The sequence below is a fragment of the Oncorhynchus kisutch genome, linkage group LG5 (assembly GCF_002021735.2).
Source record: "Oncorhynchus kisutch isolate 150728-3 linkage group LG5, Okis_V2, whole genome shotgun sequence".
Taxonomy (NCBI): domain Eukaryota; kingdom Metazoa; phylum Chordata; class Actinopteri; order Salmoniformes; family Salmonidae; genus Oncorhynchus; species Oncorhynchus kisutch.
The window spans coordinates 47791292-47935470 of NC_034178.2; the positions used below are offsets into that span (position 1 = coordinate 47791292).

A 144179-nucleotide genomic window follows, 5' to 3' on the forward strand; every position below is an offset into this window, starting at 1 on the left:
AACTGAAACACACTGTCGTACATGTCGATCCAGAGCTTCTCAAACATGCTCAATTGTTGACATGTCTGGTGACTCTACAGGCCATGGAAGAACTGTGACATTTTCAGTTTCCAGGAATTTGTACAGATACTTGTGACATGGAGCCGTTCATTAACATGCTGAAACATGAGGTGATGGAGGCGGATGAATTGCACGACAATTGGCCACAGGATCTTGTCATGGTATCTCTGTGCATTCATATTGCCATCGATAAAATACAATTGTGTTCGTTGTCTGTAGCTTATGCCTGCCCATACACCATAACCCCACCGCTACCATGGGACACTCTGTTCACAATGTTGACATCAGCAAACCGCTCTCCCACACAACGCAATACACGTGGCCTTCAGTTGTGAGGCTGGTTGGACATACTGCTAAATGGTCAAAAACGATGTTAGAGGTGGCTTATGGTAGAGAAATTAAAATTAAATGATCTGGCAACAGCTCTGGTGGACATTCCCTGCAGTCAGCATGTCAATTACACACTCTCTCAAAAGTTGAGATATCTGTGGCATTGTGTTGGGTGACAAAAGTGCACATTTTAGAGTGGCCTTTTATTGTCTCCAGCACAAGGTGGACCTTTGTAATGATCATGCTGTTTAATAAGCTTCTTGATATGCCACACCTGTCAGGTGGATGGATTTTCTTGACAATGGAGAAATGCTCACTAACAGGGATGTTAAGCTTTTTGTGCCTATAGAGCATTTCTGGGATCATTTATTTCAGCTCATGAAACCAGCAGTTGACATGTTGCATTTATATTTTTGTTCAGTATATATATATATATATATATATATATATATATATATATATATATATATATATATATATATATGTAAGTGGGGGGGGGGGCAGGGGAGGATGAGCCATACCCAACAGGCAGAGCATCCTCTCATTAATAAAACATTGTACAGCTGAATTAGAACATTCACCAATATGAACACACACGCAGGAGTCGTGAAGCAAGGGAGTGTAAACTGATCAAAGTATCACCCTCAACCATGTGACTTGACCAGTAAACACCCATGGCCCTACTACAGTGGCTTGCGAAAGTATTCACATCCTTGGCATTTTTCCTATTTTTTTGCCTTACAACCTGGAATTAAAATGGAATTTTTTGGGGGGTTGTATCATTTGATTTACACAACATGCCTACCACTTTGAAGTTGCAAAATATTTTATTGTGAAACAAACAAGACAAAAAAAACGGAACTTACGCGTGCATAACTATTCCCCCCCCTCCCCAAAGTCAATACTTTGTAGAGCCACCTTTTTCAGCAACTACAGCCGCAAGTCTCTTGGGGTATGTCTCTATAAGCTTGGCACATCTAGCCGCTGGGATTTTTGCCCATTCTTCAAGGAAAAACTGCTCCAGCTCCTTCAAGTTGGATGGTGTTCTCAGGGTGATGAGAGGTGTTGTGTTTGTCCCAGACATTGCATTTTCCTTGATGACCAAACATTTCAATTTCAGTCTCATCTGACCAGAGTACCTTCTTGCATATGTTTGGGGAGTCTCCCACATGTCGTTTGGCTTATTTTTGTCTGGCCACTCTTCTATAAAGCCCAACTCTGTGAAGTGCACGGCTTAAAGTGGTCCTGTGGACAGATACTCCAATCTCCGCTATGGAGCTTTGCAGCTCCTTCAGGGTTATCTTTGGTCTCTTTGTTGCCTCTCTGATTAATGCCCTCTTTGCCTGGTCCATGAGTTTTGGTGGACGGCCCTCTCTTGTCAGGTTTGTTGTGGTGCCCTATTCTTTCTTAATAATAGATTTAATGGTGCTCCATGGGATGTTCAAAGTTTCTGATATTTTTTTATAGCCCAACCCTGATCTGTACTTCTCCACAACTGTGTCCCGGACCTGTTTGGAGAGCTCCTTGGTCTTCATAGTGCTGCTTGCTTAGTGGTGTTGCAGACTCTGGCCTTGCAGAACAGGTGTATATATACACAGATCATGTGACACTTAGATTACACACAGGTGGACTTTATTTGACTTATTATGTGACTTCTGAAGGTAATTGATTGCACCAGATCTTATTTATGGGCTTCACCACTTTTCCGTTTCTATTTTTTAATAATTTTTTGAAACAAGTTATTTTTTTCATTTCACTTCAGCAATTTGGACTATTTTGTGTATGTCCATTAAATCAAAATTATAATCCCTTTAAATTACAGGTTGTAATGCAACAAAATACGAAAAACGCCAAGGTGGTTGAATACTTTTGCGCGGCACTGTATACACCTCTAAAATTGTTTTATATATTTAAAAAAACATTGTAGAAATGCTATTATTCATTCTCTGGTTTATTCACATATTTCATAAAACAATGAGTAATGTTTCTGAGCCATCATGAATGAGTGTGCTTTTTGCAATTTGAACATCAAACATGGCGAGAATACAAACTAATTTTTCTTTGAAAACAACAAATGAAATGTGCAATATAAAAATATATTTTAAAATAGCACCTTTTCTCTGTCAGGTTAAAACATGCAGAGTTTAACATGAATCATTAGGACACACAAAACATTATTTCCCAGGTAATACAAATATACATTTATATGTACATTACATTGGCAAAATATGATAACATGTATTGTGAGTGCCTCTTTATACATACAGAACAGCTATTTAATGGACAGATTTGGAACTTATTACCTGTACATCCACCAAAGACAGATTCTGCATTCTGTGGTATGGTTGCATCAATGTTTGGACAACATTGTCTTCCTGTAATACGGTGCTGCTGTAATCGCTAGACGTAATTCTGAGGGGGATTTAAAAGTTTGGCTGCAGAGTTAACGTAATAAAAATGTACTTGAAATAAATAATAAAATCATCAACCATGAGAAAAGATCCATCAATGGTGTATGTACTGTATACTCAAAACCTTGCCAATGTTTATAGCTTTAAATATGAATTAAACAACCATTTGTTGCCATTCTTTAGGGTGGAGAGGAGGTAGTCATGACATGCCCTTCATCATCGCCCCTTTTTCAAAGGAACAGCATCTGCAACAAAACACAAGAATCCGTTTTGGGGATACATGTTCTTGTGTGTACATGTGTGTATGTGCAGCATGAATGTGTGTGTATTCAGCATGATATACACTACCGTTCCAAAGTTTGGGGTCACTTAGAAGTGTCATTTTTTAAAGGAACACATTTTTTGTCCATTAAAACATCAAATTGATCAGGAATACAGTGTAGACATTGTTAATGTTGTAAATTACTATTGTAGCTGGAAATGGCTGATTTTAATGGAATATCTACATAGGCGTACAGAGGCCAATTATCAGCAACTTTCACTCCTGTGTTCCAATGGCATGCTGTGTTAGGTAAATCAAATGTATCATTTTAAAAGGCTAATTGATCATTAGAAAACCCTTTTGCAATTATGTTAGCACAGCTGAAAACTGTTGCTCTGATTAAAGCAATACAACTGACCATCTTTAGACTGGTTGAGTATCTGGAACATCAGCATTTGTGGGTTTGATTACAGGCTCAAAATATCAAGAAACAAAGAACTTTCTTCTGAAACTCGTCAGTCTATTCTTGTTCTGAGAAATGAAGGCTATTCCATGCGAGAAATTGCCAAGAAACTGAAGATCTCGTACAACGCTGTGTACAACTCCCTTCACAGAGCAGCGCAATCTGGCTCTAACCAGAATAGAAAGAGGAGTGGGAGGCCCCGGTGCACAACTGAGCAAGAAGACAAGTACATTGGAGTGTCTAGTTTGAGAAACAGACGCATCACAAGTCCTCAACTGGCAGTTTCATTAAATAGTACCCACAAAACACCAGTCTCAACGTCAACAGTGAAGAGGTGACTCCAGGATGCTGGCCTTCTAGGCTGAGTTGCAAAGTAAAAGCCATATCTCAGATGGGCCAATAAAAATAAAAGATTAAGATGGGCAAAAGAACACACATTGGACAGAGGAACTCTGCCTAGAAGGTCAGCATCCCGGAGTCGCCTCTTCACTGTTTGCTGCTGAGACTGGTGGTTTGCGGGTACAATTTAATGAAGCTGCCAGTTGAGGACTTGTGACGCGCCTGTTTCTCAAACTAGACACTCCAATGTACTTGTCCTCTTGCTCAGTTGTGCACCGGGGCCTCCCACTTCTCTTTTTATTTTGGTAAGACCCAGTTTGCGCTGTGAAACACAGGAGTGATGGTTGCTGATAATGGGCCTCTGTACGCCTAGATATTAGATATTCCATAAAAAATCTGTCGTTTCCAGCTACAATAGTCATTTACAACATTAACAATGTCTACACTGTATTTCTGATCAATTTGATGGTATTTTACTGGACAAAAAATATGCTTTTATTTCAAAAACAAGGACATTTCTAAGTGACCCCAAACCTTTGAACGGTAGTGTATGTCCATGTTTTAAGCCTCCTATTGTGGGTCTCAGCCAACACCCACACACAGAGACACACAGGGAACTTTAATAAACATGATTAAACCTGTAATAACAATGTAATGAGACACAAGGTGTCTCCCCAGGGGAAATTAAGATTAGACTACTGCAATACTATGCTCTCGAGCTACCCGGATAAAGCACTAAGTACATTTCAGCTAGTGTTAAATACAGCCGCTAGAATCTTGACTAGATCCAAAAAAATGTGATCATATTACACCAGTGCTAGCCAGTGCTATACCGGCGTTCTGTTAAGGCTAAGGTAGATGTCAAGGTTTTACTGCCAACCTACAAAACCTATCTCACTGATTTGATCCTGCCGTACATACCTACACGTATGCTACGGTCACTAGACACAGGCCTCCTTATTGTTCCTAGAATTTCTAAGCAAACAGCTGGAGGCTTCCTCCTATAGAGCTTCATTTTCATGGAATGATCTGGCGATCCATGTGAAAAACACAGACTCGGTCTCAACCTTTAAGTCCTTACTGAAGACTCATCTCTTCAGTAGGTCCTATGATTGAGTGTAGTCTGGCCCAGGGGTGTGAAGGTGAATGGCAAAGCACTGGAGTGACAAACCACCCTTGCGGTCTTTGTCTGGCCAGCTATCCTCTCTCCACTGGGATTCTCTGACGCTGACCTTATTATGGGGGCTGAGTCACCGGCTTGCTCGCACTCTCCCATGCCGTCCCTAAGAGGGGTGCATCACATCTTGCCAGGCTTTTTTCGCTATACTTGACTTGAGTGGGTTGAGTCACTGGCATGATCTTCCTGTCCGGTTTTGTGCCCCCTCGGAGCTTGGTTCTTCTCTAAGTTTATTAATTGGTTCCTGCCTTTCTTTTCCTAGCCACCATGCTTCTACATCTGCATTGCTTGCTCTTTGGGGTTTTAGGCTGGGTTTTATAAATACATTTGATTGATTGATATGTATGTGTGCACAGTAAGCTACTATGTGTGCTTGCTTGTGTGTGTGTGTGTGTGTGTGTACCTGTGTCCTCCGGGAGGCAGCGCTCCTCACAGGTCTCCTGATGGAGGAAGCGGTTGCCGTTGCCCTCACAGCCGCTGTAGATGAAGGGTCTACAGGCCTGCACCTGGCTGTTAAAGTACCAGCGCAGAGTAAACCTCCCACAGCTGCCCTCCTCCAGGGGCAACACACAAAGGTCCACTGGAGCTTGAATACATCACACATACACACAGTGAGGAAAATCACAGTGAGAGAGACAGAGAGCTCCAACAGTAAGCTAGATGAATGTGATGTTAGTATTAATGTTAATGAACAGTAACTTAAAATTTTGTGATGAACATTAAATAAGTGACCATACAATTAACACAGTCTTTAAAGGATAGAACATCTAAATTATGTCTGGGATAAAAGATGAAGATGGCTTGTAAGGTCAAATCCATTCAGGTTTTATAAAAAAAAAGTGTTTCAGTATAATTCTTCGTATATCATCTATAGTAACTTTTGTCAGTTTGCCACACAAAAACAATTCAGTGCCCAAATTCAGATATGCTTGGGTGTTTTGTTTAGTTATTAACAGCAATCAAAGAAAATAAAACCATGCTAGAGAGGCCAGAGGCATGCAGAGATGGAGGCGGAGTTAACCCTTAACACCCCAGCAGTGGAGGAGAAAGTGGGCGGGGTTTACCTTCCCCTTTGACCTCTCTCCTGGACCTTTTTGCTTTCAGAGGGTCAACAGTGACTGTCTCACCTGTCGACATGCAATCATTCAACAAACATCAACATCTATCAACAGACAGCCTGTAATAAGCAAACTAACACAAAACAGACACACTGAATCGACAACACAATAAAACGCACAAATACAGTCCTAACTTGATAAACATGCACATAATTTAACGTTTCACGTAAATCCCATATTGTTGGAAATTAGAGATTTGCAAGACTCCTATATATACACCCATATATCTTAAGTTAAGAACAGACCACTGTAAAACAACACATACAAAAACACTATCAACACAATAAAGACACACAGGAAGCTGTTGATGTTGATGGCAGTGTGTGAAGGGGATCCAGGGTTGGTTTGTGTGTTAGACTGGGTTCAGTGTGTGAGGATGGATTAAGGGTTAAATGGATACTTCAGGATTTTGGTAATGAAACCCTTTATCTACTAGAGTCAGATGAACTCGTGGATGCCATTTTTAAGTTTCTAACTATTGTTAGCGCAATTGCTAACTAGCGTAAGCACAATGACTGGAAGTCTATGGGAGCCGTTCCTGTAGACTTCCATTCATTGGGCTAATGCTGACTTGTGTTGGCTCGAAAACTACCTCTAACCTCCGACATACTGGAAGCAGAGACATAAAAATGGTATCCACTAGTTTATCTGACTCTGGGGAAGTGTATTGCTATCCCTTTAAGGGTGTGCGTTTGTGTGTGAGAAGTACCGTCGTTATGATTCGCAGCGGGGGTTAGGTGGATGCTCTGCTCCATAGCCATGGAATCATCGTAACTCTCTATAGAGTAGATATCTTCGTAGTCAGGGTCATTGGTGTTCACCACCACACGCAGCTCACGCCCTGCAACACAGCACAGGGCAGGGGGCGCCACAGCGGTCACAACCCTAACCCCGACCACCCCACGACCGGAGGGGAGACACCCCCAACTCCTACAGCACAACACTGGACATTCACCAAGGGCTCAGTCCACCCGTGAATGGGCCTTAATTCAGCTGGAATACCCCACTTACAAACCCTCTAACTTTAAAAAGCAGACAAAACAGAGTTAGAGAGTGAGTAAAACTGATGGACAGACAGACAGAGATATCCTTTATAATGTTCAGAGAATACTGATGAGAAAACAGGGCCCATTGTTTAGAACCAGACACAGCATCACTCTGGGCTGTTTGTTAAGACATACTGATGGACAGACAGACAGGTAGTGATGAAGGACAGTTGGACAGACACACTCACCATCCTTACCATCCTTGCCCTGCCGGGCCAGCTGTTGCTCTGGAACAGGACGCGCCCTGGGGCGGGACATGGTTTCTGTCACAACAACACCTGAGAGCAGGCCAGGATGGGGGACAGGCGGGAAGGAAGAGGGGCCAGGAACATAAAAACAACAACAGGACATCCACACTGGTCAGTAACACACATAGACATAGCCACCAGACACCACCGAAACCCAACATATACACCCATGAGAACATACAGTAGAACCAGTGGTTGAAGTGGACTGAAATAGATACCAGTACTCATTTTGGGTGCCGGTAGTATTTATATTTAGTTGCCAGTACTCATCATATTTTAGAGCCAATATTCTAAGCAGGTCAGCACTGGCCCTCTTTAAGCACTGAGTAGAACAGATAACCACCTACATGGACCACACCACATAACAGAACCAAAACTACATAGTACAGACACACGTCAGAACCAAAAACACAGTGACTACATAAACTAATAATAAAGCTAAAAAGTTCATGCCAAAGCTAGCTACTCCCCTCATCCCATCGGGTCCACGTGTCAGACTGATACCCACTCACCTCCACAAGCTGAAAGACAAAGAGAAAAGGGATGAGAGGAAAAGAGAATGTTACTTTCTCTTTCATTACAGGGAAAGTCAATAGCAGTGAGAAGTTCTACATGGACAGAGGGTCTGAATCAGACTCTGTGGAGCATTACGTTCAATACAGATGTGTTAGCACCATTACTTGTTTCACTTGACGATGAGGAAGTGAAGTTTAACTGAGGACACCAGCATGTTGGATTGGGACATTGGGGTTTTGGCAGGTGACTAAGACTTACCACAGTGTTGGCTCATTTCTGTGCGGACGTATGTCCGAATCTCATCCTCCTTCACAGAGAGCCAGAGGGGAAGAGGAGGAGTGTAAGAGACAGGCAGAGAGACGTGACAGCATTATAATATGTGTGTGTGTGTGTGGTTGCATGTGTGTGTATGTGTAGGCAGGTTGGTGGTAGAGTCAACCGATTTGGGCCCTGAGGCCCAGGTGAAGCACTGACCGTCAAGCCTGGTTCTCCTCTGTCTCCCTTGGCTCCATCTGGACCCAACTCCCCCTGCAGCAGAGACAGGTATTAGAACACACAGCTGACAAATAAACTGTTTTCAGAGTAGTTGAACAAACTAATAGCTCTATGATCCCAAGGTCAGATGTACTAAGTACATATCCACCACGAAGAATCAGAAATATAAACTGGAAAGGAACAACACCTGTGTTTTCAGTAATTAAATGTATTATGTCTGTTCAAAACCCTTTTATTTGACCCTTTTCTACATTTTCTGTTTAAGTCTCCAAACTTTCCATACAGTGCATACGGTTTAGAAAAAGGTCCCCAGCTTCACTGCTGTGTCTGTGCTGTGGCCAGTTTGAGGGAGTTATTGGGGGACAGTTGCAGTTAGATACTTTATGAGCAGACATATTGCACAGTAGAGAGGAGACACTCACCTCCTTGCCCCTGTCTCCTGGTTTACCTGGGATACCGCGTGGACCTATCATGGCAGGACCAAGAGGCCCCCGCTCCCCCTGACAATGACAACAACCATGTTTAACCATGTTTAATTTACCCCACAACTAGATGGCATAAACAACCAAAGCAAGTGAATACCTTCTGTCCTTGGAGGCCTTCGGGGCCCTTAGCTCCATTTGGTCCCTGAGACCCTGTCAGTCCAGAGGACCCGTCTACTCCTCTGGGGCCTGGGGGGCCGGGGATACCTGAGGGGCCCTGTAGAGAGGAAGAGGGAGATGCCACAGACAGATACCATTTACAAAAAACTTCTTCCTCTCCTTCCCTGCCTATTAAAGTGGTGTCAGGCACTGGCATCATTGAGAAAAATTAGATAAGTGATGATTTTTATCTCGGCAGGCTTTTTATTTTAAATAAATGGTAGATGAATTGATCCTGGTCTGTCATTCGACTGCTCTTCCCTCTCCCAGCATCCAGTTGGCTCGATGGAAGATCAGTCGACTTCTAGTGAATATCTTTTTCATTTCAACAACTTTCTACTTGTGATGTGCTAGACACCTTGATTAAGATGAATGTAAAAATCAACTGGGGCTGATTTACATGATCCTTTCTTGCTGCAGCTTTCTGCTACCAATATGTTTTATCAGACGATTATCTTGGGTGCTATCCCCAGGGTTTGGAAGGTGTCCTATGTGTTCCCTCTCCACAAAGGTGGTGACCCCTCCAACCTAAATAATTATCGCAATCTCTAAATTGTCTTGCCTAGATTAAAAATAAATAGAACCAATAATAAACAGTCATCTTAGATCCTTCCTAGCTACAAGTGTTCACTGGTCTAGTTTCAGGCCAGGTTATAGCACCATCTCTGCTGCAACCTTGGTGTTAAATGATGTTGTAAAGGGTATGGATCCGGGGAAGCACTGTGCTGCTCTCTTTATTGAATTATTGACAGCTTTCGATAGTGTGGACCACTCTTTATTGATTCAAAAATTGTCTGAAATCGATATGGATCAGGAGTCATGTAATTGGTTCAGGACACAATGTGTTTTTTTTTCTGATGGTGTTAAATCATATTTCCTTGATATTACAAAAGGTGTCCCATAGGGATCAGTTTTTAGGTCCTGTACTTTTTACTGTCTATATAAATAATGTTGGACTATCTTGCCCAGAGTTGTGGACTCGAGTCACATGACTTGAGACTCGACTTGATATAAAATAAAATACTGTGTGTGGTAAATCTTTATTACAGCTAATCCTACAATAATTGCTAGCGTTTCATCATTCCATCTCCATACCGTTTATTGCAAACCTTAGATATTTCTGTTTCATGATTGACAATTTCTTACCCTCTGAGTGAGCGTGTGCACATGAACGTTCGCAAGACTCATGTCAGAAGTTATGTTTATTTAATTCAATGTACGGTTTCCCTTGTTCATATTTCCCGGGTTATGTCCTTGTTCTGTGTGTCTGTGTCCTATGTCTCTGTTTCTGTTGTTTTGTCATTATTTAGTATGGTCAGGGCGTGAGTTGGGGTGGGCAGTCTGTTTGTTTTCCTATGATTTTGGGATTTCTATGTTTCGGCCTAGTATGGTTCTCAATCAGAGGCAGGTGTCATTAGTTGTCTCTGATTGAGAATCATACTTAGGTAGCCTGGGTTTCACTGTGTGTTTGTGGGTGATTATCAATGTTTTTTTTTCCCATCATTGTAAGCCTGCCACACACACTATACGATACATTTATTAAACATCAGAATGAGTGTGAGTTTGTGTCACAACCCGGCTTGTGGGAAGTGATAAAGAGCTCTTATAGGACCAGGGCACAAATAATAATCAATAATTTTGCTCTTTATTTAGTCATCTTACATATAAATCTTTATTTGTTCATCAAAAATTGTGAATAATTCACCACAGGTTAATGAGAAGGGTGTGCTTGAGGATGCACATTACTCTGCAATGTTGGGTTGTATTGGAGAGAATCTGTCTTACATCATTTCACACACAGTCTGTGCCTGTATTTAGTTTTCATGCTAGCGAGGGCCAAGAATCCATTCTCACATATGTACATGGTTGCAAAAGGGCATCAGTGTCTTAACAGCACGATTTTCAAAGGCAAACTCTGAGCGCAGCCCTATCCAGAAATCTAGCCGTGGCTTCTGATTAAATTACATTTTCACAGAACCGCTTGTTGCAATTTCAATGAGGCTCTCTTGTTCAGATATTGGTAAGTGGACTGGAGGCAGGGCATGAACGGGATAACGAATCCAGTTGTTTGTGTCATCCAATTTGGTAAAGTACCCTGCGTAATTGCGCACCCAGCTCACTCAGGTGCTTCGCTATATCACATTTGATTTTGTCTGTAAGCTTGAGTTCATTTGCACACAAAAAATCATACAATGATGGAAAAACCTGTGTGTTGTCCTTATTAATGCAGACAGAAAAGAGCTCCAAATTCTTAATCATAGCCTCAATTTTGTTCCACACATTGAATATAGTTGCGGAGAGTCCCTGTAATCCTAGATTCAGACCATTCAGGCGAGAAAAAACATCACCCAGATAGGCCAGTCGTGTGAGAAACTCGTCATCATGCAAGCGGTCAGACAAGTGAATATTATGGTCAGTAAAGAAAACTTTAAGCTCGTCTCTCAATAAAAACATTTTTGTCAATACTTTGCCCCTTGATAACCAGTGCACTTCTGTATGTTGTAAAAGCATTACATGGTCGCTGCCCATATCATTGCATGATGCAGAAAATACACGTTCAGGGGCCTTGCTTTAACAAAGTTAACAATTTTCATTTCCTTGGCAGCAAGAGCCTCTCGGTGGATGCTGCAGTGTACCCACATGGCGTCGGGAGCAACTGCTTGCACGCGCGTTACCACTCCACTATGTCTCCCTGTCATGGCTTTTGCGCCATCAGTACAGATACGAACACATCTTGACCACAAGTCCATTTGATGTGACAAAGCTGTCCAGTACTTAACAAATATCCTTTCATGTTGTCCAGGTTTCCAGTGGTTTGCAGAAGAGGATGCCTTCCTTAATTGACCCCCATAAACGTAACGGACATATACCAGGAGCTGTGCCAGGATCGCCATGTCTGTTGACTCATCCAGCTGTAACGCATATAATTCACTGGCTTGTATGTGAAGCAGTAATTGTTTCAATCTCCTGCCATGTCAATGATGCGTAGTGCAACAGTATTGTTTGATTAAGGCATTGTCTGTATAGTTGTTTTGGGCTTTTCTCCCAGCATTGTCCCTGCCATATAAGCGGCAGCAGGAAGAATTAAGTCCTCCACAATAGTATGGGGCTTGCCTGTCCTAGCCACTCGGTAGCTCACCATATAAGATGCTTTAATACATGTCTTACTACTCAAAAGTCATCTTTATTCTCACTCAAAAATCTCCCATGGCTTATTTTTCAAATTGTCATGTTTCGTTTCTAAATGTCTGCTCAAGAGTGAAGGTTAATGTGATTAGATGTTAATTATTTGACTAGGCTACCTGTATTTGACATTGTGTTGTTATTTCACTGAACACTAGATGGTTTAATTTTATTTTGGGCAGTGAAACGAGGCTACTCAGGCGAGAAAAAAAACTCACCCAAATGTATAGCCCAGTTGGAAAATATAAATGTACTTTTTGAAAATGTGAATCACATTTTTATTTGGTGTACCCCCGACAGCATTGCCGTACCCCAGTTTGGGAATACCTGTAATAGCCAATTGGGTAATAGTATGGTCCTGGGAGAGGCAAAGTGCTAATGTACAATGTACTTGGAAAGTATTCAGACACCTTGACTGTTTCCACATTTGATTACATTAAAACCAAATTGAATCTGTCTAACAAGGCGCTCAAACAAAATGTGTTAAATTGTTTTGAATACTTTTAGAATGCACTGTATCTGTTTGAGCTCCTGTTAGATTCAATTTGGTTTCTCAATGGGAGGCTCCAACTATGGGTAACTGCATACTTGGGCATTGCAAAATAAGTTAGTGAATCAACAGTGATGGGTGTAACATCAGTGGGTAGCTCAACAGTGATGGGTGCAACATCAGTGGGTAGCTCAACAGTGATGGGTGTAACATCAGCGCGTGGATCAACAGCGATTGGTGTAACATTAGTGGGTAGCTCAACAGTGATGGGTGTAACATCAGCGCGTGGATCAACAGCGATTGGTGTAACATCAGTGGGTAGCTCAACAGCGATAGGTGTAACATCAGTGGGTAGCTCAACAGTGATGGGTATAACATCAGTGGGTAGCTCAACAGTGATGGGTGTAACATCAGCGCGTGGATCAACAGCAATGGGAGTAACATCAGTGGGTAGCTCAACAGTGATGGGTGTAACATCAGCGCGTGGATCAACAGCGATTGGTGTAACATCAGTGGGTAGCTCAACAGTGATGGGTGTAACATCAGCGCGTGGATCAACAGCGATTGGTGTAACATCAGTGGGTAGCTCAACAGCGATGGGTGTAACATCAGCTGGTGGATCAACAGCAATGGGTGTAACATCAGCTGGTGGATCAACAGCAATGGGTGTAACATCAGCTGGTGGATCAACAGCAATGGGGGTAACATCAGCTGGTGGATCAACAGCAATGGGGGTAACATCAGCTGGTGGATCAACAGCAATGGGGGTAACATCAGCGGGTACTTTCGGTAAATGTATGTGAATATTGATGTGTATAGTGATGTGTATAGTGTGTATCGATGTGTATACAGGGCTCATCTGAGCACAGCGGAGGCTGCTAAGGGGACAGCTCATAATAGCTGAAAAGAAGCTAATGGAATGGCATCAAACACATGGAACCCATGCGTTTGATGTATTTGATACCATTCCACTGATTCCACTCCAGCCATTACCACGAGCCTGTCCTCCACAATTAAGGTGCCACCAACCTCCTGTGTCTCAGCATGACTCCCTGTCAAAATGAAGGTTAAATAAAACAAAATCAGTTTTCATCAGACCTTATATACAGTAAAGCTACAGTCAGTGGTCAGCTAGCGGTTTTGCTGTGGTCACATTCATAGTATTAGTGGTGCATTTTATGAATGGATTCAGTTGTGGTTAAAGACTCACCCTTTCACCCTTCTCTCCCTGATTTCCTTTGGGCCCCAAGACTCCATCCAAGCCTCGGTCACCCTACAAAACACACAGGCATGTAGTTACACACCGACACACAGTACCCCTGATACATTTTGAAAGATATATATCACACATAATGAAGTGCGCACACGCGCACACACACAAACCATACATAGACTAATACCTTGGGTCCGATCAATCCCTCCTTGCCTGCGGTTCCAGTGGCCCCTGGAGAACCCAATTCTCCCTGAAACACAGATACAACAACACCTGGTAACATGTCCACACTTGGCTGATACAGTTTTAATACTAAATTCCAGTTTTAATACTAAATATTAGTCTCAATGGTGCACTGTTCAGAGCCCTCTAAACTTGTACTTCATGGGATGATTCTTACCTGCTCACCTTTCCTTCCAGGCAACCCTGACCGCCCATGGATCCCTGAATCTCCCTGATTACAGAAAGAGAAAGAAAGGGTAAAAACATTCAACACCATCAAAAAGTCCAATAGTATTCTGTTCTGTATGTAGTCCACGTCCACTATAGCCAGGTCATTAGAAAGACACACCATGGTGCATCCACACCGTTTTCCCCCTACTGTTAATCTTATACAATTTCCTTATTAACACGTAAAGGGAAAGAGGTCATAGTTACAGTGGCTATTAAACACTTTCATCACAAAACTCACCATGCAACTCCCATAAAGACCCCTCAGGGATAAATAAAGTGAATTAAATTGAACTTCCTGTCATACATTTCTTCCCCTCACCCCTCTTCCTCTTCCTCTCTCTCTCTCTCCCTCCCATTGTACCTTTTCTCCTTTTGGTCCGTCCGATCCACACGCCCCTTTTGATCCTCGGTCGCCCTGGAAATGATCAGTTACTTAGTCAGTTAGAGAGGCAGATGAGGGGCCCTGTCAGTCACAGTGGGACAAACTACTCCAAACTGCCAATTCAGACAGAGAGCTTATACTGTACATACACTGACAGTCCTTTCAGCTGCCAGTCAAACCAAGCCTAACGAAAACAACCCCTCATTTACAAGGTGACTCATCAACAACTGTCACTTACTTCAACGGTTGCCAATACCAACCAGCTAGTCAAAACCGGTTTTTGTTGTGTGAAGGTCAGAATTTTTTTTTTAGGGGTTAGATCAGCTTTAATATTGAGGATATATTGTAGCTTCCATCAAGGTAATTGTATGCATAATTTCCAATCCCCCAGATATTTTTGGGGTGAATTTTTTTTATTTATTAAACACACACACACACACACACACACACACACACACACACACACACACGCACACACACACACACACACACACACACACACACACACACCCGTTCCAAAGTTTGGGGTCATTTAGAAATGTCCTTGTTTTTGAAAGAACATTTTAAAAAACTGTCCATTAAAATAACATCAGATTAACAATGTCTACACTGTATTTCTGATCAATGTTGTAAATGACTATTGTAATGGAAACGGCAGATTTTTTAAATGGAATATCTACATAGGCATACAGAGGCCCATTATCAGCAACCATCACTCCTGTGTTCCTATGGCATGTTGTGTTAGCTAATCCAAGTTTATCGTTTTAAAAGGCTAATTGATCATTAGAAAACCCCATTGCAATTATATTAGCACAGCTGAAAACTGTTGTTCTGATTAAAGAAGAAATAAAACTGGAGCATCAACATTTGTGGGTTCGATTACAGGCTCAAAATGGCCAGAAACAAAGAACTTTCTTCTGAAACTCGTCAGTCTATTCTTGTTCTGAGAAATGAAGGCTATTCCATGCGAGAAATTGCCAAGAAACTGAAGATCTCGTACAACGCGGTGTACTACTCCCTTCCCAGAGCAGCGCAAACTGGCTCTAACCAGAATAGAAAGAGAAGCGGGAGGCCTAGAAGGCCAGCATCCTGGAGTCGTCTCTTGGGGTCACCTAGAAATGTCTTCGTTTTTGAAAGAATAGCACAAAGAAAGAAAAATCACACACAGAACGAGCTGTTTCTCAAACTGGGGCCTCCCACTCCTCTTTCTATTCTGGTTAGAGCTGTGAGATGTTACCACTCTTCCACCAAGGCACCTGCAAGTTCCCAGACATTTCTGGGGGAATGGCCCTAGCCCTCACCCTCCGATCCAACAGGTCCCAGATGTGCTCAATGTTATTGAGATCCGGACTCTTCGCTGGTCATGGCAGAACACTGACATTCCTGTCTTGCAGGAAATCACGCACAGAACGAGCAGTATGTCTGGTGGCATTGTCATGCTGGAGGGTCATGTCAGGATGAGCCTGCAGGAAGGGTACCACATGAGGGAGGAGGGTGTCTTCCTTGTAACGCATAGCGTTGAGATTGCCTGCAATGACAACAAGCTCAGTCCGATGATGCTGTGACACACCGCCCCAGACCATGACGGACCATCCACCTCCGAATCCATCCCGCTCCAGAGTACAGGCCTCGGTGTGATGCTCATTCCTTCGACGATAAACGCAAATCCGACCATCACCCTGGTGAGACAAAACCGCAACTCGTCAGTGAAGAGCACTTTTTGCCAGTCCCGTCTGGTCCAGCGACGGTGGGTTTGTGCTCATAGCCAATGTTGTTGCCGGTGATGTCTGGTGAGGACCTGCCTTACAACAGGCCTACAATCCCTCAGTCCAGCCCCTCTCAGCCTATTGCGGACACTCTGAGCACTGATGGAGGGATTGGTGCGTTCCTGGTGTAACTCGGACAGTTGTTGTTGCCATCCTATACCTGTCCCGCAGGTGTGATGTTTGGATGTACCGATCCTGTGCAGGTGTTGTTACACGTGGTCTGCCACTGCGAGGATGATCAGCTGTCCGTCTCGTCTTCCTGTAGCGCTGTCTTAGGTGTCTCACAGTACAGACATTGCAATTTATTGCCCTGGCCACATCTGCAGTCCTCATGCCTCCTTGCAGCATGCCCATGTTCGCGCAGATGAGCAGGGACCATGGGCATCTTTCTATTGGTGTTTTCAGAGTCAATAGAAAGGCCTCTTTAGTGTCCTAGGTTTTCATAACTGTGACCTTAATTGCCTACCGTCTGTAAGCTGTTAGTGTCTTAACGACAGTTCCACAGGTGGATGTTCATTAATTGTTTATGGTTCATTGAACAAGCATGGGAAACAGTGCTTAAACTCTTTACAATGAAGATCTGTGTAGTAATTAGCATTTTTACAAATTATTATTGGAGGTAATCCATTCACCTACCCTGTGTCTCACAAAGACACGGCGGTTGGAACCAAAAATATCAAATTTGAACTCATCAGACCAATGGACAGATTTCCACCGGTCTAATATCCATTGCTCGTGTTTCTTGGCCCAAGCAAGTCTCTTCTTATTGGTGTCCTTTAGTAGTGGTTTCTTTGCAGCAATTTGACCATGAAGGCCTGATTCACGTCTCCTCTGAACAGTTGATGTTGAGATGTGTCTGTTACTTGAACTCTGTGAAGCATTTATTTGGGCTGCAATTTCTGAGGCTGGTAACTCTCATGAACTTATCCTCTGCAGCAGAAGTAACTCTGGGTCTTCCTTTCATGTGGCGGTCCTCATGAGAGCCAGTTTCATCATAGCGCTTGATGGTTTATATGACTACACTTTCAAAATGTTCTGGATTTGTCATGAATCCCGCTTCCTGAGTCTGTGTTTGCCTGTGTTTCTGTCCTGGAGTGTGTTTCCGGTGTCCTGGAACGCACCCTGTCTGGTTGCCGGGCGAATTAGTTTGTTGGGAGATCGATGTTCACCCGCACCTGTATCCCATCAGTAATCTGCACACCTGTCCTGATCATCACCTCTCCCCTTCAAAAGCTCTGACCTCACATCGATTCCCTGCCGGATCGTTAGCCATGAACAGTATGTTGTGCCATAGTATCAGCCTCAAGTTGGATACATTTGTTTTGTTGTTTTTTACGTATTGCTTGCCTTAAACTTTCCTCCGTTTGTTCTGTCTTCAGTTACTCACCCGGATCATTTACCCCATTCCCACCTGGTCGTCAGAGGATTCCGCTACCCCATTGGATCCACCTATTTACTCCCATCAACTCACCACTGCTGCCCGCTATGCCACCTGGATATATCTACCCATTCACATTCACTTGTAAATAAATACTCACCTTCTTCCTACTCTCCTTGTCCTGGTCTGCTTCTGGGTTCGATTTTGAAAGAACGTGACAGAACGATCCAGCCAAGGATGAACCCAGCGGACCTGGACTCCGTTTGCCATGCCATTACCCAGCAGGGGAAGACATTGGGACAACACAAGACGGTGCTACAGGAGATAGCGGGTTCAATCCAGAACTTATCTGCTAGCTTGACACAAATCCAGGATCAGCTCAGTTTGCCGGCGATTCATTCACCACCTGTTTCACCCATCTCACCTGCCGTGTCTGGTGCGGTTTCCTTCCGTGAGCCCAAGGTTCCGACACCGGAGAAGTACGAGGGAGATCTGGGAGGATGCCGTTCATTTCTTTTACAGTCTGGGTTGGTTTTTGATCTGCAGCCCTACTCTTACGCCACAGATAAGGCTAGGATAGCTTTTGTTATTGAGCTGCTGCGTGGTAGAGCTCTGGAATGGGCTTCAGCTGTTTGGGAACGACGGGACACATGCATGACGTCATACCAGGGTTTCACGGCAGAGATGAGAAAGCTTTTTGACCATCCAGTCCGAGGTAAGGACGCAGCTAAACGTTTGTTCTCTCTTCGCCAAGGAGCTCGCAGTGTGGAGAGTGGTTGGAATGAGGAATCACTACAAGCGTTTTTTTACCAGGGGTTGTCGGAGCAACTCAAGGACGAGCTGATCTCCTATCCAGAGCCTAGTGACCTAGATAGTTTGGTCACCTTAACTATTCGGGTAGAGAATAGAGTCCGAGAGAGAAGGAGGGAGAAGCAGTGGGGTCCATCTAATCAATCTGAGACTCGGTTACCATTCGGGTCAGGAAGTGGACCAGAACGGGTTGATCATTTTCCCTCACACGGGATTAGTGGAGGAGTCCTGCCGCCAGATCCTGAACCTATGCAAGTGGGGCGGCACGGGTTAACTAAGGACGAGCGCCAACGTAGACGTGAGACCAACAGCTGCCTCTACTGTGGTAGCTCAGGACATTACATCTCCGTTTGTCCTCAGCGCCCATAAACTGCTCGGCTCGTTAAGTTTAGGAGGTTTGTTAGCGAGCCAGTTTCAACCTCTCAAGAGCCCTGTCAGACCTCGTTTTCCTGCTACCCTCATAAATAAGAATCAGAGTTTAGCGATTAACGCTTTCATCGATTCAGGTGCCGATGACAGCTTCATTGATGCCGACTTAGTGGAACAGCTGGGGCTTTCCAAGGAGCAATTACCGGAAGCCATTGAAGCAACCACTCTGAACGGCAGTAGTCTGGCACGGATCACTATGAGGACTGAACCGGTTAAGATGTTGTTGTCAGGGAATCATTCAGAGGTTATTTCTTTTTTCATTTTGCCTTCCCCCCATGTTCCTCTGGTTCTTGGATACCCCGGGCTAAGAAAACACAATCCTTCGTTCGATTGGGTGACTGGTAAGGTAACTAGTTGGAGCATTGAGTGCCATGCTAACTGCCTCAGGACTGCGTGTTCTCATGCTGTCCCCAGTCGGGTCAGTGAGTCTGCTCCTCCTGATTTGTCCCTGGTTCCTGAAACATATCACGAGTTGGGTGAGGTGTTCAGTAAGCAGAAAGCTCAGTCACTTCCTCCCCACCGACCTTATGATTGTACAATTAAGCTGTTCCCTGGAGCTGCCTTTCCCAAGGGACGGTTATACAGTATTTCTCGACCTGAGCGGGAAGCCCTGGAGACCTACATAAAGGAGTCTCTTGCTGCAGGTCTCATTCGTCCCTCGTCATCACCCCTGGGAGCTGGATTTTTTTTGTGAGTAAGAAGGATGGCTCTCTTCGACCGTGTATTGATTATCGGGGGTTGAATGATATTACGGTCAAGAACAAGTACCCCTTGCCCTTGATGAGCTCCGCTTTCGATTCTTTACAGGGTGCTACTGTGTTTACGAAGCTTGATCTACGCAATGCGTATCATCTGGTTCGGATCAAAGAGGGGGACGAGTGGTTGACTGGATTCAATACTCCTATGGGACATTTCGAGTACCAGGTGATGCCGTTTGGACTTTCCAACGCTCCAGCAGTGTTCCAAGGTTTGGTGAATGACGTGCTGAGGGATATGATCGGTCTGTTTGTGTTCGTTTACCTGGATGACATCCTGATTTTCTCCAAGGAGCTTTCCAGCCACATCCAGCATGTTAAGCAGGTCCTGCAGCGGTTACTGGAGAACCGTCTGTTTGTGAAGGCAGAGAAGTGTGATTTTCACGCCCACACTACATCCTTCCTCGGGTACATCATCTCCAGGGGTGAGAACAAGATGGACCAAGAGAAGGTTCGGGTGGTTCGGGATTGGGCCCGGCCCGGTACGAGATTGCAGCTCCAGAGATTCCTGGGATTTGCGAACTTCTATCGGAGGTTTATCCGTGATTACAGCCGGGTGGCCGCCCCTTTAACTGCTCTGACGTCTTGCACCAGAATTTTCTGTTGGACTCCTGAGGCAGACCGAGCATTTCTGAACTTGAAGAGCCGATTCACCAACGCGCCGATTCTCTCTCAACCTGACACTTCCCGTCAGTTTGTTGTTGAGGTGGACGCGTCTGATGTGGGAGTGGGCGCCATCCTGTCCCAGCGTAGCTCCACTGACGGTAAACTCCATCCCTGCGCTTTCTACTCTTGTCGTCTTTCACCAGCTGAGAGAAACTACGATGTGGGTAACCGGGAGCTTCTCGCTATGAAGCTTGCCTTGGAGGAGTGGCGTCACTGGTTGGAGGGTGCGGAGCAACCGTTTGTGGTCTGGACTGACCACAAGAATCTGGCTTACGTGCAATCGGCTAAACGTCTCAACTCCCGTCAGGCCAGGTGGGCTTTGTTTTTTTGGACACTTCAATCTTTCCCTGACGTTCCGACCTGGGTCGAAGAACGGCAAAGCGGACGCCTTGTCCCGGATGTTCTCCAAGACGGATGAGAGTGGGGCCAAGACTGAGACGATTCTTCCCCAGAACCTTGTCGTGGGAGCCGTTACATGGAGGATTGAGGAGGATGTGATGGCGGCCCTTCGGACGCAGCCCGGCCCCGGTAACGGTCCACTCGGTCGGTTGTTCGTGCCTGAGTCGGTCCGTTCTGCTGTTCTTCAGTGGTCCCACGCCAGCAAGATAGCTTGTCACCCTGGCGTTGCTCGGACTATGGCGCCACTGCGCAGACGATTTTGGTGGCCTGCCATGGGAGAAGATACCCGGAGGTTTGTTGCCGCATGTCCTGTTTGTGCTCAGAACAAAAGTACCAATCGGCCCAGCTCTGGGCTTCTTCGCCCCCTACCGATTCCTTGGCAACCTTGGTCGCATCTGGCCCTGGATTTTGTCACGGGATTGCCCCCTTCTGTTGAGAACACGGTCATTCTGACCATTGTGGACAGATTCAGCAAGTTTGCTCATTTTGTCCCTCTCTCCAAGCTTCCATCTGCCACGGAGACGTCTGAGATCCTGGTTAGGGAGGTTTTCAGGGTCCACGGATTGCCCAGTGACATTGTTTCTGACCGTGGTCCTCAGTTTACCTCTGCTGTCTGGAGATCCTTCTGTTTGGCCATTGGAGCTACAGTCAGTCTCACGTCTGGATTTCACCCACAATCTAATGGTCAGGCGGAGAGAGCCAACCAGAAGATGGAGTCCACGCTGCGTTGTCTTGTCTCCTCTGATCCCACCTCTTGGTCATCTCAATTACCCTGGGTCGAGTATGCCCATAATACCCTTCCTTCATCTGCCACTGGGATGCCCCCCTTCCAATGCCTGTACGGATACCAACCTCCCTTGTTTCCTTCTCAGGAGAGGGATCTTTCGGTTCCTTCTGTCCAGGCCCACATTCGTCGTTGCCACCGGACCTGGCATCGGGCCAGGAAGGTCCTCCTTAGAGTTTCTGACCGGTATCAGATCCAGGCGAATCGTCGCCGTATTCCTGCTCCCGCTTATACCATCGGAGATAAGGTTTGGTTGGCTACACGGGATCTTCCTCTACGGACTGAGTCGAGGAAACTGTCACCAAAGTTCATTGGTCCGTTTGTGGTGGAGAGAATCATTAACCCTGTTGTGGTCCGACTCAAATTGCCGGCAACGCTTCGAGTACACCCCACCTTTCATGTCTCCTGCCTCAAGCCGGTTCTCCTCAGTCCTCTGTTGCCCCCTCTTCCTCGTCCTCCTCCTCCTCGGATGATCGGAGGTGGTCCTGCCTACACGGTGCGCCGCATAATGGATTCCAGACGGCGGGGTCGAGGTTTCCAATATCTCGTGGATTGGGAAGGATATGGTCCAGAGGAGAGGAGTTGGATTCCTCGGCGTCAGATCCTTGATGACGACCTGCTTCGTGACTTCTACCGCCTCCACCCTGGCGCTCCAGGTAGTCCGCCCGGTGGCGTTCGTCGGAGGGGGGGTACTGTCACGAATCCCGCTTCCTGAGTCTGTGTTTGCCTGTGTTTCTGTCCTGGAGTGTGTTTCTGGTGTCCTGGAACGCACCCTGTCTGGTTGCCGGGCGAATTAGCTTGTTGGGAGATCGATGTTCACCCGCACCTGTATCCCATCAGTAATCTGCACACCTGTCCTGATCATCATCTCTCCCCTTCAAAAGCTCTGACCTGACATCCATTCCCTGCCGGATCGTTAGCCATGAACAGTATGTTGTGCCATAGTATCAGCCTCAAGTTGGATACATTTGTTTTGTTGTTTTTTACGTATTGTTTGCCTTAAACTTTCCTCCGTTTGTTCTGTCTTCAGTTACTCACCCGGATCATTTACCCCATTCCCACCTGGTCGGAGGAGGATTCCGCTACCCCATTGGATCCACCTATTTACTCCCATCAACTCACCACCGCTGCCCGCTACGCCACCTGGATATATCTACCCATTTACATTCACTTGTAAATAAATACTCACCTTCTTCCTACTCTCCTTGTTCTGGTCTGCTTCTGGGTTTGATTTTGAAAGAACGTGACAGGATTGACTGACCTTCATGTTTTAAAGTAATGATGGACTGTCATTTCTCTTTGCTTATTTGAGCTGTTCTTGCCATAATATGGGCTTGGTCTTTTACCAAATAGGCCTAACTTCTGTATACCTTCCCTACCTTGCCACAACACAACTGATTGGCTCAAATTTATTTTGAAGGAAAGAAATTCCACAAATTCACTTTTAACAATGCACACCTGTTACTTGAAACGCATTCCAGGTGACTACATCATGAAGCTGGTTGAGATAATGCCAAGAGTGTGCAAAGCTATCATCAAGGCAAAGGGTGGCTACTTTGAAGAATCACAAATATGAAATATATTTTGATTTGTTTAACACTGTTTTGGTTACTACATGATTCAATATGTGTTATTTCATAGTGTTGATGTAGTCACTATTATTCTACAATGTAGAAACTAGTAAAAAGTAAAGAAAAAGCCTTGAATGAGTAGGTGTGTCCAAACGTTTGACAGGTACTGTACATACGTATACAAATACACACATCATACATATCTTTAAAAAATATTTTTTCCTTTATTATTTCCTGCAAACCCTACCAATTGGAGTAAACAAATGAACAACAACACTTAGGCTTCTACATACATTTTACAGACACAATCTATTTTACAATAGTTATATTTGGTTTGTTTTTAGTCCTGGCCTTCCTATAACCTCTCCCATCTATTTCTGATGTCCATCCAGTTTGATTTCTATTCGCCATACATTTTTAACTGTGCTATTTCACAATGTTTGAACCTATATACATTTTGGAGACACTATATTTTACATTTGTTATCTTGTTGTTATTAGTCCCACCCTTCAGCTCCATTCAACCCCTGCCATCAATCTTTTTATTTTCCATATATTTTACAATTGTGCTGTGATCTGTACATCGAAAATCTCTACCCAACTATTTTGCAATCTATGGCACAACTTCTTGGTCCTTAAATGATCATCCATTGATCATCCTTGATATGTTTCTATAACTTGATTGGAGTCTACCTGTGGTAAATTAAATTGATTGGATATGATTTGGAAAGGCACACACCTGTCTATATAAGGTCCCACAGTTGACAGTGCATGTCAAAGCAAAAACCAAGCCATGAGGCCGAAGGAATTGTCTGTAGAGCTACGAGACAGGATTGTGTTGAGGCACAGATCTGGGGAAGAGTACCAAAAAATGTATGCAACATTGAAGGTCCCCAAGAACACAGTGGCCTCCATCATTCTTGAATGTAGGAAGTTTGTAACCACCAAGACTCTTCCTAGAGCTGGCCGCCCTGTCACGCTCGTCGTTAGAATCATCGGACCAAGGTGCCGCGTGATAAGGTTTCCACATATTTATTTAGTGAAACGCACAAAAACAATAAAGGAAGAAGGAAACGTGAAGTCAATGAAGTGCTAACAGGCAACTAAACAAATATAGAAAAGAAACTAGAACACAACATAGAAATACTAGATCACCACCTATTCACTGACCTACTATACCAGAGAAACAATGGCTCTCTATGGTCAGGGCGTAACACGCCCAGCCAAACTGAGCAATCGGGAGAGAAAGGCCTTGATCAGGGAGGTGACCAAGAACCCAATGGTCATTCTGATAGAGCTCTAGAGTTCCTCTGTGAAGATGGAAGACCCTTCCAGAAGGACAATCATCTCTGCAGCACTCCAAAAGGACATTCAGGCTGTGAGAAACAAGATTCTCTGGTCTGATGAAACCAAGACTGAACTCTTTGGCCTGAATGTCAAGCCTCACGTCTGGAGGAAACCTAGCACCATCCTTACGGTGAAGCATCATGCTGTGCGGAAGTTTTTCAGCGGCAAGGAATGGGAGACTAGTCAGGATCAAGGGAAAGATGAACAGAGCAAAGTACAGAGAGATCCTTGATGAAGACCTGCTCCAGAGTGCGCAGGACCTCAGACTGGGGGCGAAGGTTCACCTTCCAACAGGACAATGACTCTAAGCACACAGCCAATACAATGCAGGAGTGGCTTTGGGACAAGTCTCTGACTGTCCTTGATTGGCCCAGCCAGAGCCCGGACTTGAACTCGATCGAACATCTCTGGAGAGACCTGAAAGTAGCTGTGCAGCAACAGCCGTGATTGGGAGTCCAATAGGGCACCGCACAACCGCACAATTGGCCCAGCGTCATCCGGGTTTGGCCTGGGTAGGAAGTCATTGTAAATAAGAATTTGTTCTTAACTGATTTGCCTAGTTAAATAAAGGTAAAAAAAATAAAAAATAAACGCTCCCCATCCAACCTGACAGAGCTTGAGAGGATCTGCAGAGAAGAATGTGAGAAACTCCCCAAATACAGGTATGCCAAGCTTGTAGCGTTGTACCCAAGAAGACTCGAGGCTGTAATCGCTGCCAAAGGTTCTTTAACAAAGTACAGTGTAAAGGTAGAGTAAAGGGTCTGAATATTTATGTAAATAACTTTTTTATAAATGTGCAAAATTTCCCCCATTTCTTTTGTTGCTTTGTCATAATGAGGTATTGTGAGTAGATTCATGAGGGGATAAAAAAACAAAACGATTTTAGAATAAGGTTGTAACATAACAACATGTGGAAAAAGTCAAGGGGTCAGAATACTTTCACAAATGCACTGTAGAGGATGAGTAACTGGGTGATTTGTTGAGCATAATTGCTAGTGACAGATAAGGGGAAGTTGAAGGGGTTCTGATAGCATTGTGAGACTGAATGAGCTGGCTGATATTGTGCCGTCTGGATTAGTCATTTCTAAACCCAGATTATCATGCTGTGATTGTACTGCCGTTACAGTAGCAAGGTCATGTCAAGAAAACACTGAACACATCTCAAAGTGTCCCTCATTACTTTAGAAGAGGACAGGGATTCACACAGTATACAGTAAGAAGGTTAGGGGGTTCTGATAGCCTATTAGTCTGGCAGAATGCCACAAACACACAAATTATACTTTTAACCGTCATTAAAGGTATTTATAGACCATATGAGAATGAACGCATACTCTATCCTGGGCTATATCCAGCTGAATTTATACTAATCCTCCATTACGTAATGTCAATTTGTAGCCATTGAAGAGTTATGGCTGGCGGCATGATCTGGGAGGCTGGCACTGGAGCTTAGAGGACGTATCAAGTTTGGCACCAAACTTCTTCAAGTGGGGATGAACTCAAAGACTGTTCAAATACAATGACAGACACAAGCACCAGACACGTACACAAACAGATGCATCACGCTGCACACACACAGATGTACAAACCTTAATTCCACGCATTCCAGTTATTCCCATGTCTCCCTTCTCTCCTCTAAAGCCTGGCATTCCATCTTTTCCTGGTGTACCCTGGGAGAAAAACAATCAACCAGTCTTTTATCGGTCAATAGGAGAGTGAATGGGGAGTTAGTCATAGGACCTGGAGTTTTTCCTGACCATGTGACCTAACCAGGAAGAACTTTAGATCCTGGTGATAGGCTATAATTAGGGCCCAGAGTTTTTCACATGTCAGTTCATGTGGCCAAGATGTGTTTTCATAACTGAGGGTGACATGGGAGACTCACAGATTCTCCAGGTACACCAGGCAGGCCCGCCTCTCCCTACAGACACAAAGACAAACCCATTAGAACACTGCATCTGTACAACAGTCCCCTACAGCATCCAGTCTGAGCAATACAGTGTTCCTTTTCACAGAACATATTGTTGGGTGATGATCCATTATCACATGACGGGTGGGAGAATTGTGCAATGCAACCATTATACACACAAGGACATTATGATAGTGATTTTGATATTGACTGACTATCGATGATATTGGTTCTGACATATATGACACAGTGATGATGAAAGCTTTGATAAAGATCAGGTGATGTCGTCACCTTCTGTCCTCCTGGACCTCTGGCCCCCTGGAACCCTGTAGAGCCCCTGTCTCCTGGCTCACCTCTCAGACCCTGTGGAGACACACAGTTATACTCCTGTTATTAATAGCCTGCTCCCAGAGCTGTTTGTGTTTTTGCCAACTCCAAGAATTGTTCATTGTCAAGCCCAACCTCACCTGCTCCCCAGCTGGGCCGTCACTGCCTTTCAAGCCTTTCTCCCCCTGCCCCCCTTTTGGCCCTCGGTCACCCTGATAAAGAAGAGAACAACAGTTGTAAATTACCACTACCCACACACACACAGATTAGCAGTGTCATAGTCAATACTTGGTGCTCTGAAGTATTTTTGTGATCAATTGTTTTATTAGATCAATAAATCGGTGCTGTGAGGTTGAGGGTTGAGAGGGTCACACACCGTCTCTCCTTTGTTACCCTTCTCTCCTGTAGGTCCTCCCACCAGGAGAGTATCGCCCTGCAAGGGAACAACATCATGGTCAGATAACTAGGTTTAAAAAAATGTTTTAGAACTTTTATATTTTCACATTTTTATTTTCGTTGTCTCCCCTTTGCTCTTTTTCTGCACTTCTCTGTGTGTGTACCACGTACACACACAATATTACTACTCATTCATTACAATTCATACCTTTTCTCCTTTGTCACCTTGAGGCCCCAATTCACCCTGAAATATATTGAGAGTAGGACTCACTAGGTAGGCATGTTAATTTGATTGACTATTTTACATGAGCAGAATGCTCAGGGGACAGAGAATGTTGGAAAATAAAGCTGTGGGGAATAATAGTCACAATATTCACCTTCTCGCCACTGCCTCCTTTGCCACCCGGAGAGCCCTGGTGAACACACACACACACACACACACACACACACACACACACACACACACACACACACACACACACACACACACACACACACACACACACACACATTTAATCAAACAGAACACACAAAGGAAGAAAAACAATTATACTCCCACATGCACATCCTCACCAGCAATCGTCACCATTATGGTGTAAATCATCCAAAACTACAACCAATAGCTCTCTATACCCACCACAACTAGCACTCTCCTCTTGTATGAGAAATGAGTGTACTGTAATAGGTGAGTTCCTGTCTGTGTGTATGTCTCACCTGAGTTTAAAGTGGAATGCCATGGGCACTCTACAGTACCAGGCCCCCTTCTGGAAGTTACCAGGCAACTAATGTGAGTCTGTCAGTATGGCCTTGATGAGAGCTAAGGTGAACAGGTTTAGTGGCCCTTGCCTTGGAGAACAGCCCTACTCTCAGTAGCACTAATGCACAGGTAGCGACAGAAGACCAAGGGCTGGCTGGCAGCTTTTAAAGGAGCTATGGTAGTACAAAGGCCTATCATTAGATCAAAGTGGAGGGTAGAACACACTTTAGGGAGCAATCTACTGCACTACTGTGCTCAGAGAAACAGGATATGTATACTCTATGTATGGTGGGATAATGAGCTTGACAGTAATCGATAAAGGTATAGTTGTGATGGAAATTATTTAAAGGTTTATGCATCATGCTGATGAAGACTTTTGCTTTCAGAACTTTTCCTTTCGTTTGGGCCCTTTCCATTTACTGAAGTACACTGCTCAAGCCACACAAACGTTTGAGCTCTATCTATGTTCACTTCAGCCTTCCCCCTTCTGTCATTTTATCTCTCACTCTATTAAGTTGCATCAATATTGAGGGTTGAGGCAATCAATGACATCTAGTAATAAACAGACAGAAACAAACACCATAGAACTCTGAGGCAATTATCAAGCACAAGACAGAGGCGGTAGAGTCAAAATTGCTAGATAGTGATGTTGAGAGTAGATAAGATGAACAGGCGTAGAGATCACAGGAGGCTGCTGAGGGGAGGACGGCTCATAATAATGTATGGAACGGAGTTAATGGAATGGTATCAAATACATGAAAACCATGTGTTTAATTTATTTGAAACCAGTCCAGCAATTCTGCTCCAACCATTACCACGAGCCGTTCTCCCCAATTAAGGTGCCACCAGCCTCCTGTGGTAGAGATACATGAGAGACAGACAGTGATGAAAGAAGAGAAGACAGACGTACCACTAGTCCTCTCTCCCCGTCCAAACCAGCTCGACCCTCCTCCCCCTGCAAACATCAGGCACACAAATCGGTAAATCCCCCAACACACACAACTCTACAATACAACACTGTCAAATATAGATACAATTCAAACTCAAATGGTGATGTGGTTTTACCCGGGGCCCTGGGTCTCCTCTCTCGCCTCTCAATCCAGGTACTCCTGCTCCAATCGCTCCCTAAAGAGGAAGATTAATGAGCAATCTCATCCTATTTGATAAGATATTATACAGTATGGAAGACATGTTTATCTCTTTGTTAACTCACCTTGTCCCCTTTGCCTCCAGCAGTTCCCGGTGTACCCTGGTAAGGAAAAACAGGTATCTGTTAGTGTTCATGTTCAGTATAACACAAACACACAAAGTCTTGCTCTCTCCTTGGTCCTCTGTAGCTCAGTTGGAAGAGCATGGCTCTTGCAACACCAGGATAGTGGGTTTGATTCCCTGGGCCACCTATACATAAGAAGTATATGCATGCATGACTATAAGTCACTTTGGATAACAGCATCTGCTAAATTAAATGTCAAACATGGGGGCTTACATTTGTCCTGCTTCAAACATGTACTGTACAAGTGTGTAACCTGTACTGGTGTGAAAAGGAAATGTGTTTTTGACCCTGGAGCAATTAGGGTTATGTGCTTGCTAAGGGGCAGATCGACAGATTTCACCTAGCGGGCTCAGAGATTCAAACTAGCAACCTTGCGGTTAGTGGCACAATGCTCTAACCGCTAGGCTATAAGAAACTATCAGACCGTATACCACGGGTATGACAGAACATTTCTTTTTACTGCTCTAATTACGTTGGTAACCAGTTTATAATAGCAATAAGGAACCTCAGGGGTTTGTGGTATATGGCCAATATACCACAGCTAAGGGCTGTATCCAGGAACTCTGCATTGCGTCATGCTTAAGAACAGCCCTTAACCGTGATATATTGGCCATATACCACACCCCATCGGGCCTTATTGCTTAAATATATTATATATTTATTTGTCTCTCTCGCTCACACACACTCAATTATGTCATCATGATGCAATGTAAAGGATACTTACAACTAGGCCGGTGGGTCCAGGGGGCCCAGGACCTCCAGGGGTCCCTGCCTGACCAGGAAAGCCTTGGAGACCCTGGAGATGAGACAACATAATCATACAACACAGAGTAGGGCTAACAAGACAAGACCACACCAGTCACCCAACTACCGTGGCGATATAGGCCCTCTCACCCTGGGTCCTAGAGGTCCTGGGGGTCCTGGGGTTCCGTTCTCTCCTCTCAGGCCGGCCAGACCAGGGGTCCCTGCTATGCCACGGGCTCCTGGAGGACCTGCTGGGCCCGGGAGTCCTGTGTCTCCCTAAAACACAAACACACAGGGGTTCACATTCACTGTAGAAGAGCAGAAACGGATAAGTTTGCATATGTCCTCGACTAACCGGTGCCCCCGCACATCGGTACCCTCTGTACCGGTACCCCTTGTATATAGCCTCACTACTGTTATTTTACTGCTGCTCTTTAATGATTTGTTACTTATCTATTTTTTACTTAACACTTATTTTTTCTCTTAAAACTGCATTGTTGGTAAAGGGCTTATAAGTAAGTGTTTCACTGTAAGGTGTTGTATTCAGCTCATGTGATAAATAACATTTGATTTGATGTTAATATGAACATAGCTACATATGTGATTTTTGTTTATGAGAACATTCCGTATGATAGTAACCTTTAACCCTTGAGGTCCCAGCTGACCAGGAGGCCCTGCCAGTCCGATGCCTCTCTCTCCCTGCAACACAAATCCTGTTAGTACTGTCACATGGTTAGCAGCCAGGGAAACACAGACATGAGGAATCAGCTGGTGATTTGCATTACCTTGTCTCCTTTAGGCCCTGCATGTCCTCTGCCCCCCTAAAAGAGACAAAGTGGATGGAGAAGTAAGTAAGACTGACATCTGTTAGACATTAAATATTTGATATTACAAAATGTCAAAAGGTGACTCACATCTTCTCCAGGCTCGCCATTTTCACCAGCAGGGCCCTATTTCAACAAGACACAGAAACAGACAGACACACACACAATAATTTCCCTTATCACTGTCATAATGTAGTGTCTGTGAATGTTGACTAATGTTGTATTATGTGACATTACTCACCCTGTCCCCTTTGGTGCCTGCAGGACCCTTGTCCCCCCTCTCACCCTAAAGGACAAACATTTTAGAAAAATACAACTTTAGAAACACGTGGTAACCCAGAAATCCCTAAACATTCTTGTTCATGTTTGGTAATCTGTATAGTAAATGCCTGAATAATAGCTGATGTAAATAACTGGTTCAACCAAGCAGACCTACCCGTAGCCCTGGCAGCCCTCTCTCTCCCATTGTCCCAGATAAGGTCACACCAGCAGGTCCCTGAACCAATCACAACCAACAGACAGCCCATTACATTAAACTCTGTTGCATCCTATTCCATTGCACCTAGTTCCTCACGAATCACAGCCTACTTAGAGGGAGACAGGAAAGATGAGACAGTGGGCCGGATTTGAACCCACGCCAACATGGCATATGTGATTGTGCTCAGCGGCCCTAACCGCTAAACCACCCCATACCATTCTGCTCTAGTCAAAGCCGTCTACAATACGTCTGTTTGTTGGCCTATGATTCAGTATAGTGATTCACTGGTTCTGAGTTGTGTCTATTGTGCCTTCATACACTGGTTCAACAGGGCGAGGTTGTAGTCAACACTAACAGGATGTTACCACGACCGAATAGTAACCATGACAACCACTCACCTGTGCTCCTTTCACACCAGGGGGTCCTGCTACAGCCTGTGAAGGGGATGGATGGAGGGAGAAGTTGACGTGAAACTCAAACATCTGGATTAGGTTGTTTGAAAATTCACTGAAGATGGACAGCAATAGTAACAAATTGAGAACTCCCACCCACTATGTTCTCAAAATATCATTTTTTATTATGCTACTGTTTTGGCCTTTTGACCTTCATTAGAGCATCCCATGAACGGGAGTGTCATTTGGTTAGTACAGTACATCTCGTCCTTTCAAAAGCTCATATTTCTCCTGAACCGTATAACATCCTGCTAAAGCCTCCGGCAAATGATGTGAAAGCGTGTGTGTGGGTTTGTATTACTATCCTCATGGGTACCGGAAACCCCCAAAAGTCCCTGCAAGGATTGTAAAACAAAGAACATTCCCCTTGTGAGGACATTTCCCAGGTCCCCATAAGGATAAAGGCTATTTTAGGCTTAGGGGTTATGCTTGGGTTTATGGGTCAGGTTTAGGAGTTGGGGTTAGATTTAGGGTTAGGTAAACAGGATTTTGAATGGAAATAAATGTTTGGTTTCAACAAGGATACTAAACATATGCTGTGTGTGTGCGTGCATGCATGCATGTGTAGCACATGGGGATGTGTGAAACTTACTCCCTCAGCCTGAAATGTCACCACTTTCGCCTCAGAATTGCTAGCTTTTCGCATGGCACTGACTGATAAGACACTTGAGGGGGAGGTCACTTGTGCTAGGTCCTGGATTTGAGCCTTGGTAAGAGCAGCGTGACATCCTTTACAAGTGCACATACAGTATATGCTTGAGCATTGGTGTGTCATTGTATGCGTATGTTTACATGTGTCTCCGCCCTCCTATTCATGCCAGTGATTACCTCTTCTTTGATTTGGAGAGACATTGTAAAAAGAGGATATGAGTCATGGCCATTTACAGTAAAGGAAAGAGGGATAAATGTGCAGCCGGAGCTTCTGAATGAATTACTTATCAGAGTCCACAATATGTACAGTCCACACAGCAGTGTTGTAGAATATTGGACCAGTGGCTTTCATACTTTTAGATTTCTCAGCACAGCTCAAACAATTTCTCCAACCATCCCCATATTCAAATTAATAGGGCTCCCCAGTGGCGCAGCGGTCTAAGGTAGAGGTCGACCAATTAAACGCAATGGTTGATTAATTAGGGCCGATTTCAAGATTTCATAACAAATCGGTAATCGGCCTTTTTGGATGCCGATTATGGCCGATTACATTGCAATCCGTGAGGAAACTGCGTGGCAGGCTGACCACCTGTTACGTGAGTACAGCGTCAAAAGGACCTTGCGGCTGCAAGGAGCCAAGGTAAGTTGCTAGCTAGCATTAAACTTATGTTGTAAAAAACAATCAATCTTCACAATCACTAGTTAACTACACATGGTTAATGATATTACTAGGTTAATTAGCTTGTCCTGCGTTGCATATAATCAATGCGGTGCCTGCTAATTTATCATCAAATCACAGCCTAATTAAACTTCGCCAAACGGATGATGATTTAACAAAAGCGCATTCCCTGCACAAATGTACCTAACCATAAACATCAATGCCTTTCTTAAAATATATATATATATTTTTTTTACCTGCATATTTAGTTAAAATAAATCAATGTTAGCAGGCAATATTAACTAGGGAAATTGTGTCACTTCTCTTGCGCTCAGTGCAAGCAGAGTCAGGATATATACAACAGTTTGGGCCACCTGGCTCGTTGCGAACTGTGTGACCATAATTAATTTGCCAGATTTGTACATAATTATGACATAACATTGAAGGTTGTGCAATGTAACATTAATATTTAGACATAGGGTTGCCACCCATTTGATTAAATACGGAACGGTTCTGTATTGATGTAAATATATCACTAGCCACTTTAAACAATGCTACCTTATATAATGTTACTTACCCTACATTATTCATCTCATATGCATACGTATATACTGTACTCTATATCATCGACTGCATCCTTATGTAATACATGTATCACTAGCCACTTTAACTATGCCACTTTGTTTACATACTCATCTCATATGTATATACTGTACTCGATATCATCTACTGTATCTTGCCTATGCTGCTCTGTACCATCACTCATTCATATATCCTTATGTACATATTCTTTATCCCCTTACACTGTGTATAAGACAGTAGTTTTTTGGAATTGTTAGTTAGATTACTTGTTCGTTATTACTGCATTGTCGGAACTAGAAGCACAAGCATTTCGCTACACTCGCATTAACATCTGCTAACCATGTGTATGTGACAAATTGATATTTCACTGAAAGAATAAACATTTTGTTTTCAAAATTATAGTTTACAGATTTGACCATATTAATGACCAAAGGCTCATATTTCTGTTTTGATTATATTATAATTAAGTCCATGATTTGATATTTGATAGAGCAGTCTGACTGAGCGGTGGTAGGCAGCAGCAGGCTCGTAAGCATTCATTCAAACAGCACTTTACTGCGTTTGCCAGCAGCTCTTAGCAATGCTTCAAGCATTGAGCTGTTTATGACTTCAAGCCTATCAACTCCCGAGATTAGGCTGGCAATACTAAAGTGCCTATAAGAACATCCAATAGTCAAAGGTATATGGTATAGAGAGAAATAGTCGACGCGTCATAATTTCTTTAATAATATCTACAACCTAAAACTACTTAACTGGCAATATTGAAGAACTGGGAATATTGAACCACCAGCTTTCATATGTTCTCATGTTCTGAGCAAGGAACTTAAACGTTAGCTTTTTTACATGGCACATATTGCACTTTTACTTTCTTCTCCAACACTGTGTTTTTGCATTATTTAAACCAAATTGAACATGTTTCATTATTTATTTGAGACTAAATAGATGTTATTTATGTATTATATTAAGTTAAAATAAAGCTTTTCATTATTCATTCACTATTATTGTAATTGTCATTATTACAAATATATATATAAATATCGGCCGATTAATCAGTATTTTCTTTTTTTGGTTCTCCAATAATCGGTATCGGCGTTGAAAAATCATAATAGGTCGACCTCTAGTCTAAGGCACTGCATCTCAGTGCTAGAGGCATCACTACAGACCCTGGTTCGAGTCCAGGCTGTATCACAACCGGCCGTGATTGGGATTAACATAGGGTGGCGCACAATTGGCCCAGCGTCGTCCGGGTTAGGCCGTCATTGTAAATAAGAATTTATTTTGAACTGACTTGCCTAATTAAATAAAGGGTCAAAAATAAAATGAAAATAGGAACTGGAGCTGCGTTGGTTGGGAATTTTGGGGGAGGTGCACGGTCGGGCTGTGCGTCCCAGTGGACGGTGGTCTCACAATGGACAATTGCGGCTCTGCGGCTGTGGACTCCGAGAACTCAATCCAAACTCACATCACCTACCTGATCCTCTCACTCACCTTTCCTGGGGGGCCACTGTCCCCCTGCTCCCCTTTCAACCCTGTGGAGCCCATTGGTCCAGCGATACCCTGACGGCGGGAAGAGGGGAGGACGTTTGATAAAGAACAAAAGCAGCAGCCTGAAAATCATTATCAAAGACAAATCCACACTGAAGCTGATGCCATCATAAGACATACTATAAACATGAAGAGAGTCAGATACCATACAGTAGATACCTGTTTGCCTGGCAACCCTGGTGTTCCCTCTTTTCCAGGTATTCCATCTCTTCCTGGGACCCCTGGCTTGCCCCCCTCGCCCTATGGAGAGACACACACTGCATGTCACCACCAGAACTGATGTGCGCAAATTGATTGGTGTGTGTTAACTATGGTGGTGATGGAGGTGTGTGTGTGTTTGCTCTACAGTATGTGAGCTGTGAATCCCATGGAGCTGCTGTACTCACCGTCTGCCCCGGCAGACCTGGAGGTCCTGACGGACCCTGGGAAGAAAGAGTATCATTACAATACATCATAAAATATTAAACACACATTACTGTGTCAATGGCCTGTTGAATTACAGTAGGCCTAAATGGCAAGTGTGAGCATACAAGGGATCCCCAGTCCAATGGGAATATACTAGAGCAGCAGTTTAGCCTGAAAAAATCTCCAGTATGAGAGTTGGTTTATAGATGTTTTGATGTTTTGACGTACCACAGCTCCGGGAGGCCCTGCAGGTCCCGGCAATCCCATGCTGCCTTGGGGACCAGACAGTCCCTGTGGCACAGGAGATTCAATTCAAGTAGATTATTATAAAGCTCTGTGTCTTTGACTGTGAATGGGTGAGTAGTTGCCTAAACACTGAGGCAATAAACAACAGGAATAGATACAACTCATAAAACGTAGTAGAAGACAAAATATATAATATAACACATAAAACAAGTGTCACCTGAACGCCAACCCCAGGCACTCCTTGATTACCCTGTCAGAGATAAAAACACACTCTCAGAAGAGAAGGGTACAGTATACACTTAAAATGATCATATAATTCCAGTGGCGTAATACTAAGCTACAATAGCCTAAGCCATATCTACACGAATCAATGCATCAGAGCTGGCACAGAGAATAATAGGTAGGTATTCATTATGGAAGACAGGATACAAAATACTTTATTGTCCATTTACATGGAAATGACATGGAAGATGATCTCACCTTGACCCCTGGTGGACCTGGAGGCCCGTTGGTACCGATCGGACCCTACAATTACAAACCGATAGTATCAGTATACTTACAGCGCTGTGTGTGTGTGCGTCAGAGAGGAAAGTATCATACTTACAGTTGATCCTCTAATTCCAGGTTCTCCAGGGTTCCCCTGCAAACAAGAGCATGCTGGATTCACATGACCAAGACATAGCACACACACAGAATGACACAAGCATGATGCAAGTTACAATACACAAACACACAGCAAATTGAACATGTACAGAGACAGACACATACACACATAAACAAGTGCATACACAGTACATATATGAACAACCCCCCAAAAATATTTACACACACACACACACACAACTCACAACTGCATAGATACATTACACAACTCCAAACTACATAGACACAATACACAACTGCATACACACTCACAATACAAAGAGACACACATGTTATATAATGTGCAAACAGTGCTTTGGGAGAGCTGAGAAGCAGACAACAGAGCAGGTGAAGCCACATGCACAAAAAGCCAGCAGACTTAAGCCTCTCAAATGCAAAATACATCTGTTAAATATCTGATGAGCATTTATTATTTTTCACTATTCACTATATACCCAATTATGTCCATTTGATCTTTGCTATGGTATACTAGTGTTTGTCATCTATTCTCTTATCGCAGGTAAAGATGTGTGGTGTTTAAGACATAAACAGTGGCGACGCGCAGAGCCCCACCTGTTTTGAGCCCCACCTGTTTTGAGCCCCACCTGTTTTGAGCCCCACCTGTTTTGAGCCCCACCTGTTTTGAGCCCCACCTGTTTTGAGCCCCACCTGTTTTGAGCCCCACCTGTTTTGAGTCCCACCTGTTTTGAGCCCCACCTGTTTTGAGCCCCACCTGTTTTGAGCCACACATTTTTTGTAAAAAAGAAAGGGGAGGTTTGCCTGTTTTCAACAAAGAATTATATTATTTCTAATACACTTGAATAAATTATAATAGTTTCATCACAAAGAATTACATAACTGTAAATGTTTTCTCCTTTCTTACTTTTGAAGAAAGGGGGTTTAAATTGTCGTTTCTATTCATCATTAATACGTGTCATATATCAGTTTGCAGAATAAAAAATATGAGCTGGCGCTGACTAACGGCAAATAAACTATTAACTATCAAAATAAAGTTGCAAAATAAAGTTGCACACTCCATATATAAACTCCCAGAAATGTATTGGGTATTTATCAACGTTTTGGCATCGCTGTGCCTTCTTCAGGGTGATATCAGTTTGTAAACAATGTAAAAAATATATACAAATATTACAAACATGGTTTCTTTTTTGCCTTCTTAAGGCAGCTCCAAAATGCAGGTGTTTCAGCCTAGCTCAGTGTCACACCCTGATCTGTTTCACCTGTCTTTGTGCTTGTCTCCACCCCCCCCTTGTCTTACCAGCGTGCATTCCAGTCTTCCTGTTTCTCAAGTTCTGTTTCCTAATATGTCACAAGTCTCCTATCAAGGCCCAACTCTAGTTTCAGTCCCCTGGGAGATGGGCCCTAAAACCAATGAATGAGAATTAAAGTGGAGAAATGAATGCAGATGATGGTGAGGTGGAGGACTGTGTGACCGTGTATGTATGTTGATGGTGATTCTGTTGATACTAGCGTCCCTTGACATGATGTTGCAATGCCATTTCCCAGGGCTACCCCCCCCCCTTCCAAACGCATCTGCTTCAGTGCGTTGTCCCTGTATACTTCCTTCCCGAAATATGTACCCCACCCCCCAGCCCCTCCTACAGGTCACAAGCATGCCAGCCAGCAGCACAGAAAAAACCTACCGGTCTGCCCAGCACTCCAGGGAACCCAGGCAGGCCCTAGAGTCAGAGAGGGAGGAGAGGAAGAAGGGAAAGAGTAGGTAGTTTGAAGTGTTGAAAAGAGAGGGAGGTACAGAAAAGGAGTAACATAGATCAAAAGGAGACATATTGAAAGGGGAGGTAAAAAGAAAGAGGGAGGGGTAGTTAGAAGCCGAGCTGCAAAAGGTTACTGTCTAAAGGTTATATGTAGCCTCAGCCCAAAGAAAACAGATACAGTAGCTCCATCAGCTCCATCGGCAGCCTAGCGCTCACAACCTTTCATATGCAGGACCAGCCCAAAAGGAGGATGCCTGGCTGGGTTATTGTTACTCACTGAGCGGCCTTGAGGACCAGCTGGCCCTTGTGGACCCTGCTCCGAAACATTGTGGAATGAAATAAGAAGTGTGAGTTATCTTCTCTCTCCCTCTCCACACCTTCAGTTCTCTTTCTCCTTCTACCCATCTTTCTCCTCTTCCTGCACATGTTATGACTACTAGGGCCCTGAGTTCTTCCAGACCAGGGACACTCTGGGCCCTAGTTAGTCATGGCTGATTACACATCATCATTGATTGTCATACTCACCTACTGTATGGTTGGACATTTTATGATCACTGTGTCTGAAACACAACATTATCGGCTTAACTACAGTACAACCAAGCTATTGAAGAACTAAAAACTGTGTTTTCTTTTGATGTCTGGGATCTGTCTCCTTGAAGCTGTCTCTTAAAAAATAGATGAGTCTACAGTATGCACCACCCCCCCCCCCCCTCTCTCACCGGCTTCCCATCCTGTCCCGGTTTTCCAGGTTCTCCTGCTGTCCCCTGAAATGACCAAAAAACAACCTGGTTACTACTAGCTACCACTACAACAATGTCTTGACAACCTCTGCAGAACCATAATCACACAATGAAGAGGGTAATACAACCTGGCATCAGGGTGTGCCAACACTTTGGTCAGGGCAGCACACACTCACCTGAAAGCCATTGCGTCCCTGCTCTCCAGATGGACCTCGGTCGCCTTTATCTCCACGGGGACCTGCAATACCCTGTTACACACACACAACCACAGACACAGCAGGTTAAACACATCAACACTATGAAGCTTGCCTGATGAAGTACTGTAATATATTGAGTTAGGTGTTCTCACCCCGTCTCCTTTGGATCCCTGTGGTCCTAAAGCACCAGGCTCTCCTTTCGGTCCTGTGACCCCAGGGGGCCCCCTTGCTCCGGGGAGTCCAGCCTGACCCTCTTCTGCAGAAGCACCCTAAAACACACACACGCACACCCCCCACTAAACACACTCCAAACAGTAGCCTCTGGATAAACAATGATATGTCTACTGTAATGATGACTCATTAGAAATTAGTAGTGTCTTCAGGTGAGGGACATACCTTTGCTCCAGGTGGGCCCACTAATCCAGCTAGCCCATTTTTCCCCTGATGAGAACAGTCAAGCGCATGTCAACATCCATATATACAGTACATTGAATGATGATGATCGTGGTGACGAATATACTCACATCCTCTCCTTTGTCACCTTTCTCTCCTCTATCCCCCTGAATTCAAAGTGGAATCACATGAAACATCTCTCATTCACATGCTCTTCCTCTTCTTTTATTTTCATATTTCTCCTCTCTTCTCCCTCTCCTTGAACCCCTCCTTCCTCCCTTCCTTCTCTTTCTCACCTTATCTCCAGGTCGTCCAGCCTCTCCCAGTTCTCCGGCTCTCCCTGGTACTCCAGGTATTCCAGGTTTTCCTGGTTCTCCAGCCTGTCCCGGGGGCCCCACTGGGCCCTTCTCTCCGATGGCCCTCCCTATGGGTCCTGTGGCCCCTACAGGCCCCTGTTCCCCCTGCTCTCCCTTCACACCTCTCTCCCCAGCCAGCCCGCGAGCACCCTGAGATGCAAACGAGTAAAGACATTAATTACACATACTCTTCTAGAAGTGATAATTGTATTCAAAATCTATGCAATCATACAGAGAATCAATTTTAGAGTAAACAGAGAGATATACATTACATCATGGGTCAAATAAGCACACTAACAGAATGTCTGAGTTCACTTTACTACACCATTTGTGTGGGGGTCTTGATATAAGCTCTATTCAACACAACGGCCCCAAATAGCCCCCGTCCACTCACGTCTATCCCTGCTGGTCCTCTCTGTCCGGCCTCTCCCTTGTCTCCTCTCTGGCCCTTCTCAGCTTGCTCCACCACAGGCTTGACCAGAACATTCCTCCTCTCCACAACCAACTTCAAGTCCTGCACCTACAGACAGGCAGTACAGGGACAGAGATGTCAAGGTTCTATTCAACAGGCATCAAACTGAAGAAAACGGATTGAAACAGAGGGGGCCTACCTGGACGCCGTTTGTTTTCATTTCCAGTTGTAACCATTTTTAAAACACTTTGCTACGGCTAATGAATACGACCCAGGCTTGGTCAAGATGAGGGGAACTCATCTACACAACACAGCTATGACTTAATGTCACATCCCATTACAAAGATTTAGTATTCACTTACCTCAATCCCAAGGTTAGAGAGGGCCTTCTGCACATCCTGATAGGAGAGAAGCACAAACAGTGTCAAGGAGGAGAGACTATAGCACACAGTCATACTTGTTGGGCTTATACCTATTACTGAACATGATTTGTGTAACGGAAGCTAATCTGCATGCCAAAACAGCTGTAAATCGTAGCATCCTTAGCATAATGTAAAAGCTCCGGAACACACGTGGTGTGTCTGTGGCTCTTCTTGTACAGTATGTCAGTCAGACAGGCCTCTGGGTTGTGCAGGTCAGGTTGTCTTACCACTGCTGTTCCAGGCCTGCCCGGTTTCCCGTCCTCTCCAGGGTCACCCTGTCAATAACATCTCAGTATTATCGCCCACATCCCACCTAAACCTTTATCGAAGATTCACAAACTCATACACACAGATAATCAGAAAAGAGCATGTATGCTCATTAATATGCAAGATGTAATCATACACACACACACACAAAAACTTACACTTTCACCTTTACCACCCACTGCTCCTTTCTCCCCCTGAAATACAAGAGTAAGAGGGTGAGTGTGAGGTCAGAGATCAGACTAAAGGACAGATGGATGGATGGATGGAGAGACCTGGACCATGTATATGAATAAAGATTTAGACGATGACAAACTTACTCTGGCTCCTACAGCCCCTGGGATTCCAGGCTCACCCTGAGAGACACAGATATATGGGAATCACTATCAGTGATTCAGGGTGCAAGAGTAACATACCAGAGACAAGTACTGCTACACCGGGCTATGCTATGATGCACAGCTCATATTCAACATAGTAACTCACTGGGGTTCCTGTATGCCCCTGAGGGCCAGGAATAGATGGTGCTGGCGCTCCCTTCACATAGACCATCTGAGAGGGAGAAGAGAGGGGAGAGAGATTACTGTATAACCAGAGCACCATAGACAAGTGACACAAACACATATTTGAAGAAGCAGAACCATATGGCTGTACTGTACCTGTCCTGGAGGTCCGATGGTGCCAGGAACCCCTGGGGGCCCAGATAGACCAGTTGGCCCTGTAGGCCCTGCAAGGCCCCGGTCTCCCTTCAGCCCGTCACGGCCCTGGAACAAATGCACAAGCACACAAATGCATACACACACACTTCAGACCAGCACGGACATTACTCCATTCCTAAGGGGCCTGAACTAGAAAGGAGGAAATCAAAGCAGGTGAGCCATATCTCCCTATCCACCTCATCATCTTCTCTGATTTCCTAGAGATGATTAATATCAATTTGCGCATGAAACTACAGCCTTGGCATTTTGTGCCCCTGTGGATCCCCTCTCAGAAGTGGCTGGTGCTCAAAGGCAGAGCTTGATCATCAGACAATGTTGCATTTATAAGGCTGACGCTTAGAGTGCTATTGATTCCACCGAGAAGGCAGGTTGTGATGGTAATATCAATATCAGAGTAAAGTACCCTAAATAGACACAAACTCTGACGGATTGAAGACAAGAAAATAATAGAAGAGGGATAATGAGAGACACTAAGGAGCCAAGGAGAGCAGGATTGATGAAGACGGAGGGAAATAAGGAGAGAGAGGAAGAGAGAGACAGCAGTGGAGGAATTAAGGACATTTTTCAGACAAAGAGAGCGAGAGAACGAGAGTGGAGAGATTAAGATACAAGGTAACAAGTTACTAACGTCTCTTCCAGCAGCCCCAGCCTCTCCTTTGTCACCCTGTAAGGTAGAGAAACATCATTAATATCACACTCACATTAACTACAACTATTAACTATTTATTTCACCTTTATTTAACCAGGTAAGCTAGTTGAGAACAAGTTCTCATTTGCAACTGCGACCTGGCCAAGATAAAGCATAGCAGTTTGACACATACAACAACACAGAGTTACACATGGAATGAACAAAAGATACAGTCAATAATACTGTAGGAAAAAAAAAGAGTTTACAGAAAAGTCCTGAGTGCCGTGACCAACACTGACCTTCCTGCCATCTTCCCCCGGTTCGCCATCCTCGCCCTGCAAAACACAACACAATAACAAACTTACAATACTAACAACACTGAAATGCGCATTTATCAAAGCTCAGCATGCTGTTGTATCAAGCAGAGCCTCTCAGTCAGATAGATAATGTATTGCCGGTGCTTTGTCTGGTCATCCCATTACCTCTTCGCTTAACACTAAAAAACAGACAGGCTACATCCCAAATGGATCCCTATTCCCTACACAGTGCACTACTTTTGACCAGAGCCCTATGGGACACAATCATAATCATTATGCAGCACAGCCACTCAGGTGGAATAAAAGCCTCACATTCCCATCTGATGAGTGCACTTTCACCAGAGGATGTGATAAACACGTCTAATGGTAATTACACACAGATAGACAGAGACGCATAGGACTCACTGGTGATAAAGCTCATAATGAATAGCACTGAATAGCATCCAATTCCGTTTGTAATTAAACAAACAGAGGTATGATTGCCTGTAGTGTGTGTGTAGTATAAAAATGCCCTGCTATGTTAGAGGTCTGACTGATCCCTTACCATTTTCCCAGCAGTCCCTGGTTTTCCATCTTCTCCTGCTTTGCCCTAAAACACACCAATTAGGGTGATGAGACAAGTGCTTAGCTGTTTGTGTGTGTGTGTGTGTGTGCGGTTGAGAGTGTTTGCAAACTCACAGGTGTGCCTGGATTTCCTGCAGGCCCAATAGGGCCTGGGAGGCCCTGTGCACCTCTCAGTCCTGGCAGCCCCTGGTGAAAGAAAGAAAGAAAGAAAGAAAGAAAGAAAGACAGACAGACAGACAGACAGACAGACAGACAGACAGACAGACAGACAGACAGACAGACAGACAGACAGACAGACAGACAGACAGACAGACAGACAGACAGACAGACAGACAGACAGACAGACAGACAGACAGACAGACAGACAGACAGACAGACAGACAGACAGACAGACAGACAGACAGACAGACAGACAGACAGACAACAGACAGACAGACAGACAGACAGACAGACAGACAGACAGACAGACAGACAGACAGACAGACAGACAGACAGACAGACAGACAGACAGACAGACAGACAGACAGACAGACAGACAGACAGACAGACAGACAGACAGACAGACAGACAGACAGACAGACAGACAGACAGACAGACAGACAGACAGACAGACAGACAGACAGACAGACAGACAGACAGACAGACAGACAGACAGACAGACAGACAGACAGACAGACAGACAGACAGACAGACAGACAGACAGACAGACAGACAGACAGACAGACAGACAGACAGACAGACAGACAGACAGACAGACAGACAGACAGACAGACAGACAGACAGACAGACAGACAGACAGACAGACAGACAGACAGACAGACAGACAGACAGACAGACAGACAGACAGACAGACAGACAGACAGACAGACAGACAGACAGACAGACAGACAGACAGACAGACAGACAGACAGACAGACAGACAGACAGACAGACAGACAGACAGACAGACAGACAGACAGACAGACAGACAGACAGACAGACAGACAGACAGACAGACAGACAGACAGACAGACAGACAGACAGACAGACAGACAGACAGACAGACAGACAGACAGACAGACAGACAGACAGACAGACAGACAGACAGACAGACAGACAGACAGACAGACAGACAGACAGACAGACAGACAGACAGACAGACAGACAGACAGACAGACAGACAGACAGACAGACAGACAGACAGACAGACAGACAGACAGACAGACAGACAGACAGACAGACAGACAGACAGACAGACAGACAGACAGACAGACAGACAGACAGACAGACAGACAGACAGACAGACAGACAGACAGACAGACAGACAGACAGACAGACAGACAGACAGACAGACAGACAGACAGACAGACAGACAGACAGACAGACAGACAGACAGACAGACAGACAGACAGACAGACAGACAGACAGACAGACAGACAGACAGAGTGGAGGGTTGAGGGCTGAAACCACACAGCATCCTCTAGTCAAACACACTAAGTGCACAGAGATAGATAGATATCAAATCTAAATCATAGCAAATCAAATGTTATTTGTCACATGCTTAGTAAACAACAGGTGTAGACTAACAGTGGAATGCTTACTTACGGCCCTTCCCAACAATGCAGAGAGAAAGAAAAGAAAATAAATAATAGAAACACGTAATAATAAGAAGTAATAATAGATACAGAATGAGTAACAATAACTTGGCTATATACATGGGGTACCAGTACCGAGTCCATGTGCAGGGGTGAAGGTAATTGAGGCTCCAGTGATGTACTAGGCTGTCCACACTACCCTCTGTAGCACCTTGCGGTCGGATGCCAAGCAGTTGCCATACCAAGCGGTGATGCAGCCAGTCAAGATGCTCTCAAGGGTGCAGCTGTAGAACTTTGAGGATCTGAGGGCCCATGCCAAATCTTTTCAAGGGGGAAAAGGCATCGTCGTGCCCTCTTCATGACTGTGTTGGTATGTTTGGACTATGATAGATCCTAAGTGATGTGGACACCGAGGAACTTGAAGCTCTCGACCCGCTCCACTAAAGCATGTGAATGGGGGCATGTTTGACCCTCTTTTTCCTGTAGTCTACAATCAGCTCCTTTGTCTTGCTGACGTTAAGGGAGAGGTTGATGTCCTGGCACCTGATGGTGCTGATGTGAGCCAAGACAAGCCTTTCAAAGCATGGCTACAGATGTGAGTGCTACAGGGCGATAGTCATTTAGACAGGTTACCTTGGCGTTCTTGGGCACAGGGACTATGTTGGTCTGCTTGAAACATGTAGGTATTACAGACTGGATCAGGGAGAGGTTGAAAATGCCAGTGAAGACACTGTCCAGCTGGTCAGTGCATGCTCTGAGTATGCATCCTGGTAATTAATCTGTCTGGCCCTGTGACCTGGTGAATATTAACCTGTTAAAAGGTCTTACATCGGCTACAGAAAGTGTGATCACGCAGTCGCCTGGAACAGCTGGTGCTCTCACGCATGGCTCAGTGTTGCCTTGTCCATGTTCAGTCAAGTTTGCGAGAAACATAGGATACTACAGCTCTTCAGGTTTTGTTGATAGGATAGTCTCAAACCAAGCCCGTCCAGTTTGTTCTCCAGTGATTGTACATTCGCCAATAGAAGAGAGGGAGGGCAGAGGCGGTTTATTTACTCGCAGCCGTAGTTTCATCAGGATGCCTGCACGTTGGCCTCTATATCGCCGTCTCTTTCTCCTCTGAGTGTCGGGGATTAGGGCCTGGCCCGGGGTGAGCAGTATGTCCTGTGTCGCCGACTCGTTGAAGTAGAAATCTTCATCCAAATCGAGGTTAGTGATCGCTGTTCTGATGTCCAGAAGCTATTTTCGGTCATAGGAAATGATGGCGGAAAAAAAGTTAAGATCAGGGCAAAAATAGCAGAATTGGTCAGGAGCCCGTAAAACAGCCGCTATACATTCCAACGCCATTCTCCAGACAGATAGAGAATCCTCCACTAGCCTGAAGTCCTTTCTCACTTCTTAATGGGACCTCTCCAAGGATCAGATTCGGCAAATGGTAACATTCTCAACTTGCTCCACTCATTGACTTTAACAGACTAATGAAAGCGCCAGAGAAACACACAAACCATCAAGAGTGCAGCCCTCTGGGACTGGGGTTGTGCACCCTGAGGGATGAATGGTACTCACATCTCTTCCTGGATCCCCTAGTTTCCCTGCGTCTCCCTGTAACATCAAAGGGAAATTATTGAGAGACATCTAGACACAGTAATGCTTATGTAATGCTCAGAGTATTTTACAGCTGAAGTAATGACAGAGACAGAGGTACTGACCCTCAGGCCGGCCGGTCCTGGTGCACCTGGTTTGCCGTCCAAACCGTTGCGTCCATCCAGTCCAGACGCACCTCTCTCACCCTACAGAGAGGAACACACATGATGTATACAGTATGATCAGAATAAGAGCAGCACTGGGTTTGTATTGGACCTGAATACTATTTACAAAGGATACTACTCTACTGTACTGTGTCAGACTTTCAGTGCTCCAGCATCATTACTCAGCGTTAGTTCATTGTTTGGAAATTCTGATGGTAAGGTATTCTTTAGGATGTACAGTATGTGTGTATACAGCAGTATGTTGTGTCTTTCATTCAGTGCTTCTGTAGGCTGTGATGATGCTGTGAGCTGGCCCCACTGCACTTCATCCCACTGGGAATCTGCAGACTGGGAAACAGGATCCGGTGGAATGAAGGACAGTGTAACCTGCCAATCACCAGCCAGTTTTGAGTCCCATATCCTATCATGATGGGTCCAATTGAAAATCAGCCTGTGTGAGAAGTCACTGTAGTGTGTTGTTCAAACCTTCTCTCCTGGGCCTCCTCTCTCTCCTGTGTCACCCTGGAGAAATAGAAAGAAAGTGCAATGAGTGAGATAGAGGGAGAGAGAGAGGGAAAGAGTGATTATACAGAAACAGACAGACAGACTGTGACTTACTCTTGCCCCTGAAGGTCCACGTTGTCCCTCAAGACCCTACACACACAAACAACAGATCAGGTGCGACAGAGAGAAGACACAAGGTAAGAATTACACACACCACAGCACACAAACAGACAGACAGACAGACATCACGGGTCAGTATACTAGCCAGGAAGCTCAAGCTTCTCAACGATTTGGAAGCATGGTCTTACTCACACGCAGCCCAGTGGCCCCTGAGGGCCCTGTCTCGCCCTTCTGACCTTTGCCCCCGTGCTCTCCCGGATCGCCAGCATCCCCCTAGACACAGGAAGTGAAGTCAGACACTGGGCGGTTAGGTGGACTGGGAGAGAGAGCTGTGCTGTATATGCCAAAAAGTATTTAGTCTGCCACCAATTGTGCAAGTTCTCCCACATAAAAAGATGAGAGAGGCCTGTAATTTTCATCATAGGTACACTTCAACTATGACAGACAAAATGAGAAAAAAAAATCCAGAAAATCACATTGTAGGATTTTTTATGAATTTATTTGCAAATTATGGTGGAAAATAAGTATTTGGTCAATACCAAAAGTTTATCTCAATACTTTGTTATATACTCTTTGTTGGCAATGACAGAGGTCAAACGTTTTCTGTAAGTCTTCACAAGGTTTTCACACACTGTTGCTGGTAATTTAGCCTATTCCTCCATGCAGATCTCCTCTAGATCAGTGATGTTTTGGGGCTGTTGCTGGGCAACGCGGACTTTCAACTCCCTCCAAAGATTTTCTATGGGGTTGAGATTTGGAGACTGGCTAGGCCACTCCAGGACCTTGAAATGCTTCTTACGAAGCCACTCCTTCGTTGCCCGGGCGGTGTGTTTGGGATCATTGTCATGCTGAAAGACCCAGCCACGTTTCATCTTCAATGCCCTTGCTGATGGAAGGAGGTTTTCACTCAAAATCTCACGATACATGGCCCCATTCATTCTTTCCTTTACACAGATCAGTCATCCTGGTCCCTTTGCAGAGAAACAGCCCCAAAGCATGATGTTTCCACCCCCATGCTTCACAGTAGGTATGGTGTTCTTTAGATGTAACTCAGCATTCTTTGTCCTCCAAACACGACGAGTTGAGTTTTTACCAAAAAGTTATATTTTGGTTTCATCTGACCATATGACATTCTCCCAATCTTCTTCTGGATCATCCAAATGCTCTCTAGCAAACTTCAGACGGGCCTGGACATGTACTGGCTTAAGCAGGGGGACATGTCTGGCACTGCCGGATTTGAGTCCCTGGCGGCGTCGTGTGCTACTGATGGTAGGCTTTGTTACTTTGGTCCCAGCTCTCTGCAGGTCATTCACTAGGTCCCCCTGTGTGGGATTTTTGCTCACCGTTCTTGTGATCATTTTGACCCCACGGGGTGAGATCTTGTGTGGAGCCCCAGATCGAGGGAGATTATCAGTGGTCTTGTATGTCTTCCATTTCCTAATAATTGCTCCCACAGTTGATTTCTTCAAACCAAGCTGCTTACCTATTGCAGATTCAGTCTTCCCAGCCTGGTGCAGGTCTACAATTTTGTTTCTGGTGTCTTTTGACAGCTCTTTGGTCTTGGCCATAGTGGAGTTTGGAGTGTGACTGTTTGAGGTTGTGGACAGGTGTCTTTTATACTGATAACAAGTTCAAACAGGTGCCATTAATACAGGTAACGAGTGGAGGACAGAGGAGCCTCTTAAAGAAGAAGTTACAAGTCTGTGAGAGCTAGAGATCTTGCTTGTTTGTAGGTGACCAAATACTTATTTTCCACCATAATTTGCAAATAAATTCATAAAAAATCCTACAATGTAATTTTCTGGATTTTTTTTCTTCTCATATTGTCTGTCATAGTTGAAGTGTACATATGATGAAAATTACAGGCCTCTCTCATCTTTTTAAGTGGGAGAACTTGCACAATTGGTGGCTGCCTATATACTTTTTTGCCCCACTGTATACAAAAATGTGTTTTTACAGTGTTACATACCTTTTCTCCTCTTTCTCCTTTAAGCTTTTGCTCTATATCGCGCTGTAGAAGTTAGAGATAGACAAACAGAGAGCTAGAGCGGGTGTTAGATAACCAACTAGCTACGGTATGTAGTTCTGATGGCTTATGCAGTTGGAGTTTGGTGCTCGTAACACCATTTGTTTGGTATGATTCCCACAGAGGCTATTTGTGTTGACTGAGTGTCGCATTTAGCCTCTGATAAATTACCATATTATTATTTTAAAAAGAGTTAGAATCTTATCAGGACTCACCATGTTCCCTGGAGGTCCTGGGAGGCCTTGAGCTCCCTATTGTGTCAACAAACAAGTGTTGTTAATCGGTGTAGATTGGAACTATTATGTCAGATGAGATAAGACAACAAACAGATTAACCTCTGACCTCAACTCCTTTCTCTCCTCTTGGTCCAATAGATCCTGGGCTGCCCTGTGGAAGACACACACCACACACACACACACAGGATCACACAGACACCAACTGACTCACTGCTACTGTATTACACACAGAAACCAGCACAAATACTGACACAGACAGTATCAGATCAATCTGGCAGAAGAGTGTCATGTGAATGACTGACAAACAGGTGTCACAAACATGCATCCCACATGTCATCCTCTCTCTCGATAACTATTACACAGGAGACACAGACAGTATATCAGATCAAACTGTCAGAGGGGTGTCACGTTGTCACATAAACATGTGTCTCACGTTGCGTCCGTGCGCTCCAGAGTCTCCCAGGTCTCCCTTCTCCCCTGCTCGCCCAGGCTGACCCGACAGACCCTAAGGATGGGGGGAAAAAACACACAGATTATGTGCTTAGTTACTATGGCAGTCCTCAAAACATCTTAGAAAATAAAAAATAAAAAGCTGCACACCCATGCAAATGGGTTTAACCAACGTTTCGACAGCTAAGCTGTCTTCGCCAGGGTTTCATATGTCCTCAAAACATTCACTTCAGATCACGTAAGAAAGGTTTCCTGTGGTTCATCATGACCTACATTAGTGACCAATCACCATATACAGTACAGCGAGACTATTCTGAAAAGAGGGCATAAAAGGGAATATTTTTACATTTCATAGTTGTATGTGACACATTCGTGACTACTCACCCGTACTCCTCTCTCCCCTGCCTTCCCTGGTAGACCAGACTCCCCCTGGTGGAAGGAGAGAGAACAGAGAAGATGAGAGAGACCAATTGGGGAGAGGAAGAGGGAGAAGGAGGAGGAGAGGAAAACATAGAAACAGACAAATGCGATGCACCTGCTCTTGTCTCTAGTCTCCATCAATCCCCTGTCAGATGAAAAGAGGGTCTGAAGCGTGACTAAATCATATGACGATACACATCTCTCATTCACCAATTCAGTTAATGCATGCTACATCTAATACAGAGAATGGGAGCCAGAGAGGGAGAAGTGGCATTCAAACATGAAAAACTTTGAATGGAACTAGATAAGAGTGAGAGAGAGAGAGAGAGAGAGAGAGAGAGAGATGTAGAGAGATGGATGGAGAGATTGTGACTTACGGGAGTGCCTTCGTCGCCTTTGTCTCCTTTGGCTCCCTGTAAAACATAGTCATCCATAATTCAGGCCCATGACAGGGGGAGAAGACAACGCTGACAACAATGACACAGTCAAAACACAAACTTTTAAACAAGAACTCATCACATAGGGCAATGGGAAAAGTAGTGCTATATATACAGACTTGAAGTAGACTTAGTTGGTAGTAGTAGTAGTATTGTTTAAGTATTAGTGCAAAAAGTAGTTGCAGTAAGTCATTAGTGATGTACCTCTAGTGGCATCAGGGTATGAGGGGCAGGGGTGAGAGATAGATAGACTGGTTAGGTCATCATAACAACACTTACACAACAAAGAGGTCAGAATAGACCAACTGTATTAGTACAGTAATTAGTTGCACTGGAATGGCAATATTACATTAATTCCCTTCAGTGGTACAGTATTATATAACATACTGAACATTGACTGAACTGTAGAAATAACACGGTAATGGCCCAGTAGTGAAGAGAAAATCCAGTAGCTATAAGATAATAGTTGCAGAGTTCTAACAGAGTAGCAGTAATAGAATGATAACAGGACGTTAGCGCAGTGAGTGACCAGTATTGAAACAGGTCACAGCGGTTATTGTAGTGGGTGAGTGATTGTATAACATGCAGGGGTTTGGCAGAGGTGAAAAGCTCAAGGATCAGAGGGGTAGTGTCTCAGACCTCTTTCCCTGGGAGGCCATTCTTTCCTGCGGGTCCAGCTCGTCCTGTCTCCCCTCTCTCTCCTGGGTCACCTGGGTCTCCCTACAACACCAAGAGGAACACATTGAGATCAGCTAGACTCACATGACACAAGAGCTTTACTGTTACAAGTAAAGTACTTACAATATACTTCATGAAACAACAACACTGTTGCAACATAAACACTAAATAGAAGTTAAAATAAAGGAACAAAAGCCAATCAAGGCACGTGTCTCACCTTGGTCCCCAGTCTTCCAGCTAAGCCAGGGACTCCCTAGAGGGAAAAGGACATGTCAGTGTGTGGGACATGGCCTACATGCTGAGCATCTGTAATCAGCTACACAGAGAAGCTCATTGAATAAAACATATATACTTTACAATATATACGGTACCTCTGAGGCTTTCTACACATCTATCAAAGAGATTTGGTTTGTAGCTTAGATAAAGATTGATACATGATCACAGCTTCATCTGAACTCACCCGATCCCCCTGCTCTCCTTTAGGTCCAGACTGTCCAGGAGTGCCAGCACCTGGGGGACCCTGGAAGAATGCAAGAAAGAGAGAAATAAGAGAATGAGAAACAGTGAGGAGCATAAAGAGAGATGAACAGCAGAAAACATCTATACCCACTTGCATAGAGAGCATCATTAAATTACCTGTACACACACACACACACCACCCAAGGGCAAGCAGTGCCAGTTTCATGCAGCGCTCTATCATGTACCCTGTGGGTACCTACTCACTTTTTCACCTTTCTGGGCTGGCTCGCCTTTCTGGCCCCTAGGCCCCTCCAGACCTGGCAGACCCGGCTCACCCTGAGGGAAGAGAGGAGGAAGAGAGAATGAGTCTATGGAGAAAGCATTGTTACTGTGTACAGTACATCAATATATCAATCATTGCAGTATGAGGAAGTCAAAGTGGGCAACTTGCCTGTTCACCTTTCTTCCCACCTAAGCCTGGCCCCTGGATGTGTAGAATGATACAGAGGATGAGATATCATTACATTAACCAATACTGACCAATCTTGATCTCTTCCTTCCAAAATGTATAGTGAATTGCTTCCATCAAAATCCATGTAATATAAATCATATCGGTCTATCTAACCATGAGGCATCAAAATAAATAATGTAGCTATGAGGTGACTCACACTCCGTCCAGGTTCTCCCTTAGCGCCCTCGCTGCCCTGGAAACAGAGAAGTTAGTATGTTTTTATCTAATGTTCATCTATGTTAAGTTGATGTCGTTGTTGTGATTACATTACACGGTTCAGTCATGTTAATTTTGTGGAGATTCACTTCGATTGATCAAAGAGTCAGTCAGACTACGTTAGCCTCACCTTCTCCCCTGGTAATCCACTGGTGCCAGGCAAACCCTGAAAGCAAATCAACACAGACTCACATGTACACACATGACTCACACATGCTGATAAAATATCACAATTCTCTAAAGCTGTAGCTTGTATAATCAAATCCTATAACTAAATGACATGAATCAATAGTGTGAAGATGACCCAAATATGTCATGAAGAGAGAGACCAATAGAAGTACAGTAAGATATAGTTACTCACCCTCAGGCCTGGAGCCCCTGTAGAGCCTGGCTGTCCACTTTCCCCCTGAAACACACAGCGCCAGTGTGGTCAGGACAACACACTGCATGACACGGCTCTCAGCAGGCTTTTCCAATACCTGTGACCTTCATGCTAATACTAATGGATTCGGTTCAGTGTAGGAGTAGAAGTGAGTGAGGATGAATACTAGTGAACACATGAACATGTAAAACACGTGATATTCCTACAATGTAGCTGTACAATATCAAGCTTAATGGTCATGAACAAGGTCACAGTGAAAAGAGGCATAACCAAATGCATGGAACTGTACTCACCCTCTCCCCTAGCAAGCCAGCAAGTCCTCTCTCCCCCTGGAAAGACAACACAGTTAGTTACAACCCACAGCAGACACACCAGTTTAACAGCAGGAGTCAAAATGGGTTAAAGGGTCTCTATCCTTACTCACCCTGTCACCTTGTGATCCAGGCTCACCTGGCTGGCCACGGTCCCCCTGAGAAGACAGAGAGATCAGGGTCATCCATCCACCCAAATATCAATTGTTTCATCAATTCTAGATCCAAATATGGAGATTGTATCTAATGTTTTGTATTGTCTTACCTTGACTCCAAGGCCTCCAGCAGGCCCACGGAGACCCTAAATCACACAAATACTACACTGTTGGAATATACTGTACATGATATGTAACAGATATGTATGCATGTGAATGTGTGTCCTACCCGATCACCAGGCTCTCCTGTCTTCCCAGACGGTCCTGGCAACCCCTCTGCACTCTCTCCCTGAAACATCAAAAACACTCAGTACACACTCTTTCACACACACACACACACACACACACACACACACACACACACACACACACACACACACACACACACACACACACACACACGCACACACACGCACGCACGCACGCACACACACACACAACCTTGTCTCCTTTGGCTCCCTGTTGTCCTGTAAGTCCTCTGGGACCTTGAGCTCCTGGGTTTCCATCAGAACCCTGAAACCAACAAAATACATCAATTATGGTAACACACACATCAAACCATAGACATGAATAGGGCTGTGGCGGTCATGGAATGTCAGCGGGTAATGCAAATAACTGCCGTTCTCACAGTAATTGACCGTTAATTAACATCAACGTTTAGTATCGCGGGACCTCCATGCAGAGAGTACAAGCTGCTGATGCGGACCTTTGGAATTTTAAAAAGTCTAATACATGGATTTAATATAGCCTACACCATCACAATAAATACATTATTTACTTTAGGCAGGTCTTAAGAAACATGTAGCCTATTTCAGAAGAACAGATTAGTATGAGTTGTCCTTATGTTAGGCCCTGATCTGGCTATGCCATTTGGCTGTGAGCTACACTAGTTCATTTAGCCGGACAAGATTTGCTTACAAGTCCAGTAGCATTATTTTATAGTAAGAGGAAGACAATTGAACATAGTTGAATAAAATAGAAAAGCCTCAATTTGTCGGGGCATGGACTGTACAAGGTGTCGAAAGCATTCCACAGGGACGCTGGCCCATGTTGAAAACAGTGCTTAGTTGTGTCAAGTTGGCTGGATGTCGTTTGGGTGGTGGACGATTCTTGATACACACAGGAAACTGTTGAACGTGAAAAACCCAGCAGCATTGCAGTTCTTGACACAAACCGGAGTGCCTGGCACCTACTACCATACCCAGTTCAAAGGTACTTAAATCTTTTGTCTTGCCCATTCACTCTGAATGGCACACATACACAATCCATGTCTCAATTGTCTTAAGGCTTAAAATCCTTCTTTAACCTGTCTCCTCCCCTTCATCTACACTGATTGAAGTGGATTTAACAAGTGACATCAATAAGGGATCATAGCATTCACCTGGTCAGTCAATCTCATGGAAAGAGCAGGTGTTCTTAATGTTTGGTACACTCAGTGTGTGTGTAATTATATATTTTTTTAGAATGGCCCACCAAAAAAAAAAACATGTCATCTGTAGCCTGCACTCGAATAGCGAATGGAGGAAGGGCAGCACATTTCAATATGCCAGGTGGGCTACACCGATTTTAAAGTGGAATAATGTGCTTAAATTTAAGGAAGAAATATAGCAGCACGAAAAAGCTGGGATCCTCTTTGAAATAGTGGCCAGTAAAAACTGTTTTCACATGTGATGACTGGGCTTATAAGAACACGTTTCACTAGGCTCTGTAGGCTATGGGCTCTCCAACCTGTTTCCAGGAGCCCTAGGCCTATAGCAGGGTTCCCCAACTGGCGACCTGCAGGCCGAATTTTCAAAAGCTGTCATCAAGGCAAAGGTTGGCTACTTTGAAGAATCTGAAATATAAAATATATTTTGACTTGTTTAACACTTTTTTGGTTACTACATGATTCCATGTGTTATTTCATAGTTTTGATGTCTTCACTATTATTCTACAAAGTAGAAAATAGTACAAATAAAGAAAAATCCTGGAATGAGTAGGTGTGTCCAAACTTTTGACTGGTACTGTATAGTGTAATGAGTTTAGAATGGGCCATTATCATGCACCTGTTGGAACAGGGGCAGGGAGAAAAAAGACATGTCATCCGTATGCACTTGAATAGCAAATGGAGGACGCTTTACCCACAGTTCACTTTCCAGCCAGCCAGGTAGGCTACTAGGGTTGTGTTGCAAAGTAAAGCAATGTGCTTAATATTACAAAAGTTGAAGAATAAATATAGTAGGCCTAGCCTATAGAAAGCTGATGAGATCCTCCTTTTTTAAAGAAAACAATTTTCTCTTGCAATTTCATTGTCTATATACATTTTGCACAACATGGGCTTCTAGGAACAATTATTTCATTCCATGCATCAACCAGCTATGAGGAGTTGGCTCTCGCTGTGCAACAGGTGAAGTGTTCGGTGTGATTTTCAATTGCATTTGCATTGATGTCAGAGTGGTTAGACTAGAGGGACAAGAGAGCGCTGAGTTCCAGGCCATTAGCGACTGGCCGTCAGCAAGTTTGGTAGGCTTCTAACGACCATCAGCGGCATCAGAGCACAGTTTTGGAGAAGCCTAGTTAATATGACAACTGTCATGTCACATGGAATTTGACTACGATCATGACTCGTGACTAACCGGTGTTGCGGTAATACGGTCACCGTAGCAGCCCTAGACAGTATAATTATCACCTCAGAGATCTGCACGATGCAAATGCAGACACATACACAAAGACACATGTCCAGTGATTGACAAATCTTACCGGTGATCCCTTCTCCCCCTTTACAGCCGAGCCACTGCCCACTCCTGGAGGTCCCTGTAAGCAAGACAAACACACAGACAAACACAGACAGAGAGAAATAAAATAGATGTGACAATCATTATCCTCTTGTCATTCCAACAGAGATATGTGCAATGAATCTACAAGACAAGCTGGGGACAGCACTGGATGACTCACCCTCTCTCCTGTGCTGCCCGTATCTCCCTAAAAGGAGATAGAGGGTGTGGGGGTGGAGAGAGAGAGAGAGAGAAAGAGAGAGAGAGGAGAGAGAAAGAATGGAATGATTAGTGATAGAGTTATGTTGTTCCGCAGACGCTATATCATACATCCCAGTATAGGAATACATTGGACTCCCAGACATGCACACAATCACACTGCCCGTCTACTGCACTATGACGAAACATCAAGGCCTTTAAGTCCGAAGAGTATCTTGTTGTCAAGGAAACTGATGGAAGGGTACGATCAGGTGGAAAATTACAAGATACAGAGGAGGTGACAGATATTAAAAGAGAGAGAAAGGTTCCTAAGGTCACTCTTATACATCTCAACAGAACCAATCATTTTTAAATGACACATGAAAAGAACCTAGAAATCTAATCATGTTTTCGTTTTCCATATTATCATATCACAGCCAGACTGTTGGGGGTTATTCTCAAGGTTAGGATACATTTTACATGAAGAAGTAAAATATGTATGAACATCCCTCACAGCACTTCCATCACCTGAAGTTTGAATCATCTCAGCACTTTTGAAAAGGGACATGTTTTTGGGAGCAACTTCAATTGAACCTGAACTGATGAGGTGCCTGCGAAATGAGTAGCAACTCTCTTCCAACCCTGTGTGTCCACTCTTGACGTTCACAGTATACATACACTCCCGCCTGTTCCCGCCCTTCCTCCCCCTGGCGCTCGAGGTCGCCAGGCTACCCAGGATTACGCAATCAATCCACCATCAGTACGCACACCTGCCTTTCCCCGTCACGTGCATCTGCGCTCATTAGACTCCGCCGAATTCTATTACTTGTGTTATTGCCTTCCCTATATCTGTCTGTTCCCTAGCTCTGTTCCCTGCTTCGGGATTGATGTTTGTCATATGTCCTTGTTTACCCACGTGCTGACGCTGTTTCTGTCGTGTTCTATGTCCGTTCCCTATTAAATGTTTGACTCCCTGTACCTGCTTCTCCTGTCCAGCGTCGGGCCTTACACATACAGGTTACAGGCTACTTCAATGAGTGTCTTTCTTCCCCATGTGGCCACTTGATATCCACAGTATACATACACCTGCATTGCTTGCTGTTTGGGGTTTTAGGCTGGGTTTCTGTACAGAACTTTGTGACATCAGCTGACGTAAGAAGGGCTTTATAAATACATTTGATTGATTGCTTGACACACAGGTTACAGGCTACTTGAATTAGTGTCTTTCTCCCACATGTGGTTACTCGTGATATTCACAGTATACATACAGGTTACATGCTACTTGAATTAGTGTCTTTCTTCCCATGTGGTCTGTTCATGGACCAGACCAGGGTAACTGACCTTGATGGAGAGGCCAAGGGCGCCTGGTATCCCGGGGCGACCGTCCTGTCCTGGGACCCCTGCAGGTCCCACAAAGCCCTTGGCCCCTTCAGTTCCTGGACGCCCTGTGGTACCCTAGGTAACAAAGAAATATCATTAATCATCACAAAGAATTTGACCTACAATCACACGTGCATGTCTGACTGTGTGGGTGTGTGTGTCTCACTGGTAATCCTGGAATCCCTGGTTCTCCTTTCCTGCCAGGCAGACCTCCTCCTGAAACAGCCGACCCTGGTTCACCCTGAAACACCAGTAGAGAACCAGCTTAGTGAACATCGAATATACATATAACAGATGGGATGACATACTGTCACAGATTCCCCCGGTACTGCTGCTAATTCTGTGCACCAGTTCTGGAGGTCTACGTCACCAGAGTCTAGGCGTCACTGAACTGTCTCATTACGCACACCTGATTCCAATTCCCCTGATTAGTAATTGTATATATGTGCCCTCTGTTCACCATTGTCTTGTCAGTTATTGTTCCCATGTCCGTTGGTCTGTGAGTACCTGTTCTTTCGGCTTTTGTGCTGCGTGTATTGTGCACTTGTTTTTATGGGTCTCGTCCCGTGTATTGTTGTGCACTTGTTATTACGGGTCTCGCGTAGTGTATTGCAGGTCTCATCTCGTGTATTTATTAGAGGTTTAACCCTGCTCTTTTGTTTGGGTTACATCCCTGTGTCTTTGTATACGTGTTTGTTTTGGGCTTCATCCCCGTGCCTTTTCATGGCATGTTGTATATTTTGGGTGGAGTATTAAATCCCCCCTATTACGAATTCCTGCACCTGTCTCCAATCACTTACAACATATAGTTTACGGAGGGAAAAGAGGTGTGCTGTACTCACCCTGTCGCCCCGGTCACCCTTTGTCCCTGATGCTCCTTTAACCCCAGGATCACCCTGCCACAGAGAAAACATCAAAAATCTGACTTCATAATACAACACACATAAGTGCTATATATATATAAACAGATCAAATAGGTATTGCTGAGGGGTACTCACAGGATCTCCTCTGATACCTGATAGCCCCTGTGAACCCTGAAAAAGACAAAATAGCAAAACATCTATTAAACAACGTCTAAAGCAGGTTGGACCAACTCCAGCATCATTGTGGTTAGATTGTCTGCCCTGAGATTGAAAGGTAAGGGGTTCGATCCCTGGTCAAGTCATACCAAAAATGCTGAGTGCTTGGCCTGTTTTGAGACCCACATTATTTGGCCTTTCCTGATTTGCATGTTATTTTGGCATTAACACGTGTCAAAAATAAGTTTTCAAACAATGTAAAAAATATATATCATTGAGATAGTAAAGCTGCATACAAACATGGCCTCATTTTTGTTTTCTTGAGTAAGGCAGCTCCAAAATGCAGGTGATTCAGCCTGGCTAAGTGCTTTCTGTGGTGGTGGGGAAAGCCAACAGAAAATACAGAGCGTTGCGCCGTGATTGGCTCAATGTTCTGTCACTCATGGGGAAACTAAGTCACAGTCAAGTCTAAGGGAAGAGCTAGAAAATTCAAGCCCCTTGGGTGCTGCCATAGAGTTACATTAGAAGTGCCCATCCAAGAAGGCTCAAGGTCATTGGCCACAGATAAAATGATGTCAAATCACATTATATCTACAGTAGCTTTGATTGGACTGATACTTTCAAAATCTTCGCTAGCAGTCATCATCATGAATCAAGTCGACAATCTACTGGCAAATCATTTTTAATCCTTGTCATATGAAGATAAATAATGAAGAGAAATTATAGATAAAACGTATCGGTGCTCGTTGGCCATTGGACATAAACATTACACAACAAGTTGGAAATCGCAAATTCAACAATGTTTGGTTTGGAAGGAATCAGTGGCTAGCTGCAAGCATTGCAAAGCAATCATTAGCCTGTTATTCAGTGGAGTGGCTGTGTGGTCTAAGATTAAGGGTCTCTTATCCTAGTTTAAAATGCGTAGCTTTATATAGGCCCTAACAGGTGATAGGCACTGTTTGTCACCGTTATAGTGCAATTCATGTATTGTTTAGTGTTGTTTAGTGTCTCTGCTGGCATGCATCCCACTCTTTATTTTATTTTTTCCCCAACAAGATTTACATGCTAAAATCGCCACTGCTCAGCATTAAGGAGATGGATTGGGGCTTAGGCCCTGCGATAGACTAGTGTCCTGTCCAGGGGATGTGCATCAAGCTGCCTCACCCTACATAAACAGGAGAAAGGCTCCTGCTCCTATAAACCGAAGGCCATTTACTACTTATAAGAACATCAGGATAACAACATGTGTTATTGGGTTTTAGATTAACACACTCGGACTGGCCCTGACTGTGATTGCGGTCCCTGACTACTCACCGGTACTCCTCCAGGGCCCGGGGTCCCTGGTCGCCCTGGCAATCCTGGACCCCCATCCAGACCAGGAAAACCCTGAAGAGGGAACAACAGTAAATACAGCAGAACAGTACAACAGTACTAGTGTTGAGTATACGTGTTTATGTGTATGTACTTACCCTCTCCCCCTTCTCCCCTCTAACACCAACTGAGGGGGCCTCACTCCCGCCAGGCAGGCCCTGTCGCCCTTCAGGCCCCCTCGGGCCGTCCCTGCCAGGCAAACCATCACGACCCTAGAACACACACACATAATGAAATATCTCAGTGAAGTAGACGCTAATGTTTGAGCTACCAGTAACAGATCAATATTCAGTGGTGAATGACTCACAGGCTCTCCTTTGCGTCCGTCAGTACCGTCTCGTCCTATCTCTCCCTGTAGCAGAGAGTCAGTAACTTTTCAGGACAACTGATACAACTACTGATCATAGAGCGTCCAAGACAACATTACAGAGCATGGTATTAAAACAATGAAATTGTTACCTTTTCTCCTCGCTCCCCTCGATCACCCTAGAGAGAGTAAAATGAACAGATAAGAGCGAGAGCAGGGCAAAGAGGGAAAGAGGGATGAAAAAGAGAGCACACACAAATTGAAAGGTATGGTGATAGTGTAATGATGGCTACTGTATTTGGATGGATGAGGGACAGTAAAGTAACTCACCCGAGGACACTGTATGGTACACGGCTCTGCCACTGGGCCCTGATAGGAAACAACATACACCCTGAGACCCAGAGCACTCCACCATATTGTTGTCACTGAGTTCCTGGCAATGATTCACTGACTGACTGGGAGAGCATACATTGACAGCAATATCATGGGATCTACAGGATCTCTCTCTCTCTCACCTCCCCAACACCTTTTCCTCTCTTAACTCACCCCTCCCTCTGGTATCCTGGCGACGCCACACAGTAGGTCAGCCAGGTCGGCGTGCAGGGTGCCAAGCTGGGTGGTATCACGAGCATATAGGAGGTTCTGGGTGCTGCCATCTGTCACCGCCTGGCGCAGTTCCTCAGAGTCCGCCCGACCTATACCCACCGCCAGCACTGTGACACCTGATAGACACACACACATGGTCATGTAAATGTTGGAATTGTATTTATTTACTGTACAACCTTTTTGTTTTAAAACAGTCAGTGACAAGGGACTGTGGGACTGTATTAGTAGATGTGCAGGTGCTGTATATCTGCTTGTGTGTTAGTGCTTTCTATACAGTCTGTGTGAGGCTACCTGAGGCTTTGACAGCACTGGCTGGGACAGTGATGTTGTCGGATGATTTTTTGTCTGCAATGATCACCACTACGCCAGGAACTCTTGCTCTACGACCAGCTGTCGGGCTGAGAAGGAACTGTCTAGTGAACGTCACCGCCTGGCCTGCAGGGAAAGATACACAGTTACATATCATCGCATACACGTATGCACACACGCACACCAGGTTATCCATTAGCCGGTAATTGGCGGATTTTGGACGATAAAATAAATGAAAAGCCGATAAATAAAATTATAGCGACAGAGGAGCCTTGGCAAAGGCTACTGTTGATTGCGAATATGGAACGAAGTTAGACTGTATGCCTATAGTGAAAAGCCTACAAGGCAGGGCTCCATTTAGTTGCATTTTGCAACCCGTTGATTTGGCTGTGCGAGTAAAAAACATTATTGGTCTTATCGGTGCGGGCTGCATATTCATTCACCTCAATCAAAACATCCTATTTTTTAGGAGGCTAAAAACATGATTCCTGCATGTACCCGTTTCCTGCTGTTGTGTCGACCAAGCCACTTATTCTCTCTTCTAATCTCTTCTTTCCCGGGAGAAAGAAAAGTGTTCTGATTGGATAACATTTTAAAATCCAATTGCTGGGAAAACACAGCTATCCTGTTGTCACAGACGGAGAGAGGATGTTCTCAGCTTTCTGTAGGGAAAGTCCACCTCAGTGGAGGCTGTTGAGGGGAGGACGACTTATAATAATGTCCGGAACGGAGTAAATGGAATGGCATCAAACACATGGAAACCATGTGTTTGGTACCATTCCACTGATTCCGATCCAGCCATTACCACAAGCCTGTCCTGCCCAACCACCAACCTCCTGTGGTATACATTTTATTGTTCAACCCCCATTTTGAGCTCAATAGCAGCTATTTTACAAACAAGATATTTGATATGGCTTTGAGATACAAAGTGCGAAATGCACATTGGCCATTGCTAGTGCATAGGCCTCATTTGGCGGTATGTTACAACTGCAACGTTTTGGGGGAAATTAAATGTACTGTTAGGTTAATACATGGCTACTATGAGTAGCTATTATCTATAGTTAGTGATGTGTTTTGAGTTTTCACTTACTTAAATAAATTAGCCTATGGTATTAGAGCATATAAAGATGCAAGCAAATTCAGCTCTATAATATAATCTACCCAAAAGGCATGACAATCACTGGATTAGGTTGCACATTTTGTACATTCAAATATTTAGAATCACAACATGAACTTAACTTACTTGCCTAGTTAAATAAAGGTAAAATAAAAAATAAATAAAAAATGACCACCAACTGAAAGACTTAGTGGCACCAGTGCACCAGGGAAAATGTTAGTCTAGAGACCTGCTACAAGAGGAAAGTCCTCTGTATGGACAAGTGTTAATATTGTAGTGGACAAAGATAAGAAGAATGTTGGTGCAGCCAAATGCAGGCAACTGTGCAACTTATTAAGTAGGATGCAATTTTGGAACATTAAAATGTTTTTATTTATAATACTTTTTGTTTTATCATTATTATTATTGTATATCATTATTATTATTGTAGGCCTATTTATTCATCTAAACCAGTTCTTTAAACATGCAAAACATGTTTTGTTTCATTCTGTTGAGACATTTTCGATGGCTAAATGTATTTAAATTAAGTATTTTTAATTGTATGCTCCGTACTAGCTGTAAAATCAGTTATAAGTAATCCTGTTGTAAAACAAATATAATCAGCCTATTGCTGTCATTTGTTGGGTAACTGCTGCAATATAGCCTGTTCAAAACTTTTGTGAAGGTTAAAACCAGTTCGCAAGTGTTTTGCTTGATTCTGTTGAGCCATTTTCTTTTTCCGAATGAAGTTGCAACTGTAATGTTGTGTTTGCGGCAATTTAATATCCTGCTCGTGTTTTCCCTAATGGCTTGACTTACTTTTGATATTACCTTAATAAAGTGTATACATTTTTGTGGTTTGCTGTGGTGTGGCTATTAGCCTATTATACTGCAGGCCTATGATAAGCACACCGCTGCTCCAACTGACTCCGACAGTTAAGAACGTTTTAGGCATACCAGAGTTACTACTATAATCTAACAATATAACGCTTATCTATATAAAAAAAATAGTCTTATAGAAAATGAACGAATTAGCCTCCTTCTGTACACCTATAGTATAGCCTATCTGACAAGTATAAAGAAATTCATGTCGGTATCGCATGCTGCCGACATATCTGTGGGGCTCTGCCTAGGCTTCTCCTCCTTAATATATATATTTTTAATATTACTATAATACAGTGGACACCTATGCCTATAGGCCTATGCATGCAATTCCCTGCTGCATTTAGTGCTCAAATCAGGGACAGCTTGAATCTTGAGGTGAACAGTTATTCTTTACAAGCATTTCACTAAATATGTGTGTGCGACCAATTACATTTTATATGATTTATTGTTTTAGGAAAGACAAAAAACTATAAAACAATAGGATATAAAGTTGTGTATACGCTACTCATCACAGGGAATAGTGTTTTTGTAATTAGTAAGGCCTATAGGTTGTTTTTAAGGACACATAAATGTGGCTCATTTAGCCAATATGGGTGGACGGCCTAATGGGTTATGCACCCATGTCCGATAAATTTAAATCTTTCCAAATTTTCCTAATGCAAAACCCTGACACACACACACACACACACACACACACACACCCACACACACGTATGTATAAAACACACACACACACCTATAGCATTCCCTGGGCCGTCTTCAAAAGGCGTGGACAGGATCTCCTGAAGCAGTGTCTCACTGTTGCTATGGCGACTGAGCAGGAACCAGACCTTGGGCCGGGCGCTGTATACTACAATCCCCATCTGGAGGAGACAGGAACCACAGAATATAACACCACACCACAGAATCACATCACAAAAGTACACCAGAAGCCAATATACAGATGTCTGGGCCTTCACAAAGCGTCTCAGAGTAGGAGCCCTCAGCTAGGATCAGGTTCCTAAACGTCTTATTCATTATGATCTAAAAAAAAGGCTAAACTGATCCTAGACCACTCCAGTACCTGTGAGTCCCGGGCTCCGATGCTGGTGAGGGAGCCGGCAGCGCTGGTCAGGAGAGAGAGTAGGGGCTCAACCAGGCTGGTCCGATCCCTGGAAGCTGGAACCAGGAACACCACGTCCAGACGACCACCTACACACACTGAAGACAGAGACACAGAGAGGAATATTGAGTTGGGCTGGTTCCTCTTAGACTGGCAAAGAAACATTTGGGGAAGAAATGTCACAGTGCAGAAATGTTTAGAAAGTAGTAGTTTAAGGGATTCAGGGGCCGGTATGAGAATTGTCAGTCTTACCAGTACGTTCGTCCAGTGAGGTCTCAGGGCCCACCTCCCTCTGGAAGCTAGGCTGCAGGGTGAAGCGGTACCTCAGTCCCAGACGCAGCCCAGTCACCCTGTAGGAGCTGGATGTCCCAGGCAGAGGGATGGACTGACCCGGACCAGTGTCTGTTTAGAGAACACACACACGGATGCAAGCAAGCAAGCACACACACACAAACCCACACGCACACACAGACAAAGATTAGAGATCAACCTTTCAATGTGTAACTTTGTCAATAAAATACTAAATTGAACCACAATATCCAGTGTCTGTCTCACCCCTTTCCTCTCTCCAGCGCAGGACGTATCCTGTAGCACCCGTTAATGGAACCCAGTCCAACAACACAGAATTCTGGGTAACCTCCATAGCACGCAGACCCCTTATAGGCTGTAAGGGAGCTGAGGGGAGGAGGAGAGAAGCAAGGGATCAGTAATGGAGAGAGATACTGTGACTACAGTGAGTGACTAGTTATAGCCTATTACTAGGGCCAAGAGTTTTTCTTGGTCAGGTCACATGGTCAGGAAACTCCTGTCCCTAACTATAGTGAATGAAAGGAGAGGAGATGGTGTTGACGGAGAAGTATACCTGTGGAGGCAGTGATAGTGACAGCTTGACTCTCTCTGTCCCTGAAGATGGCAGCCAGCCTCACAGTGTAGCTCACCCCAGGCCGCAGACCATCCAGGTCAAACGAGGTTGCATCTCTACCTATCAGACGGCTCGATTCAGCCTCACCTACATGGAACCAATAGATAATATAATGGAACAGTAAAAAAAATATTACATGCAACAACAAAAAATTCACAAAAATACATTTGGATGCACGTTTTATGTATGCATATATATCTGTGTATAAATGTGTGTGTGTATCTGTATATTTATCTTTGTGTGTATCTGTGTATGTTTCTTTGTGTGCATCTGAGTGTGTATCTGTGCGTTTACCCAGGGCTGATCTCCAGTAGATGCGGTACCCTGTAACCCCGGCCATCCCTCTCCAGACCAGACGCAGCACCCCTGGGGTAGCCTCCAGCACCCTGACCCCTTCCACCCGGGCTACAGCAGCAGGTTCCCCTGCTACACACACACACACACACACACACAATGAGAATACTGGGAGAGGAAATACAGTACTAAGCAGTAGCCATAAAAACACCACATACAGTATAAGACTACAGGAAAGTTACAGTATTATGGGACATAATGCTAGATAGCAGGGTTGGGTTCAAATCCATTTAAAGTACACTGAAATTCAAATTCAACAATTTGGAATTGGAATTTAGATTACTTTCTGAACTGACATAGTACTACAGGAAAGTTACACCTTCCAATGTTTTCATATCCATTCTAATCAAACAGAGGAACATGTTACCACACAGTCTTTATTCTTTAAGGCTGTGATGTAGTGGTGACTCACGTGTGGTGACTCTGACAGAGACCGGGGTTCCCTGTCTGTTCTGGACCAGGGCCATGACCTGCACCTCATACTGAGCCCCTGGGTCCAGCTGCTCCAGATCCACCGCTGTCAGGTCACCACCCACCAGCTGGCTCCTCTCCTCCCCACCTACACCAAGACAGAAGGGGCAGTGGTGAGTGGTCTTGCACAAAATGGCTGCCATGTTTCATTAATATTATGTTAAAGCCCTTGGGGGTTTGTGGTATATTTCCAATATACCACGGCTAAGGGCTGTATCCAGGAACTCCATTTTGCATCATGCATAAGAACAGCCCTTAGCCGTGGTATATTGGCCATACCACACCCTCTCATGCCTTATTGCTTAAATAGACCAGAGATGGGCAACTGGAGGGCTGCAGGCGGGGCCCCCTTTTGTAGTCCCGTGGACCAATTTCGTAGGCCTATGGCCCCCATCCCCATCAAAGTTGGCCAACCCTATAACTGACCAATAAGAAAGAGAGTTCCAAACCTCTCTGCCAATAACAGCAAATGTTCAGTTTTCCCCTCCCCACAGACCACTCCCAGGCAGTCCTATCAAAATTCTTGCTTGAGAATTTGGCCATTGCTAAGAAGCTATTTCTGTTCATTTTTAACTATTTTAATTCAAAACAATCACAGTAGGGTACTTAATTGTTAGCCAGAAATTATTTGATATTGAGATAAAAACATCTGCATTGGACCTTTCAGTGTGAAAGGTGTAAATAGAGGTTCATATGTTAAAGATAAGCTATGGATACTATGCTATTGAATCATGAACTATCAGGGAATATCATTCAGATTTCAACATTTTTCAAAGCAGAAAAACTGATCAAATCTCTTACCATCAATTCGCTTCCAAGACACACGATAGGCTGTTGCTCCCTGCACGCCCACCCATGTTACCCTGACGACCTCACCGCGGGACTCCTGGACTTGGAGTGAGGTCACTGTTCCCACAACACCCTGGTCTGATGCTGAGGACAGAGAGGTGGAAGAGTTCAGTCACCAATTTACAAGCACTGTTTATATGATAGTGTAGCACTCATTTAATTCAATCAATCCTTAAATTAACTAAGTGAGGGCAAAGTAAAGCTGTTATCATATTGTTGACAGCTAACCAGCTAACCAAGGCTATCAAGAACAGAATGGATAGAGGTTAGTGGTCAATTTGGAAATTGAGCGATTGAGTACCTGTTCTGGTGTTCAGGGAGGCGGGGCGTCCTTCTCGAGAGCCAATCAGTGAGGAGACTGACACCCGGTAGGAGGAATCTTCCTGAAGGCTGTCAATGGTGAAGGAGGTGACATCAGCGGCCACTGTGCGGGAGGACTCCACTCCTGTAGAGAGATAGGATCAGGCAGAGAGGAGAATGCTACTGGGGATTGCTACTACTGTACTATTAGACTACAGAAACCACAAGACAATCCCTATAAAATGTGTTATTTGAGCCTTAATGTGCTTTGAGACCTAAGGTAAGGATCCATAAGAATGTAATTTATTCATCAAATGACATCCAAATAATTTATTGTAACCGCGCCTACCATCTTCACTGCGCCAGGTAATCTTGTAGTCAGTTGCCCTGGAAACAGGTGACCATGTGATGCGTATCCTCTGAGAGGTGACATCAACGATTCGCAGGCCGCTAACCGTGCTTGAGCTTGAGCCGGTGTTGCCATTGGTCCTGGCTGAGAGAGTGACCACTTCCCCGATGCGTTGACCAATCACAGCCGCCAAACCCAGGACCACAGCCTCGTCTGGCTGTAACTCCTCCAACGTGTAGGTTGAGGCCTCTGGTCCCAGATCACGGGACTGCTCAGCATCTAGGAGTGAAACACACTGTTATAGACACAAACACTGGGACTGCTCAGCATCTAAATAGAGGGTGAGAAAGACAGTAACACATACATACATAAATAGGGACTGCTGCTTTAATTATGTTTATCATAACATGTAAAATAATTGTATTTCGGAGGACTAGTTTAGCACAAAATCATTCCAATTAGAAATCATCTGACACTTACTGTTGCCTTGTCTCCACGTAACCCTGTACCCTGTCGCCCCCAAAACACCTGCCCAGGCGATTCGGAGTCGCCGACCATTGATATTTGTCACACGTAGGTTGGTCACTTTCTCCAATGCTTGTTCTGCAATCATACATCAATAAGAACACTGTAGTTCAGTGGACAACCAAACATTTCCAATGTTCAATATCAAACTTTTATTTCCCATTTTAAAACATTTTTCCGTTTCATGCCAACTAAACACGGCCCAGGTGCCCTGTCCTGTACCTCCACACTAGCCCACAGGCCCTCTTCTGTCATCTCTGCCTGGACTTGCTTCAGCTCACCTCCCCACAGTATCTCTATTCACCACCCATTGACATGGATATTCAGCTGGCAGCCATTCATCACACAGCAGACCATTGTTTACCAGACTGGCAAACACACTGCAGCCCTGAGCAAGGATCTGCACCCATTCAATCTGTTCACATCCTCTCTCAAGACAAGCTGGAGCAAGCAGTAGCATACAATGTGTGTGTCACCTGCTTTGATGTAAACAGTGACCGGGGCCCCCTCGTTGTCTCCCACCACAGCGGTCACGCTGACCCCATAAGACACGCCCCCCGTCAGATCCCTAAGGTCAAGGGTCGTCTGGCTTCCAGGGACACTGCGTATTTCCTCTGTTTGCGCTATAAATACACAGTGTTAACACCTATGTGGCCTCTGATCTAAAAATAGTGCACATAAGGAGGGAAAAGGGTGTCATTTGAGACATGCCCTTACCTTCAGTATTGACCATGAGGATACGGTACTGTGTTGCCCCAGCAACCCCTGTCCATCCCAGTCGCACAGTGCTGCCTAGGGACTCTACCACTCGCAGGTTGGACACACTCCCCACCTGCTGTTCCACTATACAGGGACGAGGGACAGGAGGGGGTCAGTAAAATAGTAGTGAAACTGGTAAAATATACAAATAATTTATTGGGGGGGAGGGGTGCGCCTGCCACTATCCCTGACCTGTTGGAGAGGTGGAGACGGGGGTGGCCTCCTCTCGACCATCATACAGGGTGAACAGGGTGATGACATACTCAGTGCTAGGCTGCAGCCCTGTCAGATCAAAACTAGTGGTGCTCCGGGAGAAGGACTGACTTTGCACTCTGCCACCTGAGGAATACAGTAAGTCAGTTAGATGTTGACAGTCAGTCAGTAAGGGTACATCAATGTTTGTATGAGTGGATCGGTGTACTGTATGTAATTCATGCTGAGCGGTTTGAAAGTACATTCATATTTTGTATGTGTGTGTGCTTGTGTGCACACTTGTGTGGCGCACAAGTGTGTGTGTGCATATGCATGTACAGTCCCAGTCAAAAGTTTGGACACCGACTCATTTTTTACCATTTTCTACATTGTAGAATAATAGTGAAGACATCAAAACTATGAAATAATACATACAGAATCATGTAGTAACCAAAAAAGTGGTAAACAAATCTAAATATATTTTATATTTGAGATTCTTCAAATAGCCACCCTTTGCCTTCATGACAGCTTTGCACACTCTTGGCATTCTCTCAACCAGCTTCACCTAGAATGCTTTTCCAACAGTCTTGAAGAAGTTCCTACATATGCTGAGCACTTGTTGGCTGCTTTTCCTTCACTCTGCGGTCTAACTCATCCCAAACCATCTCAATTGGGTTGAGGTCGGGTGACTGTGGAGGCCAGGTTATCTGATGCAGCACTCCATCACTCTCCTTCTTGGTCAAATAGCCCTTACACAGCCTGGAGGTGTGTTGGGTCATTGTCCTGTTGAAAAACAAATGATAGTCCCACTAAATGCAAACCAGATGGGATGGCGTTTCACTGCAGAATGCTGTGGTAGCCATGCTGGTTAAGTGTGCCTTGAATTCTAAATAAATCACTGACAGTGTCACAAGCAAAGACCCCCACACCATCACACCTCCTCCATGATTCACGGTGGAAACTACACATGCGGAGATCATCCATTCACCTACTCTGCGTCTCACAAAGACACCGCGTGATGTTGAGATGTGTCTGTTACTTGAACTCTGAAGCATTTATTTGGGCTGCAATCTGAGGTGCAGTTAGCTCTAATGAACTTATCCTCTGCAGCAGAAGTAACTCTGGGTCTTCCTTTCCTGTGGTGGTCCTCATGAGAGCCAGTTTAATCATAGCGCTTGATGGTGTTTGCGACTGCACTTAAAGAAACTTTTAAAGTTCACAACACAACCGATTGGCTCAAACACATTAAGAAGGAAAGAAATTCTACAAATGAACTTTTAACAAGGCACACCTGTTACTTGAAATACATGCCAGATGACTACCTCATGAAGCTGGTTGAGAGAATGCCAAGAATGTGCAAAGCTGTCATCATGCAAAGGGTGGCTACCCTAAGAATTTCATATATAAAATATATTTGGATTTGTTTAACACTTTTTTGTTTTCCACATGATTCCATATGTGTTATTTCATAGTTTTGAAGGCTTCACTATTATTCCACAATGTAGAAAAATAGTAAAAATAAAGTAAAACCCTGGAACGAGTAGGTGTGTCCAAACTTTTGACTGGTACTGTATTGTGAGGATGAGTGTTTGTGTCTGACCTTCCCCCTGCCTCCACTCCAGGCGGTATCCCCTGGCAGACTGGATTAGGTTCCAGGTGAGGCGGATGGAGGAGGGCCCGGTGGTGGCTGCCTTCAGCACCTGCTGCTCCAGACGCTCTGCATGGGGGGAACACACAGACACAACACAACCACTGATACATCATGCTATGTCAGAACCTCTTACAAATCCTTCAGGTGATATTCAGCTCTTTCAGCTCTTCAATTCATGATGCATTTTGATTCGACTGCCAGTATAGTTGTTTTTAACAAATCTTACACTCTCAAAAATGCTGGGTTAAAAACAACCCATTTTGGGTTCTTTGGTAACACTGAGCTGGGTAAATATTGCACAGAAAACACGCTGGGTTATTTTGACCCAGCCAGTTGGGTTGCTTGAATACCCTAACATGTTGGGTTGTTGGGATTACCCAAACATGGGTTCATTTAATCATCAGTTGGGTATTTCTTACTTTCATGCTGGATTGACCCAACAACTGGGTCTTTTTTAATATGACATTTACTCTCACAGATGGCTAAAAATACATTTCTTGCGTGTCATGTCACTACTAAAACTACGCCTCCAGTTTTCTGATCTGACCGCTGCGTCACACCTCAATAACCCAGCACCAATAACCCAGCACCAATAATCCAGCACCAATAACCCAGCATCAACAACCGAACATTGCTCTTTTTTAAGAAAACAACCCAACTAAGTGACCCAACGCATCCAACTCAGCACTTGGGTCAACCAAACAACCCAGCATTTTTTAGAGTGTAGCTAGCTACACAAACATAGTTGTGTTTCCCTTCCCAATTGAGATCTAAGATCCCAGAGAGGAACATTAGGGGGTATTCTGTCCTAAATAGCTACAGCACCCACCTCCCTTATCTCAATCGAGACCAATGATGACTCGGCTTTAACTCAAACACAATCCCCTGCAATATTTTTTGGGCGAACCGACCAAATTCATATAGAAATGTGTGTTCTAGATCTGTCGTATAAGAAGTGTCAGATCTGTTCTATGTGCGCTATTTCTAATGGTTCCCGTTCTTAAGTACATTTTTTGGCGTATTTTACTTTCGGTTTGCTCTCCAGCTTCAAACAGCTGGAAATACTATATTTTTATTATGGAAAATATATTTTACAGCGGTTTAGAATGTACAATGATTGTCTACACTATACTTGCTTGTTTTGTCACATAAACTGAAGTTAGGCTAACTATTAGAATTTTAGCAACCAGGAAATGGCAGAGCAATTTCTGCACAGTGCACCTTTAAGTAAAGACATCCCTCTAAAATTTGTCATACACAGGGGGTGATTGTATTTTTGTGTGTGTGTGTGTGTGTGTGTGTGTGTGTGTGTGTGTGTGTGTGTGTGTGTGTGTGTGTGTGTGTGTGTGTGTGTGTGTGTGTGTGCGCGCGCGTGTGTGCTTGTTCTTCTATCCTCGCGGGGGACCTGAAATCGGCAAATTTCCCCTCGTGGGGACATTTCCCACATCCCCATGAGGACAAAGGCTATTTTAAGCTTAGGGGTTCGGTTTAGGGTTAGGGGTTAAGGTTAGACGTTAAGGTTTAGGATTATGGTTAGGGGTGAAGGTTAGGGTTAGGGTTAAGGTTAGGGTTAGGATTTGGTTTAGTTTTAGAGTTAGGGAAAATAGGATTTTGAATGGATATACATTTTAGGTCCCCACGAGGATAGGAATCAAATCACATTTTATTTGTCACATGCTTCGTAAACAACAGGTGTAGACTAACAGTGAAATGCTTACTTAAGGGCCCTTCCCAACAATGCAGAAAGAAAAAATATAAATAATAGAAAAACAATAATACGAGGAATAAAGAAATTCATAAAACTAAACGGTTGTTGTTCTCTCCATAGACATATACCATATATACAGTGTTCTATATCTATGGCTCTCTAAGGCTCTATTATTCTATTTCTCCTTCTCTTTCTGCCTCTCCACCCCCTATAGTCCCTTACACTAAGGTCTGTTGAATGCAGCAGAAAGTATTTTATAAATGCATTCTTTCACTGGCTAAAATGAACCACAAGTAGAAGTTACTGGGACAGAGACAGAGGAAAATAGACAGAAGGAGAGGGAAATGTATGTCTGCAGTGCATACATGCATTTGTGTGTAGCTCTGTACCTATCTTGAACCTGGCGGTAGCAGCAGGTCCCTCTGTGTTGTCTTCGTAGAGGGCGATGACAGTGACAATGTACTCGGTGTCTGGCTGCAGGTTCAACAGGGTGTGAGTCTCAGTGTCGCCAGCCACCTCGACAGACTTCACATCACGTCCTGGGAGAGACACAGGTACAGGGGGAGAGGAGATAGGGGTGAGGGAGAGAAGAGAGGGGCAGGAAAGAGGAGAGCAGAGAGTAGACAGAGGAAAAATGGAAGGGTGAAATGGACAACGACAGTTGTTGTGTACACATTGTGTCACCGACTGCTCACTATATAAAGTATTAACAGCATTGCTGATTCTCTCATAAATTCCATTCTGCATTTCTGCAGAACAACCCTTTTGTGTAAATACAAAAGTCAATACTGATTGGTGCATCTCTCCGCTCCTTACCTGTGAATGGTCCCCAGACCAGTCTGTAGGCCCTGGCTCCACCCACTCCCCTCCACAGCACCCGGACGCTACGCTCTGACACGGTCTCTACTGACAGCTGCTGGGCTGCCTCCAGACGCACTGCAACACACACACACACACACACACACACACACACACACACACACACGAAGAATCCGCAAGGCTGTTAATCCTTTATATAGTGAGCAGTCAGTTACATTATGTGTGCACAACAACTGTCCTTGTGTTGTGTGCTTAGTGCGTCTGGGCACTTAGTGCTCCCTCCTGTACTTCTTGTTCACCCATGACTACGTGGCCACGCACGACTCCAACACCATCATCAAGTTTGCCGACAACACAACGGTGGTAGGCCTGATCACCGGCGACGATGAGACAGCCTACAGGGAGGAAGTCAGTGACCTGTGTTGCCAGGACAACAACCTCTTCGTCAATGTCAGTAAGACCAAGGAGCTGATCGTGGACTACAGGAAACGAGGGGGCGAGGACGCCCCCATCCACATCATCAGGGCTACAGTGGAGCGGGTCGAGAGCTTGAAGTTCCTCGTTGTCCAAACCACTAAGGATTTAAAATGGTCCACACACACAAACAGACGTGAAGAAGGCGTGACAGGGCTTCTTCCCCCTCAGGACGTTGAAAAGACTTAGTATGGGCCCTCAAATCCTCAAAAAGCTAAACAACAGCACAAGTGAGAGCATTTTGACTGGCTGCATCCCTGCTTGGTATGGTTTATGCACCGCCCTCGGTCACATGGCGCTACAGAGGGCGGTGCAGACAGCCCAGTACATCACTGGGGTTGAGCTCCCTGCCATCCAGGACCTCTATATCAGGCGGTGTGAAAGGATGGCCCGTAAAATTGTTAAAGGCTCCAGCCATCAAAGCCATAAACTGTTCTCTCTGCTTCCGCATAACAAGCAATACCGGAGTCTGACACCAACAGGCTCCTGAACAGCTTCTATCCCCAAGCCATAAGACTTCTAAATAGTCAACAAAATGGCCGCAGGGACTATCTGCATATCCACTATAGACTCTACGCACACTCTACACACACACACACTCACTTAACACACAACACATTCATACTGACTCTACACACTCATATACAATCATCATATATGGAGCTGCTACTTTGTTTATCAGATATCCTGATGCCTAGTCACCTTACCCCTATACATACTGTATCTACCCCTACCACTCCAGTATCCCTGCACATTGTAAATATGGTATTGGCACCAACTCTGGAATTATTACAATTGTTTAATTCTACTGATATTGATTATACTGCATTGTTGAGAAAGAGGAAGCAAGAAAGGCATTTCACTGTACTTGTGCACGTGACAATAAAAACTTTAAAACATGCACACACACAGTATGCATCCTGAAATAGGGAAAATATGAACAACAGAGAAGAGCTTCAGACTTTTATTGATTAATGCAGGCAACAGTCACCACCAGGCGGCAGTATGATCATCTAACCATTTAAAAGTTGTTTGAGATAAACGTGCAAACCCACTGGGAACACACTTGTTGAATCAACGTTGTCCCACGTCTGAAATTATGTGGAACCAACGTGGAATAGATGTTTAATTGACATCTGTGCCCAGTGGGAAGCTACCTATCTGGCGATGAAAACCTTTCTGATTACTGTTACCTTACCACCTATCGTTCACATAAAGTCGCAAATGCATGAGGCCAATCTATATAGTTTAGGGTTGCATATTTTCAGTGAACTGACTTGCCTAGTTAAATAAAGGTTAAATTGATCAATAACAAAAAATAATCCTCAGCAATCTACACACAATACCCCATAAAGAGAAAGCGAAAACAGGTTTTTGAAATTGTAACAGATTTATAAAACATTTAAAACAGAAATACCTTATTTACATAATTATTCATACCCTTTGCATGGGACTCGAAATTTAGCTCAGGTGCATCCTGTTTCCCTTGATCATCCTTAACATGTTTCTACAACTTGATTGGAGTCCACCTGTGCTAAATTCTATTGGTTGGACATACTTTGGAAAGGCACAAACCTGTCTATATAAGGTCCCACAGTTGACAGTGCATGTCAAAGCAAAAACTAAGCCATTGAAGGAATTGTCCGTAGAGGTTCGAGACAGGATTGTGTCGAGGCACAGATCTGGGGAAGGGTACACAGTGGCCTCCATCATTTTTAAATGGAAGAAGCCCGACCAAACTGAGTAATCAGAGGAAAACGGCTTTGGTCAGGGAGGTGACCAAGAACCCGAAGGTCACTCTGACAGAGCTCTAAAGTTCATCTGTGGTGATGGGAGAACCTTCCAGAAGGACAACCATCTCTGCAGCACTCCACCAATCAGGCCTTTATGGTGGCCAGACGGAAGCCACTCCTCAGTAAAAGGCAGATGACAGCCCGCTTGGAGTTTGCCAAAAGGCAACTAATGACTCTCAGACCATGAGAAACAAGATTCTCTGGTCTGATGAAGCCAAGATTGAACTTTTCGGCCTAAATGCCAAGCATCGCGTCTGAAGGAAATCTGGCACCATACCTACGATGAAGCATGGTGGTGAAAGCATCATGCTGTGGGGATGTTTTTCAGCGGCAGGGACTGGGAGACTAGTCAGGATCGAGGGAAAGATGAATGGAGCAAAGTACAGAGAGATCCTAGATGAAAACCTGCTCCAGAGTACTCAGGTCCTCAGACTGGGGCGAAAGTTCACCTTCTAACAGGACAACAAACCTAAGCACACAGCATGAAATCTCCCTCATCCGTACAAAAACACTTCCACATGATTTCCTCTTAAAGACATTTTTTTGAGTCATTTCTGAATTATTTAATGTAACATACCTTCCCAAGTTCTCTCATGTCACCCCCCTCGTCTGCACACTCCACTGGCTTCCAGTTGAAACTCGCATCCACTACAAGACCATGGTGCTTACCTACGGAACAGCAAGAGGAACTGCCCTTCCCTACCTTCAGGCTATGCTCAAACCCTACACCCCAGCCCGAACACTCCGTTCTGCCAACTCAGGTCTCTTGGCCCTCCCACCCCAATGCGAGGGCAACTACCGCTCAGCCTAGTCAAGCTCTTCTCTGTCCTTGGACCCCAATGGTTGAAGCTCTCCTGGCTTCAGGGGGAGAGCTCCGTCTTCTGAAAACATCTGAAACCCTACCTCTTCAAACAGTATATTAAATAAAAAGAATAAAAAGAATAAATCAAAATTACCACCACTTGCACTTGACTCTCTGACTCTACTGATAGCTACGTTATTGAGGAAAAATGTACTTACTATAACTGTGATATGTGGTGGTCCCACCTATCTATCTTAAGATGAATGCACTAACTGTAAGGTGTTCTGAATAAGAGCGTCTAAGAGCTACTAAAATGTAAATGTAAAACTGTTTAACAAATCAAACATTAAACCTCGTAAACAATTAATGGTAATTCCTGGTAACCTCATAAACAATTCATTTAGACCCAGTGTTAATTTGAAATTCTATTTGCTGAAATGTGTGCCATTGCGCGGCTATTCGAGACTGCGTTTCATTCAAGTTTTACGGTACTTAATCTACTTTTTTTGGAATGAAAACTCTCTCATCATTTTATTGTAATTAATTATAGCTCATATTTCATAGACATCTGGAAACACTAGATAGTTACTTTAATGTAGCTTTCACATTACTGGCACAAGGCACTGTGCTTGCTGTAACAGCAGGCTCAGGAGCATGGAAAGTTCAAACACAGGAGCTTTGCAGCACACATCTCTTTTGCTGTATGCCAACTGTAGAACTTCTGAGCTTTTCCATTGAAAAGCAATGATTCACACCAATAATGTTAAGTGCACTTAAAACTGAAGATGATATAATGATGCATCATACAGTACTGACTGAGGGTAATGGGAGAGAGTGGGTGAGATGTACTTACATGTGCGTGAGGTGAGGGTGGCGGGGGAGACAGAGTTTCGGGGGAACAGGGGGTATAGGGTGAGGACGTACTCTGTGTCTGGCAGTAGCCTCTCCAGGGTGACAGAGGTGGAGTCTGCAGCCAGAGACTGCTCCAATAGCTGGGCTGCAGGCTGACCTGTCAATCAATCATAGCCAGCCAATCACACAAGGGTTACAGGAGGCAACAGACAAGTAAATAGACAGCTCACTATTCACATCTTTAAATGCACTTGCTTATAATAGTAGTACATGTATATGATATAAGAAAGAGCAAAAACAGTCTGTGTGTGAGTGTATGTGTGTCAGTATTGGGCTGTGGCGGTCACAACATTTTGTCAGCTGGTGATTGTCAAGTAAATAACTGTTGGTCTCAAGGTAATTGACTGTTAATTAACATAAACACATTTAGCATCTCCTGGCTTCTACACATAGCCTACAAGCCATTTTAAAAAGTCTAATAAATCCATGTAATATAGCCTACACCTTCACAATAAATCCATTATTTATTTTAGACAGGTCTAAAGAAGCATGATATGAAGAAAATGTAGTCTATTTCAGAAGAAAAGAATAGCATACTTTGAGTTGTCCTTATGTTAGGTCCTGATGTGGCTATGCCAAATGGCTGTGGGCTACACTAGTTCATTTAGCAGACAAGATTTACTTATAATTCCGTAGCATTATTTTATATTATTTTAAAGTATGAAGAATACAATTGAACAAAGCTAAATGAAATAGAAAGGATATTTTCTACAAACGATTTCAGGGAGTGCACACAAGCGACTATTCTGTGTTGAGCGGTTAACTAAGAAATACGTATTCCTATACGCTTAATTTAGAGTTATTAATGTAACTTTGGTTGTTCTACAAATGTTGGACTGATGAGACTCTGATGATTTGAAAAAAGTCGCTTGAAAGGCATGAGCTCTGCTTAGTTTTTTGCGCAGGCTGTACTCCAATAGTCTCTCATTCACAATTTGACAAGCACTTGATAATGCCTCGAATTTCACTGCGATATCCCCTTTGTGACCATTATGCACCCCAACAAAATCCATGCCTTTTGCAGCCCGGAGTGCTGCGTACTCTGAAACGTTTCTCACTCACTCGGCTCTCCTTCATCAGATCGGGTCTTTCTCACAGGCTTCACATACAAGTGAAGACAGACAAAGGCTACCGTTCAAACTCATAAAAGACACACCCTCGCCGTAGGCCCTTGGGGGAATCCCAAGTAAAAACAAATGTAAATAAGTTTGACATTGTGCTACTAATGCACGTGACGGAACAAACACGTCTCGTAAAAGTAATTATGTTGTTGTTTGGTTAGCTTCTGGAAATTGTAGAAATAAAAAAAATGTCCTTCTTCAGAAGTTCCAGCTAGGCAGGCTAACGTTATTTAGCAAATTAATTTGCTAGCTATCATACAGCAGGCATATACACTGCTCAAAAAAAATAAAGGGAACACTTAAACAACACAATGTAACTCCAAGTCAATCACACTTCTGTGAAATCACTGTCCACTTGCTTCCACTGTCCACTTAGGAAGCAACACCGATTGACAATAAATTTCACATGAAGTTGTGCAAATGGAATAGACAACAGGTGGAAATTATAGGCAATTAGCAAGACACCCCCAATAAAGGAGTGGTTCTGCAGGTGGTGACCACAGACCACTTCTCAGTTCCTATGCTTCCTGGCTGATGTTTTGGTCACTTTTGAATGCTGGCGGTGCTTTCACTCTAGTGGTAGCATGAGACTACAACCCACACAAGTGGCTCACGTAGTGCAGCTCATCCAGGATGGCACATCAATGCGAGCTGTGGCAAGAAGGTTTGCTGTGTCTGTCAGCATAGTGTCCAGAGCATGGAGGAGCTACCAGGAGACAGGCCAGTACATCAGGAGACGTGGAGGGGGCCGTAGGAGGGCAACAACCCAGCAGCAGGACCGCTACCTCCGCCTTTGTGCAAGGAGGAGCAGGAGGAGCACTGCCAGAGCCCTGCAAAATAACCTCCAGCAGGCCACAAATGTGCATGTGTCTGCTCAAACGGTCAGAAACAGACTCCATGAGGGAGGTACGTCCACAGGTGGGGGTTGTGCTTACAGCCCAACACCGTGCAGGATGTTTGACATTTTCCAGAGAACACCAAGATTGGCAAATTCGCCACTGGCACCCTATGCTCTTCACAGATGAAAGCAGGTTCACACTGAGCACATGTGACAGACGTGACAGGGTCTGGAGACACCGTGGAGAACGTTCTGCTGCCTGCAACATCCTCCAGCATGACCGGTTTGGCGGTGGGTCAGTCATGGTGTGGGGTGGCATTTCTTTGGGGGGCCGCACAGCCCTTCATGTGCTCGCAAGAGGTAGCCTGACTGCCATTAGGTACCGAGATGAGATCCTCATTTTGACTTGTTTTAAGGACATTACATCAAAGTTGGATCAGCCTGTAGTGTGGTTTTCCACTTTAATTTGGAGTGTGACTCCAAATCCAGCCCTCCATGGGTTGATACATTTGATTTCCATTGATAATTTTTGTGTGATATTGTTGTCAGCACATTCAACTATCTAAAGAAAAAGTATTTAAAAAAATATTTCATTCATTCAGATCTAGGATGTGTTATTTTAGTGTTCCCTTTATTTTTTTTGAGCAGTGTAGTAATAATGATATATTAATGTTAGTAGACATGCAATCATAATTGATTGTGGCTGAACACCAGCTACCAGTGGCTGACAACACAATTATCGTGGGATGAACGAGTGATGAATTTCCGGGCAAGGGAGGTCCATTTAAAAATAATTCCTTCCTCCCTCGCCCCGCGCCCTGCAAGTGTATACTCGTCAGACGTCATCAGAAGTGTCCACTTAATTTGAGGGCTGAGGGATAGGGTTTGTCTTCTGCATATTGAAGATATTGGAAGAACTGTTCACATTTACTTTTCGTCAGCCAACAAGATGAGTAGGCCTAAAAAACAGCAAAAGCACTTATTTTATTTTTAATTGTATTTATGTAATTCTACTATCCTCCATAGTACAAATGTCAACCTATTCTAGTCTGTGCGATAAATAAACATTCCAAACATAGTCTGGGACAATTGTGGGATGCAATAGATCCCAAATTAATACAACCACTAGCATCAAAAAACCTGTTTTATGTAATGTGGCTGACACAACAGATCAGAACGTTTAGCTTAAAATGTTGATAAACTACTAGGCTATTTCTTCACATTATACGTGCAGCAATGCGCACACGGCAGTAGGCTATAAGCACGCATGTTTCATTAGCATAAAGCATCACTATCAAAAGTGACCGCAAATGTGATTATGCATGTAGTGCTTTTATTATAAAGGTGCATTTTTATGGTGAAAATGATCTTCCCAAAAATTGAAACTCACACGCTGCTTATGTATACCAGTTAGGCTCTACACCCCTTGTGAAGCGGATTAATGTGCTTCATTTTAAGAAGTGATTTGGCCACTTTAGTTGTGATACAAACCTTATCAAAACATATAGGCCTATGGGCTAGGCTACATGAGGTGTGCAACTATGATTCTAAAAAGTTTTTAAAAAAGGCTTTGTTTCTTATGCTGGGCATCATTCACAAGTGATAATATGTAATAATATAAGTGATAGGCTAATATTGTCACCCATCAGACTATTCTATGCACTTAAATAGCAAATGGAGGGCGCTTTCAACATGGTTTATTTTCATGCCAGCCAGGTAAGCTATACTATAGGCTATAAATATAAGCAATGTGCTTAATATTAGGAAAGTTGAGAAATAAACATAGCAGGCCTAGCCTACAGAAAGCTGATGGGATCCTCTTATTTTTATTAGTGGCCATCACTCCCGCAATGGCATAGCCTATAGAAATGTTGAGCTCATGGGCTCTCATGAAGTGTTTGATTAGATTTTCAAAAACATTTGCATTGATGTCAGAGTGATTAGAGGGACAATACAGTGCTGAGTACCAGGCAGTTAGAAAGTTTGGTAGGCTGCTATTGACCAGCAGCAGCATCATAGCTTGGATAAGCTATTTACTGTTACTAAATGGTCATGTGGAATTTGACTGCCTTCATGACTTGTCACCGCCGGTGTGGTGGTAATACGGTCACTGCAACAGCCCAAGTCAGTACCATGACCTGCAGACTAAAGCAACACTTGCCCCACCCAGCCTGTCAGGCTGTTACCAAGACAACGGGCCAGCCTTAAAGGAATGTGTTGCCTGGAGCCATAGGCACAGATCTTCATCCTACCACAGACAAGGTAAACAGAGGGTGTGTGGTAGTGTGGGTGTACTGGTTGCATGAATTAGGACTTGCAGTTGCTTGCAGTGGGATGCACAGAGACAGGTAGAAACATCCCACATCTCCTTACAGAATACACACTGACCTAATTTAAAACTAACACAAACAAGCGTGCCAGTCTCTCCTCCTATACAGTGGGGCAAAAAAGTATTTAGTCAGCCACCAATTGTGCAAGTTATCCCACTTAGAAAGATGAGAGAGGCCTGTAATTTTCATCATAGGTACACTTCAACTATGACGGACCAAATGAGAAGAAAAAAAATCCAGAAAATCACATTGTAGGATTCTTTATGAATTTATTTGCAAATTATAGTGGAAAATAAGTATTGGCCTATGGCCTACTTATTGCCTACCTCCTCATGCCTTTTGCACACACTTATAGACTTTCTTTTTTTCTACTCTGTCATTGACTTGTTTATTGTGTTATTGGCTTGTTTATTGTTTACTCCATGTGTAACTCTGTGTTGTTGTCTGTGTCACACTGCTTTGCTTTATCTTGGCCAGGTCGCAGTTGCAAATGAGAACCTGTTCTCAACTAGTTTACCTGGTTAAATAAAGGTGAAATAAAAAATTAAAAAATTGCAGTCACATTATCTCCTCTTCAGATTGAGCCTCTACATTCAATCATTAATTCACACACCTGAAGTCTCCCTTAGTCTCTACTGCCCAGTTTTTAATGTGTCTGTAAAGCTTTCTGTAAAAGTGTATGTGGTATTTATTTGTGGTAATGACTGGGTAATAAAACTCTTCTGATAGACAGGAAGAGCCAGGGGGGCGGTATAATGTGAGACAACATCTCATCTCTACCATAGTACTGTATACTACCCTGATGTCCATAAATCTTCACACAGATTTACTTGTCTCAATTTGCCAACTGCAGGTTCTCTATTATCTATTATCCTTATCTCTTCTCTCCCTCTCGCTCTCTGTTACACTCTTACCAGCCAAAAAGAGATGTGTGAGGAGTTAAGTATTTTATAATGACAGTTAACAAGATGGCTTGGCATGGCCCACAGAATGTTGTGTGGTATTTGTCCTTCATGCGTAAAGAATTTGAGTATGATCAGAGTAAGCAGTAGTCATATTGTGGATGTTCATGAGCTTGTGTGTGTGTGTGTGTGTGTGTGTGTGTGTGTGTGTGTGTGTGTGTGTGTGTGTGTGTGTGTGTGTGTGTGAGAGAAAGTGTTTGTGTATGTGTGCATGCGTTTGTGTGTGTGCGTACGTGCGTGTGTGCGTGTGTCTGACCTCGGGGTCCGTAGGTGAGTCTATAGCCCTGGATCTGTGATGTGGGGGCATCCCAGCCCAGAGAGAGGGAGAAGAAACCAGCCTGGACTAGACGAAGACCAGACACCCCTGGTAGAGACTCTGCGAAACAAGGGATGGAGAATGGAGGGAGAGAGATAAAGGGAAGATGGAGGATAAGGATGATGAGAGGCGTATCCTATGAGGATGATGGTATGGCTTCACATGGAAGAATCACACATTGGGAAGAAACGGGGAGTATTTAAAGTGAGTGACTTAGGAAAGACATGTGGAGAGAGAGGATGATATGGCAAAGAAAGACTGTTGATATGGTTCTTCACTTCATTAGATTCATCCGCTAGATGTAGTTTACCATAGCGCACCTCGTTTTATTACAGGCGACAGGTTCAGTAAACATCACTGCATTCTTTACCAGAAAGTATGCTGGCCCTCTGAAGTCTTGTAGGTCGATTCATTGCTCTCTTTTATCTATAAAGCTATCTTACAAAAACTCCAACCATTCCTAACATAATTAACAACCTTCTGATGTACAACTAACCATACCCGGTCTCAGGGTTGGCTAACTCTGGAAAGCTCTTTCATCTCTTCAGAGTTTGGTAAATCTGCTTTTAGTTTCTTTGCACCGTGGAACAGAGTTCCATACAACTGGATGTACTGGTGCCTCTCAGGCAGATCCACATGCTGATTGGCAGATGATGGAGGACCTCTTTGCTGAGAAATGTGATTGTTTTTCTTAAGTTTGTTTGTAATTTTGCATATTTGTATTTTGTAAATTGTGTATATCAAAATCAAATCCAATACAACAGGTGTAGACCTTACCGTGAAATGCTTACTTACAAGCCCTTAACCAACCATGCTGAATATTTTTTTTTAAACGTTTTTTAAATAAGCTAAAGCAAGAAAATAAGTTACAATAAAATAACAAAACGAGGCTATATACAGGGGTACCAGTACCAAGTCAATGTGCGGGGTACAGTATAGTTGAGGTATATGTACATGTAGACAGGGGTAAAGTGACTATGCTTATATAATAAACAGTGAGTAGCAGCAGCGTTAAAAAAGGCTGGGTCAATGCAAATATCCGGTTAGCCGTTTGATTAACTGTTCAGCAGTCTTATGGCTCGGGGGTAGAAGCTGTTAAGGAGCCTTTTGGACTTGACGCTCCGGTACCGCTTGCCGTGTGGTAGCAGAGAAAACAGTCCATGACTAGGGTGACACCGCCTAGTATAGAGGTCCTGGATGGCAGGAAGCTTGGCCCCAGTGATGTACTGGATGGTACTCACTACCCTCTAGCGCCTTGCGGTTGGATGCTGAGCAGTTGCCATACCAAGTGGTGATGCAACCAGTCAGGAGGCTCTCGATGGTGCAGCTGTATAACATTTTGATGATCTGAGGACCCATGCCAAATTGTTTCAGTCTCCTGTAGGGGAATAGGCATTGTCATGACCTCTTCACGACTGTCATGGTGTGTTTGGACCATCATAGTTTGTTAGGGATGTGGACGCCAAGGAATTTGAAGCTCTCAACCCGCTATATGAATGGAGGCGTGCTCGGCCCTCCTTTTCCTGTAGTCCACAATCAGCTTTTTTGTCTTGCTCACGTTGAGGGATAGGTTGATGTCCTGGCAGCACACTGTCAGGTCTCTGACCTCCTCCCTATAGGCTCTCTTCGTTGTCGGTAATCAGGCCTACCACCGTTGTGTCATCGGCAAACTTAATGATGGTGTTGGAGTCGTGTGGGGCCACACAGTCGTGGGTGAAAAGGGAGTACAGGAAGGGACTGAGTGCGCACCCCTGAGGGGTCCCCGTGTTGAGGATCAGCGTTGCAGATGTGCTGTTGCCTACCCTTACCACCTGGGGGCATCCCATCAGAAAGTACAGGATCCAGTTGCAGAGGTAGGTGTTTAGTCCCATGGTCCTTAGCTTATTGATGAGCTTTGAGGGCAGTATGGTGTTGAACACTGAGCTGTAGTCAACGAACAGCATTCTCACATAGGTGTTACTTTTGTCCAGGTGGGAAAGGCCAGTGTGGAGTGCAATAGAGATTGTGTCCTCTGTGGATCTGTTGGGGTGGTATGCAAATTGTAGTGGGTCTAGAGTTTCCGGGATGATGGTGTTGATGTGAGCCATGACCAGCCTTTTAAAGCACTTCCTGGCTACAGACATGAGTGCTATGGGGCGGTAGTCATTTAGGCAGGTTACCTTGGCGTTCTTGGGCACAAGGACTAGGTTGGTCTGCTTGAAACATGTAGGTATTACAGACTCCTTCAAGGAGAGGTTGAAAATGTCACTGAAGACACTTGGCAGTTGGTCAGCGCATGCTCTGAGTATGTGTCCTGGTACTCCGTTTGGCCGTGCGTCCTTGTGAATGTTCAGCGTGATCACACAGTCGTCCGGAACAGCTGGTGCTCTCATGCATGGTTCACTGTTGCTTGCCTCGAAGCGAGCATAGAAGGCATTTAGCTCGTCTGGTAGGCTTGCGTCACTGGAGAGCTCGCGGCTGGGTTTCCCTTTTTAATCCGTAATAGTTTGGAAGCCTTGCCACATCCGACGAGCGTCAGAGCCGGAGTAGTAGGATTTTATCTTAGTCCTGTATTGACTCTTTTCCTGTTTGATTGTTCGTCGGAGGGCATAGCGACAGCTCTAGTCACTGGTACTTCCTGCTTGAGTTTTTGCTTGTAAGCAGGAATCAGGAGGATAGCATTACAGTCAGATTTGCCAAATGGAGGGTGAGGGAGAGTGTTGTACTGTTGGATTCTGGGTTAAACTTGCTATCCTTTGATATCCTAGAGACTGGTTTTTACATCAGAAGTTAATGGTTATTTGTAGGAGCCAGCTTTGGAATGTGCTGGGTGGACGGGAGGAAGTCACAGAATTGCTATAGGGGATACGGATGGACATCTGTGGATTAGGCAAATGAGGGGTTGAGGTCAGGTCAGATCCCCTTACAAGAGAAATTATGGTTTATTACCCTATTACTTCGTCTTCCTGTCGAACCATAATAGATGTAATTGGAGAGAAGGAGGAGTGCCTAAATTGGAGTGTTTATACTTTTGGTGGTGGAAACATGTTTTGTCTCATGCAGCTGTATTGATCCTCTGGGAATAATTAAACTTGGTTAAGCTTTCATAGTGTCCGTTGAGATATTTACTTTTTTTTTTTTACTGTGTCAGCAGAGACTTTGGGTTCGAGCCCAGGCTCTGTCGCAGCCAGCCGCGACCGGGAGCTCCATGGGGCGATGCACAATTATTAGAGCCTAACAGTACGTGTCTCTATGTGTGGAGTAAAGGTGGTCTATAGTTTTTTCCCCCTCTGGTTGCACATGTGACATGCTGGTAGAAATGAGGTAAAACGGAACAATAATGAACCAATAACAAACGGTGAGCCATCGTATTCATACATAAAAAACTAATAATGAAAGAAAAGTATTGCCACTTTGAATTTTGTAAAGTTAGTTTGGGAGAGGTGGAAACAGTATTGTTATCGATCAATTATAACAAACCTCCTGGCATTAACAACTTAGATGGAAAGCTACTGAAGATGGTAGCTGACTCTATAGCCACTACAATCGGCCATATCTTTAATCTGAGCCTAGAGGAAACTCTTTGTCCTCCGGCCTGGAGGGAAGCCAAAGTAATTCCACTACCCAAGAGTGGTAAAGCGGCCTTTACTGGTTCTAACAGCATACCTATAAGCTTTCTGCCAGCTCTTAGCAAACTGTTGGAAAAAAATGGTGTTTGACCGAATACAATGCTATTTCTCTTTAAACAAATTAACAACAGACTTTCAGCATGCTTATTGAGAAGGGCACTCAACATGTACTGTACTGACACAAATGACTGATGATTGTTTGAAAGAAATTGATAATAAGTAGATTGTGCAAACTGTACTGTTAGATTTCAGTGCAGCCTTTGATATTATTGACCTTAACCTGTATGTGTTATGGTTTTTCAACCTCTGCCATATCGTGGATTAAGAGCTATCTATCTAATAGAATTCAAAGGGTTTTCTTTAATGGAAGCCTCTCTAATGTCAAACATGTAAAGTGTGGTGTACCACAGGGCAGCTCTCTAGGCCCTCTAGTCTTTTCTATTTTTACCAATGACCTGCCACTGAAATTAAACAAAGCATGTGTGTCCATGTATGATGATGATTTAACCATATAGGCATCAGCAACCACAGCTAATGAAGTCACTGAAACCCTTAACCTTAACAAAGAGTTGCAGTCTATTTTGGAATGGGTGGCCAGTAATAAACTGGTCCTGAATATCTCTAAAACTAAGAGCATTGTAGTTGGTCAAAATGATTCCCTAAGTTCTAGACCTCAGATAAATCTGGTAATGAATTGTGTGGCTGTTAAACAAGTCGAGGATCCTAAATTACTTGGCGTTACCTTAGATTGTAAACATTCATGGTCAAAACACATAGATTCAATGGTTGAACAGATGGGGAGAGGTCTGTTCATAATAAAGAGATGCTCTGCTTTTTTGACACCACACTCCAAAAAGCAAGTTCTGCAGGCTCTAGTTTTTGTAATCAGAGGGCTGGTATAAATACTATGCATGCCAGTCTCTCCTGGCTAACAGCTGAGGAGAGACTGACTGCATCACATCTTATGTTTATAAGAAACATTGTGTTGAAAATCCCAAATTGTTTGCATAGTCAACTTACACAAAGCTTACACAGAGCATAGTCGACACACACACATACCGCACCAGACATGCCATCAGAGGTCTTTTCACAGTCCTCAAATTCTTAATATATTCAAGAAAGCGTACAGTATTATATAGAGCCATTATTGCATGGAACTTCGTTCCATCTCATATTGCTCAAATAAACAGCAAACCTGGTTTTAAAAAACAGATAAAGCAACACCTCACGGCACAATGCCTTTCCCCTATATGACATACAGTTGAAGTTGGAAGTTTACATACACCTTAGTCAAATACATTTAAACTCAGTTTTTCACAATTCCTGACATTTAATGCTAGTAAAAATTCCCTGTCTTAGTTCAGTTAGGATCACCACTTTATTTTAAGAATGTGAAATGTCAGAATAATAGTAGAGAGAATGTTTTACTTCAGATTTAATTTCTTTCATCACATTCCCAGTGGGTCAGAAGTTTACATACACTCAATTAGTATTTGGTAGCATTGACTTTAAAAATGGTTTAACTTGGGTCAAATGTTTCGGGTGGCCTTCCACAAGCTTCCCACAATAAGTTGGGTGAATTTTGGCCCATTCCTCCTGACAGAGCTGGTGTAACTGAGTCCCGTTTGTAGGCCTCCTTGCTCGCACACGCTTTTTCAGTTCTGCCCACAAATGTTCTATTGGATTGAGGTCAGGGCTTTGTGATGGCCACAATACCTTGACTTTGTTGTCCTTAAGCCATTTTGCAACCTCTTCGGAAGTATGCTTGCGGTCATTGTCCATTTGGAAGACCCATTTGTGACCAAGCTTTAACTTTAGCTTTGACTGACCTCTTGAGATGTTACTTTAATATATCCACATCATTTTCTTTCTCATGATGCCATTTATTTTGTGAAGTGCACCAGTCTCTCCTGCAGCAAAGTACCCACACAACATGATGCTGCCACCCCTGTGCTTCATGGTTGGGATGGTGTTCTTCGGGTTGCAAGCCTCCTCCTTTTTACTCCAAACATAACGATGGTCATTATGCCCAAACAGTTCTATTTTTGTTGCATCAGACCACAGGACATTTCTCCAAAAAGTACGATCTTTGTCCCCATGTGCAGTTGCAAACCGTAGTCTGGCTTTATTATGGCGGTTTTGGAGCAGTGGCTTCTTCCTTGCTGAGCGGCCTTCCAGCTTATGTCAATATCGGACTCGTTTTACTGTGGATATAGATGCTTTTGTACCCGTTTCCTCCAGTACTTCACATGGTCCTTTGCTGTTGTTCTGGGATTGATTTGCACTTTTCGAACACCAAAATACGTTCATCTCTAGGAGACAGAATGCGTCTGTTGGCTGCGTGGTCCCATGGTGTTTATACTTGCGTACTATTGTTTGTACAGATGAACTTGGTACCTTTAGGCATTTGGAAATTGCCCCAAGGATGAACCAGACTTGTGGAGGTCTACAATTTATTCTGAGGTCTTGGCTGATTTCTTTTGATTTTCCCATGATGTCAAGCAAAGAGGCACTGAATTTGAAGGTAGGCCTTGAAATACATTCACAGGCATACCTCCAATAGGCTAATTGACATAATTTGAGTCAATCAGAAGCTTCTAAAGCCATGACATCATTTTCTGGAATTTTCCAAGCTGTTTAAAGGCACAGTCAACTTAGTGTATGTAAACTTCTTTAGTGTATGTGAACAAAGTAGATGTCCTAATCTACTTGTCAAAACTATAGTTTGTTAACAAGAAATGTGTGGACTGATTGAAAAACATAGGTTGAAAAACCTAAGTGTATGTAAACTTCTGACTTCAACTGTAGATAGTTTTTGTGTATGTATTGATATGTAGAATACGTGTGACTTAATAAAACATATGTAGTTCTGTCCTTGAGCTGTTCTTGTCTATTAATGTTCTGTATTATATCATGTTTCATGGTTTGTGTGGACCCCAAGAAGAGTAGCTGCTGCTTTTGCAACAGCTAATGTCACTCTCTCCTCTCTTCCCCACTTTCATCACCCCTCTTCCTCCATCTCTCTCTGTGTACTCACTTATTCGTGCTTTGGTTTCTAATTATCTCATCTCATCTACCCCTACCTCCCCTTTTCCCTCTGTCCCACCCTCTCTGTGTACTCACTGGTTCGTGCCTTGGCAGAGACAGGCTCTCCCACACTGTTGGGGTATTGGGCGATGATCGTCACCAGGTAGTCTGTCCCTGACTTCAGCTCTCTGGCCACAAAGCTCCTCTGACCTGCAGACACTGTCTCCTGCAGGGGTAGACAGGGTGGGAGAGAGGGGAAAGTACAGAAGACAGGGGTGCATAGTTGTGGTTTACAAGAGGGCTGCAGTGTCAGCTGGTGTTTGACCAGATACTGATTTATACCTGAGAAACTAGGTGTGTGTGCACTCTCTAGACAAACCTTATCACAAAGACATAAAAACTAGCATGACTAGTATTGCACTTGTGCACCTCTGACAAATGTAAGCCAACATTCAAAGCTCCTGCTGTAAATAGGTATTCAATGTCAAAACATAGCAACAAGTTTTGTCAAATACTTATTTTCCACCATAATTTGCAAATAAATTCATACAAAATCCTACAATCTGATTTTCTGGATTTTTTTTCTCATTTTGTCTGTCATAGTTGAAGTGTACCTATGAAGAAAATTACAGGCCTCTCTCATCTTTTTATGTGGGAAAACTTGCACAATTGGTGGCTGACTAAATACTTTTTTGCCCCACTGTATGCCATTCATTATTATGGTCATGAATCATGATTACACACAAGCGCACACACACACACAGTCACAGAAGGGGAATTTCACTATTTTCCAGCCGACGTTTAATCTGCACAGACACAGAAACTCAATCAAACTCTAGATCCACCCATTAAAACATGTTCCTACTCAACCTAATCCCTCTCTGTCTCTCTGTCTGTCTGCCATGTAGCAGGCTCCCAAAACTACAATGAGCTATTAGAATCTGGGTCACATTTATAGTATGAGCTGCTGCCTGCTGCCCATCCCCTGAGTCAGGAATGAGCACCACACCCCCCCGCCCAACCAGCAGTGCTCACCTGACGCAGCTCCGCTGTAATTGGCTGGCCCAGGCCAGAAAGGGGTGTGTACTGCACCACATAGCCACTCACAGGCCCCCCTGCGGGATTCCACCGGAACCTGAGCGAATCAGAGGTCTGGCTTGAGAACTGGAGGTTAGAGGGTCCGGAGAAAGCCTCTGCCAGAAAAAGAGAGAAAGAGATGGAGAGTGAAGACAATGAGGGAAATAAATAGAGAGAGGTGATTTTAATTGTGTAATAGACAGTAATGTATTGTACTAAGCTGAATATGTTCCAGTGTAATGTATAGCAGTGTGTCTTTACCATCGCTAGCATAGACTCCCCCTGAGCTGGAACACACACGTGGGCCCACCAGGGACAGCAGTGTGTTGAGCAGCTTAAAGTCCCCCACAAAGAATGTGTAGTCCCTCTGAGGAGGAGTGGCTATCAGAGCCAACTCAGTCTGGTCTGCACTCTTTATACCTGACAGACATAAACAACCAGTCAAATACTGTACACACACTATCAATATATACCGCCTGAGGCTTGTGGTCGGGATTAATGAGTCAATGTGGCAAGTCAGACGGTATCGGTCTCGACCAACAGGTTCTAAGACAGCTTCTACCTCCAAGCCATAAAACTGCTGAATAGCTAACCCTAGCTGGCTACCTGCACAGACCTGCTTGCTATTCACCTGCACCTTACGAGACTACTTGCACTGACTCTCAACACACCCAACCCATAAACTCACACACACACACAAACACACATATGGTCATCATTGCTGTTAATATTTATTTAAGCTGCTCAATCAAGTCACTATTCACTTTACTACTTGTAAATAACTATCATAATTTACATAGCACATTCCATATTTGTACAACTTTGTGACTTTGTAAGCATTTATTCTGTGCATGTGGGGATGCAGGTAGCCTAGTGACTAGAGCGTTGGGCCAGTAACCGAAAGGCTGCTGGATTGAATCCCCGAGCTGACAAGATAAAAATATGTTGTTCTGCCGCTGAACAAGGCAGTTAACCCAATGTTTCCTGGTAGGCTATCATTGTAAATAATTTGTTCTTAACTGACTTGCCTAGTTAAATAAAGGTTCAATTAATTTTTTTACTTTCATTTGATTTGTCCTCCCAAACCTACCCACTGCAAACATCTCCACTCCCAGGCTCCGCAGCTTCTGAGCTGGGTCCCTTACATTGTCTTGAGACTTTCCATCTGTGATCAGTATACAGACCTACATCAGAGAGAGAGAGGAATATGTCATGGTCTGTCACAGGACAAAATATAGTCAGTCTTTCACTCCATTTTATCCCTCTGTCAGACCTTTGAGACGTTCCGGATGGAGGTGGGGTTGAAAAAGTTGTCAGCGACAAATTTGAGGCCGGCACCTGTGCGAGTGTTGCCACCCTTGTAGTTGAGGTTCTCCACAGCGCTGACCAGCTCAGTGCCATTCAGGTAGGTTGTGAAGGTGAACTCCACCCTGAATGGGACAAAACACACAACAATAAACTACTGCATCGCCTGGTGAAAAACATTCACAATTTTTAAGGGGGTAAAAAACTATTGGGCACAGACAAGAAAGAAGAGTCAAGTGTTAATGTGAAAGTATTGTACAAACAGATCATTTTTAGAAGAAACAAACATTACAGACAAGACTCTCAGTGTCTGACCTAGAGGTGTCGCTGTACTGCACGGCCCCGAAGCGGATCCCTGATTGGCCCACAGAGCTGGTAAAGGGCTTGACGATGCCAGCCATGAAGCCCTTGACCTGCAGGAAGTTGGCCCTGCCGATACTTGATGAGCCATCTATCAGGAAGACTATGTCTGCTGCTCCAACATTATTACACCTGCCTAAAGAGAGGTGCATTAGTGAGTCTCTGTATCTTAGCTCTGAGAGTTTAAAATGTGGGCTACAGTAGGGCAGGCTACCATGATGAAGCAAGTAGAGAGTTAGTGCAGACATACATGCCAATTTATTCGGTACACCCATTTAGTGGGCTAGTTCCCTTTGCCTTCAGAACAGCCTGAATTCTTCAGGGCATGGAAACATTGCTCAATTGGTACCAAGGGACCTAACCTGTGCCAGGAAAACATTCCCCACACCATTACATGAGGGCATGGACTCATGCTGCTTACACCAAATCCTGACACTGCCATCAGTATGGCGCAACAGGAACCGGGATTCGTCAGACAAGGCAATGTTTTTCCACTCCTCAATTGTCCAGTCTTGGTGAGCACGTGTCCACTGGAGCTGCTTCTTGTTTTTAGCTGACAGAAGTGGAACCCGGTGTGGTTGTCTGCTGCAATAGCCCATCCGTGATAAGGACGAACGAGTTGTGCGTTCTGCGATGCCATTCTGCACACCACTGTTGTATTGTACCGTTATTTGCCTGTTTGTGGCTCGCCTGTTAGCTTGCACGATTCTTGACATTCTCCTTCGACCTCTCATCAATGTGCTGTTTTCGGACTGCCGCTATCTGGATGTTTTTTGTTTGTCACACCATTGTCGGTAAACTCTAGACACTGTCGTGCATGAAAAGCCGAGGAGGCAAGACGTTTCTGTGATTCTGGAACCGGTACGCCTGGCACAGACGATCATACCAGGCTCAAAGTCGCTTAGTTCACTTGTCTTGCCCATTCTAATGTTAAATTGAAAAGTAATGCCTTGATGCATGTCTGCCTGATTTATATAGAATGCCACGGCCACATGGCTCACTGTCTGTAGGAGCAAACCATTTTTGTGAATGGGGTGGTGTACCTAATAAACTGGCCGCTGAATGTATAGTGTGGCTTAGAATAGATAAAGTGTCTTCAGAAATAATTAATACCCCTTGACTTATTCACATTTTGTTGTGTTACAGCCAGAATTCAAAATGGATTAAATCAATAAAAAACATCACACAACACCCCATAATGACAAAGTGAAACATGTTAGAAATGTTTGCAATGTTATTCACACCCCTGAGGTAATACATGTTAGAATCACCTTTGGCAGCAATTACAGATGTGATTCTTTCTGAGTCTTGAAGAGCTTTGCACAACTGGATTGTACAATATTTGCACATTATTACTTTAAAAATTCTTCAAGCTCTGTCAAGTTGGTTGTTGATCATTGCTAGAGCCATTTTCAAGTCTTGACGTAGATTTTCAAACCGATTTAAATCAAAACTGCAACTAGGCCACTCAGGAACATCCAATGTCATCTTGGTAAGTAACTCCAGTGTAGATTTGGCCATTTTCTTTCTTATTTTCTTATTGTCCTGCTGAAAGGTGAATTTGTCTCCCAGTGTCTGTTGGAAAGCAGACTGAACCACCTCTAGGATTATGCCTGTGCTTAGCTGTATTCCGTTTAATTTTATCCTAAAAGATTCCCTAATGTTTGCCGATGACAAGCATACTCATAACATGATGCAGCCACCACCATGCTTGAAAATATGAAGAGTGGTACTCTGATGTGTTGTATTGGATTTGTATTCAGGACATAAAGTTAATTTCTTTGCCACATTTTTTGCAGTTTTACTTAAGTGCATTATTGCAAACAGGATGCATGTTTTGGAATATTTGCATTCTGTACAGGCTTCCTTCTTTTTGGCAACTGAGTTAGGAATGACACCTGCCACTTTGTAATGACTGGGTGTACTGATACACCATCCAAAGCATAATTAATAAATTCACCATGTTCAAAGGGATATTCAATGTATGTTTTCTTTTACCCATCTACCTTTGTGAGACATTGGAAAACCTCCCTGGTCTTTGTGGTTGAATCTGTGTTTAGAATTCACTGAGGGAACTTATAGATAATTGTATGTGTGGGTTACAGAAATTAGGTAGTCATTCAAAAATCATTCTAAACACTATTATTGCACACAGATTGAGTCCATGCAACTTATTATGTGACTTGTTAAGCACATTTTTACTCCTGAACGTATTTAGGCTTGCCATAACCAAGTGGTTGAATATTTTAATAATTTCATCTTTCCTATTTTATTAATTTACAAATATTTCAAAAAAATATAATTCCACTTTGACATCATGGGGTATTGTATAGAGGCCAGTGACACAAAATCAAAATTGAATCCATTTTAAATTCAGGCTGTAATAACAAAATGTGGAAAAAGTTAAAGGGTGTGAATACTTTCTGAAGGCACTGTAGTTGTTCTACTGTAGTCAGAGGGTTAATTGTTTACCTTGGGCTTCAGCCTGGTGCACCGAGGACAGCAGGACAGCCACAGGGAAAACCCAGCTCCACATCTTCACAAGCTGCACAGACACACACAACTGTTACACTATATACATATCCACATACAAATGTACACTGTAGACACACACACACACACTGAGTTGCGAAATACACACATATAGACACACAGAGTGTGGTCAGACGCTGAGCTGGCCCACAGTGTGTCGGTCCTTTAGTCAGTGAGGCCTCTAAGGGTCACAGAGTGTGGAGGGACACATTAGTCTACTGCCTGCCTTATTTCCTCTCACTTCACTACAAGGACCTCATCATGTCACTGATCAATGGGGCTAACTAAATAACATGCTCAGTGAAGAAAGGCCGTTTTCAACTACTCTTGTTAACATCATTGCTCTAAAGCAAGATGGCCCAATGTTCTTTATGGCCTTCTTTCCTTCTCTCCTCTCCTTCATGACCACCATGAAGGGGCTGCTTCTTTCCACCACAAGGTTGCTCAAAAAGAGGCAAGGTGCTGCACAACAGAAGAGCTACTTTGAAAAACCTAACAGATGCTGACCACTAGGGAATAAGTCAAACCTGCTAACAAACAGACATTCAAATAGACATTCTTTCATAACTACTGTAGGCTACCCAAATTACAAACCATTCAATTACACGTGTTTACATGTATATATAGGCAGTACAGAGTAACAGAGGAAGAGAGGGCAGAGTATATGTATTGGTCTGTATAGTGATTCACCATCCAGCATCTGTAGGTGTTTACAGTAGCATAGTGTGTCACACTACTGAACTAGCTCAACCCATAGAGCAGCTCTTCTGAGTCCTGCTACATCAAAGAGGTCATGATGGGAATCCCACTTAACACACTCCTAAATACATTGTGTAGTATAACAAATAACTAAGTCCTTACAAACACACACACATAGGGTTGGGAGTAACTGTTACATGTAATCAGTCACATGTAATCTGATTACAAAAACATTGTAGCTGTAATCAGTTATGTTACAAGCAAAAATATTACAGATTACAGATACTTGTGAAAAACTAGATGATTACTTATTGGATTATTTTGAAATTCAGAAACGATGTTGCGAAAAAATACATTTATGACACTTTTCTGTTTTCGCGTTGACATTTAAAACAGTTGAGCTGACAGCCGTTTTGCACTGTTTCGCTATATATTTTATTAATGTAGTGCATCCCCCCTAGAAAGCTATGACCTTTGGCTTTCACCTGGAATTGTTCATTTATGTCTGTGAAAAAGTACACAATAAAAGTAAAATAAGACATATACAAATATGATTCATACTTTATAATATGTCCATATATAGTTACAATCTGTTTTAGGAACATCTGCCCACAATATTTCAGCATCTTTACCAAATAAATCATGACATTAGTGATAGTCACTAATGATCATCTATTAAATGTTTAAATCAACATTTGGGGCATTTAAACAGCGTGCATCCCTCCTATAAACAAGAAGAGATGGGCTATGTAAAGGGCTCGAGTTTGTCGTTCTGAGCATATGCAATGTGTCTGCCTCCGACGTAAAAAAAATGTTTGACTTCCACACCTCTTTACTTATTTTAGGTTTAAGGATGTGTGTAGGTCACATTCTTTATCATAGAGCTATGAAAGTTATGTATTTAGATCTGCCTGCTTGAGACAAATTCAGCGATTGGATTGTTTTTAAAGGGCCGCCCCTTTGAGCTAATGTTGCAGGGAAGTGAAATAAATGGATGTAATGATGTAGCCAACCACCAGCGGATTTTGGCATGGTCCTAGCAAGGTCTGGGTGGCTGTCTTCTGACTTATAAAATGGTGGGAAATCAATAAAATAAGTAAGGTAAACATAAAAAAACATGTTTATGTAATTAACTTAAAATGCAAAAGAACACAGACACTGGACAGAAGAACTCTGCCTAGAAGGCCACCATCCCGGAGTCGCCTCTTCACTGGTGGTTGAGACATTGAGACTGGTGTTTTGCAGGTACTTTTTAATGAAGCTGCCAGTTGAGGACTTGTGAGGCGTCTGTTTCCCAAACTAGACACTAATGTACTTGTCCTCTTGCTCAGTTGTACACCGGGGCCTCCCACTCCTTTTTCTATTCTGGTTAGGGACAGTTTGTACAGTTCTTCAGTTTCTTGGCAATTTCTTGCATGGAATAGCCTTCATTTCACAGAACAAGAATAGACTGACGAGTTTCAGAAGAAAGGTCTTTGTTTTTGGCCATTTTGAGCCTGTAATCGAACCCACAAATGCTGATGCTCCAGATACTCCACTAGTCTAAAGAAGGTCAGTTTTATTGCTACTTTAATTACCACAACAGTTTGCAGCTGTGCTAACACAATTCCAAAATGGTTTTCTAATGATCAATAAGACTTAAAAGGATGAACTTGAATTAGCTAACACAACGTTTCATTGGAACACAGGAGTGATGGTTGCTGATAATGGGCCTCTGTACTAAAGGTCGACTGATTAAATCGGAATGGCCGATTAATTAGGGGCGATTAAAAGTTTTCATAACAATCGGATATCGGTATTTTTGGACACCGATATGGCCGACAAGTCAGTTAAGAACACATTCTTATTTTCAATGACGTCCTAGGATCGGTGGGTTAACTGCCTTGTTCAGGGGCAGAACGACAGATTTTTACCTTGTCAGCTCGGGGATTCAATCTTGCAACTTTACAGTTAACTAGTCCAACGCTCTAACCACCTGATTACATTGCACTCCACGAGGAGCCTGCCTGTTACGCGAATGCAGTAAGCCAAGGTAAGTTGCTAGCTAGCATTAAACTTATCATATAAAAATCAATCAATCATAATTACTAGTTAACTAAACATGGTTGATGATATTACTAGTTTATCTAGCGTGTCCTGCGCTGCATACAATCGATGCGGTGCGTATTCGTGAAAAGGGACTGTCGTTGTTCCAATGTGTACCTAACCATAAACATCAATGCCTTTCTTAAAATCAATACAGAGAAGTATATATTTTTAAACCTGCATATTTAGCTAAAAGAAATCCAGGTTAGCAGGCAATATTAACCAGGTGAAATTGTGTCACTTCTCTTGCGTTCATTGCACGCAGAGTCAGTGTATATGCAACAGTTTGGGCCACCTAATTTGCCAGAATTTTACGTATTTATGACATAACATTGAAGGTTGTGCAATGTAACAGGAATATTTAGACTTATGGATGCCACCGGTTAGATAAAATACTGAACGGTTCCGTATTTCACTGAAAGAATATACGTCTTGTTTTCGAGATGATAGTTTCCGGATTCGACCATATTAATGACCTAAGGCTCGTATTTCTGTGTGTTATTATGTTATAACCAAGTCTACGATTTGATAGAGCAGTCTGACTGAGTGGTGGTAGGCACTAGCAGGTTCGTAAGCATTCATTAAAACAGCACTTTTGTGCTTTTTGCCAGCAGTTCTTCGCAATGCTTCAAGCATTGCGCTGTTTATGACTTCAAGCCTATCAACTCCCGAGATTAGGCTGGTGTAACCGATGTGAAATGGCTAGCTAGTTAGCAGGGTGCGCGCTAATAGCGTTTCAAACGTCACTCGCTCTGAGACTTGGAGTAGTTGTTCCCCTTGCTCTGCTTTCGTGGAGCGATGGGTAACACTGCTTCGAGGGTGGCTGTTGTCGATGTGTTCCTGGTTCAAGCCCAGGTAGGAGCGAGGAGAGGGACGGAAGCTATACTGTTACACTGGCAATACTAAATTGCCTATAAGAACATCCAACAGTTAAAGGTATATGAAATACAAATGGTATAGAGAGAAATAGTCCTATAATTCCTATAATAACTACAACCTAAAACTTCTTACCTGGGAATATTGACGACTCATGTTAAAAGGAACCACCAGCTTTCATATGTTCTCATGTTCTGTGCAAGGAACTTAAACGTTAGCTTTCTTACATGGCACATATTAAACTTTCACTTTCTTCTCCAACACTTTGTTTTTGCATTATTTAAACCAAATTGAATATGTTTCATTATTTATTTAAGGGTAAATTGATCTCCGGATTTTTTTCCTCCAATATTCAGTATCGATCGGTGTTGAAAAATCATAATCGGTCGACTTCTACTTTGTACGCATACGTAGATATTCCACTTTTTGTTTTAAATCTGCTGTTTCCAGCTACAATAGTCATTTACAACATTAACAATGTCTACACTGTATTTCTGATCAATGTGATGTTATTTTAATGGACACATTTTTTAAATTTTCTTTAAAAAACAAGGACATTTCTAAGTGACCCCAAACTTTTGAATGGTAGTGTACATATGAAATGAGTAAAGCAGTATGTAAACATGATTAAAGAGTGACTAGTGTTCCATGTCTATGTACAAAGGGCAGCAGCCTCTATGAGAGTAACCGGGTGGAAGCCAGCTAGTGATGGCTATTTAACAGTCTGATGGCCTTGAGGCCTGTACTGACCTCGCCTTCTGGATGATAGCTGGGTGAACAGGCCGTGGCTCGGGTGGTTGATGTCTTTTTGGCCTTCCTGTGACATCGGGTGCTGTAGATGTCCTGAAGAGCAGGCAGTGTGCCCCTGGTGATGCATTGGGCAGACCGCACCACCCCTCTGAGAGCCCTGCAGTTGTGGGCCGTGCAGTTGCCGTACAAGGCGGTGATACAGCCCGACATGATGCTCACTATTGTGCATCTGTAAAAGTTTGTGAGGGCCGTAGGGGCCAGGCCAAATTTCTTCAGCCTTCTTCACCACACTGTCTGTGTGGGTGGACCATTTCAAATTGTCAGTGATGTGTACTGTGAAACTTGAAGCTTTTCACCTTCTACACTGTGGTCCCGTCGATATGGATAGGGGCACACTCCCTCTACTGTTTCCTGAAGTCCACGACCAGCTCCTTCGTTTTGTTGACGTTGAGGGAGAGGTTATTTACCTGGCACCACTTCAACAGGGCCCTCACCTCCTCCATGTAGGCTGTCTCGTCATTGTTGTTAATCAGGCCTACTACTGTCGTGCCGTCTGCAAACTTGATGATTCAGTTAGAGGCTTACGTGTCCACGCAGTCACGGGTGAACAGGGAGTACAGGAGGGAGCTAAGCATGCACACTTGTGGGGCCCCTGTGTTGAGTATCAGCGAAGTGGAGGTGTTGTTTCCTACCTTCACTACCTGAGAGCGGCCCGTCAGGAAGTCCAGGACCCAGTTGCACAGGGCAGGGTTCAGACCCAGGGCCCTGAGCTTAATGATGACCTTGGAGTGTACTATGGTGTTGAATGCTGAGCTATAGTTAATGAACAGCCTTCTTACATAGGTATTCCTCTTGTCCAGTTGGGATAGGGCAGTGTGCAGTGCGATGGCGATTGCATCGTCAGTAGATTTATTGGGAAGGTATGCAAATTGAAGTGGGTCTAGGAAGTCAGGTAATGTAGAGGTGATATGATCCTTAACTAGCCTCTCAAAGCACTCATGATGACAGAAGTGAGTGCTACGGGGCAATAGTAATTTAGTTCAGTTACATTTGCTTTCCTGGGTACAGGAACAATGGGGGACATTTTGAAGCAAGTGGGGACAGCAGACTGTGATAGAGGGAGATTAAATATGTCAGTAAACACTCCGGCCAACTGTTCTGCGCATGCTCTGAGGACGCGGCTAGGAATGCGGTTTGGGCCGGCAGCCTGTGAGGGTTATCGCGCTTAAATGTCTTACTCACGTTGGCCACAGAGAGCGAGAGCCCACAGTCCTTGGCAGCGGGCAGCAAGTCGGTGGCAGTGTTATCCTCAAAGCGGGCTAAGAAGGTGTTTACTTTGTCCGTGAGCAAGATGTCGGTGTCCACGACGTAGCTGGTTTTCCCTTTGTAATCCAAGATTGTCTGTAGGCCCTGCAGCATATGTCTCGTGTCTGAGCTGTTGAATTGCAACTCCACTCTGAATAACTACACTGTTTGTATTAAACCATATTCAAAGTCACCTTTCCATGGTTAAATGCGGTGGTTGGCGCTTTCAGTTTTGCGTGAAAGCTGCCATCTATCCACGGTTTTTGGTTTGGGTAGGTTTTAATAGTCACAGTGGAAACAACATCCACTATACACTTCCTGATGAACTCAGTCACCATGTCCGTGTATATGTCAATGTTATTCTCAGAGGCTACCCGGAGCATATCCCAGTCCGAGTGATCTAAACATTCTTGAAGCATTGATTCCGATTGGTCAGACCAGGGCTGAAAATACCTTAGCACATGTACTTCCTGTTTGAGTTTCTGCCTATAAGAAGGGAGGAGCAAAATGGTGTCGTGATCTGATTTGCCGAAGGGAGGGCGGGGGAGGGCCTTGTAGCCATCCCGGAAGGGGGAGTAACAATGGTTTAGCGTTTTTAGAGCGTGAGTAGTACCGGCAATGTGTTGATAAAACTTTGGTAGCGTTTTCCTCAAATTTTCTTTGTTAAAATCCCCAGCTACAATAAATGCTGCCTCAGGATATGTGGTTTCCAGCTTGCACAAAGTCCAGTGTAGTTCCTTGAGGGTCGTTGTGTTATCGGCTTTAGGGGGAATATACAAGGCTGTGACTATAACCAAAGATAATTATTTTGTTTGGAAATACAGTCTGCATTTGATTGTGAGGTATTCTAGGTCAGGTGAACAAAAGTACTTGAGTTTCTGTAGGTTATCACAATCACACCATGAGTAGTTCATGAGTAGTCATGAAACATACACCGCCACCTTTCTTCTTCCTGGAGAGTTCTTAATTCCTGTCTGCGCGATGTTCTGAGAACCCAGCTGGCTGTATGGACTGGGACAGTATATCCGGAGAGAGCCTTGATTGCATGAAACAGAGTATGTTACAGTCCCTGATGTCCCTCTGGAAGGAGATCCTTGCCCTGAGCTCGTCTACTTTGTTGTCCAGAGACTGAACATTAGCGAGTACTATACTCGGAAGCGGAGGATGGTGTGCACGCTTCCTGAGTTGGACTAGAAGTCCACTCCGAATACCTCTTCCGAATCAACATGCGTGCAATGGCGCACGCGGGCGGACGCAGGCGCATGCCCGGTCTAGTCAGCATGTTAATGAGGTTTAATTCAGCGTTGAATAGGCAAAACCTTTACATTTGTTCTACCTGAGTGAGTCTGACCATAAGTCAGAGACCACTATGATGACACGCCAAATGCATTTTATGGATAATTTTTGTCTTCTTCTAATGACCCTTAATGGGAGAGTAATTCAAAAGTAACAGAAAATAATCTGATTATGTTACTGATAATGGGTAATGCATAAATTGCGTTACTGATTACAATTTTGGACTGTAACTAATAACTGTAATGGATTACATTTACAATAGAAAGTAACCTATCCAACCCTGCGCGCACACATGCATGTGCACACACACACACACACACACACACACACACACACACACACACACACACACACACACACACACACACACACACACACACAGTATCAAGATATACAGCCTGTGGCTTGTGGTCGGGAAGAATGAGTCAATGTCTTACTCCTCCTATCGTTCACTAAAAATAGACAAGCACACCTGCCCCCGGCAAGGGTGGAATTTACATATTTGAATAAGTTTAGATTAAGTTCAGTTTTCTACATAGAAAACTAGGAAAGATGAGAAGGAATCTCTCAGTATCTAACACAAAGTCACCCTGTTTCTGTTTGTGAAAGTGTAAATGTTTGTTCTGGTATGTATATACACTGAAGAACTCGGGCTGCTCTTCTTGTATCTCAACAATCGACAGCTGGACAAATTTCGAAACATACAAGATATTACAGCGCATTCAGACCACTTGACTTTTTCCACATTTTGTAACGTTACAGCCTTATTCTAAAATGTATTAATTAAATTGTTTTCATCATCAAAAACAAGTTTTTACAAATGTATTAAAAATTAAAAAACAGAAATACCTTATTTACATAAGCCTTCAGAAACTTTGCTAGGAGACTCGAAACTGAGCTCAGGTGCATCCTGTTCCCATTGATCATCATTGAGATGCTTCTAAAACTTCATTGGAATCCATTCAATGGATTCCATTCAATTGATTGGACATGATTTGGAAAGCCACACACCTGTCTATAAGGTCCCACACTTGACAGTGCGTGTCAGAGCAAAAACCAAGCCATGAGGTCGAAGGAATTGTCCGTAGAGCTCAGACACAGGATTGTGTCGAGGCACAGAAGGCAACGCCCGGCCAAACTAAGCAATGGGGGGAGAAGGGCCTTGGTCAGGGAGCTCCAGAGTTCCTGTTAGGGAAAACATTCCAGAAGGAAAACCATCTCTGCAGCAATCCACCAATCAGGCCTTTATGGTAGAGTGGTCAGACAGAAGCCACTCCTCAGTAAAAGGCACATGACAGCCCGCTTGGAGTTTGCCAAAAGTCACCTACAGGACTTTCTGGTCAATTAAACCAAGATTAAACTCTTTGGCCTGAATGCCAAGCGTCTGGAGGAAATCTGGCACCATCCCCACGGTGAAGCATGGTGGTAGCAGCATCATGCTGTGGGGATGTTTTTCAGTGGCAGGGACTGGGAGACTAGTCAGGATTGAGAGGAAGATGAACGGAGCAATGTACAGAGAGATCCTTGATGAAAACTTGCTTCCGAGGACTCAGGACCTCAGACTGGGGCGAAGGTTCACCTTCCAATAGGACAACGACACTAAGCACACAGCCAAGACAACACAGGAGTGGCTTCGGGGCAAGTCTCTGAATGTCCTTAAGTGGCCCAGCCAGAGCCCGGACTTGAACCCGATCAAACATCTTTGGAGACCTGAAAATAGCTGTGCAGCGACGCTCCCCATCCAACCTGACAGAGCATGACAGGATCTGCAGAGAAGAATGGGAGAAACTCCCCAAATACAGGTGTGTAAAGCTTGTAGCGTCATAACCAAGAAGACTCAAGGCTGTAATCGCTGAGAAAGGTTCTTGAACAAAGTACTGAGTAAAGGGTCTAAATACTTATGTAAATGTGATATCCGTTTTAATTTGTTTATTTATACCTCTTTTTGCTTTGTCATTATGGGCTATTGTGTGTATATTGATGAGGAAGTATAAATTGAATCAATTGTGGAATAAGGCTGTAACGTAACAGAATGTTGAAAAAGTCAAGGGGTCTGAATACTTTCCGAATGCACTATAGCTTTAGAGCTAACCCCAAATTGCTACTTATCACTGTTCAGTTCATTAAAAAGTCCATAGCAGATGGAATAATACTAAAATGTGAATAAATCAATTAGTGTTTTTATTTTTCATCCAACATATTTAATGAATTCCAAATGCAGTGCCCATTTTCCATCTGGGTTCCTCACCCATAAAATGTAATTGCTCACAATTGCTCAAATACAAACCAAATCCACCCTCATACTATTCATGCTATTTTTTATATTTCCTGCGGAATCTGTAAAGTTACAGTCCTTTTATGTTCAAAGTAATGGAACTGTCTGACCACGGCCTATTTACAGAAACCGTTATGATAAGACCATTACCATTAACAATAAAGATAAGACATGTCTTTTAGATCTTCATTTACAACTGAAACACTATACGTCAATGGCAGTTAAGTAAAATAAAACACCAGCTGGAAAGTACACAGTTGTGCACAGTTGAATCAATGTTGTTTCATGTGGAATCTACGTAGAAAATACATTGGGTTTAAAATGTCAACTATTTTTTGAGGGTGAAATTTCAACCACAGGATTATGTCATCCTTGTAACCAATTTTCAGCTTAGATAAACCTTGTATAAAATAGTTGAATATGTACCTTTGAAACAATGTCAGATCTTCAATGTTATATCCACTATCAGAAAAACTATAGGATGGGCAGCACCTCCTACTGTAGTTGATTGATCTACAGCTACTAATTTGGTCTCCCAATGTGGGTTTTAACCAAGCCCGGCTTTGCTTTGATATTTGTCACTGACTACTACCATTGTGTTACCATGAGAATGACTATTGACAGATCAGTTAATAACTAAATATATTCACTGTTGCCAGTGAAGTCATTCCAAAGGGTAGGTTTAGCAATAATAATACTATTTAGGCCTATATAACTGGCAATGTCATCAACAGCTATTGTTTAAACTCAACCTAGGTTAACTAAAAGTATACAAAACATACAGTGCCTTCATTCAGAAAGTATTCACACACCTTGACTTATTACACATTTTGTTGTGTTACAGCCTGAATTTAAAATGGATTCAATTGAGATCTTGTGTCACTGTACTACACACAATACCCCAAAAATTAAGTTGTTTTATGAAATGTTGACAAATTAATAAAAAAAGAAAAGCTTAACTTAGTGCTTTGGCAAAGTGGGTGGGGTATAAGTGGGCAAAGTGGGTGGGGTATAAGTGGGCAAAGTGGGTGGCAAAGTGGGTGGCAAAGTGGGTGGGGTATAAGTGGGCAAAGTGGGTGGCAAAGTGGGTGGCAAAGTGGGTGGGGTATAAGTGGGCAAAGTGGGTGGCAAAGTGGGTGGGGTAAAGTGGGTGGGGTAAAGTGGGCAAAGTGGGTGGCAAAGTGGGTGGGGTATAAGTGGGTGGGGTATATTATATCCTGCCTGGTTGGCCCTGTCCGGGGGTATCGTCGTACGGGACCACAGTGTCTCCCGACCCCTCCTGTCTCAGCCTCCAGTAAATATGCCGCAATAGTTTGTGTCGGGGGGCTAGGGTCAGTCTGTTATATCTGGAGTATTTCTCCTGTCTTATCCAGTGTCCTGTGTGAATTTAAGTATGCTCCCTCTAATTTGCACTCTCCCTCTCTTCTCTCTGAGAACCTGAGCCCAAGGACCATGCCTCATGCCTCGCTGTTTTCAACTCTCTTTCTCTACCGCAACTGCTGTCCCTAACTCTGAATGATCGGCTATGAAAAGCCAACTGACAATTACTCCTGAGGTGCTGACCTGTTGCACCCTCTATAACCGCTGTGATTATTATTATTTGACCCTGCTGGTCATCTATGAACATTTGAATATCTTGGCCATGTACTGTTATAATCTCCACCCGGCACAGCCAGAAGAGGACTGGCCACCCCTCAGAGCCTGGTTCCTTCCTAGGTTTCTTCCTAGGTTCCTGCCTTTCTAGCGAGTTTTTCCTAGCCACCGTGCTTCTACATCTGGATTGCTTGCTGTTTGGGGTTTTAGGCTGGGTTTCTATATAGCACTTTGTGACATCGGCTGATGTAAAAAGGGCTTCATAAATATATTTGATTGAATTTGATTGATTATGGCATGCCTAAATAAGTTCAGGAGTAAAAATGTGCTTAGGAAGTCACAAAATAAGTGGCATGGTCTCACTCTGTTTGCAATAATAGTGTTTAAAATGATTTCTTAATGACTACCTCATCTATTACCTCACACATACAATTATCTGTAAGGTCCTTCGGTCGAGCAGTGAATTTCAAACACAGATTCAACCACAAAGACAGGGAGGCCTCGCAAAGAAGGGCACATATTAGTAGATGTGTAAAACTTGGGAAAAAAGTCGACATTGAATATCCCTTTCACTTTCAGCATGGTGAAGTTGTTAATTACACTTTGGATGGTGTATCAATATACCCAGTCACTACAAAGATACAGGGGTTCTTAACTCAGTTACTGGAGAGGAAGGAAACTGCTCAGAGATTTCACCATGAGTCCAATGGCAACTTTTAAAACAGGTTTAGAGTTTAATGGCTGTGATAAGAGAAAACTGAGGATGGATCAACAACATTGTAATTACTCCACAATACTAACCTAAATGGCAGAGTGAAAAGAAGAAAGCCTGTACACAATAGCAAACATTCCAAAACATGCATCCTGTTTAGGATAACACACTAAAGTAAAACTGCAAAAAGTGTGGCAAAGAATATTTGAGCTGTTCTTGACATAATATGGAATTTCTTTTACCAAATAGGGCTGTCTACTGTATACCACCTCTACCTTGTCACAACACAACTGATTGGCTCAAACACATTAAGAAGGAAAGAAATTCCACAAATTAACTTTGAACAAGGCACAACTGTTAATTTAAATGCATTCCAGGTGACTACCTCATGAAACTGGTTGAGAGAATGCCAGGAGTGTGCAAAGCTCTCATCAAGGCAAAGGGTGGCTACTTTGAAGAATGTCAAATATATTTTGATTTGTTTTTGGTTACTGCATGATTACATATATGTTAGTTCGTAGTTTTGATGTCTTCACTATTATTCTACAAAGTAGAAAATAGTACAAATAAAGAAAAACCCTGGAATGAGTAAGTGTGTCCAAACTTTTGACTGGTACTGTATAATCCACATTTCTACATTAAAATGTTGCAGAGTGGTAAATATCCTATAAAGTGCCTTTAAGTGGTCTGTCTCGTGCTTTCTCTCCCCTCTCAGTTGATATTCCAGCTTCTCTCCTTCTTTGGCTCGCCACCCTTTCTCTCTCTCTCTCTGTCTGCCTCTCATTCTCTCATGGTTTCATCTTCTGTGACAGCACCTGTCCTTCTGTGACAGCATCTGTCCTTCTAATCTACATCACATTATTATCATTACCTACAACCACCACTTTGGCAGCGATTACATTCTTGAGTCTTCTTGGGTATGACGTTACAAGCTTGGCACACCCTGTATTTGGGGAGTTTCTCCAATTCTTCCCCACAAATCTTCTCAAGCTCTATCAGGTTGGTTAGGTAACATCGCTGCACAGCTATTTTCAGGTCTCTCTCTTCGATCGGGTACAAACCGAGTTCAGAAGCCACTCTTGTGTTCTCTTGGCTGTGTGCTTAGGGTCAATGTCCTGTTGGAAGGTAAACCTTCGCCCCAATCTGAGGTCCTGAGCCCTCTGGAGCAGGTTTAGCAAGGATCTCTCCATACTTTGCGCAGTTCATCTTTCCCTCGATCCTAAGTAGTCTCCCAGTCCATGCTGCTGAAAAACATCCCCACAGTATGATGCAGCCACCACCATTCTTCACCGTAGGGATGGTGCCTAGTTTCCTCCAGACGTGACGCTTGGCATTCAGGCCAAAGAGTTCAATCTTAGCTTCATCAGACCAGAGAATCTTGTTCCTCATGGTCTGAGCGTCCTTTATGCCCCTTTTGGCTAACTCCAAGCGGGCTGTCATGTGCCTTTTACTGAGGAGTGGCTTCTGTCTAGCCACTGTACGATACAAGCCTGATTGGTGGAGTGCTGCAGAGATGGTTTTCCTTCTGGAAGGTTCTCCCATCTCCAAAGATTAACTCTGGAGCTCTGTCGGAGTGACCATCGCGTGCTTCGTCACCTCCCTGACCAAGGCACTTCTCCCCCGATTGCTCAGTTTTGCAGGGCGGCCAGCTCTAGGAAGAATATTGGTAGTTACAAACTTGTTCCATTTAAGAATGATGGAGGCCACTGTGGTTTTGGGGACCTTCAATGCTGTAGACATTTTGTGGTACTCTTCCCCAGATCTGTGCCTCGACACAATTCTGTCTCGGCGCTCTAAGAACAATTCTTTCGACCTCATGGCTTGGTTTTTGCTCTGCCATGCACTGTCAAGTGTGGGATCTTATATAGACAGGTGTGTGCCATTCCAAATCATGTCCAATCAATTGAATTTCAAGATTGATCAATGGAAAAAGGATGCATCTGAGCTCAATTTCTAGTCTTTTCTTGTCTCATAGCAAAGGGTCTGGATACTTATGTAAACATTTGCAAAAATGACCTGTTTTCACTTTGTCATTATGGGGCATTGTGTGTAGATTGATGAGGATGTTTTATTTATTTAATCAATTTCAGAATAAGGTTGTAACGTAACAAAATGTGGAAAAAGTCAAGTGGTCTGAATACATTCAGAATACACTGTATGCTGTTTAATAGACAAATTAAACAACTTCTAGACAAATTAAACAACTTCTTTGCTTGCTTTGAGGACAATATAGTGCCACTGACACGGCCCACTACCAAAACCTGCGGGCTCTCCTTCACCGCGGCCAACGTGATTAAAACGTTTAAACGTGTTCACCCTCGCAAGGCTGCCGGCCCAGACGGCATCCCTAGCCGTGTCCTCAGAGCATGCGCAGACCATTTGTCTGGAGTGTTTATGGACATATTCAATCAATCCCTATCCCAGTCTGCTGTTCCCACATGCTTCAAGAGGGACACCATTGTTCCTGTACCTAAGAAAGTGAAGGTAACTGAGCTAAACGACTATCGCCCCGTAGAGACTAGTCAAGGATCATATCACCTCCACCCTACCTGACGCCCTAGACCCACTCCAATTTGCTTACCACCCCAATAGGTCCACAGACGATGCAATCGCAATCACACTGCCCTAACCCATTAGGACAAGAGGCATACCTATGTAAGAATGCTGTTCATCGATTACAGCTCAGCATTTTAACACCATAGTACCCTCCAAACTAGTCATTAAGCTTGAGACCCTCGGTCTCGACCCCGCCCTGTGCAACTGGGTCCTGGACATTCTGACGGGCCGCCCCCAGGTGGTGAGGGTAGGAAACAACATCTCCACCCCGCTGATCCTCAACACAGGGGCCCTACAAGGGTGCGTTCTCAGCCCTCTACTGTACTCCCTGTTCACCCATGGCTGCGTGGCCATGCACGCCTCCAACTCAATCATCAAGTTTGCAGTGGTAGGCTTGATTACCAACAACAACGAGACGGCCTACAGGGAGGAGGTGAGGGCCCTCGGAGTGTGGTGTCAGGAAAATAAGCTCACACTCAACGTTATCAAAACCAAGGAGATGATCGTGGATTTCAGGAAACAGCAGAGGGAGCAGACCCCTATCCACATCGACAGGACAGTAGTGGAGAAGGGGGAAAGTGTTAACCTCAAGAGGCTGAAGAAATTTGGCTTGTCACCGAAAACACTCAAACTTCTACAGATGCACAGTCGAGTGCATCCTGTCGGACTGTATCACAGCCTGGTACGGCAACTGCTCCGCCCACAACCGCAAGGCTCTCCAGAGGGTAGTGAGGTCTGCACAACACATCATCGGGGGCAAACTACCTGCCCTCCAGGACACCTACACCACCCGATGTCACCGGAAGGCCAAAAAGATCCTCAAGGACAACAACCACCCAAGCCACTGCCTGTTCACTCCGCTATCATCCAGAAGGCGAGGTCAGTACAGGTGCATCAAAGCTGGGACCGAGAGACTGAAAAACAGCTTCTATCTCAAGGCCATCAAACTGTTAAACAGCCATCATTAACATTGAGTGGCTGCTGCCAACATATGGACACAATCTCTAGCTACTTTAATAATAAAAAATTGGATGAAATAAATGTCACTAGTCACTTTAATAATGGAAATTGATGGAAATTGATGTAAAAAATGTATCACTAGCCACTTTAAACAATGCCACTTTATTGAATGTTAACATACCTTACATTACTCATCTCATATGTATATATTCTACTCTTTACCATCTACTGCATCTTGCCTATGCCGCACGGCCATCGCTCATCCATATATTAATATGTACATATTGTTAGTCATTCCTTCACACTTGTAGTTGTTGTGAAATTGTTAGATTACCTGTTAAATATTACTGCACGGTCGGAACTAGAAGCACAAGCATTCTGCTACACTCACATTAATGTCTGCTAACCATGTGTATGTGACCAACACAATTTGATTTGATTTGATTTGATATGAAATGTAGTCTATTTGAAATGAGCGGTTCTTAAATTCACCTTTTCATGTTTATTAAAATACTTGTATTTAAATCATATAGTTTGGTTCCTATACTTCAAAACAAAATGGTAGGTCCAGGAGGTCAACAAAAATAGATCAATTGTGATTTTAATGAATGGAGCAAATTCGGAGTGGAAGTCTTATTCCTGTGAGTGAGGAAGAGCGTTTTTTAGCGGAGCGGTTGGAAAGTATGTGGAGCTTCGGAGCACCGCTCATGGAGCAGGATTTCTGACCGCTCAACTCCGCTCACATACTGTAGTCTGCTATGGGCTGACTTAATAGACCACTGACTGACTGAACTGCGCTGCTTGGAGGCAGGGGATGAGAGAGGCCAAGGCAGGGGTGAGAGAGTCTGAGGCAGGGGGTGAGAGAGCCCGAGGCAGGGGGTGAGAGAGACCGAGGCTGGGTGAGAGAGAATGAGAGCAACAGAGAGAGACAGAGGCAGGGGGGTATTAGAGTAGTGCTGGGACTATACCAATATCATGATACTCGTTAGTAGAGTGGCAAGGAAATAAAACAAAAAGAAGATTTAACTATTTTACATAAAGCAGGTTTTCAAAGGACAAAAGTTCGGTCTGTTTCGTATTTTCATTGATGCCCTTCGAAAAAAATATTGTGATACCGTTATCGTCCCGGTCCTAGAATAAAGTGAGAGTGTCTGAGTAAAAGATGGAAAGAAATTAACGAGAAAGAGATCGTGGAGAAAAGAAGAGAGTGAGACAAAGTAAGGAGGCAGTGAACACACACTGTACTTTCTGATAAGAGAGCAGCTGAGGCATGGAGGTAGTACAGACAGTGAGAGATGCCATTCTCCTGGGGGGGCCGCAAGCCGTCTCATGGTGACAGAGAGGACTGTTGTGTAACTGCAAGGTTCCCTTGGCGTGACATAAGCACAGGGACAGAGGAGGACAGAGAGGGGGGGGGGGGGTGTCATAGTCAATTATACAAATATTTCTCTCACTGGTGAGTTTTTGTGTAGGCCTAAGTGTTCTGTATAGTGTACAGTGGGTGACACAGCATTTGCCCCTATCTGTGACGGGAGCAATGTTATAAAGAGCAGCTCTACTGTCGGCCTATCTGTCTGAGTTCAAGAACTTGACAGAACGACCCAGTCAATGATCTTTAACCTCTAACCCCCAGGGCAAGTGTTGCACCTATCACCTTGGTCTGGAAGGCACTAGCCTCAAGCTTGATCATGTCCACACTCTCTTATTAGCCAAGCCAAACAAAGAGACTCCATTTTGATCAATTGTCTTAGAGAAGTTCATAACCCTGCTTGCACAAGCTCCCAACATGCCCCTGGGGAGGAAGATGTAGCAAATTAATAGTGTCAGTGACTTTACGAACCTCAAGCTTGAAGACTTTGTACTTGTAAGACATTTTTAAGTTTCTGCATTTCTTTAAACTCTTTTAAGTTTCCCTGTCTCTAGTGCATCTTTACCTGTCTCACTGCAAGAACATCTGCTCTAATGAGTCACTTTCCCCACATAGACACAGAGAAAGGACAGAGACAAACATACAAAGAGACTCTTTCCTCTACAGATTATGGCCTTTGTCTTGTTCATATTCCATGAGACATTAACAACCACTTAAGATCCAGCCTTTCGATATCAAACCCTAAACCCACATAAAAACATGAGTCACATCAGTTCCATACCACTGTCTAGACATCCCCAACCTCCATACAGACCTTTTAATAACCTCTGCTTTACCTCATTTTTCTTCTGAAGCTCCCTGAAGACAATAGAGATTCAGCTCCCTGACAAAACCAAGATGAACTCACACATGAAAGACAGTAACCAACAGCAGCCTTCCCTTCCACAGATGGAACACTTGGTAACAGCCCAGATCTCAACACAATGCAGCCAAGAAGAGCACCATGCCAGAAGCAGCAAATAAACCATGAATGAGGAGGAGAACAAAAAAAGAAGGATAGAGGAAAGAGGGGTGAAGGTGAAGGCTGAGAGGATGAGAGAGAGAGGAAAGAGGGGTGAAGGTGAAGGCTGAGAGGATGAGAGAGAGAGGAAAGAGGGGTGAAGGTGAAGGCTGAGAGGATGAGAGAGAGAGGAAAGCGGCAGCGTAGCCTAGTGGTTAGAGCGTTGGACTAGTAACCGGAAGGTTGCAAGTTCTAACCCCCGAGCTGACAAGGTACACATCTGTCATTCTGCCCCTGAACAGGCAGTTAACCCACCGTCATTGAAAATAAGAATTTGTTCTTAACTGACTTGCCTAGTTAAATAAAGGTTAAAAAAAATAAAAAGCGACTATTGAGAGAAGGTAAGGAGGAAAACCAGACACTTCAGAGAAGGAGGAGAACTGGGTGTTAATCACTGTGGCGATGGGGAGGTAGAAAAAACTGCAAAAGCAAAACCCACAGTAAATTCACAATAGCTCACAGAGGGATGGAATGAGGGAAAGAGAGAGCGAGAGAAAGAAAGAAAGTCCATGGGAGAGAGGAATATATAGAAAGTGAGATGGAGAGAGAGTGGGAGAAAAAAATTTAAAGATGAGGGAACAAACAGAGGGAGAGGAAGGGCTTTGCACTGCCAATTAAAGTTCTCATTGGATCTGGCAGACATATAACTACAGGATGTAGTGCTAGTCTCTTTGATGTGCTGGAATTGGAAAGTCCATTCAGCAGCTTAACAAATAATAGTCCAGCACAACAAAGAGACTAGCACGGTATAAATGGTATGAGTCAGAAAGCACCACCCTGCTCTTAGCAAGAGTTTTATTATGTCAGAGGAAGCTTCAGCCACCCACATCCCATCCATCCCACACCTGCCTAGCTGGCTGGGCTGAGTCACACTGGCCCACCTGAGAACAAAACTCTGCCAACATATAGCCCTAGGTCTGGCTGTAGTTCCCCCTACTATTACTTAGACAGGGTGGATTGAGCCTGCTGCCTAGCTCCATTACCCCCAGCCTGATATATATCGGCTACAATTGATTTACCTTTGTAAATAAACGTCTTGAAATAAACGCCATTGACACCAGTTCCCAACGTGAAGGCCGTCAATCAGTGTGAAATCTCTTATTTTGAAGACTTTTACAGACTGTGAAATATGTAATGTTGCCAAGCAGACAAGGTCATTGCTTACATAATCACCTGAGTCAAACACTGCAAAACACTGCAACTATACTATACAATAATTGTCACAGAATACCATACCAATGTGGAGAGAACAAAGGCTGAAAATTGACTACAGATATCCTGTTATTTTAAATTAACAGGCATGAATGCCTGTTTAGAAGATACACTTCATCCTGCATATTACTTCTTTGGATTATGAAGTCTAATGAACCAGGTGAATTCTGCCATCTGATGATGGATACTGAGGTGTGAGGCAAGTCTATAGAAGTAGCCTAGTCTGAATCAGAACAGGCATTGGACCTTAGTTCGCAATATCAAAAACCTGATTTAAAAACAATTATGGCATAATTTGACAAGTAAGATGCTGATCAGTTGTCTGGTCTCATTCAAGTGCTTTGTCTCAGGGAGAATATTTTTTGGTTGATTGATAAACACAGAAAGCTATGCCTATGTCTAAGCACCTCTATAGAGGCTAGAGCAAACATGAATAAAACAAAGAAGCATACTCCATATAAAACGACCGAAAAGAGCTTCTGGACATCAGAACTGACATTATTCACCTCAAATGGGACAAACTGCAAGCACGTATATCATACCAACGGGACATTAAAAACTGTATCATCTTATGTTTCACCGAGTCGTGACTGAACAACAACATTAAGAACATACAGTTGGCGGGTAATACACTCGATTGGCAAAACAAAACAGCAGCCTCTGGTAAGACACGGGACGAGGGCCTATGATTTTATGTAAACAACAGCTAATGCACGATATCTAAGGAGGTCTCAAGGTTTTGCTTGCCTGAGGTAGAGTATCTCATGATAAGCTGTAGACCACACCATTTACCTGGAGAGTTTTATCTATATTTTTCGTAACTGTCTACATTCCACCACAAAGTGAGGTTGGCACTAAAACCACACTAAATGAGCTGTATATAAGCAAACATGAAAACGTTCATCCAGAGGCAGTGCTCCTAGTGGTCGGTGACTTTAATGCAGGGATACTTAAATCAGTTTTACCAAATTTCTGTCAGCGTGTTAGATGTGCGGCTAGAGGGAAATAAATTCTGGACCACCTTTGCTCCACACACAGAAACACATACAGAGCTCTCCCTCACCCCCAATTAGGCATATCTGACCATGACTCTATCCTCCTGGTTCCTGCTTACAGGCAAAGATTAGAGCAGGAAGCACCAGTGACTCGGTCTATAAAAAAGTGGTCAGATGAAGCAGATGCTAAACTGCTGTTTTGCTAGCACAGACAGGAATATGTTCCGGGATTCTTCCGATGGAATTGACGAGTACACCACATCAGTCACTGGCTTTATCAGATGGTGCATTGAGGACGTCGTCCCCACTCTGACTGTACGTACATACCCCAACAAGAAGCCATGGATTACAGGCAACATCCGCACTGAGCTAAAGGGTAGAGCTGCCACTTTCAAGGAGCGGGATTCGAACACGGAAGCTTATAAGAAATCCCGCTACGCTCTCCGATGAACCATCAAACAGGCAAAGTGTCAATACAGGACTAAGATCGAATCGCACTACACCGGCTCAGACACTCGTCCGATATGGCAGGGCTTGCGAACTATTGCAGACTACAAAGGGAAACACAGTCGAGAGCTGCCCAGCGACACGAGCCTAACAGATGAGAGAAATAACTTCTATGCTCGCTTCGAGGCAAGTAACACTGAAACATGCATGAGAGCATTAGTTGTTCCAGATGACAGTGTGTTCACGCTCTCCGCAGCCGATGTGAGTAAGATCTTTAAACAGGTCAACATTCACAAGGCCGCAGGGCCAGACGGATTACCAGGACGTGTACTCCGAGCATGTGCTGCCCAACTGGCAAGTGTCTTCCCTGACATTTTCAACCTCTCCCTGTCTGAGTCTATAATACCAACATGTTTCAAGCAGACCACCATAGACCCTGTACCCAAGAACACTAAGGTAACCTGCTTAAATGACTACCGACCCGTAGCACTCACGTTTGTAGCCATAAAATACTTTGAAAGGCTGGTCATGGCTCACATCAACACCATTATCCCAGGAACCCTAGACCCACTCCAATTTGCATACCGCACCAACAGATCCACAGATTATGCAATCTCTATTGCACTCCACACTGCCCTTTCCCACCTGGAAAAAAGGAACACCTATGTGAGAATGCTCTTCATTGACTACAGGCTCAGCGTTCAACTCCATAGTTCCCTCAAAGCTCATCACTAAGCTAAGGACCATGGGACTAAACACCTCCCTCTGCAACTGGATCCTGGACTTCCTGACGGGCCGCACCCAGGTGGTAAGGGTAGATAACAACACATACGCTATGCTGATCCTCAACACGGGGGCCCCACAGGGGTGTGAGCTCAGTCCCCTCCTGTACTCCCTGTTCACTCATGACTCCAACATCATCATTAAATTTGCTGATGACACAACAGTGGTAGGCCTGATCACCGACAACAATGAGCCTATAGGGAGGAGGTCAGAGACCTGACAGTGTGGTGCAAGGACAACAACCTTTCCCTCAATGTGATCGAGACTAAGGAGATGATTGTGGACTACAGTGTAGCAGGTTGAGAGCTTCAAGCTTCCTGCCATCCAGGACCTCTATACCAGGCGGTGTCAGAGATAGGCCCTAAACATTGTCAAAGACTCCAGCCACCCTAGTCATAGACTGTTCTCTCTGTTACCGCACGGCAAGCGGTACCGGTGCGCCACATTTAGGTCCAAGAGGCTTCTAAACGGCTTCTTTTTTTTGTGCCATTCAGCCCACTATAATAGTATAATTCTGACACAAATTTACATTCAAAGAACAAGTGAGACAGATTCCCACCTTCTTTTTCACAGAAAACACAGATATCATCAATAGCCACACATTTGGATATCATAGAATTACATGGATATATCTTATGTAAAATTTTGAAGTGCACTTCCTTAACTTTGTTTGGTATACAATATTTGTAAGGCCTTAACCATGCATTTTTCCTGACAATGGAAAAATCAGGAATAAGCGTGTTCCAGAAAAACTTTCCTCTCGGTGTAAGTTGGTTTTGTGAATGAAGAATTTGTCTTATATATTTATTACGACAAGATTTCTCAAGTAAGCCCACGCCACTGGGAACGGCTTTGATCACATAAATAAACTCTCTGAAAGGTATTGGAAACTATTTCAATGTTATAAATTGTTCATATGTGAGAATATTACCCTTGTTGTTGAAAACATCAAAAATAAAGTCAATATTCCTCTCATGCCAGCTGGGGTAGAACAATGACTTATTCCTTACAGTTATGTCTTAATTATTCCACAAAAGAGCTTTATGTGGAGAAAAATTGTGCAGGAAACATATTTTCCAGGCCATTAAAGCTTGTTGGTGAAACCTAGCCAATTTAGCAGGTAATCTTTCAGGAATATAATTACTTTTCAGTCAAATTTGAAGACCTCCCGACTTATTAAACACATTATTTGGAATGAAATACCATATTGAATCAGTAATGATCAAACATCTTATCTTGAAAGTGTTATTTATATCAACAAAATTCAACACTTCTAGACTGCCTTCAGCTCTTTTGTTAGAAAGTACTGACTTTTTTAGTTTGTGAGACTTATTTTTCCAGATGAAGTCAAGAAAGGTCTTATTGATCTCTTTACAAGTAGAAGGATTTACACATAACGATAATGAAGGGTACACAAATCAAGACAGTCCCTCTGCCTTGGATAGAAGTACTCTCCCAAGTATAGAAATATCTCTTTGTAGCCAATTATTGAATATATTTTTGGTTTTCTTAATTTTAGGAGAGAAATTCAAATGTTGTCTGACTAGGTGGTTTTTTGACAGATGTATTCCTAAATATTTAACACAGTACTTCACATGAATATTTTCTATTTATTTATCATCAGAGTCAAATAAACATAAGATTTCACATTTAGAAACATTCCGTTTTAATCCTGATGCAATAGAAAATGCCGTTATAGCATTAAGGGCATGGGCGACCTGGTCTTTGTCTCTTAAGAAAAGAGTAGTATCATTAGCCAGTTGGGAAATGTTGATTTCTTTGTTAAAAATGGTTAAGCCATACAAATTTGCATTATTCAGAATATCTAAAGATATCTAAAGATAGAAGTTGGGCATCCCTGTCGTACACTTCTGTTGATACTGAATCTTTTGGAAGTATTAAGGTTTAGTAACACAGAACTATTTATATCTTTGTAAAACATCCAAATTACTTTGACAAAATTTTCACCAAATCCAAAAGGTTTAAGAGACCTAAAGAGAAATTAATGTTCAATTGTGTCAAAGGCTTTACTGTAGTCCAAAAATAATACAACCGCATCTGAGTCAATTGCATCTGAATAATCTATAAGGCCAATTGTCAATGAGACAAGGGTCTTTATCGAGCTTCGGAATCAATTAAATAAGGCCCTGTTTCATAGTAGAGACCATTTCCCCACTTTTAATGCAATCTTGAAACATATTAGAAATCAGGTCTTCTATTAACTCCCAAAACTGTCTATAGAATTCAACTGAGAGGCCATCAGGGCCAGGATATTTCTCTTTTTTCATTGAATTCAGAACCTCTCTAATTTCTTCAATTGACACAGGTGAATCGTAAAATGAGTGGAAATCATCCTAAATTACAGGGACATAATTCTGAATGTGGCAAATGTAGCTTTCACAACCATCTTCCTGAAATTGAGAGCTGTAAAGGTTTTCATAAAAGGAATTGACAAATGATGATATTGTAATGGGATCTTTGCATAAAACATCATTAAATTTGAGTCAGTTATAGATTTTCTTTTATAGTTTCTCTTTTCAAGTGCAAAAAAGTAACTAGTGTTTCTTTCCCCCTCTTCAATCCATTTTGCTCTTGACCTTACAAAGGCACCCGTTGCCAGATCCGTGTAAATCTGTTCTAATTCTAGTTGTAAAGACTTGAATACAGACTCCTCTTCTTCAGACAGATTATCTTTCTTTAGAAAACTGTCAAGCTTGCTCATCGTCTCTTTTTCTCTAAGGTTCTTTAATCGCATCAGCTCTTTGGCGCGTTTAATGGCTACCACTCTAACTTTATATTTGAAAAATTCCCATCTACTTCCATGACCCAAGTTTTTTCTCGCAAAAATATCTTTAGCTAACGATTTGATGTTTTCAATGAGAGTAGTATCTTTAAGAAGTGTGTTGTTTAATTTCCAATATCCTCGAGAACCTTTTGATTTTTTAGTAGCTTGTACATTCAGATAAATCAAGTGTTGATCAGAAAAGGGAGCCAACTGATGATCTATATCTATAACAAATTGTAACAAAAAAGGGGAAATTAGGAATAAATCTATTCTAGATTTACGTGACAAAGTTTTGTTGGTCCAGGTATAACCCTTTGCATCTGGATTGAAATAACGCCAGGCATCCTCAACACAGAGATCCTTGCATAATGTAGTGATAATATTGCTATTTTGAGGGCTTTGACTCGTTCTAGGAGGAAAACGATCAGCAGATGCATCAGGTGTTTCATTAAAATCTCCTGAAATAATTAGAAAAGCCTCTGAGTATTTGCGCTAGCACTCTGTGCACACAGGGAGCAGTGCGAGCAGTGACGTCGTCAGCACGTCATCCAAAAACATGACATACATTGGATGACTGTAAAATGTTAATATCTTCGGCTGTGAGTGCTGGAAAACAAAATCGGCCTCAGCGACAATTATTTGAACAATTTAATGGATGTTTTGTGCATAAAGGTGATGACTAAAGTGTCTTATTAGCTATTTTCAAATCTGACTTATCTATGTGGCCATTTATGGAAATTGTCTTTCTGGGCCGGGCATCAGTTAAACTGCAGTACCGAAACAAAACTGTAAGAGCAGTCAGAACCGTGTTTCTAGATCGGAACCTTGGCCCCTTGATTCAGCCACATTCAACAATATGGCTCGCTTGATGTGCAATCGAGACAGAGTTCCGATTGAGAAACAGACCAAGCAGACCTGGCCATGGTTTGGGGTTAGAGAAGTGAAACATTCTTCCTTAGTTGTTCATTTTCTCAAAATCTAAAATGCACGACCTAGATAGTAGTTGAATATGTTATTACTCCAACCTTGTGAAAGTGACAAACTGACAAGTTATACTTTTAGTCAAAATCAACTTTATATTGAAGGCTTGCCTTTGATTTGACGGCCTAAACATGCGCAGTTCGGTGCGAGAGGACTATTAGAGGTGTTTCTGCGCATGAGCTTAGTTAGCCAACATCGCCATGACATCGCCTACAAGCATGGGATTTCTATTGGATAATCAGTTTCTGCCTATCTTCATACTGTACGGTTATTGATTGGAAGTTTTCTATAGGAATATGTGGATGACATCAACGCTATCACTATCTACTAGTTTTAATATCTATGGGTAACTAGTGACGACAACATTTTAGAGGCTATTAAGGATGCGCTGATGGTCATGTGTGACCAGCTTTAATGTGGTCCTAGGCCGCTAGCTGTCTGGACTCCACACTGACAACCCATTTAGCCCAGTTACGATTAAATCGTCAGCAATCACACTTTATAATCAAATTGATTAATACAAACTATTTGAGCAACTTTTAAAACAAAAATGGATGGTCAAGACTTTCGACAACTTTGCGCCTGAGAGGCACCTTTTGGCAACTACACTAACATGTCGGCAATTCCTCCTTAATTGGACCAATAAATAATCGTTTCCTTTATCAGTGACATGGAGCAAATCCCCTGTGAAGCTGGACGCGTAGACCTAACCGCCTGCACTCTGCAGAGCATCCCAGCTCACAACGGACGGCAACGACCTCACCTGACAACGGTTCAAGTCCTAACTCACCTTTCCACTTGTAGCATAATAATCCACCCGTGGCTCCCTGTTCTGTCTCCAAACTACTGAGAGTTATTCAATTCATAAGCAAACTGTATATTTACTCTGTCACTCCAGTCCCTTGTCAGATAGCCGCCTCTGCTGCATAACGTTTATGAAGAGTATCGTGGCGCATCCCAGGTCCCGCGAAGCGATAATCAAAGTCGTGTTTAATTTAACTGTAACACAGGCAGACTCGTTGGCTCAGGTTGGGCAGAAGCTGCAGTACTGTAAGTCCAGACTTGTTCGGTTGCCTGAAGGAGAGTTCCCTCGTTTTCCTTTTATTTTTTTCAGTCTCATTTTCTCTCTCTCCCTCCCAGTCCCGACCTGGGATTGCAAGCTCTACCCGCCCATGTCAGCAGCAGCCAATGGCGCGAAGACCTCGTGCGTTCATGAAATATTTGCAGCTATACCTTTATCAGGTAAGAACCCGAAGTATAAGCCTCTTATTATAGCTCAACGGTATAGGCTAACCCAGACTCAGAGATTGTTTTCCTATTGATATTTATGTCTCAGAGTCAGAGTTTTGCACTAGGCATATGGGATGACACTATGCTGAAGGAAGTGAAGATACATTTAAACCAGAAAAGAAGAGATAAGCCCCAACATAGTTTGTTTGGAAGGGAAGAAAAAAGTTCATATAGATTGGAGGATGGGAGGAAGAAGATGATAAAACATGAGATCACTGCCTGCCTGTCTTATCTGTCAGACACACAGCTAATTGTTTTGATTTGGATTGTTTTTATGACCATGCAGTAAGGATGTGGAAGGTGTACTCTGACAAGTGCTAAGTATGTTTGAGATGGGTTGACATGGGTCAGAGTAGTGCTTGACAGACATGTGCATATTTATGCACATCAGTCAGGGGAGGGGTGTTTGTGGGCATGCATGTGTGTGGGTGCATGTGTGCCAGCAAGAAGGGGGAAACTGTGCTGTGCAGATGTACATGTCTGACTTTCTTGAAGCAGTCAAACGAATTAAAACCATAACCATACCACAGTCATAAAAACACATTCCAGTTCAGGACTGGACTCTGCATGTTCTACTAAGGCTGCTGCTTTAGGTTGTGGTTGGAGGCAGGAGCATAGGCACAGGTGGGTGGTGCGGGTGGGTGGCCCCACCGCACCCACTGGGGAGCCAGGCCCACCAATCAGATTTGTAATGCTCTTTACTTGTCAGTGTTCCAAACTAGACATTATTTGTCTTTTTATATCATTTGTCTTTTTAGATAAATATGCAAACACCATCAGATAGAATGCATAGCGAGCAGTGCACTGGGTTAGTCAGATTTGATTAAATATAACAGAACAGATGAAATAGAATGACATTTTCTCTCATGGGATGGGTTGCCAAAAATAACTGAAAGCCACACCTGCATTAAGCCACGAATATGATTGAATTGAGGCATATGTCACTGTGCTTCTATGGGTATATGCACCATGCCACTGCCTAATTCCTTTGATTATTTAGCAAACAAGACAGCTCATAATCCAGTGCCTTTATCACAGTCAACTAGGGCTGGGCGATATGTACTAAAAATCATATCTAGATTTTTTTCAAATTTATGGGCAATTCACGATATATATCTATAAGTTTTCTATAAATAAGCTTTGTTGCGCAAAAGTTCAATATACTGCATTTAAAACAGTCAGGCATAAATATAATTAATTCAGGGCTTGTGAAATTATATCTTGGCAAAATATAAGCTTTCCACAACCATAAAACGCATTCATATTTTAGTTATTTTATCAAAATAGTTTAACCTGTTTTTTTGTTGTTGCAATAATCATTGATCTGGCTTTCAATTCTGTCTATGAAATTCCCTTTTTGTAAAAAAACTTTTTTATCAGAACCATGCACATCCATTAATAATGACCAACTTCTGGTAGTGGGCATTGTAGAAAATGAACAGTCTCTCAAGCACAAGCCTACATGCTAGTGAGTAGCCAGCTAATCTTTATACACTGAGTATACCAAACATTAGGAACACATTCTGAATATTGAGTTGCATTTTTCTTTGTATTATCTTTTACCAGATCTATTGTGTTATATTCTCCTACATTCCTTCCACATTTCCACAAACATCAAAGTGTTTCCTTTCAAATGGTACCAATAATATGAATATCCTTGCTTCAGGGCCTGAATTACAGGCAGTTAGAGTTGGTTATGACATTTTACGCGAAAATTTGAAAAAATGCCGCAAATCCTTAAGAGGTTAAATCTTTTGTCTTGCCTATTCACCCTCTGAATGGCACACATACACAATCCATGTCTCAATAGTCTCAAGGCTTAAAAATCCTTCTTTAGCCTGTCTCCTCCCCTTCATCTGTTCTACACTGATTGAAGTGGATTTAACAAGTGTCATCAATAAGGGATCATAGCATGCACCTGGATTCAATGTCATGGAAAAAGCAGGTGTTCTTAATGTTTCATATACTCAGTGTATATTTGAGCTTTAATTAACTTTAAAAATGCTAACTTTTCTCTCAGCCTCATGACAAAAGGTGTAGAAAAGTATGAGATGAGCTATGCAACTGCACATGTTTCTCTCTGCTCCATGGCAAAATGTGTAGAATACAGTGGTGGTCGGTGCCATTTAAGATGAGTGAGGATTATTTATTTTTTATTATGAGCATGGCCTTATTTCTATTACAGCATATTGGATGACTGTCATTCATATTCAGTTCATCCAACTCAATGTATCATCAATAGGTTTAGGCTACTACATGATAGTCACATTTTCCCTGTACCCATCATGAGGTTGCTATGAAAGTTTATAACGTTGGCGCACAGTTCAAGAGAATTTTGAGGAATCAAGGTGGCAGACAGTGACACATTCAATACACATTCTTGCCTACATCTAGCTTATCTAGGATGTAATCATTAGTTCAACAGTTGCAAATTAGAGTTTCTATTGGTAAAATACAGGTATAATTATCCCTGTTTGTTCAGTTTGCTTCTGTTTTAGAAACGTTTTTCAACAGAATCAGCGGAATGAATCATACGCAAACACAGTTCACTTTCATAGCAGCCACATAAAAACAGCATGATCATTTTGCTCATTGTATATATAATTCCTTCTCGCAAATATCTACGCAATCTCCTTCTCTCACTCTTGTGGACAACACGTCAGCTGTCTGTGACCAAGCGAATAAACCTTTCGAAGCTTTAGCTTCAAATCATGGCTGCTAACCGCCACACACAGCCTACATCTTTGTCACGTCATAGTCAGCATAGCTACTAGAACTAACGCGTTAGTAAACCCGCTACAATCAGAAGTGCCGTCAGAAAGCAGTTTAGCAGATACACAGGCTTGCCCTGATGGCAATAAATTAACAAAACCAAAAGCTTAACTTGGAAGAGTTCCAGTAATGGATAGCCATAGCTAGCTAGCTAACGTAACATCCCTCTCTGCACTGCTTCTTGACACAATGCTCGCTTAACGCGAGCGGTAGCCAAACACCGTACACCTGGCAACCGTGTCAGCGTGCATTGCGCCCAGCCTGCCACAGGAGTTGCTAGAGCGCAATGGGACAAGTATAACCCGGCCGGACAAACCATCCCCTAACCCAGACGACCCTGGGCCAATTGTGCGTCGCCTCATTGGTCTCCAGGTCGCGGCCGGCTGCAACACAGCTTGGGATCAAACCATGATCTGTAGTGATGCAGCTAGCAGGATGCAGTGCCTTAGACCGCTGTGCCACTCATTAGGCTCATAACATCCCTCTCTGTTTGAGCCGGTAAGCTATACTAGCTAGCTGCATTCGCTACCTAAATGAACGTAAACAAATCTCTCTCTCTCTCTCTCTTGCTTATCTTTAATTTTGGATTACATTGATTTGTTCAAAATGGTTCAACTATTGTTTTTCTCCTCTCTATGTCAACTACTCACCACTTTTTATGCACTGCAGTGCTAGCTGTAGCGAATGCTTTCAGTACTAGATTCATTCTATGATCCTTTGATTGGGTGGACAACATGTCAATTCATGCCACAAGAGCAACGATAGGTTGGAGGACGTCCTCCCAAAGTTGTCATAATTACTGTGTAAGTCTATGGAAGGGGGTGGGAGCCATGAGCCTCCTAGGTTTTCTGTTGAAGTCTATCTACCCAGATGAGGACAGATGCTAGCTGTCCTCCAGCTACACCATTGTGCTACCCTACAGAGTGCTGCTGAGGCTACTGTAGATCTTCATTGCAAAACAGTGTGTTTTAATCAATAATTTGGTGACGTGAATATATTTAGTATAGTTTTATCTAACAAGGATGTCTTTTTTAATGTTTGACTATTTAAATGTATAAGAAATTCACTGAGGAGGATGGTCCTCCACTTCCTCCTCTGAGGAGCCTCCACTGGTAGAATTGCAGGAAATTAGCTATAAAACAGCAACATTTTCTCTTAGCCTCATGGAAAAATGTGTAGAATAGCATGAGATTATCTATAAAACTGCACAGTGTTCTCTTTGCCCCTTGGCAAAATGTGTAAAATTGCAGGAAGTTAGTCTGGTTGGAGGAGACAGAAACAAGGGGACTGACTGGGTATGCTGTGGTTGTTATGCCCCTCTGCCTTCCTAAATGCTATACCATATACCATGCTATACCTATACCAGTCATACGGTCACTTTCTCATGACCCAAGTCAGGCTTTTAATTGCATAGTTACTCCCTCCAGTGACTTACAATCAATAAAAGAGATGAATCCATAGTAAAAAGCTAGGATTACAAAGAATGACCAACACACACACACTACACTGTATTATTATTACACGTGTGATAAACAAAGAGGAACCATTTCAACCATGCTGCTTTTACACAACCAGGACAAGATGGGTGGCATAAACATTCTATTCTTTTACTTTGACCGGACAATTATTAAGTAATTACCCAAGAGCCAGGCTGACTCCCACTGCCTGATTAGCATAACTGTTGTTGTTATTGTCTGCATGTTCCTCTTCCTCTTTCTTCTTAAATGCCACAGGAAAAGGGCCAGACTGAGGGGGATTGAAGAGAGAACCGAGTGTAATTTTTTTTATGGAAGATGGGGAAAATGTGTCATAGACCTGTGTATAATACATGGCCTGGCTTAGTGGTTTAGCATTCCTGACCATTTAGTCAATTAAATGTTCTTATCCGATGGTCAACTTGATGTGCCAGTACATTGTGTACTACTAGGACAAGAATAGAGCAATGCAAGAGGACATATTTTTACCAACATCCTCTCACCTAGGATGTATGAAGACAGGAGGATAGATCAGGCAGGACAAGAAAGAGAATGTTAGAAGGAATGAAAGAGAGGCAACAGAATACAGAAACTGTGTGTATAAAGGCCACATCACGCTACTTGCTTAATGAGTACCATTTCCTCCCGATTTGGCCAATATCTGACGCAAACTCGGGATCTCTACAACCTGCGGCCAACTTTTTTATTTTATTTTTTATTTCACAATTATTTAACCAGGTAGGCTAGTTGAGAACAAGTTCTCATTTGCAACTGCGACCTGGCCAAGATAAAGCGTAGCAATTCGACACATACAACAACACAGAGTTACACATGGAATAAACAAAACATACAGTCAATAATACAGTGAGTGCAAATGAGGTAAGTTAAGGAAATAAATAGGCCATGGTGGCGAAGTAATTACAATATAGCAATTAAACACTGGAATGGTAGATCGGCAGAAGATGAATGTGCAGGTTGAGATACTGGGGTGCATATGAGCAAAATAAATAAAGACATAAATACCAGTATGGGGATGAGGTAGGTAGATAGATGGGCTGTTTACAGATGGGCTATGTACAGGTGCAGTGATCTGTGAGCTGCTCTGACAGCTGGTGTTTAAAGCTAGTGAGGGAGATGTGAGTCTCCAGCTTCAGAGATTTTTACAATTCGTTCCAGTCATGGGCAGCAGAGAACTGGAAGGAAAGATGACCAAAGGAGGAATTGGCTTTGAGGGTGACCAGTGAGATATACCTGCTGGAGCGGGTGCTACGAGTGGGTGTTGCTATGGTGACCAGTGAGCTGAGATAAGGCGGGGCTTTACCTAGCAGAGACTTGTAGATTACCTGTAGCCAGTGGGTTTGGCAACGAGTATGAAGCGAGGGCCAACCAACGAGACCATACAGGTCGCAATGGTGGGTAGTGTATGACAAAACGGATGGCACTGTGATAGACTGCATCCAGTTTGTTGAGTAGAGTTTGGAGGCTATTTTATAGATGACTTCACCGAAGTCGAGGATCGGTAGGATGGTCAGTTTTACGAGGGTATGTTTGGCAGCGTGAGTGAAGGATGCTTTGTTGCGATATAGGAAGCCGATTCTAGATTTAATTTTGGATTGGAGATGCTTAATGTGAGTCTGGAAGGAGAGTTTACAGTCTAACCAGACACTCAGGTATTTGTAGTTGTCCACGTATTCTAAGTCAGTGCCGTCCAGAGTAGTGATGCTGGACGGGCGAGCAGGTGCGGGCAGTGATCGATTGAATAGCATGCATTTAGTTTTACTTGCGTTTAAGAGCAGTTGGAGGCCACGGAAGGAGAGTTGTATGGCATTGAAGCTCGTCTGGAGGTTAGTTAACACAGTGTCCAAGGAGGGGCCAGAAGTATACAGAATGGTGTCGTCTGCGTAGAGGTGGATCAGAGAATCACCAGCAGCAAGAGCAACATCATTGATGTATACAGAAAAGAGAGTCGGCCCGAGAATTGAACCCTGTGGCACACCCATAGAGACTGTCAGAGGTGCGGACAACAGGCCCTCCGATTTGACACACTGAACTCTATCAGAGAAGTAGTTGGTAAACCAGGCGAGGCAATCATTTGAGAAACCAAGGCTGTTGAGAATGTTGTGATTGACAGAGTCGAAAGCCTTGGCCAGGTCGATGAATACGGCTGCACAGTAATGTCTCTTATCGATGGCGGTTATAATGTTGTTTAGAACCTTGAGCGTGGCTGAGGTACACCCATGACCAGCTCTGAAACAAGATTGCATAGCGGAGAAGGTATGGTGGGATTCGAAATGGTCAGTGATCTGTTTGTTAACTTGGCTTTCGAAGACCTTAGAAAGACAGGGTAGGATAGATATAGGTCTGTAGCAGTTTGGGTCTAGAGTGTCACCCCCTTTGAAGAGGGGGATGACCGCGGCAGCTTTCCAATCTTTGGGAAACTCAGATGATACGAAAGAGAGGTTGAACAGGCTAGTAATAGGGGTTGCAACAATTTCGGCAGATAATTTTAGAAAGACTCCTTACTCCATGGTGGATAGGGGGAAGAGAGGGCGTGTGGTGCTCCCAGTTGCATTGCAGATGTTCTGAGCAAGGTGTGTCTTGCTGTAAATCATCCTTCACCAAAGCCATAATCTGGAGGCATGATGTCATCCTCCTCTGTTATTACTTATGGATCCAGGAGGTTTAAGGGCCTGATACCTGTTCCCCATCCGGAGGGTATTGGGGAGGGAGTAGGGCAGGGCTGGAAGAGGGTGCTTAGGACAGGGCTGGGAGAGGGTGCTTAGAGAGAATATAATATATAGAATACAAATGTATTGTCCATCCAGAATGGAAATGTGCCTTTAGCATTAACATACAAAAAAGGATCACATAGAGGAGGATGCCGACTCCCAGGTAATATGGATCTGAAGCACTTCCCAGAACAGAGTACAATGGGAAACAGTCAATGGCCTTTACTCCTTGATCAAAGGCCCAAGAAAGGATGTGATGTGGAGTTTGAAGAAGAGTTTGATGTTCCCAGAAAAAGTATTCTAGTGGTTTTGTCACATATAGTCTACATGCCTACCTGCAATTAATTATTTTCATTCTCTGTACTGTAGAGGCAGCATTGGAATCAGGTACCTACAAAAACCATAAACAGCTAGTATTGGTACATTTTACTGCTAAATAAAATAGCAACCTTTCTCTCTCTCCATGTCACAAACAAGTAGAACAAGGACATTCTGGATGATCCCTCTGTGCTATTCCAGATTGAGAGAGGAATGCAGAGATGATGTCTCTTTAATTTGTGCTGTCTTTGTACTTTCACCTTTCATGTCCTCCCTCTCCTTGATGGATGTCTCTCTTCTCAGTTGTGAGTACAGCTACGAAAGGAAGTTGCTTTCGTAGCAGGTTAGGAGAGCATTTTAGCTAACCTTAACCCTTTTCCTAATCTTAACCTAAGTCTCCTAACCTGCCACGTTAATAATCCTAACCTGCTGCGTAAATTTTCCTAACCTGCTACAAAAAAGTCCCTTCCGGTCGTAGCTGTACTTCCTCTAGTCATAACCTCTCTTCTCCCTCGTTCTCTTTTACAGGTTACACATGTGTTATGCTACATACCCACCTAAGGTGGATATTAGATGTAAGAATGTGTATGTACGCATGGGGGGAGAGTGAAGAAAGATTGACAAAACAGGTAGACCTTTTTCCTATGAAAACTTTATTACAGACCATTTTGACTTTCCTCTGTTCGCGATCGTGTGTGTTATGTGTCAATGTCAACATGTCAGAGTGCATACTGTTGACAGGGAGAAAATACTACTGACACAAGCTGTGTTCAAACTAGAGGTCGACCGATTAATCGGAATGGCCGATTAATTAGGGCCGATTTCAAGTTTTCATAACAATCGGTAATCTGTATTTTTGGACACCGATTTGCCCACAAAATGTTGCAATTTTTTTTTTAACACCTTTATTTAACTAGGCAAGTGTTTTCGATAGCGAGATAGATGGGGAAAAGAGAAGATGGGAAGGAAAGGGAATGCGTGGGCACAGTCACATGTTGCAATGGATCCCTGTACCCACATGTCTCTCTGGTTTTAAAAGAGAAAAGCTGTGGGTTTGATCCATGTTCTTTACATACAGCATTGCTGACATAGTGGACATCACAGGCAGAATTTATAGGAATTCCTGAAGAGAGCTGTATCAACATGGGAGAGTATACGTGGAAAACCATACTGACAAAACCTACTGTACTGTATTAGCTCTTAGGTTTCTCTAAGGCACTTTCTTCTCTCTGCGGTGTTCCTCCTTCCCATTGCATCAATGAGAGTGTAGGCAGGGCATACGGCCTAGGCTCTGTCAAAGGAGGGGCACAAGGTGAAAGTGTTGATGTGGTGTTCAGGTGCTAGCATGGATTGTATAAATGAAGCAATTACCTAAGCTTTTATGTTTCTGCCTGTGATCTCTACTCTTTACCTCACATATTGTAGGCCTACATATAAGATGCATATGGTAGGCTACAACCATACAGATGCTAGGCCTACAACAACATGTGTCATTGAGCTGATCATGCCTTATAATTCTAACAAAGGAAAACAATTATCTGATTAAAAGTCTGGATTGAAAAGATGTTGGTTCTCCGCCTTATTGTGATTATTGTAACTGTTAATCACCTGTGAAAATATATGCCATTTAGCAGACGCTTTTATCCAAAGCGACTTACAGTCAGTTTGGGATGGCACACGCAGAGTCATTTGTGGCGCCAAAATGCTGTTTGCAGCTCTACACTAGGGTAACTACTCTTCCAGTTTCAATCATGCTTTTGTTTGATAAAGAATTAGCCTAATGCTAAAGTTCAGCTAAAGAAATGTAAATGCATAGACTTACTTTATTTGTCTTCATAATTGCAGACGGGTTGGACGTGTTTCCTGGTCAAAGATTGTGAAAGGCAAACAGAGGTGAGTTCGAGGCTCCACATTTAAACCATATTGTGGTTCATGCCAAAAGTGTTTGATTCTCCAGGGTAGGATAGGCTAATTGGGAAATATTTAGATGTGTAACTTCAGGCATGGTTTAGCACCTTTATTGAAGTGTGTGCACTGCATACGGCAGAATTTGAAGACTGGAGACTCGACTTATAAAATAAGTTAAGAGTTGATTTGGAGCCTCAAGACTCTGGACTTGACTTTGACTTGAGACTGTCCATCTTTTGTCTCTCATTTTGTGGCACAGAGTCTGTGGATTACTCTCCAGACAGCCAGAGACAGAGACTGAAACATTCAACAGATTGGCTATTGATACACACACTCTGCCCTTTGATTGGACCCGCAAACTGTCAATCAACAGAGGTCGAGTGAGCTAGCGCACAGATTGCTGATATTCTGTACAGCTTTAGGATTGTGGGCAGGGCAAACGTCAAACTGTAAGGATAAATAATTGCCATAATAAATAAATATGCTGCTCCAAAAATTGGTTGGTGATTATTAACTGTTTACTTTGCAAGCTCACCAGCAATGGGGCACCATGCAACAATTACCAGCATAGGCTTACTGGTCTTTTTCTATGTAAAAATTGCATGAACTTCATAATTAACTTGTAAAGTTTGCATTTGGAATTTGTTGTGAAAATAAATTATTACTGTGGTGGAAACGCACCATAGAAGTGTCTCTCTTCTTGAGGGAAACCTGTTTGTCTTCCAGAGATTTGAGACTGGGATGGAGGTTCACCTTCCAGCAGGACAATGACCCTAAGCATACTGGTTTAAGGGGAAACATTTAAATGTCTTGGAATGACCTAGTCAAAGCCCAGACCTCAATCCAATTGAGAATCCGTGGTATGACTTAAAGATTGCTGTACAGCAGCGGAACCCATCCAACTTGAAGGATCTGGAGCAGTTATGCCTTGAAGAATGGGCAAAAAGCCCCGTGGCTAGATGTGCCAAGCTTATAGAGACATACCCTAAGCTGTAATTGCTGCAAAAGGTGTCTCTGCAAAGTATTGACTTTGGGGGGTGAATAGTTATGCATGCTCAAGTTTCATTTTTTTGTCTTATTTCTTGTTTGTTTCACGATAAAAAATATTTTTCAAAGTAGTAAGCATGTTGTGTAAATCAAATGAAACAAACCTAAAAAAAAAAAACATTTTAATTACAGGTTGTAAGGCAACAAAATAGGAAAATGGGGGGTGAATACTTTCACAAGCCACTGTACATATTTTGAAGCATACATTGATGGAAGCTTCAACAGAAAGTATACAAAGAAATATGACGCAACCTTGTAAAAATTCAGCAGATTTTCTTGAAATCAATGGCGTCCATTATTTCAGCTGAAGCGAGTGAAAATACACTGACTTCAGATTTAAAGGTTGACTATTCACATCTCATATGTTGTCTGACTACAATATTTTATCTTGATGCGTTAATAAATACATGCTGTGTTCATTTTGGCATGTTTACTTGCCTACAATACCCACTGTAGGTCGTAAGCCCATAGTACGTAAATAGAGCTAACTGGCTAGCTTCTACTCTTAGCTAGCCAGATGGTCACGTAGAATTTACATCTACCTTGGATAACATTAGTTTTAGGTCATTTTTGCCTGTTACACTATCTGGTTAACTACATTATTAAGATTCAAATATAGCTAGCTGATAGTTATGAAGTAAATGCTCTGCTTTGTGTATATCTTGTTTCATCTCAATTGTTGCCATTGTCCTGGCTGGAAGAAGGTTCAGTTAATGGGGAGATGCAGCGTGAGGTAATACAAATTAAATGTTTTATGAGCTCTCCACACTCTTGTCCTCACAAGAATGTACTCAAGATAGCGTCCTCGGAGAATGCACTTGGAGCATAAGAGTGTGGAGCACGGTAGTATGCATATTGTGACTATCTGATTCCGTTACCAACTGATTTAGAAACAAAGTACCCAGTACCAGCTGATGTTGAATTAGTTGTCATATGTCTGCAGATACTGACCCAGACAATGGGTACAATTTTTAGCTTGACTTTAGCTTGACTTTCGTGCTTTTCATTTTCCCAGTAATATTGTAGCTGTGGTGGACAGCATGATTCTTAGCCCAGCTAAACTTTCTTCAAAGCTACTCATGCTCTGTTGTTTCCAACTCCCACTCCTAACTACACAATCTCAGCTCAAATATGTATTTAGTTATTTATCCTTTATTTAAACATGTGGTCCCATTTAGATTAAAATCCCTATTATAGACCTGTCCAGATCCAACTGAGATCTGAAGTGTTTAGTTGTCTAACAGGACAGCACGCACGCACACACACACACTGATACATGCTGTGGATAAGTATCACTGTCTTTCCAATCCAGTCAGTTTCCTTGTTGCATATCCCCGCATTTGCACATTGACTCTGATACATAACTTTGTCCAAACCAAATGGATCAGATACCATTGCTGTCTGTGTGTGTGTGTGTGTGTGTGTGTGTGTGTGTGTGTGTGTGTGTGTGTGTGTGTGTGTGTGTGTGTGTGTGTGTGTGTGTGTGTGTGTGTGTGTTTGATCCACTTAAGGGTTTCAAAGTTCATTTAAAATGTTCTGATGAGAGAATGATGCCAGCTATAATAACGGTGTTTAAACCACTAGGCAGCCAGACGTGCACTGGATAAGGAGAACGGATTAAACAAGAAACAAAGGTTCATTCTGATTTTTTAAACATGCATGTTCAAGGCATAGTTGCATTTGGTGATCCAGATATCATACGTTGTAAGATGTCTATATCTCTAAAATGCAACAATGGAGGAAGAGACAGACATACACATGTAGGGAGTAGCTTTTAACACTAAACAACGGTTCTGATCTAGCTGTCGATCACTGAGCTAACCTACCTGACAATCAACTTTCACTACTAATCAGTAGAACCTCTCAATATGCTGAGTTAGGGAAGACGGTGGTGGCAAAGGGGGTTGTGGACATACACCAACTCCTGGGCAAAGCACGGCGACATCCCAAATGAGTGTTGGTAATTGTTGGTGTGCGTGTGCATTTGTGTGTGTAATGTTCGGTATGTATCAGTGGGTAGCCACGTCTCTATCTGTTTGCATTAGAATTATTTATACATTCTTTTTTTTCCGATATGTGTGTATTGTTAGATATTACTGCACTGTTGGAGCTAGGATCACAAGCATTTCGCTACAACAGCAATAACATCTGCTAAATGTGTGTATGCAACCAATAACATTTGATTTTGATTTAATACTTTATTGTAAACACTGCTTACAAAGCCTCTGTGTACTGTACCTTATGTGCATGCAGTGAATGCATGTACACTGTACAACATGTACAACAGCGTGTTCCAGCATGTTCCAGTTCCCACTAATATCCAGCAACTTTGGACAGCCATTGAAGAGGAGTGGGAAAACATTCCACAATCAACAGCCTGATCAACTCTATGCGAAGGAAATGTGTTGCGCTGCATGAGGCAAATGGTGGTCACACCAGATACTGACTGGTTTTCTGATCCCCTCCCCTACCTTTTTTTATAGTATCTGTGCCCAACAGATGCATATCTGTATTCCCAGTCATGTGAAATCCATAGATTAGGGCTTACTGAATTTATTTCAATTGGCTGATTTCCTTTATATGAACTGTAACTCAGTATAATCTTTGAAATTGTTCCGTGTTGCATTTATATTTTTGTTCAGTGTAAATACATGTAGGTGTACGTGTGTGTGTGCAGATGTTTAATCCAAACAGCCTTCTATAGACTCCTTGCATTAGAGTTGCAAAAAAGGCAACAAAAAAACCCCAGACAGATCCACACTCATCAGTCTTAGACATAGGCACTGTGTTTATTTACATATAATTCAACTGTCCATCAACTCTGAATAAGGGTGAGTATGTTGGTGAGCTCCTGTGGACATGTTTGACTCCGTGGTATTTTGTATGCTGAGCTAAACATCAGAAGCCATTGATGGGTGTGAAATCAGTCTTTGAGGGTACATTGAGAAAATCTAAGGGTAGGACCAGCACATACAGTTGAATCAGAAGTTTACACCTTAGCCAAATACATTTAAACTCAGTTTTTCACAATTCCTGACATTTAATCCTTGTAAAAAATTCCCTGTCTTGGGTCAGTTATTTTAAGAATGTGAAATGTCAGAATAATAGTAGAGCGAATACAGATTTTATTTAATTCATCACATTCCCAGTGGGTCAGAAGTTTACATACACTCAATTAGTATTTGGTAGCATTACCTTTAAATTGTTTAACTTCGGTCAAATGTTTTGGGTAGCTTTCCACAAGCTTCCCACAATATATTGGGTGAATTTTGGCCCATTCCTCCTGACAGAGCTGGTGTAACTGAGTCAGGTTTGTAGGCCTCCTTGCTCGCACATGTTTTTTCAGTTCTGCCCACACATTTTCAATAGGATTGAGGTCAGGGCTTTGTGATGGCCACTCCATTACCTTGACTTTGTTGTCCTTAAGCCATTTTGCCACAACTTTTGAAGTATGCTTGGGGTCGTTGCCCATTTGGAAGACCCATTTGCGACCAAGCTTTAACTTCCTGACTGATGTCTTGAGATGTTGCTTCAATATATCAACATAATTTTCCAACCTCATGATGCCATCTATTTTGTGAAGTGCACCACTCTCTCCTGCAGCAAAGCACCCCCACAACATGATGCTGCCACCCCCGTGCTTCACGGTTGGGATGGTGTTCTTCTGCTTGCAAGCCTCCCCCTTTTCCTCCAGACATAACGATGGTCATTATGGCCAAACAGTTCCATTTTTGTTTCATCAGACCAGAGGACATTTCTCCAAAAGTACGATCTTTGTCCCCATGTGCAGTTGCAAACCATAGTCTGTCTTTTTTATGGCGGGTTTGAAGCAGTGACCTTTCAGGTTATGTCGCTATTATAGGACTCGTTTTTCTGTGGATATAGATACATTTGTACCTGTTTCCTCCAGTACTTCACAAGGTCCTTTGCTGTTGTTCTGGGATTGATTTTCGCACCAAAGTACGTTCATCTCTAGGAGACAGAACACGTCTCCTTCCTGAAAGGTATGACGACTGCGTGGTCACATGGTGTTTATAGTTGCGTACTATTGTTTGTACAGATGAACGTGGTACCTTCAGGCGTTTGGAAATTGCTCCCAATGATGAACCAGACGTGTGGAGGTCTATAATTTATTTTCTGAGGTCTTGGCTTATTTCTTTTGATTTTCCCATGAGGTCAAGCAAAGAGTAGGAAATGTCCTATCCGACTTGCCAAAACTATAGTTTGTTAACAAGAAATTTGCGGAGTGGTAGAAAAACAACTTCCGACTTCAACTGTATGTTCACTTTTCAGGAGGAAAGAGCAAAGTATGTATGTGTCCGTGTAAGGGTTGTTCTCTGGTAATGTATGAGTATCACTTTAGGAGCATATTGAGGAGCTTGGCACGCTCTTCATCTGCCATCCATCTCCTCCCTGTCTGCTTCCATGGTGACCCAGCATAGCCAAGACCCAGCAACACCCAGGCAGTGACGTCCTTCTCTGTGGGAGAGGAGTATTGGTGCTTAATCACAACTGGACATCTCTGCTGAAATACCCCGCTCTTGCCAGGCCACTCAAACTACCTGGCTGCTGGAGTAAACAAAGTGCTCGTCTTGCCAACCTCACTTAAAAGGGGTTGTAAGAAGATAACTCTGAGTCCCTCTTGTGGTTATGAGATGGCAATACTACTTGACTGGACTCTCAACTAATTTTTTTATTTTTTCCCCCTTTATTTAACTAGGCAAGTCAATTAAGAACAAATTCTTATTTTCAATGACAGCCTAGGAACAGTGGGTTAACTGCCTTTTTCAGGGGCAGAACAACAGATTTTTACCTTGTCAGCTCGGCGATTCAGTCTTGCAACCTTCCGGTTACTAGTCCAACACTTTATCCACTAGGCTACCTGAGTTGGGGCAACTCATGTCAATACATGCTTGGCTTTGATGATGTAAAACAGAGACTATAGAATAAAATATTTGGACACTGTTCCCATTCTTCTAAAAGTATTAGCTTGTCCCTTGATATGGCATTGTTGTGTTGAGAATTAAATGTTCTGATTTGAGCCAGCAGAGAGCATTGAATCTGTGTGTGCTTATCCTATGTCACGCTGAGGAGGCAATTGTGTGATGATGCTTACACAGCCTATATCTATTGACGTTGCACCTAATCATTACTTGCAAGTGGTAAATATTGTGCATAATGTGGGTTTAAAAAATCTCTCATGTTTAACAAAAAAATCGCACTCATAGAATAGTTTACCAATGACAGGGTGATTCTGGAGCAGTTTATGCTCTGAGGCCTGTGGACATACCCCGGTCTTTCAGATAAAAATCCCTCCCCTCACTCGGGCCCCACTCATTTTATCTTCAGTAAACCTTTAGTAATTAATTTCTATGTGTTTTGTCGTTCATTGAACTCATAGTACATTTTAGAGAAGGGTCACTTACATATTCACAAACACAAGTATATATCTATCGATCATCAGGTATAATAGAACAACCACTAATGCAGTGGTGTGTATATAGTTCAACTACTTGTAATCAATCACTGATTGACTGTCAACTCAGAAGTGAGACAACTGAGTCAAAGATTGAAGGCAACTGGGACCTGAAACATGTAACAATGTGAACAGTCAAACAATACAACATTGTCAGTTTGCTAAAATATCCTTACAATGTGCAGTTGTCTCCACATTTCCTGGTGAATTATGTGGTTTCATTTAAGGACCAAAAAATTTACACCTGCGCCATACAGATTGCAAAATAGTTGGGAAGAGATTTTCAATGTGCCAATTCCATGGCATGTGGTTTATGAAGTGATAAACAAAACAACACCGGATTCAAAAAGCTTTTCAATTTTAAATTATTCAAAATAATTATTGCAACCAGTAGACTGTTATGTATATGGGGGAATACAACCATCCCAGCTCTGTAGATTTTGCTGTGAAGAGACAGAATCATTAGATCTCTTGTTTTGGTACTGCCCATAAGTAGCTTGTTTTTGGTCGCAGGTTCAGGAATGGCTGAAAAATTGCAACATTTTCTTGGAGCTTAATAGCACTACTAGCTGACTTGAAAAGCCATAGTCTATTGATCAATAATATAATAATACTCTTAGTAAAAATGTTAATCTTTCATTTACAATCTGTAGAAATGTAGAATAGCTTAGAATACTTCAGAACTTTTGTGAAGTATTACAGCACAATTCAAAAATATATGGCAATTAGAAATCAAAACGGATTTCAGAGATACTGTAGATGGGAGGGGTTTAGGGTAGATGAAGGGTGGGACTAAAAACGAGAAGGAAAATAAAGATAAATGCTTTATTTTTATTTTACTAGGCAAGTCAGTTAAAAACAAATTCTTATTTTCAATGACGGCCTAGGAACAGTGGGTTAACTGCCTGTTCAGGGGCAGAACGACAGATTTTGTACCTTGTCAGCTCTAGTATTCTGTGTCTGTCAAATATACATAGTTTGTATAAGCAGGAAGTAGAAAACTGAATATTGTGGTCCATTGGTTTACTCCAAGTAGGGGAGGGGTGGTAGAGCCCTAGGACCATGCCCCAGGACTACCTGACATGATGACTCCTTGCTGTCCCCAGTCCACCTGGCCGTGCTGCTGCTCCAGTTTCAACCAACCATGCTGGTCATTTATGAGCATTTGAACATCTTGGCCATGTTCTGTTATAATCTCCACCCGGCACAGCCAGAAGAGGACTGGCCACCCCACATATGCTCTCTCTAATTCTCTCTTTCTCTCTCTCGGAGGACCTGAGCCCTAGGACCATGCCCCAGGACTACCTGACATGATGACTCCTTGCTGTCCCCAGTCCATCTGACCGTGCTGCTGCTCCAGTTTCAACTGTTCTGCCTTATTATTATACGACCATGCTGGTCATTTATGAGCATTTGAACATCTTGGCCATGTTCTGTTATCTCCACCCGGCACAGCCAGAAGAGGACTGGCCACCCCACATAGCCTGGTTCCTCTCTAGGTTTCTTCCTAGGTTTTGGCCTTTCTAGGGAGTTTTTCCTAGCCACCGTGCTTCTACACCTGCATTGCTTGCTGTTTGGGGTTTTAGGCTGGGTTTCTGTACAGCACTTTGAGATATCAGCTGATGTACGAAGGGCTATATAAATACATTTGATTTGATTTGATTTAGAGTTAGTTAGAGGAAAATAATAAAGGAAAAAACGCAGACAATTACATTGATAGAGTGGTTCTATCTGCAATGTTTAAGCTGATCTACCTCCCCAATCCCCCAAATAAGAGTTAAGAGGGTTTCTGTCTGATGTCAAGTCCATTATAGGCTGTGCTATGAACACAGCAGGTAAGCCTCATTTAGTGGTCTGTGAGGCCCCTCTACTGTACATGCGGGATCACAAACAGACAAAGGAAAATGTGTTTCTGATGAGGTGGTGAGTCATCTCTAAGATTTCCTATAGAAGCCCTGGTTAATACATTCAGAAGGCTTAACAGCGATTATTCTATCCCCTGGTCCTTTTTGTATCGCCTAATCTTCCACTTCAGCCTTTTCTAGTCATTTTTATCAAGGAGGTATGCACAATAAAACCTCATTGCGGATGAGCTGCCTTTGTTGTAACCGTTGTCGTTGGTGGAAGAAGGTGAAGAGGACCAAAGTGCAGCGTGGTACGTATCCATAATACTTTTAATCAAAAATGAATACAAGAACAAAAACAACAAAACGATAAATGAACAGTTCTGACAGGTGCATCAAACACTAACCATAAATTAATCACGCACAACTCAAAATGGGAAAACAGGCTACCTAAGTATGGCTCTCAATCAGAGACAACGATAGACAGCTGCCTCTGATTGAGAACCATACTAGGCCAAACACATAGAAAAAGAAAACCTAGACCTACAACATAGAATACCCACCCACATCACACCCTGACCAAACTAAAAATAGAAACATACAAAGCAACCTACGGTCAGGGCGTGACATTTGTGCTCTATTTTTTACAACCTTGTCCTTACCTGTGTCTGCCACAGATTAGTGTACCATATTTGAGCTGCCACTTGGGGTGTGATAGAAAACATCAAGAGGTTGGGAGATCCTATATCTCATATTTGTTTTTCTTCTCTATTTTGCATAGGGCAGGGCCAAATACAGAATTTGATCAGGGACAGAGACAACAAGATATGAACAACAGAAACTTGGCCCCACATCACAACAATATATGTGACCCTTACAGCCTAAAAACACCTCATATCATCATTATAGCGTTACACCTGTATTCCTTCTCACCCTACAGCCCTCTCAGAGACATTCCCTGACACCATCTTTCCCTAAAATGTGGGGCCCTGGTTTGATCTCTGGCCCCTGATTGTTTTTATTGGCCCTCTGACATGCAGACACACCATCATATTGGGTAAAAGTACAACAAGGGCCCATCCCCTCACTCCGCTAGTACCAGAGTCCTCACAGCAGATTTTCAAGTACAGGGGCAGGGAAACCCATGATGCAACTGGACCATTACTAAAGATGCCAGTGGACCCATGTCCCTCTATACCATCAATTACAAATGTTCTACTCTCCTACAGTGCCTTCAGAAAGTATTCACACACCTTGACTTTTCCACATTTTGTTGTGTTACAAAGTGGGATTAAAATTGATTACTTGTAATTGTTTGTCCAAGGTCTACACAAAATACTATGTCAAAGTGGAAAACAAATTATAAAATATTTTTTAAATGTATGGAATATAAAACACTAATATACAGCTTCTTGATTAGAGAAGTATTCAATGCATGTTAGAATCCCCTTTGGCAACGATTACAGCTGTGAGTCTTTCTGGGTAATTCTCTAAGAGCTTTGCACACCTGGATTGTACAATGTTCACCAATTTGTTGGTTGTTGATCATTGCTAGACAGCCATAGATTTTCAAGCCAATTATTAAGTCAAAACTGTAACTTGGCCACTCAGGAACATTCAATGTCATCTTATTAAGCAACTTCAGTCTATATTTGGCCTTGTGTTTTAGGTAATTGTCCTGCTGAAAGGTGAATTTGCCTCCCAGTGTCTGTTGGAAAGCAGACTGAACCTGTGCTTAGCTCTATTCCGTTTCTTTTTATCCTAAAAAAACTTCCTAGTCCTTGCCGATGACAAGCATACCCATAACATGATGCAGCCACCACCATGCTTGAAAATATGAAGAATGGTACTCAGTGATGTGTTGTGTTGGATTCACCCCAAACATAACATTTTGATTTCAGGGGGAAAAATGTATTTCTTTACCAACATTTTTTGCATTATTCATTTAGTGCCTTATTGCAAATAGGATGCAATGTTATTCTGTACAGGCTTCCTTCTTTTCACTGTCATTTATGTTTGTATTTTGTAGTAACTACAATGTTGTTGATCCATCCTCAGTTATCTCCTATCACAGCCATTAAACTCTGTAACTTTTTTTAAATCACCATCCTTCCTCTCTGGCAACTGAGTTAAGGAGGTATCATTGTAGTGACTGGGTGTATCACAACTTGCAGACTTGTTTACGTGCTGCTGTGCATTTTGTTGCTAACCTTACTTTGCTACCTGACAACTTTACGTTTTTACATTTTTAATTACGTTTATATTTTTAGTTTTTCCCTCACTCAACTTTTTTTCCCAACCATTTCACTCTGGGCGCTTTATCTGGACGTGGTTCGAAGCTAACTAGTAACATTAACATGATGCCTTCTAATTGCAGTCGCTGTACTCATAATATACAGGAGAACGATCGCCTTACGGCAAGGGTAGCTGTGCTGCAAGCTCAGTTTCAGACGCAATCGTTAGGCAAGGGTAATTTAAGTGTAGGAAAGGATGAAACAGCATCTGTGCCACCAGATAGTACAGATAGTAGTATAAATCCCCTCGCACGGTCCCCGCAGCCGGACAACTTTCTCATGGCTTCTGGAGGGAAATGCTGTAAGAATGCTCAAACGGTGTGGCTCATTCAGCAGACAGAAACTTTCAACCAGTTCTCCCCATTAAGCAGCGAGTCAGAGGCCGAGCCTTCTCTGGTCTCTACTCCTCCCGTTACGGGGTATGAGACGCCGAAGCCTCCCACCATTAGCTCTGACAAATTGAAAACCCTAGTCATTGACGACTCCATTACCTGCAGTATTAGACTTACAACAAATCATCCAGCGATACACTGTTTACCAGGGGGCAGGGCTACCGACGTTAAGGCTAATCTGAAGATGGTGCTGGCTAAAGCTAAAACTGGCGAGTGTAGAGAGTATAGGGATATTGTTATCCACGTCGGCACCAACAATGTTAGGATGAAACAGTCAGAGGTCACCAAGCGCAACATAGCTTCAGCATGTAAATCAGCTAGAAAGATGTGTCGGCATCGAGTAATTGTCTCTGTCCCCCTCCCAGTTAGGGGGAGTGATGACCTCTACAGCAGAGTCTCACAACTCAATCGCTGGTTGAAAACTGTTTTCTGCCCCTCCCAAAAGATAGAATTTGTAGATAATTTGCCCTCTTTCTGGGACTCACCCACAAACAGGACCAAGCCTGGCCTGTTTAGGAGTGACGGACTCCATCCTAGCTGGAGGGGTACTCTAATCTTATCTACGAACATAGACACGGCTCTAACTCCCCTAGCTCCACAATGAAATAGGGTGCAGGCCAGGCAGCAGGCTGTTAGCCAGCCTGCCAGTTTAGTGGAGTCTGCCACTAGCACAGTCAGTGTAGTCAGCTCAGCTATCCCCATTGAAACCGTGTCTGTGCCTCGACCTAGGTTGGGCAAAACTAAACATGGCAGTGTTTGCCTTAGCAATCTCAATAGAATAAAGACTTCCTCCATTCCTGCCAATATTGAAAGAGATCGTGATGCCTCACATCTCAAAATAGGACTACTTAATGTTAGATCCCTCACTTCCAAGGCAGTTATAGTCAATGAACTCATCACTGATCATAATCTTGATGTGATTGACCTGACTGAAACATGGCTTAAGCCTGATGAATTTACTGTGTTAAATGAGGCCTTACCTCATGGTTACACTAGTGACCATATCCCCCGCGCATGCCGCAAAGGCGGAGGTGTTGCTAACATTTACGATAGCAAATTTCAATTTACAAAAAAAAATAAAAAATGTTTTCGTCTTTTGAGCTTCTAGTCATGAAATCTATGCAGCCTACTCAATCACTTTTATAGCTACTGTTTACAGACCTCCTGGGCCACATACAGCGTTCCTCACCGAGTTCCTTGAATTCCTATCGGACCTTGTAGTCATAGCAGATAATATTCACATTTTTGTTGACTTTAATATTCACATGGAAAAGTCCACAGACTCACTCCAAAACGCTTTCGGAGCCATCATTGACTCAGTGGGTTTTGTCCAAACATGTCTCTGGACCTACTCACTGCCACAGTCATACTCTGAACCTAGTTTTGTACCATGGAATAAATGTTGTGGATCTTAATGTTTTTCCTCATAATCCTGGACTATCGGACCACCATTTTATTACGTTTGCAATCACAACAAATGATCTGCTCAGACCCCAACCAAGGAGCATCAAAAGTCATGCTATAAATTCTCAGACAACCCAAAGATTCCTTGATGCCCTTCCAGACTCCCTCTGCCTACCCAAGGATATCAGAGGACAAAAATCTTTAACCACCTAACTGAGGAACTCAATTTAACCTTGCGCAATACCCTAGATGCAGTTGCACCCCTAAAAAGTAAAAACATTTTTAATAAGAAACTAGCTCCCTGGTATACAGAAAATACCCAAGCTCGGAAGCAAACAGGAAATCTTCCGACTCGCTTGAAAAGACAGTACCGTGCAGTATCTAAGAGCTCTCACTGCTGCTCGATCATCCTATTTTTCCAACTTAATTGAGCAAAATAAGAACAATCCGAAATGTCTTTTTGATACTGTCGCAATGCTAACTAAAAAGCAGCATTCCCCAAGAGAGGATGGCTTTCACTTCAGCAGTAATAAATTGATGAACTTATTTGAGGTAAAGATCATGATCATTAGAAAGCGAATTACGGACTCCTCTTTAAATTTGCGTATTCCTCCAAAGCTCAGTTGTCCTGAGTCTGCACAACTCTGCCAGGACCTAGGATCAAGGGAGACACTCAAGTGTTTTAGTACTATGTCTCTTGACACAATGATGAAAATAATCATGGCCTCCAAACCTTCAAGCTGCATACTGGACCCTATTCCAACTAAACTACTGAAAGAGCTGCTTCCTGTGCTTGGCTCTCCTATGTTGAACATAATAAACGTCTCTCTATCCACCGGATGTGTACCAAACTCACAAAAATTGCAGTAATAAAGCCTCTCATTTGAAAAAGACAAACCTTGACCCAGAAATTATTATAAAAACTATCTGTCTATAGAATCTCACATTCCTCTCAAAAATGTTAGAAAAAACTGTTGCGCAGCTACTCACTGCCTTCCTGAAGACAAACAATGTATACGAAATGCTTAAGTCTTTTTTTAGACCCCATCATAGCACTGAGACTGCACTTGTGAAGGTGGTAAATGACCTTTTAATGGTGTCAGACCGAGGCTCTGCATCTGTCCTCGTGCTCCTAGACCTTAGTGCTGCTTTTGATACCATCGATCACCACATTCTTTTGGAGAGATTGGAAACCCAAATTGATCTACACGGACAAGTTCTGGCCTGGTTTGGTTTAGATCTTATCTGTCGGAAAGATATCAGTTTGTCAGATATCAGTTTCTGTCGGAAAGATATCAAAACTGTACATTTTGGTGTTCCTCAAGGTTCCACGTTAGGACCACTATTGTTTTCACTATATATTTTACCTCTTGGGGGATGTCATTCGAAAACACAATGTTAACTTTCACTGCTATACGGATGACACACAGCTGTACATTTCGATGAAACATTTTGAAGCCCCAAAATTGCCCTTGCTGGAAGCCTGTGTGTCAGACATAAGGAAGTGGATGGCTGCAAATGTT

At 43.2% G+C, this 144179-nt stretch overlaps 1 protein-coding gene across 6 annotated transcripts; it reads right to left on the minus strand.

Moving 5' to 3' along the window:
* Nucleotides 1–2323: 2323 nt before the first annotated feature.
* LOC109891573 (collagen alpha-1(VII) chain) lies at nucleotides 2324–120865 on the minus strand. Of its 6 annotated transcripts, none has more exons than XM_031825229.1 (121): nucleotides 120593–120864; nucleotides 94909–94981; nucleotides 92392–92572; nucleotides 92045–92201; nucleotides 91862–91955; nucleotides 91033–91191; nucleotides 90730–90887; nucleotides 89791–89920; nucleotides 83000–83119; nucleotides 77434–77589; nucleotides 73509–73628; nucleotides 73082–73231; nucleotides 70934–71050; nucleotides 69334–69480; nucleotides 69100–69225; nucleotides 68859–69005; nucleotides 68338–68460; nucleotides 67858–68136; nucleotides 67510–67653; nucleotides 67161–67292; nucleotides 66301–66447; nucleotides 65829–65960; nucleotides 65475–65621; nucleotides 65168–65287; nucleotides 64865–65014; nucleotides 64574–64710; nucleotides 64247–64373; nucleotides 61512–61655; nucleotides 61161–61336; nucleotides 60945–60983; nucleotides 60767–60793; nucleotides 60615–60659; nucleotides 60406–60519; nucleotides 60251–60322; nucleotides 58916–58951; nucleotides 58760–58813; nucleotides 58084–58158; nucleotides 57879–57992; nucleotides 56521–56547; nucleotides 56326–56379; nucleotides 54028–54099; nucleotides 53816–53875; nucleotides 53697–53732; nucleotides 53545–53589; nucleotides 53414–53449; nucleotides 53100–53144; nucleotides 52869–52904; nucleotides 52680–52715; nucleotides 52463–52495; nucleotides 52276–52347; nucleotides 52013–52072; nucleotides 51770–51805; nucleotides 51514–51594; nucleotides 50815–50850; nucleotides 50402–50446; nucleotides 50001–50072; nucleotides 49674–49718; nucleotides 49547–49582; nucleotides 49275–49316; nucleotides 47498–47578; nucleotides 47300–47335; nucleotides 47168–47203; nucleotides 46643–46723; nucleotides 46500–46535; nucleotides 43474–43545; nucleotides 43340–43384; nucleotides 42778–42813; nucleotides 42479–42514; nucleotides 41791–41895; nucleotides 41618–41683; nucleotides 41455–41490; nucleotides 41296–41331; nucleotides 41098–41145; nucleotides 40811–40846; nucleotides 40431–40556; nucleotides 39977–40186; nucleotides 39812–39847; nucleotides 39684–39728; nucleotides 39440–39556; nucleotides 39267–39338; nucleotides 39070–39114; nucleotides 38279–38314; nucleotides 36580–36615; nucleotides 36456–36500; nucleotides 36193–36225; nucleotides 35958–36020; nucleotides 35711–35746; nucleotides 35484–35564; nucleotides 35268–35336; nucleotides 31835–31870; nucleotides 31395–31454; nucleotides 31200–31244; nucleotides 31049–31084; nucleotides 30920–30955; nucleotides 30774–30833; nucleotides 30285–30410; nucleotides 30115–30186; nucleotides 29331–29366; nucleotides 29183–29242; nucleotides 29028–29072; nucleotides 27738–27773; nucleotides 27569–27604; nucleotides 27341–27397; nucleotides 27105–27176; nucleotides 26929–27000; nucleotides 26614–26649; nucleotides 26318–26398; nucleotides 14807–14860; nucleotides 14393–14446; nucleotides 14180–14242; nucleotides 13990–14052; nucleotides 9048–9164; nucleotides 8888–8965; nucleotides 8445–8498; nucleotides 8229–8277; nucleotides 7967–7975; nucleotides 7404–7484; nucleotides 6870–7001; nucleotides 6107–6169; nucleotides 5446–5628; nucleotides 2324–3046 (listed from the first exon to the last, which is right to left on the minus strand). In XM_031825229.1, exons 2-121 carry the CDS (start codon nucleotides 94970–94972, stop codon nucleotides 3018–3020), a joined length of 9432 nt encoding a protein of 3143 aa, XP_031681089.1. In that variant the 5' UTR covers nucleotides 94973–94981; nucleotides 120593–120864; the 3' UTR covers nucleotides 2324–3017. The 6 variants fall into 6 exon arrangements, with proteins under 6 accessions (XP_031681089.1, XP_031681086.1, XP_031681088.1 ...); XM_031825226.1 differs by having other exon boundaries at nucleotides 7395–7484; XM_031825228.1 differs by lacking the exon at nucleotides 38279–38314 and adding an exon at nucleotides 38628–38663 and having other exon boundaries at nucleotides 7395–7484.
* Between the last annotated feature and the right edge of the window lie 23314 nt (nucleotides 120866–144179).

Excerpts from the sequence above, each read along its gene's own strand:
- LOC109891573 (XM_031825226.1), bottom strand. The coding sequence starts at position 94,972 with ATGTGGAGCTGGGTTTTCCCTGTGGCTGTCCTGCTGTCCTCGGTGCAC. Across the intron at positions 36,616-38,278 it reads CTGGAGTGCTGGGCAGACCG|GGGAACCCTGGAGAACCTGG; the intron begins GTAGGTTTTTTC and ends TCTTGTTTGCAG. Across the intron at positions 6,170-6,869 it reads CGCTGCGAATCATAACGACG|GTGAGACAGTCACTGTTGAC; the intron begins GTACTTCTCACA and ends GCATGTCGACAG.